Below are 138,158 nucleotides of genomic sequence, written 5' to 3'. Positions count from 1 at the left end.
TTTCATTATTTTCTTAGTGTTTGCCCTAGGGATTACATTTACCATTTTAATTTATAGCAATCTAGTTCAAATTAATACTACCTTAATTTCAATTGTATACAAAAGTTTTGTTCCAATATACTTTCATTCCCTTCCCTCTCCTTTTTTTTTTTTTACCATTACTGTCTTACAAATGACAGCTTTTATACATTATAAGTCCATCAAGACAGTTCTGTAACTATTGCTTTATGCTGTTGTCTTTTAAAATAGGATAAAAGGATTACAAACAAGAACGCATTTATATTCTTTTATATTTTTCTATATAGTCACCTTTACCAGTGTTTTTTACTTCTTCATGTGGATTCAAATTACCATCTATGATACCTTTTTGCTTGAAGGACTCCCTTTAGTATTTCTTGTAGGATAGATCTGCTACAAATACCTTCTCTGTCTTTGTTTATTTGAGAATGTCTTCATTTCTCCTTATTTTTTAAAAGAGTTCAACTGGATATAGAATTCTTGGTTTACAATTTTTCCCCAACACTTTGAGATGTCATCCCACTGTTTTTATCATTTCGGTAAAAAGAATGCTGTTAATCTTATTGAGGATAATTTGTACATAATAAGTCATTTTTCTCTTACTACTTTCAAGATTTCTCTCTTTGTCTTTGATTTTCATCAGTTTGACTATGATGTATGTAGGTGTGGCTCTCCTTGAGTATGTTCTGCTGGAGTTCCTTGAGCTTCTTGGATGTGTAGATTAATATTTTTAATAAAATTTAGAAAGTTTTTGACCATTAATTCTTCAAATATTTTGTCTGCTCCTTTCTCTCACTCTTATTCAGCTTGCTCCTCCAACTAAATAATCTCCACCGACCTGTCTTCAAGTTCACTGATTATTTCTTCTGCCAGTTCAGATCTGTTATTGAGGCCCTCCAAGGGACTGTTCATGTTGGTTTTTTCACTTTTCAACTCCAAAACTTTTAAAGCAAGTTGTATTTTTATAGTTTCTCTTTATTGATGTTCTCTGTATGGTACAACATCATTTTCATGCTTTTCTTTAATTCTGTAGACAGGCTTTCCTTTAGTTCATTGAACATATATGAAGTAGTTGATTAAAGTCTGTGTCTGCTCAATCCAAAATTTAGGCTTTTTCAGGGACATTTTCTGTTGGCTGCTTCTTTCCCTTGTATGTAGCATACTTTCCTGTTTTCTTACAGGTCTCATATTTTTTTTGTTGAAAACTGTATAGTTGAATAATATATTATAACAACTGTGGTGTCAGATATGTTTTATTGTTGTTTTTCTTGTTGCTATCTATTTCTTTAGTAAGTTTCCTGGACTAATTCTGTAGACTCTGTATTCCTTCTAGTGTATGGTCACAAAGGTCTCTGGTAGCTTTTTTGCTTTAAACGTTCTTGCTTTAATTTTTAATTTTAACACTGGCTTCCTAGGGTCGCTCCTGGGTCAGTATAATTTAGTGGTAAGCCAATGATCAGTTAGAAAACTTTCTTAAATACCTTATTTGTATGTCTTTCACTCTTTGCTAAGGGTATTTGTGTGAAAAGGCATGCCTTCAGACTTCTGGCAGTTTATGACAGCCTTAGCTTTCACTTCCTGCTTGTGCAGGGCTATAAGGTCAGCCACTGGTGAGTGAATAGGACCTTCTCTTTTCCCAGGTCTTTCCTGGGTCACCTTTTAAGCCCAGGATCATGTCAGAGCTTTTTAAACTTCCCTATGGTCATCTAGTTCTCCAAGATTTCCTTTTAAATTCCTGGCCAGAGTCTTCTTTGCCCAGCTGAAATCATAGTCTGAAATAGCTGTGGTATTGCCACCAGATTGCTATTGTTTCAGTAGCACCCTGGGGATAAGGCTTCCCTCCCTCCCTCCTGTGATCTAAGCTCTGAGTCAAATCAAATACCCACGGCACCCTGGAAATAGAGATTTTTGAAGGAGCTGTGTTTATTTTGTTTAAATGTTGACTGTGCTCTAGAGATGATACATTTAATGTAGTTCTAAAAGAGAAATGTCCCCTATGTTGGCTACTAGGCTGTCAACTTTTCATACCTGTGGCACCACTGAGCTGGGGAGGGAAGGAAAATGGGATTACCTCAAGCTAACATGTCACAGACCTCACTGTGTTACTGAGGTTCAGTAGTGTTTCTTAGACAATTTTCAGTTTGTTCTGTGGCTTTGGTTAGTTATCAGAATTTTTAAATGGTTGGTTTTAGTTTTGCCAGTATTACTATTTTTGTGAGACAATAAGTTCATGAAGGTTTTCACTCTGCCATTCTGGAAGTCTGTCTTCTCTAGGTTTTTACATAGGTTAATGAATAATGGAAAAACAAAAACAAGACAAAAGGGAGCCTCATGCAGAGAAATGTGTTACCCTTACCCTTTCAACTTTGTTTTTGTTTTTTCCCCATTAGCATCTCTGTCTTTTCTTTCCTGTTCTCTCCAACCCCGCCCCCCCCCCCCCCATGGCTTTTGCTCTGTATGGTTTAGTGTAAAGAGAAGAGTCTTGACTTTGGCACTTGGGCACACCTGGGTTCAATTACTAGCTCTGCAACAGGAAGCAAGATATTTATGTTTCTTGAGCCTCAGTTTCCTCATATAAATTGATGATAGTGGCACTCATCCTTATATACTCGCAATGAAGATTAAATATGAAAACATTAACATGTGTATATTAAACCTGCACATGCTAGGTGCACAATAAATTCATTATATAATATGCAATTTAAAAAATTTTTGGCCACAAAACAGGTCTTAATACATTTAAAAAGATTAAGATCATAGGAAATATTGTGATTCTCTGACCACCATAATGGAAGGAAATTTAGAAAATTCATAAGTGTGTGGAAATTAAACAACATTCTCCTAAATAAAGAGTGGGTAAAAAGAAAAATCATAGGGAAATTAGAAAGTACTTTGAGATAAAAATCAAAGTGCAACATATCAAAATTTATAGGATGCAGGGCTCATGCGGTACTTAGAGGAAAATTTATGCTTGTAAACACCTATATTAAAAATAAGAAAAATCTCAAATCTGTAATGTAAACTTCTACCTCAAGAAAATAGAAAAAGTGCAAACTAAACCAAAAGCAAATATAAGTAGGAAATAAAGATTACGACAGAAATATGTGAAATAGGGAATTAAAAAACAATAGAGAATATCAACAAAACCAAAAGTTGATTCTTTAAAAAGATCAACAAAATTTTCAAACCTTTATCTAGACTGAACAAGAAAAAGATAGAGAAGACTGAAATTACTAAAATCAGAAATAGAGCAAGGGCGTTATTACACTATCATTAGGGTTTTTTGTGGTGGCAAGTTTCTTTCTCTTTCTCGTTTGCATTTTTGTTCTACCAGTGGACTTTGTTTTTTCTTGAGTATTCATAGTACTGATTATCATTTATCAGGTTCCAGGTGCAGGACTCCATTGAGGATTTCTTTCAGGGCTGGTCATATGTGGTGAACTCCTGCAGTTTTTCTCTGTCTGGAAAATACACTATTTCTCCCTTATTTCCGAAGGATAGCCTTGCTGGCTATAGTATTCTTGCTGGCAGTTTTTTTCTTTTAGTATTTTGAATATATCATCCCATTTACTTCTGACTTGCAGAGTTTCTGTTGAGAAGTCTGCTGTTAGTCTGATAGGGGCCCCTTTATATGTTACTTAATGCTTTTCTCTTGCTTCTTTTAAGATTCTGTCTTTGTCTTTGAGCTTTGCCAATTTGACTATAATGTGTCTTGGAAAGGATGTTTTGGGGTTGAATCTGGGGATCTTTGAGCCTCCTGTATCTGAAGGTCTGTGTCTCCCTACATCTGGGAAGTTTTCTGTTATTTTGTTGAATAGGTTTTCCATGCCTCTTCCATTCTTCTCCCTTTCTGGAACACCCATGCTTCAAATGCTTGTGTGCTTAAGGTTTTCTGCTAGTTGTCTCAGATTTTCTTCATTTCTTTAAAATTCTTTTTTCCTTCTTTTGTCTGCCTGGATTATTTCAAAGAGACTATCTTCAAGATCAGGAATTCTTTCTTCTGCTCATTTTAGCCTGCTGCTTTAACTCTCAATTGTGTTTTTTATTTCATTGAGTGAATCTTTCAGTCCCAGGAGTTCTGCTACATTCTTTTCTAAGGTATTAATCTCTTTGTAAATTTCCCCCTTCATATCCTGGATTTTTTTCTCATTTCATTATGTTGTATCACTGAGTGTTCTCATATCTCAGTGAGTTTCCTTAAGATTGTTGCTCAGAATTTCTTTTCAGTCATTTCAAGGGTTTCTTGCTCTATAGGGTCTAGTATTTGAGAATTACTGTATTCTTTTGGTGGTGTCATACTTTCTTGACTTTTTGTATTTATGGTATCTCTATGTTGATGTCTGGTCATCTGGTAGAGCAGTTGCTTCTTTTATTACTTTGGAGTGGGTTTTGAGGAGAGAGACATTCTCTTTCTGATGATATTCCTTGTGTCAGTTCAGTCAAGTGTCTGGTGGGCTGCCTGCGTGGTGGCTGTAACTACTCTTGTGGTGTCCAGCTGCTTCCATGGCAGCCATGGCTATAGCAGTGGCTGTGGTGGGCCACCTGCGTGGAAGCGGTTTTTTGGGCAAGCTCTCTTGCCTGCTTCTGGGCAGAGTGTGCTGTCCTCAGCTTCTGCCTAGGACCCTGGGCATGCTCTTTTGCTTGCTTCCAGGCAGAGGGGGCTGCCCTTGCCATGTAATTTTAAGCAAGTTATTTAGCCACTTTGAGCCTTAGTTTTCTCGTCTTTTAAATAGGAATAACAATATGTGCCTCTTGTATATATGGGACTTGCTTTGAGAATCAAATGGATTTATGTACACTGTAAAATTTAAATAGGCTTTGCACTATGCACCCTACACACATACAGTATATAATGGTTTTTTGTCTATGAAGATAGAGTATTAGGTTCTTGGGTTGGACTCATGGGGACTATGTTTATTTTTTCTTAAAAAATAAATACAAAATGTAAAATAAGTTGCTTTTTATTGGTGGCACCATTTTCCCCCATTCTTTGATAAATATTTTGCCATAGTTACCAATTATGTTGCAAATGACATTATTGTTTATAGACTTTTGGTTTAATATTTTCTTTAATTATTCAATTTGTGATCTAGGCTAAAATAGAAGAAAAGGCCATATATGAAAAGTGTGGCAGTAAACATATGTATGTGAATGTAGCAATAAATACTCTTAAGAAGCTGAAAAATCAAGGTAATTTCTTTTCAGTTAACTAAATGATAAGATAAAAACTTGTGATTAATACCTGACACTGAATGTATTTTCTTCATTAGCAGATTCATTTTCAGATTTTCAATGGGATGTATTTTTAAAACATTTTTTTTAGTAGAATGTGCAGGTGGCACTTTTGGTTGAAAATAACAGATTATATTTGAAATTGGATGTATAAATATAACTTGATTGATAGAGGTTATCACTGAAATGTTTAAATTTGTTTTTTGTTTTTTGTTTTTAGCAGCTGGCTGGCATGAACCCTTGACCTTGGTGTTACAAGGCCATGCTCTAACCAACTGAGCTAATGGGCCAGCCTAAATTTGTTTTCTGGTTATAAAAATAACTTGCCTCTATGGAACAGTATTTCTCAAACTTTTTTTCATTAGTGTCCCCCTTAGAAATCATTTTAGGCATTATTTTTTCTAACACCTCCCCTTTGCCCTCTATCCAATAAAGTTAAGGACTAAAGGATAAGATTTTCATAGTATCCAAGATTTTTTTCATTCCTTGAGAGCCGATTTTGCTCCTGTGAGGGAAATATAAACCCCATCAAGAATACATGGCATGAATTCAAATACACAAAAACATTAAGAAAAAAAACAGCTAGACAACTCTTTTCCTTATTTCTTATATAGACTCTTCTATATATAACTACAGAGATTATATAATTTTAATATTTTTAATGAATATACATACTGTTTGTCTAGCTTTTTTCACTGAATAAGGTGAGGTCTCTGATCAGTTAACCTAGAATCTATGTTAACATGTAGATCTACATCATACCTTTTAATGACTGCATGATATGCTCTTGTATAGAACCTATACTATAGATATTCCATTCTCTAGAATTTATAATATAGGTGAACCAAACACATTTGGGTATTTAGAGTGCTTACATTTTTTTCTATTGTAAATTCTGTGATAAGTGTGAACTCTAACATTACCTCCCACCTAAACATATATATCCTTAGCATAAATTCCTGTGCACAGAAAAGTTGGGAGAAAGGGTGTGTGTGCTTAAAATTGGTAAATAGTGCAAACTGCCTCCACAAAGGGTCTGTCCATTTTCATTCGCTCTCAGTGAGGTAGGGGTACAGGTGTTTTTCTCACACCTTGCCAAGCTTTTTCATTTATTCTCTCTCAGTACAAAGGTGTAAGGCAAAAAGGAAGTTGGTCTTTTTTCTTTTTTATTAAGTATTACTAGTGAAGCGGAAGACCTTTCATTTTTCTTTCTCTTTGTAAATCCCCTATTCGCATCCCTCCTCCCCCCTTTTTTAATTCGCCTATTCATCTGGGACAGCCTTTGCATATCACCCTTTTAATGTGCTGCACATACTTTCTTCAGTTTGTCATTTACATTCCAGCCTTATTTATGAAAAGTTTTTATTATAAAGAAGTTACTTTCAGAGTGTAATCAATCTCTTACTTCTTGATTTCTAAGTTTTGTGTCATCCTTAGGAAGACTATTCCAATCTCAAGAATGTAAAAACTATGCATCCATGATTTCTTAATAGGATTTTTAATGTACAGTACTTGAAATAGATTTAAATACATGTATTAAAATATGCAAGGTCTGTTAGATTACTATGTTCATGGTAATCTGGCTTTTCCTCCTTTTTATGTTAAGTATAGCACATAGAAATAGAACATAAATGTCTAAGTACATATTGTAAATATTCCCAGAGAAAACAAAAATGGTTTGCAAGCTATTACAGTTGTGGGAAATTATAATATAAAACTCATTGACTCAAATTTAGACATACTCTATCCAGCATATAAAATATGTTAGCTTGAGCAAATAAGAAGTCCTGACCTTTTTAGTAGTTTGCAAGATTTAACTTTTTTTTTCCCACTTGGAATTGATTGATTATGAAGGTGTTTGGTCTCACGTGTTGGGTACTTGTTTTAAGGTAAAAATAAATATTTTACTGTGCTAGAGAACTTTTTATGTTCTATATGTTTTTATGAAACATAAAATAATTCATTATTTCAAGAGAAGTTCTTGTATCTTTTAGTTGAATCTGGAAACAGTAATGACAAGACAACTGGAAAGTATGAAAAGAAAAATGGTAAGCTTACTGTGATGATAATTATAATAGGCCCTTGTCATTGCTACCTTAGGGAGAAGAAATTTGTTATAATGCAATTATTAAATTGTGTTTATGAAGGCTCAGCTATATCCTATGCATATTTGATGTCCTTTTTGAAAATTAGTAGAAATAGAAGGAAAAAAAATCTTTTACGTAAGCAGTATTTAGATTTCATTCTCAAGCTTTTTTTTTTCTTGATAGCTAACATATAGCCAGTCAGCAAGAGCAGTGCTTTTCAAACTTTCAAACTTTACATGCATTTGAATTATCTGGGAATCTTGTTAAAATGCAGATTCTGCTTCAGAAGTTCTGGGAATGGGCTCATACCCTGAATTTATAACAAGCTCTCAGGAGCAAGAAGCTAGAGGAAAGGAGTGGTTTGGATTTGGTTGTATTTTGAATAAAACCAGATGGTAGGGCTTCTCCTCTAATAAAGCGTTATATGTAAGAATCAAAACGTATTAGAATATATGTTAGAATATGTTACTTATTCTAATCTCTCAATACTTCTCACACAAAAGGGTCTGCCAAAGATTGTCTAGCAAATTCTGCTAGAGTTTTTAGTAAGAAATCAGAGAAACTTTTAAAATAATACATTAGAGTGAGGGAATCTGGGTCTGGGGTGATGATGTTGGAAGGGAATCCTTGAACTTTAACTCTTGCCACATGAGAATCGTGATGTTTCCCTATATGGTTCACGCTTGTAAGCTTTCGTAGTATCCTCATCTGGGTAAATATTAAGAGCCACTAAGCATAATTTGGAACCAGAAGACTTGGGTTTGTGTATCAACTGTGCTGTGTGGCTTTGGTCACGTGTCTTCACTTTTCTCAGCCTCACTTACCTCATCTGTAAAAGTGATGTCGATACACTTGTCTCTCTGGGTTCACGTAAAGTTTAAATCAAAGTCCTGTGCTCAATATGCACTAGCAATTACTGATATGATTCCTCCTTTCTCTTTTCTCACCCAAAGCATATGATGTCAGGTGGTACAGGGAACAAGATTGATATTTGTTGTTGTTGGATAATGGATATGAAGACCTGGGATTCTTTTAGGCCACTACCTTACTTAATGTTAATTGGAATCCTAGCATTTGAGATCTGGAAGGGTTAGTAGACTCTAACCTTACCACTACATAAAGAAGAAAAAAATGCTGTTTAAATTTTATTAAACAACTTTTTTTTTCCTTAGTGCTCACAGGAGTTATTCTCTACAGACATCTTAAAGACTATCTTCTAACTGAAGAACAGTTACGTGAAAATAACTACCCTCAACCAAACCCTGACAAACCAGGAAGTGTCCTTTTAAACCCAGGCATGACAAAAACTCTTGTAAATGATGGTAAGTACATGAGACCAAAAATTACCCTTTCTACATGCTAAGACGAGAACCCCAGGAAGGTTAACATTCTGGTATTTCTTAATGGAAGTGAAATTTGTGGCCAGCATAATTAGACCACTGATAAAAGCATTATTGAGTATCGTTTTATTTCCCTTTCCATTTCACCTCATTTCCATTATCTAAGTGCTTTATTTATGTAATCTGTTTTATTAAATCCTCATAGCAGCTATTTCAGGTCAGTACTGTTATTACCCCCTGTTATACAAATAAGGAAACTGAGGTTCAGAGTGGTCAAATAACTTGCCAAAGAAGTGGAAGAGCCGGGATCTGAACCCTAGGAGTCTAACTCCTGAGCTCCTGCACCGTGCCACTGTTCATATACACATGCAATACCATGTTTTGAGCACGGCACCGCCTTTCATTATGAATTCTTGTGAAAAGATTTATAGTCTTATTAATTTGCATTTTCTCCAGATACTAGGCACAGTTAGTTAATATGTTCATCTCCAACGAGAGAGAGAGAGAAATAGAATGCTTAACAACAGAGCTGTCAAACCTGAGATTGGAGTTTGAAATACAGTTATGTTTTTCACTGACTGGAAAATATTTATCTTCATCATTTGTATCTTTAGAACGTCTCTCTTGGGGTTGTTTTCACCATCTGCTGTAGCGTTTTTGTTTTGTTTTTTGAAATCCCCTCAGTGGGAGGCAGTACGCTCAGCAGTTAAGAACGTGGACTCTGAGAAGTCAAGCAAATCCAGCTTTGGGTGCTGGATAAGGCATTTACCCTCTCCCACCCCCAGTTTCTTCATTCTGAATAATGGGAATAATGGTAACTGCTTCATCAGGTTGTTGTGAGAATCATTAAAATAATGCACGTGAAAGTGCTCGTTATCTAATCATGGTAGGTACTCAGGTTGCTATCATCATCATCATCATCATCAGATCCAGTCTGAGGGTTATGGATAAAAAACCAAATATTCATGAGTGGGCGCCAGTGAAAAGACCAGATATACTCTCAAAAGCGTAACCTACAGGTTGCTATGGGAGACTCTGAAAGGGAAAAATAATAAAGACAAGGCTCCTGTTTCAAGGAACTATGATGTGCTAGAGCTGATGACTGATCAAGTTGGCTACAGTCGAACTGTGGTGCTAAAACCGCAGTTGCCTGGCATTGGGCTGACTCTGGAGGTGGGCAGGGCAGCAGTCCTGGTGCAATCAGCATGTCACCGGCAAACACTCCTTTGAGTGATCCTGTTACTTTTCCTGTTACGTGCGATCATGCTGGGCATGTGCTTGCTCCAGGAGCAAGAGTACAAAGGCAGGTCTCCACATTCGGGTCCATTTTTCTCTTCTCCCCCATCTTGTCATGACTAATTCAACTTCATCTTTTGTTTCAGCTTCTAAGATCTGTTGTCGATGTGGGAAAATATATGGCCTGACTCCCTCAGGCCAACACAGTTGGGTAGAAGAATGTAACTACCACTTTGGCCAAGTTTTGAGTCATAAAGGCAAGTATTTGGTAGTTCTCTTTCATTTGTTTGACAAGCCAGTGCCAGAGCTGTTCAGAGAAAAGTGGAACGAAGTGTTCAGTTCAATATGTGTTTGTTAAATACAGTCCAGTAAAGATACCCTGTGTCAACTCTGAAGTCTTAGTTACCGATATCTGCTTCTGACCACCACTTATCTTACCTTGCAGCTCATTGGCTTGAGAACTCTCAGGCTATGACAATTCTTCTGCCTTTTGGGGAACTCAAGTCAATCAGCTGCCTCCTGACTCACCTCCTTACCACATACCAGTATTACAATAACTTCTTTGCTAATAGCTGCAATTCCTTGCCCCTCTCCCCACTTGGGCTCCCCTCACCACTGCATTCTCACGTCAAAACCCAGCCCTGGGGAGCTGGATTGTTGCTCCTCTGGATTTGCCTTTCCCTTCCCCTTGTATTTCTGTTCACAGAACCCAAGTGGGTAGTCAGTGTGTGACTCTGGTTCACTCAGTTCCCCACCTTCCACCTTGGCCATTCCATATTTTCTCTTTTCTTGCCTGCCCAATCTCAAGCTCCTTTCTGCAGGTGATCTTGACTAACACCTCACTGGGAAAACAGAGCCTTTGGGAAATAATGCCCTGCTCTTCCCACCACTAAATTCACCAGCGTCTAAACCATCTTCTGCTTTTGGGGGGGTACAGTGTAGGAAGAATCACTGTTCCTGTCAAAGTTCCTTCCTGTGTGCTCTGCCTCCTGTCCCCTCGCACCTACTCAGGGACTCACCAGCCGCTCCTGCCCCATAAGATCGGCTGCTTCCTCAGCTTACCATTCTGGTATCTCCCATTTGTTTAAGCAAACAGAGCCTCCCCAGCCCCAGCTTTCCTGCTGTGCAGCTGCTCTCACGTCTCCCTCTGTTGCACTTCATAGTTTCTTCGCAGCGTTGTCTGTACCAGCTGCCTTTACTCCCTGCACTCACCACTGAAACTCACGCCGGTGACCTTCTGGCCACCAGCCTGTAACAGACCTGTTTTTGATCCACTTCCTTTGTCCAGCATTATCCTACCTTACAGTACTCTCCTCTGTCAGCCTCTATAACGACACACACTTCTCCATTTCTTCCTCCCTTTCTAGCTACTTCTTTTCAACTTCTTCTGCCAAAAATTCCTCGTCACAACCTCTGTTTGCAGGAATTCTCAGAGCTTGGTTCTGGGAACCTCTTCTCTTCCTCCACCCCTTCTCCCTAGATGAACTCATCCTTTCTTGTGACTTTAGACACATCTAATTGCTGTTATCCCCTAAACGTGTATCCCTAAAGAAACTTTTCCTCTGGACTCCAGGCTTTGCTGAATCCAACGGTCTATCCATATGTGGGTTTCCCATATGCACTCAAGCATATTGAATGAAGATGAACCTTTGATTCCTCTCCCACCCCAGGTCTTCTCCAGCACAGTAAATTCCCTATGGTTTACTCAGGTCTGTTTTTTTCCCCACTCAAGGCAGCAACCTGGACGTCATCCTGCTTGCCTCCTTTTTTATGCCCCTTTCCTCTAGGGGTTGTGCAAGTCCCATTTGTTCTACCTCAAAAACCTCCCAAACCTGTTCCCTCTCCACTTGTACTGCCTGCCTAATCACCCTGGTCTGTGTCCTGGACTACTGCAGGGTCCTTCTGCCCTGTGGAGCTGGTTAAGAAAGAGCCTTCAGTGCCGGCCTCAGAAATTTGCATTTGATCCTAAAGTTCAAGCAGATCACTTAAGGCAAGTGATACAATGAGAATGCACTTTAAGAAAATGAAAAAAACATGTTTTATATGAAGACTAGTGCAGAAACCATTGGAGGCCAAGGGATTTGTTAGGGAGCAGTTGGGAGAATATTACCTTGGGCCAGAAGGAAGAAGGCTCAGGTTGGTAAGGGCATAGATGAGACAGACAATGGGAGTGGACTAAGAAAAGAGATACAAAGTTGTCTTGGTCAATTTCTGTTGCTTGTAACAAAATACCTGGAATTGGACAATTCATAAGAAAATGAAATTTATTGCTTACCATTCTGAGGCTGGCAAGTCAAAAGTCCAGGAAACACTTATGGTGAGGGCCTGCTTTGGTGGTGACTTCAGCGGTGCAGAGTATCACATTGAGAGAGAGGGAACAGCAAGAGAGGCACTAACCTCCTCACATGCTCTCCTTTGAAAGCCCTCGGAACCACACCCATGACCACCATTAAACCGTCATTATTAATCCATTTGCTAGGTCATGGTCATGGTCCTCACAATCTAATCACCTCTTCAAGGCCCCACTTTTCAACTACCGTAGTAGGATTTCCCGCCCTCTTAACACTGTCACAATAGGGGTTAAGTTTCTAACACATGGACTTTGGGGAACGTAATTCAATCCACAGCAGAAAGCTTGGGATTATTGCTGTGAAGAATGTGCTGTGCTTTGGCCAGGGATACAAAGGAAGAGGGCATCGGGATTTGAGGTCCAGCCAAGGTTGGAGCCAACATCTGTGTTGTACTCTGTCTACATAAGTGGGTGATTTTTCATGGGTAAGATCAAAAACTTGGATACAGGAAGGGAGAAGGTGGTAGCTGGAACCAGTCATCCAGAGGGTTCCAAGAAGTATGAATAGATTTTGAAAAGGTAGTTGAGGCGTTTGGCCATGGAGTTAAAGCAGGATAAAGAAGTGAGGCCAAAGGGGAGCTGATGGAGCAGGCAAACGATGGGTGAAAAAGGGGAAGAAAGGTGTTTATGACACTGGCATTTATAGCTCACCTACAAAGGACAGCTCCTGAGAACTCTGCTTACAGGAGCAGACTTTTTCTGTGCATCATGTAATATCTAAAAAAGTAATCAAAGAATACTTACACTGTGGAGTTGTTAGAGGTCTTTGAGGGTAAGATAAGACACGTGCTTTTGGGAGTTAGCCACTGTGCCTTAAAAAGCTTGCTTGTTTTTATTTTTATTTATTGGTTGTTTTACAGTGCTTAGTGGCTTAGAATCTCGATATAGCTGTTGTGGAGGTATGCTTGGATCCCCTGGGTGTCAGGTTGCCAAGGTAGGACTTGTCATCCAGAACACTTCTAATTTCAAAGATCTCAAATCAATACATTATTTCTTTTACGAGTACTTCTATCTTATATACTTACCACTCTATTTTTATCTTCCTCTTTAGAAAAATAGAAATCAATCTGCTCTTTGATATATAAATTTATAACTTTTGATTGTTTATTATTCATGACCAGTTACTAAATTTTCATGGTTTTACCTTGCTTATAAATGTAGTTAGAAATCATTCAGAAATTGATTCATTTTAACTTTATCTTAATTATATAGCCTAGATGATAGATAATGATCTACTTTTATCACAAAGTCTAACCATATTAAAAAATATGACATACCTTTATTTTTTCCTACTTCTTCCAAATTAAATATTGGTTTTGGATATATTTCAAGGTAAGAAATATTTTTGTATGAACTAATGTTCTGAACCTGAGTTGCCGCCTCCAACATAGGCCTTGGTGATTAACAAGCTTTAGAAAAAAATTGTTATTTCCAGTTGATGACATTTTTATGAGCTTAATTGCACTTACAGAAAACATTATTTGGCAATGTTTCTTTCAGCTTCATGTTCATAACCAAAAAGAAAACCTAGAAGGCTTTGTGACAACTTTTCTCAAGGCCGCACCTGCTGATGGTAGTCACGGTGTGTTTGCAGTAAATTGTGAGGTGGTATGTTGGTTTTATATTTTACCTTCTTTCCTAATTATGATCAAATGGTTATACACCACTCTGCCTTGTGTGAAGCTTTCCAGTGCCTTATCCCGCAGTCTCTTATAGCGCTGCACTGTTTGTCCACACACTTGCAGATGAAGCAACTGAAGTCGAAAGAGTTAGGTGACTTGGTCAAATTCATTCACCTAGTAATTGATGGAGTCAGGAACTGGCCCACGATCCCCTTTTTACTTGTTAATTTCTTTTTATGTGTAATCAGTGGTTGTTTCACTCATTAAATTGCTGAAATCGTGTAGGTGGAGAATGTTACGAATCCCTCTGTTATCCCCAAATCAGCATAAAAGCGTTAATAAATACTTCTTAAAAATTATTGCGTATAGAGACAGTAAAATCTTTTATAGGGATTTATCTTCCTTCATATGAGAATTAATACTAAAAAAGTGGGGAGAAAGGAGCAGAATTTGGAATGACAAGACCTGGGAACTCCACCTCTTGCCAGCAGTGACCTCCTGAGCAAGACTCTTAGATGCTCTAAGCTGTAAATTGTGAGGCTGATCGTAATAATAGGAACAACTCCACAGTGACTGAGACTCAGGTACACTAAAACATAGGGAAGTGCTCTGTACATGTCAAAAATCATGTGAGTAGTCATCTTTAACAAGACATATGTAATTCAGTTTTTATTCCCTATAGTATATTTGGAAAGCAGATTTGTGGAGTTTACTTAAAATAAATGTAGAAGGACAGTGTTCAGTTTTCAAGCTGAAATCTTTAACTGGAAACAATGGATGCTGCTTCTGGCTTAGAAATTAAGTATCATGGCCATGTTCTCTGTGATGTCGTGCTTATGTAGATAGGATATCCTATTTGTTGTTGTTCAACAGGGTCTATTGCTGTATGTCCACAGAGTAGCCACTAGCCACATGTGGCTGTTTAAATAAATTAAAATCAAATAAAGTAAATTCGGTTCCTCAGTTGCACTAGCTACATTTCCCATGCTCAATAGCCACATGTGGCTAGTGGCTACTCTCTTAAACTGAACAGAAATAGAACATTTTAACATCACAGAACTTTTTATTTATTGAGTAGTGCTGGTCTCTAATGAAAATTGTAAAGACTAAGCCAAGAAAATGAAATGATTTTATTAGCAGAAATACTGTTAACATTAAAGAAAAAATTAAAGCTTGAAAATTTTTTACATGATTATCAGATCCACTGACTGGCCTTTGTTAGCAAAACTGGATGATGTGATTCAATTGTATATTCTAGTCAGAAATATTACTTGAAGATATCCCAGATGTTAAAATGTTTACTCAAATATGATACATAAATGCAATACTTCCCCCTGAATAGTGCTACACAGCCAAAGGCTTGGAGCTTACTCAAGTGACCGTGGTTGATTCCAGCCTCCAGGTGGTCTATGACACATTTGTGAAACCAGATGAAGAAGTCATTGACTATAACACTAGGTATGAATTTTTTAAAGAGTGTTTCTTTTTGAGATTGTGGAACATTCAACACAGTTTATGTGAACTTTTAGCCGAAGTACTTTTATTAGAGTCAACTTTAGAACATGTTAGATGGTTTTCTTTTAATTAATTAATTCATTCATTCAAAAACATTCATATTTTATCAAGTACCTACTAAAATGATGCAGATGCTGTGCTGAGCCCTGGGTTACAACCCTAAATAAAAGAGAAGGCCTCAGCCCTTATGGTGCTTACATGTCAGAGTAGTGGGTGGGGAGGCTAGAGAAACAGGCAAAACAGTGAATAAATTATTTTATTCACTCATTCATTCATTCATTCAATTACTCAATAGTTCCTTCTCAAAATACTATATTCCCATTAGGTAAAAATTTCTGTAATCTTGTAGCATAACACCAAGTATACATAGCTTTGATATGATATGCAGAGTAACTGTTCAGTGCAGTTTCAATTTTATTAATTATTATTATTTAAAGTATGACATATTTCTAATCCAAACTCAAAGCTAATTTGAGATAGTATAATATAGATGTGCCTTTAATTTTTAAAAACTTCATGTGAGAACACCAATGATATCACTGATCAGTTTCAAGTTAAGTTTCCTAAAGGCCTATGAGCCACATGACATGACATATTTACTTATTTATTTAAATATAAAATGGAAGACACTGATCTTATTCTAGAGTGAACGTGTAGAAGTGATTACTACTGGAATGACTGTATTTATTGTTCAATATTCTTTAAATAACAAATTCTCTAATGGCATTTAAAATGTGAATTGATTGTATAAGTAAACAAATACGACTTGTACATTCACATATATACATATAAGTAATTTTGAAACACAATAAAGCAAGGTGATCACATAAATTAAAAGTTGTTTTGGTGATAACTGTTAAGAAATAATTATAGAGAATTCTGTTAGCATTTTTTAACAAAGTCCCTCAGTTCAAAATAATGGTTGTATTCATAAAAACTCAGAAGAGGTAACTGTTACCAGAATATGTATTTTGTGTACTAATCCCTCTCCTGACCTCATTTGATTTTTTTTTCCCCATACTCATTTTGGCCATATCCTAATATCCCCATCTATTGTACTCTTATTGGTTCATATTCTTTCATGGGTTTAATGGGATCTTCCCTAATTATTTTTGGAATAAGTCAGAAAACACTTTTGTAATCATTGATATTCATAATGGCAAAATGAGAACTGAAGGACTTGCATTATAAATAAAAGAACTTTTGAATCTCAAAAAAAACTTCAAATGCGTTCAATGCATTATATTCTTTAAAAATATTTTTAAATGAACCTGTGCAGTCCATCCATGATAATGTCCTCTTAATCCAAATATTTAATTAACCATATATCACATTTCCCAATTATGCCAGATGATGGAACAGCTATCTTTGGTTCCTTGCAGAAGATAATATCACCATATACTTTAAGTTAAAAATACTTTTGCAGTATTTCTTCGTGCTAGCCATGTTTCTAATCATTTATATAGTATGTTCTTTACGAAAGCCACTACAGTAGTCAGTTTCCTGCATGCATTTTCATCAGGTCTTCATAAACCAGAAAGATTGGTGGTTATCCCTACTTTACAGATGAGAAAACTGAGACCAGAAGGTTGTCACTTGCTGAAAATAATATGTAGTAAGTATATGGCATAGTCATAGTAATCGTAGTTCAGACCCAGGTTGTCTGTACTTTTCCTAGGGCTCCATCTGCTCTTTAATGCTGCCATTTCATCTTTAGGCATATTTTGCTGAGAGATAGGCTACTTAACTAAATTGTATGAGTCCTTGATAAAACTCAGGTCATGCAAAGATCAGAGTTCAACAGTAACCCTGTGAACTTGTAGTAATGTGTTTGCCCCTCAGCCTCACGTTTTTGGTCTAAATTATAAATTTCACTAGGTTACCAATGTAACCTAGTAAGGGATAGTTGACAGTCATACAAGTAAGATCTTTGTTTTAAAAATTCAGCTAATGTTTGTCACATTGGGTCAATAATGTGTTCTAACTATAACTGAAATTCACTGAGTTATATTCTTTACTTATATGCATAATGTGTTTCCTTGGCGTAGGTTTTCTGGTGTGGTGGAAGACGACTTGAGGAACACTAAAACATCAATCCATGATGTGCAAGCCGTCTTGTTGAACCTGTTTAGTGCTGACACTGTACTAATTGGACATAACTTTGAACATAGTCTGTATGCTCTAAAGGTAAAGAATTACAGGCCAACATGTTTTTTACAAAAAAAATATTTTTATAAAACTGTATGTGTTAAGATGGTAGTCATTATCATTGTCTTATAATTGATGTTTGATTTGCCCTGTTAACCAAGAAGACAATCATTGTGCTGACGACATAGACTATCACAATCCGAAGCAGTGTAGGACAGCTCAAATCATTTGGCCAATGAACATCAGAAAGAATAATTCATCTTCAATTATGATAAAATCAAAACCATTGTTTTGGCAAACTTTCTTTAATATTCAAATGAATAAGACCAAGTTTATCTAACAGATTATTTTATTCACATACTTAGGGATCATCGGCTTATAGGTGGGCTCAAAATGAAATTTTATGTTCCTTTTTTTGGCATGATAGACTTGAAGATCTCGCCTTAATATACTCCAGGTTAAAATTGTCTGTTCTTTGCTCTGTTCTAGAATAGGGATCAGTAAACAGGTAAAAGGTGGCTCATGGGCTGGCCACCTGTTTTTATAAATATTTCTATTGTAACAGCCACCCCACCCATTTACATATTTTCTTTAGCTGTTTTCACACTACAATGGCATTTTCGAGTAGTTGTGACAGAGGAAACCTGTTCTAACACGTAGGTCATGTGACCTGCAAGCTGAAAATATTTACGACCTGGCACTCTAACTTTGCCTGCTCCATTGTAAAACAGTGCTATCCAGTAGAACTTTCTATTCTATATCTTTGCTATCCAGTATGGTGGCCACTGGGCACATGAAAGCAGTTGAAAGGTGTCTAATGTGACTGAGGAAATGAATTTTAAATTTTGTTTAATTTTAATTAAACTTAAATAGCCGCATGCGGGTACCACAGTGCACAGTGCAACTCTAGAACTTTGGGGACCTTTACTGTGTATTTGTCTCAGCTACCCCTAGGTCTTACCCTCATGCAGAGGAGGTATATCTCTACTTCAGTGCGAGAATACAAGACCATTTTATTTTCATAGGTGAATGTCAGTCTTTTTCTCTATTAAGCTGGTATGCAATGTATATTTGTTTCAAAGGGCAGTCTTTTCTCTGCATGTGCCAGATAAGACTGGAGTATGCTTCCAGACAAATCTTACCCTACTGTGGAAAAAGAGTTGGGGACATAATAAGTTTTCCATAAGAAAGCTGCTCACAGGGATATTACTTAAGACATCACCTCCCAAACTGGACCTTTCACCGTGACTTTCCTGTCTCTAATTTCTCAGGAACAATTCTATTCTGCCTGTCCCTCAGAACAGAAAATTTCAGACCATCACGTTTTTTCATTCCTTGTAATCAGTCTGTTTCTTCAGTCCAGATGATTCATGAATCTTACTATTTTTCTCTGTTTCCACTGCCACCTTCTTTTACTGTCAGCTTCTCAGGGAAGCCTCTCTTGTCCCCCAGGCTGATTTTTCTCTGCTCTCACTCCTGTGTTACTCTCCCTTACTGCTCTGAAACTTCCCTGTGCTCCCCGTGCCCAGGGCGCTGTCTGCCCTCGCCCAGCTGGTGTTTGCTGAGAGAGGACCCTATTCCCCCTCTTCCTGTCCGAGGCCCGCAGCAGCTTCCACCACGGGTGCCTAGTGTGGTGGCTGACACAATGAATGAGAATTTAAAGTGCTTACATCAGGCCTGGCATAGTAGGTACTACACACTAAATTTCTGACTCCTCATTACTCCTTAAATTACTCTTGTCCTCAGGCTAATCTTCAGATGTTCCTTTCAAAATGCAGTTCTCCTAATGAGGAATCCAAACTGATATCTGCCTTCCTGGGCTCTCAGATTATCTGACCCTTCTCCCTCCACATATAGTCTGCCATTTTTCCCACTTTACTGAACTTCAGTAAAAATGTATTCAGCTTCTTCCACGTGTGCGTATAGGGGACTTGGGACTAGGTACGACTGAGCTCTTGTCCGTGCCTCCTCGCCAGAGGCAGACAGGCAGACCGCTGGGCTGCGATATGTCACTCACTGACGTGAGGAGTGTCCCCCTCTCAGCTGAGTCACAGGTGGGAGGAACCTGGCACTCGGGCTACCCCCTGTCCTCGTAGGAGCCTCTCTGCACTCATGCTGCCCCCGGCGGGGCTCTCATGATAGGAACATGTGGACTCAGACTGCTGCTATTTGATTTCCTTCAACTCTACTAATTTAGCTTAGGTACGTTTCTTAATCTCTCAAAGCCTCAATTTTATTGGCTATCAAAAGGGACAGTAAAAATACCTACCTGATTAGGTTACTCTGCTAAGTGCAGTGAGATAATCTATGTGAAGTGCTCAGTCCAGTAATGACTCACCGAAACTTCTCCATGTTACCTGCTATTGTACTACAGTTGTTGCTGCTGCTCTCAGTATCATTATTTGTGAAGGGCTTTTGATAGGTTTTTCCCTTTTATTTTACAGTTAATTCATACTTCGATTGTGGACACATCAGTTATGTTTCCTCATGGGCTAGGCCTGCCTCACAAAAGATCCCTTAGGAGTCTAGTGGCTGAATGCCTGCAGAGAGTCATTCAGGATGATGGTAAGAGCCCGTTTGCTCATGATTAGTGTCTGACTTGACTGAACAAACCATGAGGTCCACTGTCGAGGTCCACTGTCTGAAATGCTTAGGGTAAGATACTGGGTTCTCTGTGGTGGAGAATCCTAAAGCATCTACTTGTGTTTGAGTAAAAAGCACTATGTGCCCATGCTGGTGGAGTCCTGGAATGTACCATACAAACCAAAACAGCACTTACACCGAGAACAGTGGTCAGATCACTGTTTGTCACGTTGAATGGCCTTTGAATTCATGCATCAAACTTTTGTTGCTGTGGAGATCTAATTCCATTGTAAATTTTGCTGTTCACCTCTTTTCATATGTGCTTTTCATGAAACTATGTAAGGTTCTACAGTTGATTGGGTTCCGGTTTTCTCACAGAGGGTAAATGGTGTGTGTGTGTTTTGTATTAGAGGTATAGCTCAAATTCGGTAGATTCATTATGTTTGTGCTTGCTTTATGCCAGATTGATATATCTTGTTCCTAGAACTTTTTTTTCTATTTTTGTTTTTTCTGATGATATATACCTAACATTAAGCAAGTTAATCAAGCACAACAAATACAGGCACCAGTTACTTGTTAGTAGCATTGCATACGCACAATTTAGCGGTGTCTGGCTTAGAGTGGAGGGTAGTAGAACACTCATGCATACCGATATGTGCCCCTCCTACATGCAAGTAGTATAGCAAGTTCGTTTTAAGTAAGTTAAAATTATGTTATAATGTTATATGTTTCTAAAGGTGCTTAAGATATGGGATGCTCCTCTGATCAGTTGTTTTTGTCATTAATTGTACAGAATGCAGATTTTATTCTATGGTACAGTAATCCATTTTGCAAGGGGTCTTTAAATGACATTATCTGCTTTGTTAAAAATATTAATATCTCAGGAAGAATTTGCACAAATTTCTAGTACAATATTAGTAATATGCTCTGGAAACAATCTTGAACCATGGACATAAAAATATTTCACTGAACAAAAAATAACCTATTTGAAACGAAACCTGGGCTGGCTGGTTAGCTCAATTGGTTAGAGTGTGGTATACCAGCCGGTACCTGTACCAGCCAGCTGCCAAAAAACAAACAAAACCAAAAAATAAATAAAACAAAATCTTCTAAAAGTTAACATAATACCATAGTTTTCTCAGAGTAAGACACAAAAAAATAGAAGTGAGAACTATTATGCCATTTTAGAAGTGTTAACTGTATAATTTTTCTCACCTAATCTCAGATATCACTATTCTCACCAGAACTGTAGGCTTTATATTTTGGGTAAATTCCATCCACTTTTTAAGCCATGTAACCTTGTAACTAAGGTTATTCTTTTGTTTAGAGAGATTTTTTTTTTTCTAGCATCCCACAGGTCTGGCTTCTTTCCAGATCTCTGTCCTTTAGTGATACCTGCTACTTTGTTATTTACACATCCCTGGAAAGGTGGTACACAGCTGTGCCATCCAGTCACCACAAGGTAGTGACAATGTGACATAGGACATGTTACATAGAAAAACCGAGATGTTTGTTAGTCTAGCAGATTTATGTAAAACATTTATAAAGCAACCATTGGGAGTTGTTTTTGGTTTTAATTATATTTTGGTGAGTGGGTGATATTAATTTTTTTATAACCATAAACTCAAGGTTTCATTTTGAGAACATGTGTAGGTAACACCACAGATAGTTGTCTTATGTCTAACATGTTTTTTAAATATTCTGTACTATTTGGAGGTCACGATTTTAGTGAAAATGCAAAAGCCTGCATGGAGCTGGTCCTTTGGAAGGTAAAAGAAGACCTGAAAGGAAAGAAGCGATCACTTGGTCCCCGAACATCTTTAATCTCAGCATTGCTGTTTCAGTGACGCCTCCGACGTTTACTGCTGGCAGTGGAGTTTGGTCTGTAGTGGTGTGGGCTTTCTTGACACGTTCAAAGAGAAAAGGAGGAAAAGTGCTATTGAGGTTTATTTATTACATTTTAAAGGTTAAGTTTTCACAGTGATTTCTAAAGTTGGGACTGGGGCTGGAGGGATGGGTTAGTAAGAATTAAGCTGGTTTGAACTTCCAACTCATCTTTCTAAGTGCTGTGCTTCGTGTTGTGAGCAACGGGGCGGGATGGTTTTGATCTGGAGTAATGAGTCCATGGCTTTCCTTGGGTTACTTAACCTACGTTTCTTTTTTCTGTCTAGATATCTAAAACTGTTATGCTACCTGGAGTTAAAAACTTTACCTAACAAAATTGTAACAGTTTCCTTTAGATGTGCACATAAACATAAGTAGAAATTTTTTCCCCTTGCAAAATATATGGAAGTAGATGTAAACTTTTCAGTGCATTCTGTTGACATTAAAGGTTTTGGTTATTTGGCTATTGTGCAATGTGTTTTATTCTTACTGGTATACTGTTATTTGATTTTAATTGATATCAACAACCCACCGATTTTATTTTTTTAAGGTAGTTGTCCCATGGATCTTCTAAACATACTAAATTTAATCTATGTTCCCAGTACGTGAATTGGCTAATCTCTTTGAGGGTTTAGTTCTTTCTTCCTTAACTGCTTTTTGAAAATGTGAAAACTGGACTGTGGAAACTACATGACTTTATTCAATTTGACTGTTTGCCTCTGAGTAAAAGTTCATGAATCTTCATCCTTAATGCTGCTAACATGCTACAAACTGTAAAGGTTTCTTTGCCTACAGTGTAGATGAGTCACAGAGTAATCAATACCATGGCCTCTATAGCAGAAGTTAATTAGCTACTTTCTGACACTTAGTAAATACACCTCATGTTTGCTGCCTTGATATTTTGAATTTACAATAAATCTGCATTAGCATGGAGTAACTTTTTCCTGCTACTGTTTACCTCCTTTCATATGTGCTTTTCATTAAATCATATGAGGTTCTACAATTGACTAGGTTCAGGTTATCTCACCAAGGGGAGAGAGAGAGAGAGAGAGAGAGAGAGAGAGAGAGAGAGAGAGAGAGAGAGAGAGTGTGTGTGTGTGTGTGTGTGTGTGTGTGTGTGTGTGTGTGTGTGTGTGTGTGTGTGTTAGAGGTATAGCTCAAATTCAGGAGATTTATTATGGCTTCTCGGCCATCTCAATTGTCATGTACTTGATATGAAATAATGGTGTAAGTTTATACTATTGTAAATAATATATAGTAAAGAAGGTCAAACTATTATAGGGAAAAAAACTGCATTCTAAAGCCATATGCAAAATTTAAATATATTATCTGCATTTTCAGATCATCCTTACTCTTGTTCAGTCCCATATATTCAAGGGTATTTCAAAAAGTTTGTGAGAGTAACAGTTTTCAAGTGTACAATATATTATTATCTGTAGTCACCATGATGTATAATCAATCTCTTGAACTTAGTCCTCCTGTGTAACTGAAATCTGCCCTTTAACCAACATCATTCCAACCCCCTACCCCCAACCTCTTGTAACCACCATTTTACTCTCTGTTTCTATGAGTTTGACTTTTTTACACCCCACGTAAGTGAGCTCATGCAGTATTTTTCTGTGTTTTGCTTATTTGACGTATGCTGTTCTCCAAGTTCATCCATTTTGTTGCAAATGACAAGATTTCCTTCTTTCTTAAGGTTGAATAGTATTCTGTTGTGTTTATACACCACATTTTCTTTAATCATTCATCCATTGATGGACACCGAGGTTGATTCTATATCTTGGCTATTGTGAATAATGCTGCAATAAATGTGGGAGTGCAAATATCTCTTCAACATGCCTATTTCATATCCTTTTTATATAAACCCAGTGGTGGAATTGCTGGATCATATTGCAGTTTGAACTTTTTGAGGAAACTCCATACTGTTTTGCATAATGGCTGTACTAATGTACATTCCCAACAACACTGTACAAGGAATCCCTTTTCTATATCCCCACCAACACATACCTTTTGTCTTTTCGATAATAGCCATACTAACAGGCATGAGATGATATTGTCATTGTGGTTTTAATTTATATTTCCTGATTATTAGTAATATTGAGCATTTTTTCATATAACTATTGGCCATTTGTATGTCTTCTGTTGAGAAATATCTATTCAGGTCTTTTGTCCTGTTTTTTAATCAGGTTATTTTTCTTACTATTGAGTTGTTTGAGTTCTGTAAATATATTTTGGGTATTAACTTCTTACCAGATGTGTGGTTTGTATATATAGTTTCCCACTCCATAGGTTGTCTCTTCACTCTGTTTCCTTTGCTGTGCAGAAGGTTTTTAGCTTGATGCAGTCCCATTTGTCTATTTTTGCTTTTGTTGCACTTTTGGAGTCATATCCAAAAAATCTTTGCCCAGATCGATGTCTTGAAATTTCTCCCCTATTTTTTTCTAGTCGTTTTACAGTTTCAGGTCTTATGCTTAAGTCTTTAGTCAATTTTGAGTTGATTTTTGTACGGTGTGAGATGAAGTTCTAATTTTATTCTTTGGCATGTGGATATCCACTTTTCCAGAACCATATATTGAAGAGACTGTCCTATCCCTGTTGTGTGTTCTTGGTATGTTTGTCAAAAATCAATTGACTGTAAGTGTGTGGATTTATTTGAGCTATTTTGTTTCATTAGTCCATGTGTCTTGTTTTTATGCCAATATGATGCTGTTTTGATTATGGCTTTGTAGTTTATTTTGAAACCAGGTAATATGATGCCTCCAGCTTTGTTCTTTTTGCTCAAGATTGCTTTGGTTATTCGAAGTCTTTTGTGTTTCATACAAATTTTAGGATTTCTTTTTTCTATTTCTGTGAAAAATAACATTGGAATTTTGATAGCAATTGCATTGAATCTGAGATTACTTTCGGTTGTTTGGACATTTTAACAATACTAATTGTTAGGGCCGAGCCTGTGGCGCACTCGGTAGAGTGCTGCGCTGGGAGCGCGGCAACGCTCCCGCCGCGGGTTCGGATCCTATATAGGAATGACCGGTGCACTCACTGGCTGAGTGCCGGTCACGAAAAAAAAAAAAAAAAACAATACTAATTGTTCCAATTTGTGAACATGGGATATCTTCACATTTATTTATGTCTTCTTCGGTTTCTTTCATCAGTGTTTTATAGTTTTCAGTGTACCTATATTTCACCTCCTTGGGTAAATATTATTTCTAAGTATTTTATTTTACTTTTTTTTTAAGCTATTGTAAATGGGATTATTCTCTTGATTTCTTTTTCAAATAGTTCATTGTTAGTATATAGATCTGCTACTGGTTTTTATATGTTGATTTTGTATTCTGCAACTTTAGTGAATTCATTTATTAGTTCTAACATGGGTTTTTTTGGTGTAGTCTGTAGGATTTTCTATGTATAAAATCACATTGTCTGCAAACAGAGACAATTTAATTTCTTTCTTTCTGATTTGGATGCCTTTTATTTCTATCTCTTGCTTAATTGCTCTGCCTAGGACTTCCAGTACTATGTTCATATGGTTTTTGTTATTCATTCTGTTAAAGTAGCATATTGTATTTGTTGATTTGCGTTTGTTGAACCATACTTGTATTCCAGAGATAAGTTCCACCCAATTGTTGTGTATGATCCTTTTAATGTGCTGTTGAATTTGGTTGCTAGTGTTTTGTTTAGGATTTTTGCATTTGTTCAGTAGATATTCACCTGTAATTTTAACTTCTTTTAGTGTCCTTGTCTAGCTTTGGTATCAGTGTAATGCTGGCCTCATAAAATGAGTTTGAAAGTTTTCCCTTCTCTTCAGTTTTTTTGGAAGAGTTTTAAAAGACTTGGTATTAGTTCTTTAAATGTTTGTTAGAATTCAGAAGTGAAACCATCATGTCCTGGGCTTTTCTTTGATGGTAGACTTTTTGTTACTGACTTAAACTCTCTAGTTGTTTTTGGTCTGTTCAGATTTTCTGTTTGTTTATGATTCAGTTTGGTAGACATATGTGTCTAGGAATTTATTCATTTCTTCTAAATTAATATATTAGTGTACAGTTGTTCATAGTAGTCTCTTATCCTTATTTCTATGGTGTTAGTTGTAATGTCTCCTCTTTCTCTTTTTTTTCTTAGTTTAGCTAAAGATCTGTGGATTTCATTTATCTTTTCAATTGTCTTCCTAGTCTCTATTTTGGGGTTTTGTTTTTGTTTTTTTTTGTTTTCATTTGGCACTGGCCAGTATGGTGGTCTGACCTTGACTTTGGTGTTACAAGGCTGCACTCTAACCAACTGAGCAAACCAGCAGCCTGTTTCTGCTCTGCCTTTTATAATTTTCTTTTCTATTAACTTTGAGTTTAGTTTGTTTTTCTATTTATAGTTCCTTGAGGTTAGGTGGTTTATTTGGGATCTTTCTTCATTTTGATACAGGTATTTATTGCTATTAACCTTCCCTCTTAAAATTGACTTTGCTGCATCTCATAAGTTTTGATATGCTGTGTTTCTATTTCTATTTGTCTCAAGATTTAAAAAATTTTTCTTTTAATTTCTTCTTTGATCCATTGGTTCTTTAGGAGCATGTTGTTTAATTTCCACATATTTGTGAATTTTCTGAGTTCCTCCTATAATTTATTTCTCATTTTATACCATTGTGGTCAGAGAAGATACTTAATATGATTTCAATCTTAAATTTAAGACATGTTTTGTGTCCTAACATATCTATCTGGGTGAATGTTTCTTGTGTACTTGAGAAGAATGTGTATTCTGCTGCTGTTGGATGAGATGTTCTGTATATTTGTTTGGTCTAAAACATAGTTCAAGTTCAATATTTCCTTATTTTCTGTCTGAATGGTCTTTCCATTGTTGAAAATGTGATAGTGAAGTTCCTTACTATTATGAGGATACTTCAAAAAGTTCATGAAAAGATTAATATTATCTATCAATTCTATTCTTCCACAAACTTTTCAAAGTGCCCTCATATTGTATTGCAGTCTCTCTTCAGATTTATTCATATTTGCTTTATGTCTAGGTGTTTTGATGTTGGGTGCATATATATATTTACAATTATATCTTCTTGAGGAATTGATTCCTTTATTATATAATGACCTTCTATGCCTTGTTTTTCAGTTTTTGACTTAAAGTTTATTTTATCTAATAAAAGTATAGCCACCGCTGCTCTCTTTTGGTTTCCATTTCCATGGACTATCTTTTTCCATCCTTTCATTTTTAATTGATGTGTCCTTAATGGTGAAGTGACTTTCTTGTAGGCTGTATATAGTGTTTTTTATCCATTCAGCCACTCTGTCTTTTGAAGAATTTAATTCATTAATATTCAAGGGCTGAGCCCATGGCGCACTCGGGAGAGTGCGGCCGCCGCAGGTTCGGATCCTATATAGGAATGGCCGGTGCACTCACTGGCTGAGTACCGGTCACGAAAAAGACCAAAAAAAAAAAAAAATTCAAGGTAATTATTGATAGGTAAGGACTTACTGCCGCTATTTTATTGTTTTCTGGTTTTTCAGATTCTTTTTCTTTCCTCTTTTGCTGTCTTCCTTTGTGATTAGATGGTTTTCTCTAGTGTGGTATGCTGTGATCCCTTGTTTGAATTAAATCTGATTAGAGACCTTTGACCTTCTTGTATCTGGATATTTGTCTTTCCCAAGATTTGGAAAGTTTTATGCTATTGTTTCTTTACCTCTTTGTCTCTTTTTTCCTTTTCAAGCTCTTATAACTTGAATATTTTCTCTTTTGATGCTGTCCCACAAATCCACAAAGTAAGTCTGCTTCATTACTTTCTCTCTCTCCTATGATTGTACATTTTCAGATATGAAAATGTTTTCCACTTCAGATTTTCTTCTCCTTGATGAATTCTGTTATCCTCTATTGCATTTTTTATTTTATTCGTTGTATTTTTCAGCTCCTTAATTTCTGGGTTTCTTTTTAAAAATAATTTCAATCTCTTTGTTAAATTTCTTGGGTCATTTATTGCTTCCCGACTTTATTGAATTCTCTGTATTTTCTTGAAATTTGCTGAGCTTCCCTAAAACAATTATTTTGAATTCTTTGTCAGGCAGTTCATATATTTCTTTGGTGTCACCTACTGAGAGATTGTGTTCTTTTAGTGTTAAGGCTCCTCAGTTTTTCATGTTTCTTACATTGATGCCTGTGCATTTAGTGGAGCAGTCCACCTACTGCAGACTTTACAAGATAGTTTTGCTGTGGAAAGACATTCCTCCACCGGAGGTTGTAAGGACACTTGGGTGGGGTACAGAAGTTCTAGCACCAGTGAGGGTGCCAGCTGTGTTGTCTTTATTCAGCTCTGTCAGCTAAGGTCAGTGTTAACTACAATTGCAAGGATCCTCAGCAGCCAGCACTGTGAATGTCCACAGTGGTGGCAAGGATTCTTGGGGTCTTCAGTGGTGATGGCTGTTAAGATCCTTCTGGACTCTTTCTCCCACTGGGTAAGTTGTGGCTGAGGGGATCCCTCTTGGCACTGGGTCTAACTTGTGGGCTCTTTTGCAATGTTAGTGGTGCCAGTGTCTGATGAGTGGTGCCCACAGAGCAGCCATGGAGCTGAGGCCTGAAGCATGGGCATTTGCAGAGGGACTACAGCTCTGCTATTTGGGGCATTAATGGTGCTGGTGCCTGCAGCACAGGCACCCCCTCTGCTACATTGGTTACAGTATATAAAGCACAAATGCTTGTTTAGCAACTGAGACAGCTGAGAATGGGGCACAAGTGTGTGCAGAGTTAGAGTAGCTCAGAGTAGCTCTGGGGTTGGGGCAGGACCTAGTTCGCCATGGCAGCGATCTGGGGTCTGGGGCACAAGTAGCCCTGCTGCTAGCAGTTTTTGAAGTACAAATGCTTGTGAAATAGCTGGGGAACTCAGAATGGGAGCACGACATAGCAGGGTTAGAGTGGCCCTTGGGTTGGGACAAGGCCTAGTTCTCTATAGTGCCAGAATGCAGTCACATGCATTAAGGGCTTAGCTCCGGGACCCGCCAGAGTGCAAACTAGCTCACCATGGTGATAGTGTCTGAGACATGGGTGGGCCCAATGCAGCCACAGAGCTTGGGACTGGAGTGTGGGCCTCCATGGAGCAGCTGTGGCCCTGGGATTGGGGCATGTGGGGTAAGGAGAGGTTGTGGTTCCTTTCTTGAAATGGCTCAACGGTGGCTGCTTGGGGTGTGGGGATGGAGGGTGCAGCCACATGTCCTTCTCTGGGGTTTGCCTGGTGAGAATGGTTGTTATATCAGTGGCAAGAGATGTCAGTATCCTCTACAGAGCAGGTCACTGGGGACCATGGTGGTTCCCACCATGTGGCTATTACAGATAGCCTCCACCTTTCTTTGCTTCTGGCTGTTGCCTGGTATCTCAGGGATGCTGATCTCACCAGCAATCCCCTCTGTGGATTTTTTGTTGTTGTTGTTCCTCTGTGTTGCTGCAGATTCCTTAATGGGCACTTGGGCCCTCTCTGGGCTATTTTGGTTTGTGAATAGCTGTCATTATGGGACAATAAAGGCTGCTATCTCCTACTTTTCCATCTTGTTGACGTCACGCTGGACCTATATTTCAATAGCTCTTTATTTGCATTTCCGTTTAGTTGATGAAATAAATGGTGGCTGGCAGCCTTGCTTTTGCTCTGCATCTCCTCTTGAATATGCTGTTGTGAATAAAGAGCATTTGGTATAAATTTATAATACATAAAGTTGTTTAATATGGTAGGAATGTGGAGCTTTATGCAGCATGGTGACTACTAAACACAGTAAAAATTAAAAGGGATTCCAATTCTAAGCCCTGGGTTCACATTGGAACACTACCAGAGGTGTACAGCCCTGGTGTAAAAGTGGACTAGACAGCAGATACCTCTAGGAGACCTTTCCAATTTTGTGAGCTTGAGATTCTGTGTCTGGTAGAATATGTTCACCAATTGTTCTACGTGCTTATTATTGACAAGTTACGGGTTGATAATTTAAGGCTTTTTATTTTTTCCTGGCCAGTACAGGGTTTGAACCCCAGACCTTGGTATTATCAGCATCACACTCTGAACTAACCAGCTAGCTCATGAGGCATTTTTCTTTAAAGACATCTGGCAATACCTATGAGACACTCCTGGACAAAACATGGGTAGGCCAGACATTTATTCACTTATGATATGATCTCAGTGCAATATATGCCTACAGTGTAAATGGTAAACTCAAACTCATCAAAACTAAAACTTTTTACAATGTGCATTACATGTAGGGATGTTAATTTATTATGATAAAAGTTACGTCTCCCAAATATAACTTCAGGCATTTTTATTATTTCTTAAAATAAAGTCGATATTGCCAGGGAAACTAAATCCCATTAATTTGTCTATTAAACTTATTTATACTTCTCTAAAGGTTCTTAGGTTTCTAAGCAATGAGATTTAAGTCTATTTTTAGATGTTGGCATTTCTGGACTGACTTGTGGGCTGTGGAAATACAAGACAAAGTTGTCACATGACCACATGAAATTGGACTGGCTTCTACAGGTGAAGGAAATTATCTAAAGAGAGGAACCTTTTACATAGGTGTCTTAAACATTAACATACATCCTGTTAGAGTCTGGACATTGCCCATATTTTTCTTGCACTATCAGGGTCATTGCTAGGTTTATTAACACTATTTTACTTCTACACAGGAAAACATCCTATAGCATTCAATATAACGGTAAACATCAAAAATATCTAGGACAATAATGAATTATGCATTACAGTAACTGTACTCTCACACCTTCCTATGAAGTCCACATTTTAGAAAAATATATTATTGCATATGAAACAACAAACAGGCGTTTTGATTTCAGCACATTCTTACTCAAAACAGTATAAACAGTTGTATCATAGTCAGAGCATACTGTAGGTCCACACACAGGGGTTTCGTGGGGAAGGTCCCAGACGTACAGCAATATATATACACTTCTTGGCAGAGGCATGCTTGCTTTCTCGGCAGTATCCAAGGTCCCTCATGCTGATGAAGGGGAAACCAGAAGGTATGGAGTTGGTGTTCCATCCTAGGCCGCTTCTTCAGCAGAACAGTCGATTCCTGCATAGGTAAACTTCTCATAAAGCGTGGTATTCACGTAGGTCTGGAAGAGCCAGAGTGGTTCAGAGACACAGGCTGCCTGGTTCTGCCTCAGCCAGGGGCCAATACGGCAATACACTGGCTTTCTTAGTTTGTCTTAATTCAGATACTGAATACTTGGGGGACACATTTCTGTCCTCAATCCCTTTGCTGTCTTTGACTTTCTTCCTGAAATGCATCCCTTGGCTTCTGCAAGTCAGATTTCATAATCTCCCTGTCCTCAGCTTCTGTTTCTCACGGTCTCTCACTGGTCCCTCCTGAAGTGTTCAGCTTCTGTGGGGCTCCTTCCTCTGGCCACATCTCATCTCATCTCTGTATCTCACCACATCTCTGGTTGAACTACCATTAGGGTTTTGATGACATTCAAAGTCTATTTCCTTAACCTAAATTTACTTGTCTTTTGAACCCCACATTGGTACAGCCAATTACCTTCTAGAAGTTTTTATAGAATTCCTGACTTTCCCCATAGTAACCTGTAGTCGGCTCTGGTGTCCTGGAGCTAGTCACTTTCACCTCTAAGAGTCTGTTTATTCATCTATAAAATTAAAGGGTCAGGCTATATGACCAAGATTCCTTCTAGCCCTAATAGGCTAACTCTATATGTTCTTCTAGTGTGTGTGACTATATCTTGTACAGAAATATAATTTTCCCCAAAATTGTAACTTCCTCAAAGTTGGGGGTTGGGGGGTACATATCCATTATGTCCCTATAATACTAAGTACTTGTGGAACACTGAGCCAAGCCCAGAAAAACTCGTTGAAGTATATCTACTATTTTTATTAACCACATGGGCACAGCAGGAATTCCAATTAAAGGGCCCCTGTTTTGAACTCTACTCACCTTTCGTTCTTCCAACATCCTGTTCAAGGACACCAATATCTGGGCAAATGACGGCCTCTCGTAAGGCTTCTCCCGCCAACATTGTCTCATTAGATCATACCTTTAAAAAGAATTAAAGGGTTAACTCTGACTGTACTTCAGTCCTGTGCATGGCCCAGTGCAGATCAGGAAAGAATAGAGTCAACCAACCCACGGTCTTTAAGCTTAGCCAGCAGAGGACAAAAGTACAGAACTTAGGAAGTTTTTATTAGGACTCCTGTTTGTCTACCCAAGTCTCCTTTTTTCTCCACATAGATCTAGTGTCTACCTCGAGTTCCGTTCCCGCAGGGTCTTGGTCTCAGAACTGAATTGTGTGTCTAGAGCAGCATTTCCCTTGGAAGACTACATCTCTCAAAATGTTAGTGTTTCATTTTTTAAAAAGTGGTTCCATACTCGGATATGTAAAACGTATATTGCATCTCCCTCTTTGAGGCAGGACTCTTAGAAGTCCTGTCATTAAAAACAAAAAACCTGTTTAACCAGGCACTATGGACTGAATGTTTGTGTCCCCCCAGAATTCATGTGTTGAAATCTAATACAAATGTGATGATGTTTGGTGGTGGGTCCTTTGGGAGGTGATTAGCGCCCTTACAAAATAGACCCCAGAGAGCACCTTGGCCCCCTCTATATGAGGACACAGCAAAAAGACGGCCATCTATTAACCAGCAAATGGTTCACAGACACTGAATCTGCCAGCTCCTCGATCTTGGACTTCCCAGCCTTTAGAACAGTAAGCAATAAATTTCTATTGTTTATAAACTACCCAAGTCTGAAGTATTTCGTTACAGCAGCCCCAAATGACTAAGATACCAGGTTTAACACGAAGCTCTTCAAACTTAATTGAAGGCAGAATTCCTTCCCCCCGTATCACTGATTTATATCTGTAAGACACTGGTGAACATAGCTTGGGAAATACTGGTCTAAGGCAGTGCTTTCCCAAATGTGATTGTAACAACTTGTGTTATTAAAATGCAGATTTTTGGACCGCCCTAGACCTACAGAATCAGAATGTCTGCTAGTGGAGCCTCAGATTCCCCATACGGAACAAATGCTGAAGGGAACCTATCAGCCATCAGCCTAAGGTGTCACAGATTGTAGAAAGGTTTATAATTTAACATAAATTTCTTAACCACTGAAAAACTCATTATGGAATGAATCTCGAAAGGTGGAATTTTAGGGACTTTTTCCAGTGATGATTCAAGTACGTCCAGGTTTGGCCAGGATGATCTATGTTTATGCAGCTTCTACCATGGCTACTTCTAGGAATGATGGTATCACTAAATTTAATCACGGTTCCCCTCAGAATGATTCTTACCTTTGAAAAATAATCTTAGCACATGGAAGATTCTATGGATAAAAATCCATCTTCTGTAATGTAACAGCTCTGAAGTCTCTATCCCTAAAGTTAGTCCCAAGGTTTCATACATTTACTTATTCATGAACGATTTCATGAATTTATTTCAGATCTTTTCTGCATTTGTTGCCCTTCCTCGTTTCAACCTTCCCAAGAGTCATACCTTAAATTCCTTAGATTTCTATGCCTGGAAAGCTACTCTTCCTTGCCCATTACATAATGGTCTTAGGAACCCTCTTTTTTCCAGCTATGAGATTTCAGTGTGTACTTGTTTATGTGTATATATCAGATGCTCTTCTCTAGAGTCAGACTGTCTGAGAAACGTACAGGGGAAGGTTAAGATAAAAGGGCCCCACGCTGAGGCCCAACTTACACCTCATCATCACAGTTCAGGGGTTTCTCCAGTCTGTAACCCTGGGGCAGCTTCTCATAGAGTTCTGCACACGTCATCCCGCAGTAGGGGGTGCCTCCTGGAAGACAGGAAATCGTGCCACTCTAAGTCCCCTCTGGCATGGAAGACAGTGCATCCTGCCCAGGAGGGAGACGGGGTGTGTCAGCACCCAGTGTGCATGCCTTTGCAAACCCACTGCACCTCAGAGTGGAGCTTACCCTACAGACCACACTAAAGTGCGACCACTCCATCAGTGGAAAGAGTCGGCACAGGCCTTATCACTCACCATGCTGTTCCTCTTCCCTAAGTCTGCCTAACATAGCACCTCTATTGTACCAATGAGATTTATCTTTTTTCTAATTGGAAGTGTATAGTTATGCAATTCCTATTTAATTGATAATAGTTATTTTCCAATTTCAATTTTAAAAGCAAAACATGTTTAGTATAGAAAACTTAGAATATGAAAAATGCAGGAAGAAAAATATAACTTTTATTGCCTTTCTGTGTCATGCCTTTCAGTTTTTGATATGTAATATTCATAAAACCCAGAATCATGATGTATGTGAAGTTTTTATGGGTTTTGGCATGCACTTTTCACCCACTATTAAATGGCCTTCAAAAATGTGACTTTTCATGGCTGCATGATATTCCATCTTTAAGCTATAAAAGCAAGCTTGTTACAGTTCTATGACATCTTTGCACAAGCAGAGACAATTAACCTTTTATGAAGTTCATGGCCACCGGGTCATTAGTATTAAATATGGCTATAGGTGGGTATAGGGCTTTCAAAAAGAGAAACGTGGAAATGGATACTCATACACAGAAACCCGTAAGTTCTTCTTTGCAGGTCGCCTCTGGTAGTACCACACGGAAGTGGCGTCCTGTGAAGTTATGCTATGAAAGAGTGCTGGAGGACCCCGCTCCTTCTGCCTAGAGTCTCAGCTGGTAGATAAACATACTCACCTAAGCTAACAATCTCCCACAGTAACACACCGTAGGACCATCTGCAGAAGGGACAAACGTGAAACCAATAATCAACAAACGGGCTGACCAACTGATTTCCTGCCCCACAAGCCAGGGTGACCAACCCTTGTCAGTAAATAAATGTTACACATTGGCCTCCTATGATAGGGCCTTGTACACAGTGTGGGTCCCTTTCTTCTTAGGCCACTGGAAGGGTTACAATGGGGGTCACTTTGCTAGAGCCCCCAATTCACTTTAATTAGAGAACGCAAGGTGTTACACAGGAAAACAGATGCGATTCTAAGCCACACAGATCTGAGTTAAATCCCATCTCTGCCACCTCATACTCATGTGACCCAGGACAAATTACTGAACCTCTTGGGGCCAATTTGCGTATTCTTCTGAAAGTGGGACCCAATCCCTGCCTGACAGTTACGCAGAGGTAGCACAAGACGACACAGCTACAAAGCCCCTCAGACACAGTCGGGACTCAGTACTTTCTGGTCCCCTCCACATCCCCAGGCATAGGCCAAACCCCTTGGATGAGTCCCTGGGCCTTGGTTTTTCTTCCTGAAGATGGGATGAGGCAAGATGGCCTAAGTCTCAATCCCAGCCCTTCCTTCCACCACCAGCCTGAGACTTGTCACTGCAGGCTGCGAGCAGAGATGGCCCCACTGTCTGGCCTGCCTTACGTCCCCACCACTTGTGGCTCCCAGCAGCTATTCTGGGAACTAGGTCTGGGAAGTGAAGCCATGGGAAGTCCAGTATGTCCCTTCTTCCTCTAGAGATCAAGAATTCACAACCTGAAGTCTCTCTGCAACGTGAAAAAGGAAACTCAAAACCCGCCACCAGTGATTTTACACTCTGGAGACTGTCTACTCTGCGGCTTCATTTATTCTATGAATTTATTTCCTGGGCAATTGATTAGCTTTATTCAGAGGTACAGGATATTCCCGCTTCTCTTTCAAACCTCTGTCAAATGTATGTTTTTCTTGAAAAAAAATCCCTCACCAAAAAGAGGCCTACTCACACATCACTGTTGGTTGTATACACGCTGTAATTTAGGGACTCGATTGCCATCCAGCGCACTGGGAGCCTTCCCTGCAGAGAGCAAAGCGAGACACCACTTAGGCAGGACAGGGACTCTTCATGAGGTGCTCAGCGTGCCTAAACCCAGGGCTCACTCAAGGCCCTCAGAGAACCCTAGTGAAATTCCGCAGATAAACGGCACGACAGACTCAGGAATCTTTGCTTTGTGTATGTCCCATCTACAACTGTATTTTCAGATTTGAAGACATGCAAATAATGTACGCCCTAGGTACCTCATGGGGTGCCTATAGCACTTGTAGATGAATTTAAAGTACTGTGTGTGTATATGTATGTAAGTGTGTGTGTGTGTGTGTGTGTGTGTGTGTGTGTGTGTGTGTGTGTGTGTACACGTGCACACATTTGGTAGCCATTCAGTTATTCATTTATTCACCTTATGGTTCTCAGGGGCACTCAGAGCTTTGAAAGGGAGACAGGATAGAAACAGAATTTAAGTGTAATGTGGGAATGGCTAATGGGGACACCGTGGTGGGGTAAAGAGACCAAGTGTGCCTGGAAACGATGGGGGAAGATTTTCCAGAGAAGAGGACTTCCGAGCTCGGTTCTATAAGGTGTGTAGGTGTCATCAAGTGGATGGGGGAAGAAAAAGCATCTCAGGCCAAAAGGAACAGTGTGCATATATATCAGTCGAGGGTGAAATAACTTACAGCCAGTGCAATTTCCACTGGGTTGAGAGATAGGACAAGAGACACAAACTCACCCTTTGGGTGCCTGGCCCTGACTCCCCCCAGGTTGTCCCCATTTCCTGGCTATTGAGTCCAGGCTATTGAGATGTGGGCTGGACATTGCGAAGGTTGGCTTCTTAGTTTTAGTCCTTGTTTCCTCAAATTCTCTATGATTTTGGACTCCCTTCCTATCTACCCACCCTAAGAATCATATGGCCCTGTTAAGAGATGGAGCCCTCCCTCCCAGAGATTTGTCCAAACTTTAACAATAGTATTTGAGCCTACAATGGCCAGCAGGTGAGGCAGTCAGAAGTACTTCAGGGTCTTTCTCAGCCCCTCCCCCACGAGAGCAGGTGTTCTCCCAGACCACCCATCCATGAGACCAGCTTCGCCCTAGATCCCAAGGATAATTCCTGAATGTGCAGCTCTCTCCCAGTTCTTTGTGGAGTGGCAATATTTTGAAGCATGAACTTCTGACCATTAATCCCAAATGGTGACTCTGTACGTTTAGGTTCAAGTACAAAACTGTCCTTTCTGACATCTACATCTTCAACCTTCTCTTCAGTGTTATACCTGCCTGCACTCAGTGTCCACTCCACCCCACCCCATCTCCCACCTATTATTCTAGCTCACTCTTGCCCTTCACAGCTAAAGCATGGAAGGTGCAGGCTAATTTTGTTTTGTCTTTGCTCTCATTCACCCCCACCCTGCTGGCTGACCTCACACCTCCTCATTACCAATTCCCTGTGCACTTTTTCATTTTCTTGTTGTTTCACTTCCTTGGGATCTGACCATTTCTGTCTGTCCCTACTGCTCTAACCGTGGTTCAGGCCACCATCATCCCCTACCTGATTAGAACAACCTCCTCACTGATCTCCCTGCCTAACTGATCTCACTTCCTAGTGGTCTATTTGCACCATAGTCAGGACGATCACTCTAAATGGCAAATCTGACCAGATGGTTCTTTTCTCCAGAATTCTTTAATGTCCCTATTGTTCCAAGATCCCAAATCCTTAGCTAAGCTCCAAAATCCTTAGCTGGGATTCAAGGCCCTTCAAGACCTCATTCCAGCTTCCTCCTCCAGTCTTGAATTTTCTCTCTCCCTTCTCTCTGCAGTACACTCCAGCCATTTTGAATTACTTAATCACCAAAGATTTCATGCAGTCTATTGGCCCTAGGCTTTTGTATGTATTGCCCCCTCCAGCTCATCCAATTCATTCTCACACCTCCAATATCTGTGTAACAGCAACTGTGAAACTCAGGAGTTGACCTCTTCCAGGAAGCCTTCCATGACTGCCCCAGCTTGGTTCAGGGTGCTCTCTCTGTGCCCCCGTGGCACTTGTGCTCTCCTTGCCCTTAGCACTTGCCATCTGTCACATCCTTAGTTATGTGTCTATCTGTAAGCTCTGTGAAGGTGGAGACTGTCTGACTTATGTTATCCCAAATCCTAGCATGAAACAGTAATCAATAAATCAACCCCAAATCACTTAGTACATCAACTTGCAGCAACAGTTCCAGTATTAAAATCAAGCAGAGAACGTTAACAAAAATGATGCAGGAGCCCTACCCTAGACCACTTGAATCAGAATATCTAGCCAATAGGAGTAAGCATCTGTGTTTTTTTAAAAGCTCCACAGATGATTCTGAGGTACAATGAGTTGAAAACCTGACTTAAAAAAATGGGCCAAAGGTAGCCACTCTGCCCTCTAGTGGTGTCTTGCTCTACTGCACCCTTCCTGCCAAGAGCTTGCTCCTTTCCATTCCCTTCAAGTCCTTTCTTCCCACTTCCATCAACCCTGCCCCTTTTCTCCCCTGCCCCATGCTGCCACCGAGCGCTTTGCCCTGCCATTGTGAGATAGAATTGAGCCTTGATCGGTGCTCTACCCCTGTAAGTATCCCTCCTAAACTTCTTATTACTACAGAGATCCCTGTCTGTTATGAAATGCAAGCAAACCAGCGTTAGCCTTGGGGATCTGAGGACAGCATCCAAATAAAGTGGCTGGTCACGGGACTAACCTGTGTTAATCCCACCACCCACTCATCCAGGATACCACATCCCCAAACGCAGGACTGAAGGAAGGAAGGGATTCCATGAAGGAGATACGAGGATGCCAGGCAGCCCAGGGAGGAGCTGGGGGAGCTAGAATGTGTGGGTGAGTGACAGTCCTGCTTCTTCAGGAAGACAAGCATGCTTCACCACAGAGAACGCCTGCAGCGGGGGTTGGGCAGTGGGGTCAAAGTCTGCAAAGCCCAGAGAAAGGAGGACTGCCTGCAGCCAGCCCCAAGGGAGGCACCTGTGGCTCCTGAAAGGGTTGATGTTGATAAGCACCCAGGGCCCCACTTCAAACCCTCATCAGAAAAGCTAGTGAAAAGGTCCAGAATGGTTATGTTCACTGTGTTTGTAACTGTGTAAAAATATGCATGCTGTGGAAGGCAATAAGCTAAAAATGGGGGGAAAATGTGTCAAGGTGGTGAATTATGGGTGATTTCCTTTGCAAAATGTTCTTGAGCATTGTTTCTATTTTATCTTGTCAGTAACTAAAATAAGTAGGTTGAAAGGAAAGGAAGCCCGGACTTGAGGATAAGGGCAGGAACCTGAGCCTAGCTAAGAGGCAGTTCAGTGCCTACAAAAGCAAAACGACCTCTCTGTTATGACAAGTGGAGCAGTCCCAGGAAGGCTGAAGCCAAGTGCTCATGAGACCTAGAAGAGGGGGGCCACCCCACCAAGGACACCTACTGAGCACAGGTAAAGACTACAGGGTAGAAGTGACATTAGCAGAGGAAGGAGTACCTTGAAAAGGGTGTTATCGGTGTCTGTATTCTGAACTTACCATCGTCTTTTTTACATATACTTCTTGACCTCGGGACAATCCAAAATCTGCTATTTTGGCTACATAGTTTTCACCAACTAAAATGTTCCTGGCAGCCAGATCCCTGTGGATAAACTGAAATTTTTAAAAACATCATGTATTTTCTGTATAACACTTTCCTTTCCATTTCATTTTGCTAGCATGAAGCCCTGGGAGCAAAAACTTTGGGAAATAGAGGAGAAACAGTATGAAAAGGGGTTTTCAGAAATCACCAAATCCAGTTCCCTTAAAGCTGCTCTCCAAAATCCTCAGTAGTGGATTCTGCCAAATGACCCACCACATCTTAGAAGCATTTCAGAAAAAAAAAAAAACAAACACAGATCATTAAATCTGCCAGTTGCAATGTAAAATGCCTCTGCTATTGTGCGTTATTTGGAGGCAGACCAAGCTGGGATAGGTTAAGACTCCTCACCAAATACAAAGCATGTCATTCACTACATAAATATATTGTCAGGACTGAGCATTAAGTTCTATACAAGTAGATGGAATGTTAACAACGAGATGAAATTAGGGAGATTGCAAGAAGGAATTAGAGTATTGACAGAAAACTCGTACAAACATACCAAAACCCTGACTCTCCAGGGAGCTCCAGAGGAAAGATGTTCAAAGCAAGGTCCTCAGAACAAACCTGTTTTTGGCTCAAGTAGTCCATGCCCCGGGCCACATCTGCAGCGAAATGAAGGAGCTGCTGGGAGGAGAGCGTGGAAGCGGTGCTGTTGGCGATGGCGAAGGCCGGGTCAGTCTCCAGCACGCGGCTCTTGCGCAGGAAGTCCAGCAGGTTTCCGTGGGGGGCGTACTCGATGGCCAGGTACAAGTAGCCTGTGGGCAAAGGAGGAGAAGTGGCCTTACCAGTTGTCCTAACCAGCTGTGAAGTTTTTGAGATGTGCTATGGTCCTTGGGAATTGCTTATAAACTCCATGTTATCCAAAAGAAACACATCTAGTGGTACCCAACTGGTAACACTGGGGGACAAATGGAGGATAAGTGACACTCAAAGGGGGCCAGGCTTGAGATCCTGCTTCCACTCTTTCCCACTCCCCTCTCCATTCCCACAAAATGTGGACTGACATGGAGGGCCTTCCTGAAATTCTTTCACATGCGCAGTGATAATTGTAGAAGGAACTCAAAGAATTCTCTTCTGGGCCTTGGACACCTTCTTCACATTACCTTTTACTTTTTATTCAATCTTAATCAATAACCTAATATGGGCCAACCATGTTGTTGTGGACTGGATGTCCCCCCAAACTCACTGAGGCTTGGTCCCCACTGTGACAGTGTTCAGAGGATGGGAAATCCTTCTGTGGTAATTGAAAGGTGGGTCCTTAAAGAGGTGATTAGATTGTGAGGACTGTGCCCTGGTAAATGGATTAATCCATTGATAGTTTAATGGTGGTTATGGGCATGGTTCTGTTGGCTTTAAAAAGAGAGCATGTGAGAGTCTCTCCCTCTCTGCCTCTGCCATCTGCCATGTGACACCCTGTTTTGCTTTGAAGAGTCACCACCCACCAACAAGGCTGTCACCAGATGTGTTCCTTGGACTTTGGACTTCCCAGCTTCTGAAATTGTAAGCAATAAATATTGTTTCTTTACATATTACCCAGTTTCAGGTATTTCTGTTATAAGCAACAGAAGCAGATTAATACACAGGTTATTCCAGTCTGTCTCTAGCTTTTCTTGAGGTTATTTTTGAAAATGATTAAATGTCCATAGTGGAAGGACCCTCAACAGGTAACATTCTCTCCTGCCTTCTCTTCCTTCCCAAACCCACACCAAGTCACCATATTGCTGATTAGGTCACTGGCAGCAGAGTCTAGTTTTTGAGATTGCATTTTGATTAAAGAAGCCAGAAAACTCAAACATTTAGGAAAAAGTAAAATATAGTTCCCTAGAAAAAAATTAAGGTCCATGGTCTTATTTTTATTCCAAATTTTCTTTTTCTTTTTTTAATAAAAAGTAATTTTTTTTCATAAAAACATAATCTTTAAAGCCAGTGAAATGTAAAGTGATTTTAATGTTTTCTGAAGGAGAATTTGGGGGAAGGGGGGTTAAACCATTTTTTTTTAAATGTTGAATGAATTTGAACTTCAAAGATATTCTGATAAATTGAAATTCTGGCAAAGAAAGTCCCACACTGATTGCTGTTTTCAGGAAACAGCTCAAAAATAAACGTCATTACTGCATTATTTTTCCTAAGGGACATGATCTGGCTTTCAGAATTATACCCTTATTGGATCACAGAATGATATACTGCTTGAAGCACCAGTATTTTTAGTTTAATAAATTGAGGGAACAGAAGTAGTCTCTTTTCTATTGCTGGTGTTTGTGCTGCAAAGTCAAGAAGAGGTTGTCACGTTTGTAAATGATGACTGCGTGGAGCTTTTTTGTGGGAGCAAACTTTTCCATGAGAAGTCGAGTTTAAGCACAGATCCAGAACCACAAACCCATGTAGAGCGCAGAGGTAAACTCACAAAAGGCTTTTATTGTTACCTACTCATTCACAGCTAATTACACACATTATGATAGGAAGTATTCAATAAATATTTAAATTAATATAAGTTTACCTTCAAAAGCATGTGCAACATAGGATAGTTGTAAAGCTCCCATGTAATTGTACACGAAAGCACTTTGGATAAAAACAAAGCACTATCATACATAAGCCTATTATTATTGGTATTTAATCTAAGCATCATCAGTGCTTTCACCTTACAGTAGATTGGGGGCATTCATGGCTCTAACATTCAAAATACCAGTTCCTTGGGTTTCCAGGAAAAATGAAAAAGCGGTCAATAAAGAACCAATGTGCTCCGGTCTCTTTGGTAGTGAGGCTCCCCGCTAGTAGTAGTAGTAGTAATTGAGAAAGCTTGTGGACTAGCAGGGATGGGGCAGGTACGAGCCATGGATACCTCTGGGCGGTAATGGGTGAACCATGTCATTTGATCCAGCCTCAGCACCTACCTCCAAAAAGATAGCAAATCTCGGCACAACCTATAAATGAGACTAAATAGACATTCAGAGTGAATCTTAAAAAATAGGTAACATTTTTAATATTATTAACTTTAATTTCAATATGGAATATGCCTGTTTTTAAAAAAAATCTGGCAGGAAAGACAGGAAAAGAACATCTTACCTCGATGTTCACATGCTCCCAGAAGATTGATAATGTTCGGATGGTGTCCAAGTTTACAAAGAACCTCCAGTTCTCCTGCAAAGTCCCTGTGATCATCTTTGGAAGCATATTCTGGGAAGGAAGCCAAGGGTTGTGATCCCTCTTCATTACACTTTTTCAGAATTAACTGTCCCCTCCTGCTCCCCAAGACCTTCAGGTGTACTTAGTCGCTGTCAGGCCTGGAAAACTGTCTACAAACCCAAGAGATTACTCTAAAGCAGAGTTTTTCACCCTTGACACTATTAATTTTGAGCCAGTATTTCTTTGTTTTGGGGGTGAGGGGAACCATCCTGTGAATTGTTGGATGTTAGCAGCAGTCCTGGCCTCTTCCCACTAAATACCAACCAAAATGTAGCCCGACCAGAAATGTACACAGACATTGCCAAATGTCCCCAGGGGGTCAAAACTGCCCCTGGATGAGAACCACTGCTCTGAAGTTTTCTCATTTAAGCTCTCAAATAAATACCCAGAGAAAGTCTTGTTGGAGGTAGACTTGCCCAGCTTTTAGACTCTAGCTCTTCCAGCTAAATCGATCATCCAGAGGCAAATAGCCAGGAAACAGAACCAAAGTTTCGGTGAAACATCATCAATAATGCATCCGCACCACATGTCATTTACTAATTTTAAGTTACTTTTCCACAGATCAGTCTGTGAACCAGTCTCGATCTGGTGGATTGAGCTAGAGAAACCAAGTCCCAATGACATTTTATAGAAGGTGCTTGTAGTTAGGAAGCTGAGTGGCATCTGTTTCTGTTCTTTTTGCCCTGCTCTCCACTGGCACTTTGACGGGAGAAAGAAACAGCAGGCACCCAACAGAAGAGAAGGTCAGGTGGATGCACAGACTGGCTGAGCAGCCTCGAGCTGAGGACAGTGTGCTGTGATTGTATTTTGTAAAATAACACTGGGGTGGAAGGCTGGAAGTCAGGAGATGGTGGCCGTGCACATGTCTAATGTGCTTGGAAATTGTGGCGACGTCTCATGCAGGACTAATGGTAATCAGTAAGACTGGCTGATAAGAAACTCCAAGCTGTACAACAGTAACAGTCAACGGCATTCTCTGCTCTAATCCACCACATTCCAAGCCTGTCTGCTGTAAAATCTACATGCGGCTTCCCAATGAAGTCATGCACAAACTGCTGTGTCATACAGAAGAGACGACAGCTCCATTGCCAGTGAACTAGTTGTTATGCTTTCTCGGAAGATGTTTATTATCTAGTCTTATTAAATGGGTCAGTACTGAGCAGTCTTGAGATGAACAAAAGCTGGAAAAGATTTCCTGAGACCTCAGATCAGTGGTTTTCAAACTTGAGTGTACAGAGGAATCACTGAGAAAGCTTGTTAAGAACACAGATTCTCCTATGCCAGCCCAGAAATTCAGATGTAGCAGAACTGGGGCAGAAGCATTTCTAACAGCGTCTCCAGGAAGACTGTAATCTGCAGTCTGGTCTCCAAATCCACAGAGTCAGCATCACTTGAGAACTAACGAGAAATACAAATTCTCTGGCCCTGTCCCAGACTTACTAAATTGAAACTATGTGGTACCTAACAGTCTGTTTTTAAGTAAGCCTTTCAGGTAATGCTCAAGCACACTCAATTTTGAGAATCACTGCATTAAGAGAAACAGTGATACTCCTCCAAAGCTACCAGTGTATGACAGAGAATCTGTAGTATCACATCCCAAGGAATCAAGACAATGGCATTTAAGTGACCCCTGCCTTCATATTTACTTCCTATCACAGGCTCGACCTCAAAGCAGGCGTCACCATTAGTTGTACATAACAGCTATATCTGACGCCATGCCAATTTTTGGTTTAAAAAATGTAAGACTGTAGAGGAAAGATCCAGCAGGAGGTCAGGGTTTGTCCCCACCCTAGTGAAATGCTGACTGTCCAGCCGGCCACTGACCTTTCATTCTCTTGATGGCGGCGTCCATCCGTAACCCATCCTTCTTGATGCGTGCCTTAAGAACCTGGCCAAAATTACCCTCCCCGATCACATCTTGAAATTTGATGTCGTTCCAGTCAAGCACTGGATAAATGGTGGGATCCGGGTTGTTTTTGACCTTCCTGTTCAGGGCCAGAGTTCCTGAATTAAACTGCACAGCTGGTTCTTCCCTCTGGAAAAATAATTTTTTCATCATTTTGTGTCAGAGTTCTTCATAATGCTAAGGTGCATAATACCATCTGGTTTGTATCCACACCAGGGGAAAAAGAAATAGTACATCTAACTCTAGAATGGAAATGGGAATGGGTTTTATCTCCCAAGCCCACTGTGATGAACTGGCTGCCTGTAGAGCTGCATGGGCATAATTCTGAGCCTCCATGGGGCTTGGCAGTCAGCAGCGTCTGCGCAGGGTGAGGGAGGTGGGATGAATGGCTCGAATGCCACGTGTTCGCCATTCCTGACATAGCCATACTCTGCTGTGGAGTGCTTGGCTCTGTCTTGGAAAACAACATGGAGATTCTACGTGGGGCAGTCACAGGTTGTGTCTCAGTGGGAGCTTTGGTCCCAGTAGCATCATCTTGGTCCTGCTCTATTCTTGGTGTTCTCTCTCTGTCTGTCTCACTCTCACTCTCTCCTTAAAGCTCAGAAACTCTTAAGCACACTCTGTCTACAGGATGACTGATGCTTTCAGCAAAACCCAATACAGTGTCTCTTTTTCTCCTGAATTCAAATGGCTGCTGACAGTATCTTAGCAAAGCACTGGTATCCTCACAAGCACCAGCACTCCCACCCCCTTGCTGGTCCTTCCTCTGCAGGGGCAGCCTGACTTTAGCCAGCTGTGACATGGAGTCAGATAATGGAGCTCCCCTTGTCCCTCATGGGAGAGAACCTTGGGGATGCGTGTACATGAATGCATAACTCATTTGAAACATGTAATTGTACTCAATGTATTATAAACAGAATTGATAAAGTCAGGTACAAATTAATTTTACAGAGTCTGAAACCACAAACTAGACAAATGTTCAGGTTTTGGTATACCAAAAGGATTCAAAAGGGGTGCCTGTTGGTAAGGGGTGATTTTGTAGACCTACTGGTCAAAATTCCTAGATGACAGAATGTGGCAGTGCCAAGTGCCATGAACTCTGACTGCAGACTGAAAGGGACACAGAAATGGGAGAGACACACATGCAAATGTAATTCTTATGTATATGAGCGGTGACAGTATTAAGGGAGATACTAGAAATAGGAAATGGAAACTAGAGATAGGAAAATGTGGGGAAAATTTCTCTATTGCACAGAGGCCTGGTTACCCTTATGTCCTTCTTTACCAAAAATGCTCAATTCATTCTCTTGCAAGATCATTCTCTCTGGTGACTTATCACTGGGATGACCATACATCTCATTGGGAGGTGGGGGGAGGGACAGGAAGTCCTGTTTTAGGCTTGGTTTCCTGTATAATTACTAAGAGCACCCTTTTCACTCTCGAAATTGTTCTGGTTTGGACAAGAAATTACAGGCATCCCTCAGTATCCCTGGACGATTGGTTCTAGGACCTCCCTTGGATACCCAAATCCAAGGATGCTGGAGTCCCTGATATGAAACGGTGTAGGATTTGCATATAACCTACGCACATCCTCCCATATACCTTAAATCATCTCTAGGTTACTTATCATACCTAATACAATGTAAATAGTTGTTATACTGTATTGTTTAAGGAGTAATGACAAGAAAAAAGTCTGTACACGTTCAGTACAGCCACAATTATTTTTTCTCAATTGTCTTCAATCTGGGGTTGGTTGAATCCACAGATGCAGAACCCACAGATACAAGGGCCAACTGTAACAGCCATGCTATTTATCTCCCATTTCATAATGGAAGCCAAAGAGAAGATGAGACTTGCCTAGGGGAAATATTTGCTCTACAAGTAAATTTCCTGGTTCACATCTTTAAAGTGAAGGTTCTGTCTCTATGTGGACGTGCACTTATGAGCTAGCAGGAATGTGAGAGACTACCACGTTTTGGAAGGCCTGGGCCATCCTCCTTTGGACGTTTGCCCTCTTCAGTTGCAACATGATCAGAAAGGCCAGCAGCACCGTCAGGCAGGTCATTCCAGCCGAGCCAAGGATGGCTATAAGCAGCATCTTCCCACCTCCGAGGTCCGCTTGAACTGTGCAGGAACACAGAGGTGAAGCAGCTGGTTAGTTCAGGCAGAGGCCAAGGTCATCTGTGGAAGACGACGCAGTGCAAAGGGAATGTAACGGCCACCCTAATCCTGCCACCTAATGACTATGTGACCTTGGGCTACTCATTTTTTTCTGAAACTCAGTGGAGATGACTTTGACTTATAGAGTTGTTATAGGATCTTTAAAAACATGTGCAAAAGCACCTTTAAATGGCAATAGGCTAATCATTGGTTCTTGTCATTTGTTCAACTTTATTTCCAAGTAGAGGCATAAGGCAATTAACGTAGTTGAATAATAGTGAGGATGACTGACTAGATGTATGACTTTGAGAGAGTGACTAAAACTCAGTTTCCCCACCTAGAAAAGCTTTAAAGTTCTATGATGCTAAGAGCTTAGTCTAAAAGATATTTTGTTTTTGTCTTGAAAAGCTAAGAGGAAAAAACTGAGTATATACCCAATGGAGGAAGTGAGGGAAGGAAAGAGGGAAGAAGGAGGAAAGGAGGTGAGAAAAGAAGGAAGGAAAGAAGGAAGAAAATAAGAAAGGAAATAAGAAAGGAAAAAGGAAAATGAAAAAAATAAAATTTAGGGCTTTGGTCAAAATAAGCTTTTAAAGACTATGGTCTAATCCTACTACTCTCCCTTACTTAAATTCAAATAAAATTAAACAATATAGTTTTATTAATAACAGCAGGCAGAGCCCAATCCCATCTTCTTAAAAGTGTTCTTTTGTGCTTACTCATCCTTCCTTCTCTATGTCTGTGTATATACAGTGTGTCTGGAATGATGAGGGGTGTTTTGTCTTGTTTTAAATTTTTTCTCTTTGAATTCTATGCATAGCTTGGATTTTGGGCCTGTATACATTTTACCAAAATGCAAGTTATTATAAAAGTGATGCATTTATTTAAAGTGTGATCTGAAAACACAAGTTGTTTTATTTTATTTCTTAAGCTCTAGGTAACCCTCCAAGAGAACCAAGAAGTTTTTAGTACTATCATATTTTGTGTAGAAATACACTCTAGTCCAAATTATAGATTTACAAAAATTGTTTTTCCCTCTAACGTCCCTCAATCTACGTTCCCTTATGCACACTGTACGGGCAGAGGGCTGTGGGATGCCGTCTGCACAGAACTGAAGTCGATCCACGTGCTGCAGCTCTGCCCATCCTGGGGCCCTTGTTCACTTAATTACATTCAACAGGTTGACCAATCACAAACACTAGACATAGTGTGCTCGGTGCTCTGAGCAGATCTCTATCTATCTCAGCTAGCCTGCTCTCTCTGGGGTGGGGGCTGGTGGTGAACATGGAAAGCTAATAACCTCGATCAGAAAGAAGAAAACTCAGAATAGCATAGGGACCTCCAGGCTAAAAGATTGGAGCATGATTCCCGGAGCCTCCCACTGAAGGCCTCCTTCAGAGCTTTCTTCTCAGATTGCTGGATGGAGTATGCTGATAGACTAATTTATTCCAAGGTTAAATAACAGAAAATGGATCAACAAGGATCTTTCTCAGGGGCATTTTGACTTTAAGAACCTATCTAGAGATGATAAAGCCTATTAGAACAAGTGAATGATGTCACATGACACACTTATGGGGTAAATATCTTAAGACAATGGGGCTTTTCTGATGCTGTTCAAAAATAATCCTATATAAATACCTGTCCACTCTACCCACCTTGAGATTCAGGCAGTGTCATCAGCTCATGAGAAAAGGTTGGGTTGCTTGACCCTATGTTGTTCTCTGCAAAAATGTCCACCTGGTAAGCTGTTTCAGGCTCTAGGCCCTTGAGCTGACACTGAGTGATGGTGGTGTTCCTGATCTTCACATCAATGTGCTGGTCTTCATTCTTGCCCTGAACCTTATAACGGATGATAACAGAAGAAATAGAATAGCCATCCAATATTGTCCAAGAAACCACAGCCGAGGAGTCTGTGACGTTGGAAATCTTGATGTTTTCTGGTTGAGGAGGGAGAACTAGAAATTTAAAAAACAAAATTAACTTAAAATTTACTATCAGCTCTTAGATTATTATGCTTTTGAGAGATGTTTCATGTCAGCTCATAAACCATGAATGGCAAATGGGTATTTTCTCAGATGTTAATTCCAATCATTTGGGAGTGGCTACTGAAGTCCATGCAGACCAGAGTGTCACGGAGAAGGAAATGGCAACACACGTATCACCTATTTGTCATCCTTACACTAAGTGAAGGCCTCAGAAATTCTGTTAATCCATAAACCTTCATACACTATTCTTGATGCTGGGAATAATGCAAAGATTGGGAGCTGACATTTATATAAGGCTGACAATATGCCAGGCATTGTTCTAGGCCCTTTCATATATTAAGTCATTTCCTCTTCGTAACAACCAGTGTAAATACTGAGGCCCAGACAGATTAAGTGACTTAGCCAAGGTCACGCTACTGTTAAGTAGAAGAAATAAGATTCAACCCCTGGCAGTCTGGCTTCATAGTCTTAGCCACTATGTCATATGGCCTGTCCTTACCCTGAATGCATTTATGGACCAGTGGGCACGTCAGTGTATGAATAAGAAAATGTGTTAGGCACTTAGTGCTATAGGGATTTGGGGAAAAGTGAGATCACATTCCATTCGGGGACACGGGCAAGATGAGAAAGAGGCACTTTGAGGTTTTCCAGCTGTGAAGATGACATGCACAGAATCCTCCCTGCGTTCTCACGCAAACTCCTTTTCTTAAGGGTACTGTCGAGCTAGGGCTAGGTCTGGAACTCACAGACCCCTCAAGCCCATCGTCCAGACTGGGTCACAAACCCTTCACACGCCAGGCTGGGTCACCAGACCCCTCACACGCAGGTCTATGAGCTAGGTAACTGGCAAAAAGGTCCTTGCAGTCGTAGGTTTGAGAGCATGGCCATGCAGGGTGGACGCCTGAGGCAGTCAATGCCAGCCAGTTGGCGGCACCGCACATGCGCACTAACTCCACCCACAAACAACTTATTTACAAAGAATGCGCTGCACCACCCCCAATCAGACCTAAGGCGAGAGGGCCTGATTAAATTATTTTATTTTCCCAATAATCCACACCTCAGCGTCCCTCGCCATACAATCTACACGTTCAGAATCTTCCGCAATATGCCCTTAGCAAGGATAGACGACCCTTACATTCACATGTTACACATTCCATCCCAGTCCCAAAAGTCTTTAGCTGTTGCAGCACCAACTCAAAAGTCCAAAGTCTCATCTGAGACTAAAGGCAAAACTCCTTTCAGCTGCGAACCTGTGAAGAGTCAAAAACAAGTTTATCTACTTCCAAGATACAGTGGGACAAACATTGGATACACATTCCCATTCCAGAAGGGAGAAATAGAAAGGAAAAACAGGCCCCAAACAAATCCAAAACCCAAACGGGGCAAACATTAAGCACACTGGGGCACCTGGACCCCTAAAGCATTGGGTAACCTTGCTCCGACAGCTCTGCCAAGTGCAGCCCATTGAGCTGCCCTGGTGCCTGTGGCTTTTCCAGGCTGGTGCCGCACATTGCCAGCAGCCCCACAGTTCTGGGCTCCTGGTGGCAGTCCTGCCATCCTGGCTCCACTAGACATTTCCTCAGTGGGAGTTTTCTGTGGAGGTTCCGACCCCACTTTTCTGCTCCACATTGCTCCGTAGATGACCTCTGCAGTGGCTCCACCCCTGCAGCAGGTCTCCACCTGAGTCCCCCGGCATTTTCACACATCTTCAGAAATCTAGGTGGAGGCTGCCATGCCTCCACTGCTCTCACATACTGCTGGCCTGCAAACTTAACACACGTGAATGCCACCAAGCTTTTTGGCTTTTGCTCTTTGGAGGTGCTGAAGCAGGATTGCTCCAGCCAGAGCAGCTGGGATGCAGGGAGCAGTTTGCTGAGGGCAGCAGTGCCCCAGGTCTGTCTTCTAGAGAAACTCAGTTCTCCTAGGCCTCTGTGATGGGACAGGCGCTCTCCCAAACTTCTGAAATGCCATCAGGACCTTTTCATTGTCTTGGCTATTAGCATCTAGCTGCCCCATCCCTGGCTCCTGAATTACTTGAATCAGATCGGCTTACACCAGCTATTCACTCACAGTCTCAGGCAGTTCTGCAGCATTTACCCACAGTTCCAACAATGGCATTCATTTATTCACCCTTTTCTCAGGTTTATATTACACTCATTGAGCCATTTGCTTTCTCGGTTTTATATGGCACACGGCCAGCCATCAGGTTTAAGTGGCACCCGGCGAACCATCTGCCTTCGGACAAACGCGACATGCATTTACTATATTGTCTCCAGAGCACATTACACCATCCACCCCTAGGTCCCATAGCTGCAGCAACCAGGGGCTCTCCCTGTTTCTGCTGCTTTACTGTCTCCCCAAGTCAACCAGTTCAACCTGGTATATGGGACATAGGTGGTGAACTGGGTCACCTGTGGATCGCCCACCAGTTGTCTGTCTGGTCCCATAGGCTGCTCGTGCTTCATTTTCAGATGCAAAACAGGTCATGCCTGGAGATGCATGGTTTCCCCCAACTCACCACTGGGTTGGTCATCTTCCCTGGTATGAGAAGCAGGAGTGGCCAGTTGCTGCAAATCATCCTCCAGGACATTTATCCATGCTTCCAACAACTCTGCTTTCTGCCACAAATCTCAATCAGTTTGCAGCATAGTGATCAGCAGCCAGGCTCTGGTCAGCAGAAAAGTGACCACCAGGCACCACATGCTCAAGGACAGCCACATTTCCTCCCCCTCCCAAGGGGTTTTCCATTGTAGTGCCTGGTCTATGCTGCCTTGCAATACAGTGAGCAGCAACCAGATCCCAGTCAACAGGAAGGTGGCCATAGGGCACAGAATATTCAAAAGTAGCCACATTTCCTCCTTCTCCCAAGGGCTTTCAGTTCCTGTACCTGCTCAGAATCCTGCTGTGACTACACCAATTGTCGTGCTAGGGCTGGGTCTGGAGCTCATAGACCCCTCATGCCTGTTGTCCAGACTGGGTCACAAATCCTTCACACACCAGGCTGGGTCACCAGACCCCTCAAACACAGGTCTATGAGCTAGGTAACTGGCAAAAAAATCCTTGGAGCCATAGGTTCAAGAGCTTATCCACATGGGGTGGACGCCCAAGGCAGTCAATGCCAGCCAGTTGGCAGTGCCACGCATGTGCACTAACTCCAGCCCCACGCAACTTATTTACAAAGAATGCGCTGTACCACCCCCCAACTGGACCTAAGGTGAGGGGGCCTGGTTAAATTATTCTATTTTCCCAAGAGGTACAGACTAGAAATTTGTGAAATGAAAAAAACCTAAATGAAACCTAAAGCTATTTGACCCAAGAAAAGAATGAATCCAATGTCTTGCTCTTATAGTAACTGTACCTTGCATTTGTGAGGTTGGTTACAATGTGCTTCCATAAGTAGACTCTCTCTCGACCCTCGTAACCACACAGGTAGGTAGGCAGGCAGTGCTGATATTTTTATTATCCATATTTTATAGATGAGAAAACTAAGACTTCAAAAATTTAAATGACTTGTGCTGGTTCCAGTAAGCAGGTAATAGATCCAGGCTGTTTCACTCCATATTCTATTGTCTTTCCATATGAAAGTTACTGCTTATGAGCAAATTAGTACCTTTGAAAAGTGTCAAGGCACATCCTTTCTATTCTAAATTCTCAGAGATTCTTCCTCACTCTAAATTTCCTCTTTCCATCAGGTTGATTCCCCATGTCATACTCCCTCAGTAACTGTGGCAACTTATGAGAATTGGATACTGGATTTTGAGCCTCCCAAATCTGATCATTCTTTCCTATGTCTAACAGGTGGTAAATTATCTATAGTCACAATTAATTAATCAACAGTATATCTTAATTTCCTTTGTATCCAGTACCAAGCTTTCTGTATATTTTTATAAAAATATGAAATAACCTTCCTTTTCACAAGATTATAGGTTAACAGGAATACTTACATTTTCAGATTACTATAAACACATTTAATATTTGTATAGTTGTGCCTGAATAAAAAATTCAACTTCATAAGTCTTTTAAACCTGTCACAAAAATAAGCCATGCCCTGAAGTCATCTTCTAGAAAAATAATGAATATAATTTTGGTCCGAACTAAAAATCATAAATTTGTATCTACCAATTTACCCATCTTATGCCTGAAAGGAGTTCTTCGGGATAGCTCAGTGGACGTCTGATTTAGATTCAATGGGTCTGGGTTTGGTAGTGGTTACTGGATTCCACATGTTAGCAGTTCCCCAAGGTGACTATAAAATAAATTTTAAAACACTTTAGGAAACACTAATGAGAACTTTAAACAATTTAGAAGTAGGATATCACTGCTAAAGGAACTTCTCCAAGAACTGAACTTGCTTTGAAGCAATTGGTTGTCAATCCAAACAGACAAATGGGTAGCATGATTTAAAAAAAAAAAAAAAAAAAAGAACTGAAATATGAGTTAGAATCCTAACCTCCATAAGGAGGGATAGTGGGAGGGGGACAGGGGTTAGTGAGAAATTGGTTAATGGACAGGAAGAATGACTACATTTTGTAATGATAAATATGCTAATTATCCTGATTTGATCGTCATAGATTGTACACAGGAACTGTGTACAGTCAACTCTGCACCCCACAAATATGTATAATCAATTATATTTCAATAAAAAATGCTCAAATAATAAAGTCAAAGTAGAGGCAAAAAAAAAAAAAACCCAAAAAAACAAAAAAAAACAAAGAATCCTAACCTCCACAACTTACTAGCTGTATAACTTTGGGCAACTCACTTACCTTCCTCTGTGCCTCTAGGTCCTCCATCCATTAAATGTGATAATTCTTACTCTACTCTCCTCATAAAGTCATTTCAAGGGTCAAATACTCTACATATAAATGTTTTTAAACTGGAAATTATTATAGACATATACTAATTTTTACATATTTGGGGGGCCATATGCCAAATCTAATTCATTCTACTTCTTACACTTGGACCAGATGGAATTGCTAGGCTGGAAGACCAACACAAACTTGATGACTAGAAGCATTAACTTTACTTTTGAACAATCTTTATGCAAAATCAGCCAACAACAACACAGCATACCAACAAATATATTAGTTAAAATTGAAATGTTCTCATTCATATCCTCTTTGCCCTAATTTCCTGACCCTTAGGGACCATCTCCTATGCTGCCAATCTCAGCATTCCTACCACCACCACCAGCATAAACCCCCTCATCAAATTTCATACAATCACTCAAGGCAAGTCAATTTTCAGTGACTACTAGCTAGTTTTCATTTAATCCTAAAAATATGATACTGATGGTAAGCTGTTGAGAATGTATAATTTCTAATAAAAGTAAAATTTATATAGAATAATAAGTGAACATCTAAGACAATTTTGAGAAAGAAAATAGTGATTCGGCCTATAGTTATTAAGACATTCCGTGGGGCTGGCCAGTTAGCTCACTTGGTTAGAGCACCATGCTATAACACCAAGGTCAAGGGTTCAGATCCCCTTACTGGTCAGCTGCCAAAAGTAACTAAGTAAAAGATTTTTTTAAAAAAAGACATTTTAGGAATCTGTAGTTACTTTAAACAGGTTGAAAATGCTACAGAAACAAGCACATAGATCAATGGAAGAGAACAAAGGAACAGAGTACCTAGAAATAGAAGCGAAATGAATATGAGAACTTAGCATATGATTCAGAAAGCTTCACAAATCAGTAGGGGAACCAGTCAACATACACACTGGGAACATTGGCCCCATATGTGAAGTGAAATTAAAATTTAAAATGTTAAAATATTTACACCATACCCCAAAATAACATTCCTATATATGGAAGACCTAAATAAGCAAAACAAAACATAGAACTACTAGAAAAAATATAGAGAATATATTCATGACCTTGTAACAGGGAATAATTCCAAAGCACAAAAAAGTACAAACCATAAAGGTAAATTTGGCAGGTCTGATTGCATCAAAATGTAAAGTGTCAGTGGGGTAAAAGGGATTAGGACACTATATTTGCAATGTGTATAATAAGATTGGTATCTAGATTATAGAAACGATTTTTATAAATCAGCAAGAAAGATAATCTATAGCAATTAGGCAAAGTATATCAAGTATATGGGTAAAGTATATCAAGTATATATATAAAAATAGAGGAAATCCAAATGACCAATAAACACAAGAAAAGATGCTCAACCTTGCTAGTTAACAAGGAAATGAAAACGGAAATTAACAGTGAGGTGCCATTTTTTGCTTTTGAGATTGGCACTAATAAAAAGGTCTCACAATATCAAGTGTTATAGACATAGGGAAGGATACCGATACAGAGATGGAACAATCTTGAGATGGATACAGAGATGGATAAAGGGAAAATCATGCTGACAAACATTCCTGGACACAGTACAGATGGAATAGCCACTTTAGAGGGAAATAGCCTATGAGTTCCACTTCTGGACATTTTCCATAGAAAAGCCCTCACACCTACGCACATGGAGACATGTATAAGGATGGCCATTGCATTTTTGTTTGTGATAGTAGAAAAATGAAAACGCCTGAAAGAGAATGGAATGACATGATATATTCACAAGACAGAGTATTTTACAGAAGTTAAAAAGGTACTCACTCATCAGATCTAAGGAAATTAACACGGATAGATAAAAATTATAATGTTTATTTTAAAAACAAAGAATGATATGTATGCATATGTACACTTACAGATATATATTAAAATTACACAACATTGAATGGAAAAATACATAACAAATTCATCGTTTTGGTTGTCTCAGGAGAGGGGAATAGAAATGGAGAAGGGATGACAGTCAAAGGGGATTTTGATATATCTGTGTTATTTTTTCTACAAGTCAACAAAAAACTGCTGAAAGCAAACATGACAAAATGTTAACAGTTGTTAATTCTGGGTGGTAGGAATGTGAATGTTCACTGTATTATTCTCCGCACTACCCTGTAACTTCTAAATTTGACAGAATTTTAAAATATACACATGATGAAGAATACCTAAACACTGACAAAACAGTTCAGACTTTCACGAGTCACTGATACAAAAAAGTGTGGCTGGAGAACCTGCACTGAGGAGCTGGAAACCACCTGCAGAAGAGAGCCTCAGACTTTGGGGGCTGGCCCGGGACTGCGTGGTCCTGACTTAAGTGGTAGTTGGTGTGGCCAAAAAGCACCTCATCTTTCCAAAAGCTCCAAATGCACAGACACAGTTCTAATTCGGTGAATCAGAATAGAACTCTCTGCTTAATAATGAAAAAATTCTCAATGCTACAAAGAAATACAAGAAGTTTCAACCAATTTAAATGACCAATCTGACATAAAAAAACAAAAACAAAAATACCTGAACTGTAGAATGTTTTGAAAGAAAAGTGATTTTCTTACTCTCAGATATGAGGGTACATCAAAAAGTTTATGGAAAAATAGAATTAAAAGATAACACGAATTTTTCCATGAACTTTTTGAAGTACCCTCATATATATTTTAGCTCTAAGAATTTTCTACTATGAAGGGTTTTAAGGAAAGTTATTTGGCTTTTAAGATCAGGAAAGACCCATCTATAATTAATTGGCATCCCTGTGCATATACTCATGAATTTTAAGGATTACATGATAATCCTTAAAAACTGTGCTTTAACTGATTAAACAAGCCCTAGAAAACCTTATTCATGTTACTAATTTACTTAATAAACAACTCTATACCCAGGAAAGGTAAGTTTTAGCATACTTTTGCCTTAATCATTGCAAATCCAAATACATGCAGATTTTTTATGGATTACAGGTTATTAAAATGATGGGGGCACTAATTAGCCTCCCCTCACAACTAACTGCCTTTTATGATTTCTAAGAAAGAATCCTGAAGTGATGGTAGCTAAGTCCAAATGACAGTAGCCAAATATTGTTCAGGTGAGACCACAGTTACTTACTGTCGCTAAGGGTCCAAGCGGTGAGATCTTCACTCCACTCCCCCTGGGCCTTGGTGTTGACTCTGGCTCGAACTATGTACTGCTCCCGGGGGTGTAAGTTGTTAAGCAACACGGAAGTCAAGTTGCCTGGCACTTTAATATTTTGCTGATCGCTTTTTACTTGCACAGACCTCCTCTCTACTTCGACGTAAAAATCATCTTCCGAGGTTGGAAATATTGGTTGCCAGGTCAAATTTAGAGTGGTCTGACTTTTTGGTAGGAGACTGAGACCTCTTGGAGGAGGGAGTCCTAGGAGAAACCAGAAAGATTATTATTTTTACACAGGTTGGAGGTAATGACAGCCCCAAAGTGCTAACGTTGGCTTCTAAAATAATATGCAACCTCACAATCTAACAAAGATACACAAGTTAGCAGCCATGTGATACTACTTTTTTCCCACCAAAATAGCAAATCTTTAAAATAATTCTAAAACGTACTTTAAGAAATTTTAATATAGCCGTGCAACCCCATTAGAGAACAGCTTGGGAATATTTTTCACAAGCTCTAGAAATGACCATATACTTTAGTCCTAATGTTTGATTACCGAGGATTTATCCCGAAGAAATAATCCAAATGAAGAAAATAAGCTATGCGCATGAAGGTGTTCACTGCAACATTATTTATAATAGCAAACAACTGGAAGAAACCTAAATACTCAAAATAGGGAAATACTTTAATAATGATTTCCATCCAATGGATTAAAATAGATAATTAAGAAAAGCATGGAGGCCTGATAAAAATATTTGTAATACATGAGAAAAAGCTCTGATTGTAACTTGGTAAAATTCATGTCTACAACTGGTGAAGGATAGGAAGGAAACATAAAAATGACAACAGTGGATTTGCCAAGGTTTGGAGATTGTAGGTAAGTGTTTAGCGTTTCTGTTATCATTTTAAAGCAATTTCAGGGTTACTTCCCCTTAGCAAGGAGAACTTCAGACATCATACAGCCATGGTGGCAGGGCTAGACCTAGCTCTGCTCTCGTCACATCAAGGTGTCATCTGTGACGCTGGCTGGCCATAATTACCCACAAGAACCTGGGCAAAGAGATAGCTGAATGAAAACAATATGGATTTTTAAAATCAGAGAGAGAGGAGCAGGACATTTTTGTTTTGTAACATTGGACAAATTCGTAAGCTCTCCCAGTCCACCTGGGAGATGAAAATGAAAGGAAATGAAAACGCCCATCTTCCAGGCTCGGGAGGAATAAATGAGAAAACAGATGTGATAATGTTTGGAAGGTGTTAGGGGCTCTATTAACATTAGTATCCTTCCTCCCCCCCAACTACCTTCCTTCTTTCAAAATGTCTTGTGTCAACTAAGAAAGGAGGAATTTGTGTGTTTTTAGTTAATAACAGTAAATTACTTCTTTAATTCCAGATATGAAGTCCTTTCAAAAAATAGGATAGAGAGTTGGCTAGTTAGCTCAGTTACTTAGATCATGGTGTTATAACACCAAGGTCAAGGGTTCGGATCCTAGAACTGACCAACTGTCATATATATATATATATATATACGTATATGTATATGTGTGTGTGTGTGTGTGTGTGTATCCTCTAATTCATGCATTCTCAGTGGGTACATTATCACCCCTAGGAAGCAAAAATTGGTTCATGACAAAATTTTAGATTATTACAGTGGTTTACAGAGGGCCATAACACACAAACAGATCTAGAGTATATCTGTGGTATTAAAACTGCATTGGGGGCAGAACCTATTAGGACAAATATATCTTTAAAAGCTCCTTGGGCGTGGGCATTAAAAGAAAAAAAGTTGAGAAACACTCCTCTAACTCTTGGTTAGGGGTGAGAGGAAAGTCTGTTTCCACTCACCAAGAAGTAAGTCCCAGCAGCCATTTCTGACTGCTCTCAGACTAGTGAGAACTGGCCGTCAGGCATGCATTTGCTTGGCATTACGCTAAAGGTCTTATTGGTCCTTTCTCTAAAACCTTTGCAAATTGATATCAACTTCTTTTGCTGATCTCTAAAATTGAAGTTCCAAAACAAGCCACCTGGAAGGGTTAGGCAGGCTTACAGTGACAAAGCAGACCAGAGAGCTGATGCTTTGGAGAATATGCATAAACCTGGCTAAGCCTGTTCCAGGTTCTGAGGAGTAACTCAAGAAGCGGTCATTCTCCTTTTTTCTTCCCTTTGGGAACATGATTACTCATCACCCCGCCCTGTCTGCCCTCTTTCTGCAATGTGTTCTAAATATTCTCTCCCCTCCCCTCCTGGTCTCCCTGGCCTTCACCACCCCAATCAACACAAATAGTGCAACTGCCAGATGAATTAAAAAACATCATCAGCAAAATTCAAATGATGGGAAAAGAAGAACCTTCAAGAATTCCCTTCCCACCCATCCCTGAGAACTACTTTGAAATATTCCAAGAGACCTCCAAGTACATCCTGGCTGGAACATATTCTGAGGGTTGAAGACAGCACAGTGCGGGTCTCTGAAGTATTTTATGTTCCATAAATACTTTCCATCTGAGTCAGATTATGACCTTCCCCTTTTGATTCATCAACATCGACACGAGAGAGAATTAGCTACCACTTGCCTTAAAGCAGCAACCTGATGACAGAATATCAGGGGTCCCTTTGATTAGAGTCACGGAGGCCCCTTTATTCTCTAATTTGTGTACAGTTCCTAGTTTTATTTTTTGTCTTCGCAACCTGGTGGGTTCCAGGAAGCCATTTCTTACTTGTGCAATGCTTCGAAAACCCCAGAGTAGCTTTTGAGTCCCATTTGGTTCTTTAAGGATGCTGCCGGTCAGAGAAAACTGGGTGGGTGGTGTGGAGGAAGCGTGTTTCTGTTGGGGGTGCACAATCCCTGCTAGATGCTCTTCCTAGTTTTTTCATTAAATTATTCCACAGCCTTCTGCCTTTAGTAAATAGACTAAAAAATAGAAAAATTTATGAATTGGGAAAAGAAAATAGTGCCTGTGGGATCCTAGGTAAAAATGATAATAGTTACAGAAACATAAAGATAGCTGAAAATCTAGTATGGTAAATGCATAAAATACATCACGATGGGCAAGTTACTAACTACTCTGAGACTCTACTTTTTTCTTACCCTCCAAAGTAATATGAATTAAATATATGTGAACTTAAAACAACAAAGCACCGACCAGGAGATAGTAACAATGAATATATACAGTAAACAAGTCAAAGAACCAGAAAAGAGAGCTTTACAGAGGATCACTCCAGTGTTTCAGGGGAGGGTACCTAGGTACCTGAAAGTTGGAGCCCAGGTTAGCCTCGAGGAGACTTCACAAGTTCAAGAGCTCCTCCATTAACACAATAGACGGCCAGTCGATACTGAATAACACTAACACATCAAAAAATATTTCTACACATACCATCTGAAGTGTGTGGACCTAGGACCAGCAGCATCAAACATTACTCAGGCACTTAGCAGAAATGCAAATGAGTGAACTCCAGCCCCACCCACACCCCAGACCTATTGAATCAGAAACTCTCGGGTGGGGGGGTTCAGCGATCTGTCTTAACCAACTCTCTAGGTGATTCTAACGGACACTAAGGTTTGAGAACCATTGATTTAGAAACATGAAAGTAAATATTATAAGAAATAGCTTAGGAAGATAAAAGTGGCTGCCTATAGGAAGCAGGACTAGGAGGTGGGGGGTGGAGCAAGGGACGGCTGTTATTGAGATAAAAGCCTTTCATCCTATTTGATGTTTTAACTATGTGCATGAATTACTTTGAAAACTTAGAAATTACTTTTTAAAATAAACAAACTGGGATTTCTAAGTATGTATGTGGCAAGAGCCTGGCTTGGGCCCTGAAGAGACAAACAGGAAGCTAGTGGCAAACGTAGGAGCCAAGGCTCAGCACGGTTGCTGCTAAGTAAATCCCAACTCCTAAGGGATGTCCCTGCCTTCCTGAAGGCTCATCTGCTTCCTTCCCTGTCCCCGTGGGTTGCTGCAGGCCCCCTCCCCCAGGGAGATAAACCAGGAGTCCAACCCAAATAAAGGAACAGTTTGGCTGGAAGTTGCCAGCCTTCCTGTCACTTTCCCACCCATTCAAAAGTAAACTCCTTCCACCTCCATCCCCACCCACCCACTCACCCACCACCACCCTTCCTGGTCTTCCTTCCTCTTTCCCCTTCCTCCCCCTCCCACCCAGTTCACGAATAAATGCCTGTTGGCTTCCACTGACCGACAGAAGCTGTTGTGAACCGTCTCACAGGTCCAGGATGCCCTTCCCCGCCCTCTCCACGACGGACCAGCTGCACACAGAGCTCGTATTCTGTTCGGGGTTCCAAATAGTTGAGTGTAACGATCTCATTTGTCACTGAGAAGAGGGAAAGTCCAGGAAACTTAAGTTGGCATTCTTTTACTTTCTTTAAACTGGGGTTGTTTTTAAAAAATACAATGTCTTAGTAAAACAGAGAGGCAATTCCATCTTCAAGTCCTCACCATTCCTAATATAAGGAAAATTCACCTTTCAAAAGGATGTATACATCTGTGCCACATATACATTTCTGCTCTAGTGCTTTTGTCTTTTCATTTATAGACAGACTAAAACTCCACATATTTTCTACTGGATGGAATTTCAGATTTAGAGGGCAAAACTTGAATAGAATAATATAATTTAATTTCTACTGTTTTCAAGCACATATACTGATTGCAATCAAGATATCAAGAGAGAAAGACCGTTTTTGAGGGTTTGCTTAAAGGGACCAGATAACTGATTTGTAATGGTCATATCATTACAATGAAGACTTCTGAAGTCCTTGAAAATAATTCCCATAAGGAAATGGTATACACTTCTTTTCTCCTTAGCTGTTTGTTTTAACCTACCTTTGCTTCTAGATGGATATTGCAAAGGTAAATCTTTGCTTTAACATATGATAAATTTCTAGTAGGTAAGAAAAAAGCTAGGCTATGTTTAACAGTTCTTAGAAGACTATATTGTGGATGTCCATTTGTAGAAAAGGCAATGGATTATTACCAATATATGTCCAAAAAAGACCTAACCATTGATGTTAGAAACAGCAACCCAGCAAATCAGCCTTACGTTCCTGGGATGATGAATTTTGGCTGAGTCTACAACAGAATGTGAAGAGCTCAGAAATAATACCACTACTTTATTCAAGGTACCCCAGTTGGCTACTGTTATTAGGCCAAAGACCCTTGTTTTCCTCTCCTTTTTTTTAACTTTCTCAATTATCTACACACAGTAGGTAGAGGACCCTTTTCAGGACATCACAGGCATAGTAAAATGCAAGTTTTGGTGGAAGGATATGTGTTTCCTACAATCATGATGGTGGCAGGTCTCTCTACAAGATGGCCCAATTAAAGCAGCATAATCTATTGATAATGCCCAGTTTATTTTTTTTAATTGTGATTTTACATTATCATGGAAGTAATAGAACTGTAATTTGTGTTTCAAAATAAATTTAACTCTTCTTGAACTTTTGACATTTTGTCACAATTGGTTATTTTTTTTTTCTTTCAGGAAGTTGGGGGAGGGGCATGTAGCTCCCTTTGCCCACACCCCCTTCCTCCCCCAACCTCAGTCCACTCTGCTGCAGCCCACAATTTTCAGCTTCAAATTCCTCTAAAAATCTCTGTGTTAGGAGCCTGCAGCACAAGGTGAAATGAGAAAAAGAATAAACAACTTGATGCAGCTGCAATAATCTGCCTAAATCCTAGGGGTGGTTAAGTCTCAGCCTTTCCAGCAGGCCCTGGACTTTCTTGTTACCATATTCATGGTGCAAACAAGAATCTTTCACTATGACCAAGCAAGATAGAGTAACCTAAAACAGGACTGGAGATCCAGAGAAGCCTGGAAAGGAAATATTGATATGGACAGTAACTCATGAGGCAGGCTGGTTTTGTGTCCCACAGTACACAATGGCTTCTAGAAGTTAGCCCCGGAACTCAGAGGGCCCCTGACTGTTCTCAAATGTAATCCCATGGTACAGCCACCACCTTGAGGTGGAGAGTTGAGGCAGGCAGAGGGGATTTCAGTATTTAGGGAAACATTTTTTTCCTGGGTCCTCTCCTGCCCAAACCTTACCTTGAATATGTCGCCAAGCCTCATAATGATTAACAGGTTTGTACAGAAGCTTCTTGAATTTGATTGGTCCATCCCCAAAGTAAGGCTCGGAGCTGATGTTGATGACAGCAAAGTTATGTCCAGTGTCGATCACGTTTGGGGCATTCAGGGGCTTTGGAAGAACTAAATAAGATTTTAGTAATTAGATTAGCCCTTAGGCTTCAGGTTTTTATCATAATTTTTTTTGGGGGGGGGGGAAGAGTTGGGGTAGAGGATGACAGTTTTACATTTCCAGAAAAGTCCTCGTAGAGTTTTCTGCTCAGATTCAATGCAAACACCTACTCTCTGAGTGCTCCACTTTGCTCTTGGTCCTACAACCCATTACCCACAATCAAAGTGCTTCCTTAAAATATGAGCACTCCTCTGCTCAAGACCCTTCATTGGATTCTCACTACATGAAGGATAATGTCCAAAATTTGTACCATGACCTGCCAGGCCTTAAACGATCTCCTGCCTACTCTCCAGCCCCCTCTTTCCCTCACTCAATACCCTCCGGTCCCACTGACCTTTCAGTTCCTCCAACTAACAAAGCACCCAGCTCCTTTCTTTCTTAGGTTCTTTGTTGACTCTCCTGCAGGGAATGCTCCAAGCTAATTCTTACTGGTCATTCAGCTCTTAGCTCTGATGTGACTTCTTCATAGGGAGCTATCTCAGAACCTCAATGAGGCTCGTGTGTCACGTGCTTTCACCGAACTTCTACTTTTCCTTCTTGTAATTTCCAGAGTTTAGTATTCTTTGTAAGTTCATGTGATTATTTTATATTGGTCTTCCCACTAGAACATGTATTCTCTCTCTCTCTCTCCCTCCCTCCACCCACCCCTCAATTTAAAAGACAAATTTAGTATTTTATAGTTCTGGAGATCAGAAATCAGGCATGGGCCTCGCTGGGCTAAAATCAGGGTGTTAGCAAGGTTGTGTTCCTCTCTGGGGGCTTTAGGGAGGAATCCATTTCCTTGTTCTTTCCGGCCTCTAGAGACCACCTGCATTCCTGGATCTCGGACTTCCATCCACCAGAATTGTAAGAAAATAAATTTCTGTTGTTTTAAGCCACCCACTCTTTCTTTCTTACAGCAGCCCTAGCAAACTATTACATGTGAATATACCACAATTTATTTATCCCTTCTAATGTTGATGAACATTTGGGTTAATTTTGATTTGGGACTATTATGAATAAAACTTCTCTGAACATTCTTCAAGATGTCTTTTTTGAACACATGCACTCATTTCTTTTGAGCATATACCTAGAAGTAGAATTGCTGGGCCATAGGGAAGGTATATGAATAGCTAGGTTTATAGTGCAAGTTTTCTGACGTGATTGTACCAATTTGTACTCTGGTAGTAAAAACTAGTTTCTGCTTTTTAAAATATCATAATTAAAGATACTGATTAATTTCCCTAATGGCTATTTCTACTTATGGCTATCAGTCAATGTGACAGCAGAGGCACCAGTGACTTGGGACTGGAGATGCTTCCCTGCATTGATGTTATGTGCTGTGTCTTTCATTACAAAATAAAAATTAGAACCAGTGACTCATGGCTTGTTTTTAACTTATTGTTTATCTTCTATGGGCAGCAAAAATTCCAAGAACCTCAAAAATAAGATAGTTTATCTTGTCCTCATATCATTTCCTTTCTTCCAAGAATATACAATATGTAAGAAATCATTTTGATCATGTTCATGTTCTACTGAATAAAACAGATTTGGGCTTTTTCCCATAATCAGAAAATAATAACAACAATAAAGATTCTGAAGTAGTTTACATGGATTCTCAGGGCAGAGAATCCAAAACAATGAGGTTACATTTATGCTACTATTGTTATTGGCCTTTAAGAAAAAGAGAGAGATTATGTTCTGTGTATTTATCTCATTTCATTTATAGAAGTTAACTTTGGGATCTCTCAAAAGATTTTTCATCAAGTAATTAAGTGGATCAAATACAAATCAACTTTGGTCACATAGCTTCCTCATCTGTAACACAAGAGGCTCATAGAGCAAAATGGTCTAGAAGAGACAGTGCTGGGTTTGGAGTCAGGAGACCCAGGTCCAACACTTAGATTTGCGCTTACCAGCTGTGCTACCTTATACAAGCCAACTAAAGCTTCTGAATTTGTTTCCTCAGTGTTCAAGTGAAGATACAAATATCTACTTGCCTAAGATTCTTATGAAGATCAAATAAGATGAAGTACATGATACACCTAGCCTAGGGCCTTTCCTGGAATATATAACCAGAGAACTGTTGGGTATTTGTATCTAAATGGGTTCATAAGTAACATCCAAATTTAAAATTTCTTGTATCTACACCAGCCAAGTTTACTTGGATTTACCCCCACTTTATTTCTTCCCCTCAAGCCACAAATGTATATTAATTTGAATGTTGAAATACCAATTGATAGCAGAAAGAACACTCACAATCCTGATTATATGAAAAATTATTCATGGTAATTATATAGTATAGCATGGGTTTTGTATTAAGTGAGTAATCCTCAAAATAGAGATCCTCCAAATTATTCTCCATAATGAATAGGAAGTCACAACCATGATGATGCTAAACTTATTATAAAATATAATCACTACCAGACATGTTGTGCCAGACATAATTCCAAGAATTTTACATATTTAACAAATCTTCACAATAACTGTAAGAGGTAAAAAAAAAATAAAAATAAAAATAAAAAAAAGCTTCATTTACAAATAAAGAAAGGTCCATTAAATTCATGTACTGAAGGCCACACACAAAATTACAGTTGTTAGGGACAAAAAATCAAACCCAGAGCTGTGCCTCTCCAAAGATCATATTTTTAATTTCTTCATTCTATTTTCATATATATATATATATTTTAAAGGCATAGTAACCAGGAAAATACCTCAAAGGTACTTTAGTGGTCAGATAACATTTCTGTCTAGAAGTAGAACCTCTCCCCAGCAATACATAAAACATGATACATCAAGGCTACAAGCTCTTTCTCTGAAAATGAAGCTTACCTTTAACAGAAATGTTGAAAGGCTTTTCCACCATCCCTGCCACTGTGTTCACACTGCAGACCCAAACTCCTGAGTCAGGGGGGAGGATCCGGTGGATGGTGAATGTGGCTACTGAGAAATGATCCGTATGGTTAAAGTCTTTTGGCTGGAAAGGTCAAATACAAAAACATAAACACTTCTAGGGAGGCATAAACACAAAGGTCCGTAACACTGACCCCATCTTATTGTTTAATGAAATTTTTCTAGGAGAGATTAAGAAGCTAAATGCAATGCTAATATGATCATTGGCTTATTTCCAAAGCTATTGTAGTAGCCCTGAAAGTTTATATTGGATTGATGCCCTCTGAGATCCTGCTGTTGTATTTGTGTGTTTGGGAGTGTAGGGTAAACACTTACAAGCAAGGAGCCTAATTCCTTTTAAACTGCTCTGTTAAGATTTGTTCCTTACGGTCTTATACAGGGATGGTTGGGTGGGAGGACAAAGTGGCTTCCTAAGTGTTTGAGGGACTGTTAAGTGTGGTGTAGTGGGAAACGCCAAGGCTCTGAAGACACATGGACCTCTGCCACTTTTGACCAACTCCTTAGTTACTTAACTTCACCCAGACAGTTTCCACTTCTGCAAAAGGGGGACAGGTAATGTTAAGTAAGAAGTTATGTATAGTGTGGTCAAGCCTTACTAGAGGTAGCCATTGAAAAAGTCAACAAGATTTTGAAAGCTGTCAATTGGCTTCTACCTAATGGGTTGCTCGAGTGGAATCAGGAACACCTGAAATGTGGACATTGGTATTGACACATTCTACATATCCTGCCTCCAAGATGTCACTCCTTTCTGCCTTCTGGTCAAGTTGATTTTCAGTCATCTTCGAGAGAAAATAGGATAACTATTTTTAAATCTTTAGATAAGAAAATACATCGACTTTCTGATGACTGTTTGTAACATGGTGAAATCTGGGGTGGCTCCTATCTTTGCTACAGTGGGGATAGTTGGGAGAGAGAGAAGGGAAGTATGTTGGTAAAGTAGCTTAGTCCTTTCTGGCAAAAAAACAACTGCTGTGATATCACCCTAACCAGTGATGAGCACCAGCAACGAGGGCAAAGTGAAGAGGTAGAGAGAAACCCAGGAATGCTTTCAGACCTAAGGAATTCTGTGGATCGGCGTTTCTGAACTGGAAACGTGGGAAGCAGATTCAAGACCTGTCTATGTGGAGTCAAATGGATAATGCTGAAGTCTCCTCTTCTATATCCCCCTAACTGCTACTCCAAAGAGCATGATAGGAGTGGACCAGACATCAAAATTCTACGTCCTGGTAGCACCTAGAAGGACACGAATCTGCAGATTCATGGGTTGTAACACCCCTTTGTGGCCACTGGGCCACCTTACTCTCCCTGATACGAGGAGTTAGAGACGTGGGGATATTGCAAGGCAGAGTTCTGAACAGGGTGACATGTACTTCTCAGGACATGCAGCTGGACAGTGCTGCAGAATGAGTGCCACTCTGGCACTCGGCTCCATCAGTTTCACTGGGGTGGCATATTCCCAACCTTGCACCGCAGCACTGGCCATGCAGAGGAAATCAGGGAGGCTGTGGTGAGTCTGTTCTGCCTCCCTAGGAATTTGGCATTTTTTAAAGCTAACAACATACTGGCCCAGGAGGCTGCAAGCCCTGAGTGGAATCTAACCTTTAGTGGGGTGATTCCTACACTGAAACCATTTCATGGTGTCAGGAGGGCAGATTAAGAATGGCTCTTACATGGAGTACTGTCCCATCCGGTTTCACCAGGGTCATTTCTTCATTAGCAGGCAGTGGCCAGCCAGAAGCTTTGCAGATGGGGTTAAATTTACCACTGTTTACTTCTATGTGATCTGGCAAATCCTCTATCTTTGGGGTCATCCTTGGCATGCCTGAATGAAGAAAACAGCACTGTGAAATCTAATCTGTAATACAGGAGCAATAGCAATAATGAAAATAGCTACTTTAGCAAGTCGGGGCAAGAACTTTGCAAATACTTTATTATTTTATCAATCACATAATAGACTTGTGAGGTGGGTACTACTGTGGTCTCCATTTTATAGATGGGATTGAGGCTCAGAGCCCAGATTCAACTCAGGTCTTTATGAATCCAGAGTCCACTCTCATCACCACAATGCCGTGCTACCTCAGTGACCTGGGAGGAACAGTCTGAATATTAAAATTATAATGATGGCCACAGACCGCCCAGACTTTGCTGTTCAGTCGCCTTCTTACTTTTTAAGAGAATTATTACAAAAACAAAACAAAACTAGTTCTCCTTCCATTCAGTACACAATACTGCTGATCAAACACCATTATCCTCAGTTTGGATATATGAGAGATGTCTCATTGATTGGGAAACCTGCGAATGGCAGTAAATAAGTGGAGAAAAGTGATTAAAATTATTCACATTTACATAAAAGAAGTGAAATGGGTTATAACTCCCCCAAATTAATTTCGAGTCAACAAACGTTGCTGCCAATATTGAAAGAAGAAAAATGTCTCTGGCATCAACGAAGGTAGTGATATCAGGATTCCTTGCCTAACATCTGCGTAGTAGAAAATGAAGAATCCCTAAATATAACAATTTTATTCTGAACTGCAAATCTTAGAGAATCTCAAACCCTTTGTAATTAAATGTGAGATATGGTTGAAAATTGCCCAGCACTTAGTAAACAAGGCAGGAGACAGAGGTGCCCTGAGAGCAACAGCAGTTTACGTGCTCTTCTATTTAGGTGGTGGGCAGAGATGGGGTCAAGGTAAACACATCAATATTGACATTTTATACTGATACTTTTTCTCAGGCCCAGAATAAAATGTGTAAGGGGTGTGGAGCAGGAGTAAAAGCGGTCTAATAATTACAAAGGTAATTCCTTGATCTATCTGTAGACTTGAGGAGATTATGATTAGGAAATTCACCAAATGTTTCAGCCTGAACAGCTTTGTCTCCTTGTATTTTCTGAAGTCGGATGAAGGTGAAGGTGGATGTGCTGGTGGTGAGTGAAATAATGGAAAGGGAGCTGTTCTCTGAAAGCCCAGGGCGCAGGGAGACGGTAGTCAACCTGTGTTAGACTCTTCCATTCAGAAGGCACACTTTCTGCAGCACTAGCAGAAAGGAACAGAAAGGGAGTAAAGTACAAAATTCAAACCCTTACACTTGTTAGTTGCCCATTTTCAGTCCAATCCCCTGGCAGCCCCAAAGCATTTCCTTCCCTTCCTAGCCGCTCCCTGATTCCTGCTCTGTAGCTAAGTCCAAACGTGAGGAGAGAAGAAAGATTATAAAGCTGAAAAGCCTAAAAAGCCTTTGAGAAAACAATTGTTGGTATTTCCCTTCCCCCACCCCCACACACATTTGCTCTGATTTCAAAAAGTAACAAAAGACTATACAAAGCTGGCTTATCCTGAGTGTAGATTTCACTGGATGTGTGCTTCTTTCTATAACATTTATATTTAAATAATTGAAAAAGTAATATATGTTTATTATTTTTAAAACTTGAAAATATGTAAAAGCATGCTTCTTTTAATTTTAAGAAGTATATTCTAGGGCAGGGGTTAGCAAATTTTTTCTGTGAAGAGAGCAAATATTTTCACCTTTATAAGCCATGTTCTCGGTCACAACTATGCAGTTCTGCCCTTGTAGTGCCGAAGTAGCCATAGACAATATATTGTAAATGAACAGGCATGGCCATGCCCCAGTAAAAGTTTCTTTATAATAGCAGATGATGGGCAATAAAAAAGAATGAAGTACTGATACATGCTACAACATAGATAAACCTAAAAAAAAGGTATGGTAAGTAAAAGAAGCTAGTCACAAAAGACCACATATGATCTTACTGACAGCATATAGAATGTCAAGAATAGACAAATCTATTAGACAAATCTAGGGACAGAAAGTAAAGTAATGGTTGCCAGAGACTGGGAGGAGAGAAAAGGAGACTTATTGCTAATGGAGACAAGGTTTCTTTGGTATGATGAAAACATTCTAAAATTAGATTATGGAAATGATTGCACAACTCTAAATATGCTAAAAAACATTAAGGGGTAAACATTATGTTACAAAAATTATATCAATAAAGCTGTTAAAAAGAAAAATAGTGGGCTGGATTTGGTCTGAGGGTCAGAGTTTGCTGAGCTCTACTCTAGGATAATTTCTGAACTAGAATTACTTAAAATTTCATTATGGATGTAATCTTTTCTATTTGTTTCATTCTTTCTCTTTATAAAAAATGCCCTATGTCCAAATTCCTCCAAAGTAGCTCTTTCCCAATTATGCATATCCAGAAAAAGGGTGGTCTTAGAAAAGGGAGCAGAAGAAATTGGCAGAGCTCTCAGCTGGCCAGTCAACACTTAATGTGTGACAAAGAGCACATGGCTTATTCCTAGTGAAAGAGAGATGAAGGCCAGTATGAGGGTCCACAGAGAAGAATTAAAATGTTGCTGTTTGGGGTTTGGATAAATTCTTCCCAACTTCTGGATGGAAATAGAAGTGGCTTGAGGTTCTTGAGATGTTGGAATCATGCCAGCAAAGCTTGGTTCAGAAATGTTGAACATGGCCCTGACTACAGTGTTACCTTGCTTTACCTTCTGTCTCACACTGGAGCCCTTGCCGTCCTAGTGAGCAGAGACATCCTTGGAATCGATCACACGTCTCCCCATTGGTACAGCTGCACCTAAGTTTACAGTCTGGCCCATAATAACCAGGGTGGCATGCTGTATAGAAAGACATCAAAAGTCACTGTTAGTAAAGGGGAAGGGAGAAAACTAAGGCTGTAGGTGGCTAGTTTTGTCTGGCTATCCAACCTATCAACCTTGCTAATTCATACAGGGTACTGTGGGCTTTATCGGAGTTACCAGAAACTTAAATTCTGTTTCTAAAGGAGTTGAATAAGCTCCTACCAGGCCAACCTTCCCATAGATAAAACTATATTTAGGAAACAACTAACTGAAAACACTGAAGAGAGAGATGGGGGAAAAAACAGAGACCAGCTATGATGAACCAGATGTTGGAAATAGTTATCAAAGTTGCTTTCAATCTCTTCTCTGCTATGTTCAGTCAGGTAAAAGAAAATATGTTACAACAAATGAAAAAATGAGAAACTTCAGCAGAAAAATGGAAACTATAAAAAATAACCAAAAAGAAAGTCTGGAACTGAAAAATACAATACTGTATCTGAAATAAAAATATCACTGTATGGACTTAGCAGCAGAATGAAGATGACAAAAGAAGAAATAATGAAGTTCAAGCTAGATCAATAGATATTCAATCTGAAGAACTGAAATAGGGAAAAGTTTGGGAGAAAATGATTAGAGCCTCAGGGACTTATGAAAAGGTCTTGCACACATGTAATTGGTTCAAGGAAACAGAAAGGAGAAAATGGTAGAAAAAATATCTGAAGAAATAATGACTTAAATTCCCCCAATTTATTGAAATTTACACATTCAATAGTTCAGTAAACCCCAAGCAGAATAAAGATAATTATGCCGAGGCACACTGTGGTTAAACTGCTGAAAACTAAAAATCAAGAGAATTTAAAATATTATTTTTAAGGCTGTTTCCAATTTTTACTTTATAGCAGAGTATTTCAGCTCTTTTTCAATGTGCAGACTGTGCTGTTGTACTTTAATAAGCTCCTGTGAAGGCAGGTAGAACTATTCTTTTCCCTTTGGGGCTTGCTGAACCCCTGGGACAGCTCTTAGAATTTGGTAGATGATGAATAGATTCTGTTGACTGGTTGTCATTATTTTGGTCAACTGTAACATTACTGGAAGCCATTTTACCAAAACTGATACAAAAGCTTGCTCTTTGAGGCTCCAATGATTTGTTTCAATTACGCAGTTTATTCACCAAGCCAAGATGTAGTTTTTATTTTTAGTATCAATCACGATAACAAATTTATAGATTCACTGCAATCCCTATTAAAATTCCAATGGAATTTTTCATTGAAATAGGAAAAAAAAATCCTAAAATTTATAAGACCTGAAAGACCTAGGAAAAAACATAGGGAAAAAGCTTCTCAAATTAGTATGGATACAGAATAGTAAAAGCAATATTAAGCAAGAACAAAGATAGAGGCATCACACTATGTGATTTTAAAATATACTGCAAAGCTACAGTGATCAAAACAGTGTGGTACCAGCAGTAAAAACAGACATATAGACCAATGGGAGAACAGAGAGCCCAGAAATAAATTCACACATTTACTGGCAATTGATTCAACAAAGTGCCAAAAACACACAATGGGGAAAGGATAATCTCTTCAATAAATAGTGCCAGGAAAACTGCATAACCATAGGCAGAAAAATGAAATCTCATTCTACACCATGTACAAAAGTCAACTCAAAATGGATTAAAGACTTTAATGGAAGACCTGAACGATCTAGAAGAAAACAGAGAAAAGTTTCTTGAATTAGTCTGGGCAATAATTTTTCAGCTATCACCCAAAAAACATAGGTAACAAAAGCAAAAACAGACAAACCGGATTATATCAAACTAAAAAGGTTTTGCACACCAAAGAAAACAATCAGCAGAATGAAGACAACTCACAGAACAGGAGAAAATATTTGCAAACCATACATCTGATAAGGGGTTAATATCCAAAATAAATAAGCAACTAAACAACTCAATAGTAAGAAAACAACCTGATTAAGAAATGGGCAGAGAACCTGGATATTTCTCAAAAGGAGACATGCACATAGCCAATAGATATTTGAACAAATGCTCAAATCACTAATTATCAGGGAAATGAAAATTAAAACCACAATGAGATATCACTTCACATGTTAGAATGGCTATTACCAAAAGGAAAAAAAATAAGTATTGGTGAGGATGTATAGAAAAACAAACACGTACATTGTTGGCGGGAATGTAAATTGGTACTAATTATGGAAAACAATATGGAGGTTCCTCAGAAAAATAAAAATAGAACTACCATATGTATGATCTAGCAACTCCACTTCTCAGTATATATCCAAAAGAAATGAAATCAGTACTGCACTCCCATGTTCATTGCAGCATTACTCACAATAGTCAAGATATATAGAATCACCCTAAGTATCCACCAATGGATGAATGGATAAAGAAAACATGATACACACACACACACACACACACACGCACACGCACTCACTCAAACAATGGAATATTATTTAGCCTTAGAAAAAGAAGGAAATCCTGTCATTTGCAACAACAGGTATAAAATTGAAGGACATTATTTTAAGAAAAAGAAGCCAGGCATAGAAACACAGATACTGCATAATCTCTCTTATATGTGGAATCTAAAAAAGTTGAATTCATAGAAGTAGGGTAGAATAGTGGTTGTCAGAGGCTGTGGGGTGGGGAACAGACAGATGGAAGTCAATGAGTACAAAGTTTCTGTTAGGCAGGATAAATAAGTTCCGGAGATCTAATATACAGCATGGTTACTATAAGTGAATAATACTGTATTATAGACTTAAAATTTGCTAAGAGATTAGATCTTAAGTATTCTCACCACAAAAATAAAAGGTAATCATGTGAGGTGATGAATACATTAATTGATAGTGGTAATCAATTCACAATGTACATGTATATCAAAACATCAGGTTCTTCACCTTAAATATATACAATTTTTGTCAATTATACCTCAATAAAACTGGGGGAAAATTTTTTTATTAAAACTGCTTTTACTTCTTACTCAAAGCTGGTGGTGGAAAGGTTGAGAACTATTAATAATCATAAAGGAAATTAATGAAATCAAAATTCTGCTGGGAAGGCAGAAAACTTTAAAACATCTTAAGGCCTTGATTATCCAGTTTCTAGTAAACACTGGACCTTTCCTTCTGGCAAAAAGCTCTGAATGACTTTGAATGATCATATATTTGCATAATGGCATGCCTTTGTTCCCTTTATTATCACAACTATTTGCTTCAGGATATCTATTATTGCTGATTTCCTCAGATAGAAACCAGCCCTGATATGTAAAATTTGCCCAATGTACAATCTATTGGTGACTCTCCTAAACTCTAGACTATGAAGGAGATAAAGGCCCTAAGCAGATACTATTGGGAACCTCTCCTTCCTTTCTTATTGGTGTTTGGATGGATGGAAAAGGCTAGTGAGTGCTTGAAGGAGGCTGGGAGAATATTAGAATATTTCCATTTATTTCCATTCACAAAGTCTCAGTGATTTCTTGAGCCAGGGAGGGGATGGGATGTTAATAAAATGTACTCTTACAAATCTGGGCCCAGAGACACATTCACTATGAAGCTGATGAAGTTAATGTTCTAGATTTCTTATCTGTATAAGAAACGTAGGGCTCTTTGTATGCACGTATTTTGAAAATTTGCATAAGATTTTTAAATATTTTTTTTAAAAGAGCAACTGGATCTGCCTCTGCCTGGAGTCACCTTTTACCTAAGGTGCATATTTCAGAGACCAGATGGGATTCCTCCTCCACTGCTATGGCTCCTTCAGTGTTCCATGGGAGTGTTAGGTTCGGTGAGACGGAGAAAAGGTAGATCCAAGTCAGGCGCTATTTCAGCCAAGAAGATTTATTCCACCAGCGTGGAGGAGAGATTGAGTCAGATCATTTCCCGCCCCTGTACAGACTTAAAAGGTTTTATAAGGTTTGTATTAGAGGAAAGTCATTGGTGGTCATTTTTGCCTAAGAATCTGTTTTGCATAAATGCTGGTTTTTCTTGTAAAGCAAGAGGGTCAGGGGTGGAAAGTTGATGAACGTGAGATAAGGAGGGGCAAGGGGGAAGAGGGTGGAAAGTTGATTATCATGGCTGTGCTGATGTTAAGCTGGCCATGAGGCTTAAAAGGGAGAAGACACAGCTAGAGGAACTTGGGTGAGGTGCTGCAGGTAGCTGAAGCTGAATTTTGTGAAACCCCCCTCTTTGCCCTCTTCCTCCAAGCCTGTAGAGCTGTGCTGTCCAGTATGGTAGCCACCAGCCACATGTGCCACTGAGCCCTTAAAATACGGCTAGTCCACACTGAGATTTCAAAGACTTAGCATGAGTAAAGAATGTAAGATAATTCGTCAATACTTTTTTCCTGTTAATTACATGTCGAAATGATAATATTTTTGACATATTGGATTAAATAACATATTAAAATTATTTCACCTATTTCTTTGTAATAGGTGACTATTAGAAAATTTTAATTTATATGTGTGAATGGCTTCTATTTCTATTTAACTTCTGTGCCCTACAGCATTGGTATCAAGTTGCTGGGGACCCCATTGCAGCTCTCATTAGGGTCAGATACGTAAAAAGCTGACTTTGTCAGGTAAACACTGGAAAGACATTGAGTTTTGGCTAATTCGCCACATTAACATTCATGATGAAGGGTCTGGCATATTTGGCTGCAGGTTTATGTTAAGCTGCTGTGTGGCAGCAGACATTAAACGCACACCATTGAGCCTCGTCAAACAGTAAAGCGCACTTTAGAAAGCACAAAGAAACTTGTTGGGTAGAAGTTAGTACTACTTGAGTAAGGTACACAGCAGATAAGATCTTAACTCCTTCAATTCTCAAACCCTAAATCCTGTCTGGATCTGACCTAAAAGCTCAGATTTTTATGACCCACTGGAAAAAATAAATCTTCTATGGTCTTCCTACACAAAGTGTGGTCTGAAAACCATCAGCATCAGAACTACTTGTGAGCTTGTTAGAAATACAGAACCTCAGGCCTCAGTTTGGACCTACCAAATCAGAATCTGTGTTTTAATAAGATCCCCAGGTGATATGTATGGAAAACACTTTCTATGAAGTCCAGAGTCCTATTGTGAAAATATACAGAGGGTCTCCAACTTACAATGATTGGACTTATGATTTTTTGACTTTATGATGATGTGAAAGCAGCACACATTCCATGCAGTACCCATACAACCATTCTGGTTTTCACTTTCAGTACCGTATTCAATAAATTACATGAGATATTCAACACTGTATTATAAAACAGGCTTTGTGTTAGATGTGTTCTGAGCATGTTTAAGGTAGGCTAAGGCTAAGCAGTGATGTTTGGTAGGCTAGGTATATTAAATACACTTTCAACTTACGATGGCTCTATCAGGACATAACCCCATGGCAAGTTGAGGCACATCTGTAGTTAACTTTGGATGATAACATCTGTGATTCAAAACCCTGCAGCCCAAACACAATTTGTGGTAAGGTGCGTGCTTAGGTAAGGTAACTGCATGCCAGTAAGGATCTAGCTTTCACATCTTGGGCATGAGGGGTGACAAAAAGCTTTGTATCTCATGAAAATTCATAACCAATAAAAAAAAAAAGATTTTACCCTAAAAAAGCCTCTCAATTTAAGCAATGATAAAAGGATGTTCAGCATAATTTGGTTAATGATAACAAATATTGGAAATTTTGGAGGGATGGTTAAATAACTAGATATATCTATTGTATGGCACATTATGTATCTCCGAAAAATGGTGCTAGGAAGAATATTTATTGATATAGAAAAATGTGTGTGACACATTAAGCAAAGAAAGCTGTTTATAAAATAGTATACACAGTATAATACTATTTTGGAGGAAAAAAACCAAAGTGTATTTGTGCATAAAAAACCAGATTGGAAATAAATGCACCAAAATGAAAAAAAAAAAGCAAAAAACCAAAAACCCTGTAGCCCAGCAATGGGTACTTGACTGAGCAGTCCAAGTATATCCTACAACTGGATCTCCTTTGCATACCTGCTAGAACTCTTTCTGGTTAGGGGTGTGATCTGTACATACCTTCATTGCACTGCAGACCCTTCCAGCCCGTGGCACAGGAACACCCATAGGGGTCTGGGAGACAGAACACGTAAGACTTGCATCCCTCTGGTCCACTACACCTTTCTTTACAAGTTCTGCCAAATGTGTGCAGTTCACAAGCTTTGGGAGGGAAAAAGGCTGATTCAGGGTCAAATATACAACTCCTTCAAATGCATAATTCTTTTTTTAAAGGGTCTCTCCTAGACTAGTGAACGTGGACAATAGTATAATTTTAGCTGTGGCATAGGCAGGATGAACATGCCCTTATGGCTTATTTTACAAATAATGAAACTGCCCCAAAAAGAGGATATCAGTCTTACCACTCAGTTATGTAGGTTGTGCACTGCACAAACCTAGAGGGTGACATTTATATCACAGATGTCATAAATTTGTATATTTATTATAACTTTCCAGTGGTTAGCAATAAAGAACTTTTAGGGAAAGTCATCTTTTTCTAACTCACACAAAGCTACCATAAGGCTTAACACAGGCCGTTTTGCTTCCATCCCCATCTGTGTCCAGATCTAAAGTTCTAGATCCAGCCATGGTGGCTTTTTAAAGTCACAGCTTTCTCATCAAGTACTCTTGACTTACCCTTCTCACATGTCCTTCCCATAAATCCAGGAGGGCAAATGCATTCTCCAGTATCTTCATGGCAGACTCCATTGTTCATACAGGCAGTACAGAGACGGTTACATTCAGGTCCCCACTTCTGAGCTTCACATCCTTTTGTTAAGAAAACAATGTTGGGGTGAGTAGAGTACAGTCACTCAACAAACCTCTGTTCAGCTGCTACTGTCATTCTAGAGGATACTGGTAAATGGAGATAAAATCCAGCCTCTGCCCTCTAAAAAGCTAATAATCTAATATGGGACACAGACATGTAAACAGAAAACAATGATAGAAACAAAGACAAGAAGTATCTAATCCTGTCTTGGGGATGGAAGAGGGCGTAAAGGAAGGCTTCCTGGAGGAGGTGGTATGTGAGCTGAATCTGTACAACCACATAAGTAGCAAGAAGATAAACCAGTGGAGTGTGTTCCAGGTAAAGGCAAGGTGTGGGAAGAGAGCACAGATGTTCAGGGAGCTGCAGGTATGGTCAGAGACAGGAGCAGTGGTTTTCAAAATGTAGGTCCCTGACCTCGGGCCCCAACACCTAGGAATCTGCTAGAACTGCAAACCTCAGACTCCCTACTGAGCGACAACCTCCTGAGAATGAGAAACTTTGAAGTGATCTAGTAATCTATGCTTAACAAGCCCTCCAGGGGATTCTGAAGCATGCTAGAGTTTGACAATGTCTGGCCTAGAGTATGTAGAGGAGGGATACAGCCAGAAAGGGAAGCAAGAGTGAGCAGCATCCACCTATTTTTCAGCTGGAAAACATGTAAGAAGTGAAACAAGACACACAAGACCTAAAGTACAAGCAGAGTAAAACCCATCTGGATTCCTATCTCCTGGCTACTTCTCTCCACTGTTTGGTGATTTTAGATTGCTAATTAGGTCCAAGGATACCTTCTCATATTTAAAATAAAAAAAATTTAAAAAACCCAAAAAAACCCAAGGGGATTGCGATGACTCTTTGCAGTCAGGAATTTAGTTTCATTTCTCATCTGAAGGGAACTAGTGTCTTTGTCAGTCACAGGGGTAAGCTTGGACCTGTGCCTACAGCTGATGGAACCTTACAATTTCTCTGGCAAGAACTTCTGGTTATCAGTATTTTCTCTAAAACAATCAGAAAGACTGTCAACACAGACCATTTCTTACAGTCTTCCACTTTAATAGATAAAGCTACAAAATGTCTAAAAGCTAATATTTACATTCCTCAGTACTGTATATAAAGGGAAAAGGCTCTGCACAATTAGTCATTTCTTGAGAGCCAGACCCAGGTTATTCACACATGTTGAAAACTAACACTGGCAGACAATGTAGATGAAAATGGGCTTCCTGTTACATTTAACTGTGTCCTCAGTCCTGAACCTACCTGTAGACCTACCCCAGCTTCACTTCCAATCTTGGGAAGGAAGAAAGAATAAGGCTCTAGGGGAATATAGGGGTGATCTCGGGATGGAGAAATCAGAATCAGGAGATGAGTTTGTTCTTAAGCAACAGGTATGCAATCAGGCACCCATCATTTTCTACAAAAGCCTTGTGAGTTTGTATTTTAAGAAAGCATATGTTCATGGCATACAGAGAGAAATTCTATATTATGAGAAATCTTTTGTTAGGGAATGAATTTATACTGAAAAGAAATCCTATAAATATAACCGCTGTGATTTTTAATATGAAATCTTTAAGCACTGACCATTTCTAGGCTTCAGCTCATCCTGGAGAGAGATCCCACAGTTTGAGAAATGGACAAATGCTATTTGTACCTCATTTCTTACTAAACATCAAAGAGCTCATACGGAGGAAAAATATTTTTAAATGGAATGATTAAGATGATTTTACATGTCAGCAGTGCTTCTCAAATGCTTTCATAAAATACTTCTAACAGCAAAGAGGAATGAACATGTACTGCTGGCAATCTGAAAAGAGACAATTTGAAAATCAGAAAGTGTTTGAAGTCTTACTTTACCTTAAAAGTAGGTGAATTTTAAATTCTAGTTTGTACTAAGTCATGTTTGTTTTGACATCTAAATTTTTTTAAAAAATGATTTAAGCCTTTTACCACTGTGATGTTGTAATATAATAAGAAATACACGTTTGGTCTTTGTCCCTGGCTCCTGGCACACAGCTCCTAGCACCCTTGAAATCTCCAGGGTGATGAGTGCTTTTTGTATACTAATGGGATGACTGGTGGCTGGGGGCCCCTAGACAGCTTCAGGATGGGGGCTGATCACCAGAAAGACCAAGGAATAATTAGAGGGTGGGACATTCAACCTGACCTACCAATCTCCAGGGAAGGGCTAAGAGCTGAAGGTTGATTGAGCACCGATGGCCAATGATTAAATCAATTATGCTTATGTAATGAAGCCTCCATAAAAATCCAAAATGACAGGCTTCAGAGCGCTTCCTGATGGCTGAACATGTGGAGGTTCCTGAAGGGCGGTGCTGCCCAAAGAGTACATGGAAGCTCTGCACCCCTTCCCCATGCCTTGCCTTATACATCTCTTCCATCTGGCTGTTCATCTGAATCCTTTGTAATATCCTTTAGAACAAACCAGTAAATGTTTGTTCCTGAGCTCTGTGAGCTGTCCTAGCAAATTCACAGAAGGAGCACAGGTCACAACCTGGAGCTTGCAACTGGCATCTGAAGTAGGGGCAGTCTTGTGGGGCTGGGCCTTAATCTGTAGGCTCTGATGCCATGTCCAGGTAGATAAAGTCCAAATTAGGTTAAATTGTAGGACACTCAGCTGATGTTCACTGGAGAATTGCTTGGTGTGGGGGGAAAAAAGCTCACACGTCTAGTGTCAGAAGTGTTATCTTGAGTGAGAGTAGGGAGAAGGAAAAAACCTTGGTTTTTCCTATCTCAAACAACTATATATCGATATCTGATGTTTCTGATGTTCCTAGAAAATGTATCCCCTTTATCCCAGATTCTGAGTACTTGTGGTACTCCTGATGTTATATCAAACTAGAGAGAAACTATCTAAATAAAATAAATGCAAATTGCTTCTTTGCCATTTGGACAATCCTGTGTAGCAGAATAAAAAAGGGTGTCCCCTGCTTCTCCCAAGTCAACAGAAACTTCACAGAGAGAGAACTATGAAGCAAGCTATTGGAAGCTAAATATTGCAGTTTTGCTATTGTCGTAAGTTATATATTTTTAAAAGATTGGTCTTGCAAAAAGCCTGCCCTGCTATTTAATAGGAGAGAAGTCAAGCATAGTAGTCATCCAGGAGGAAACAGGTCCTGGGTACATGGGCAGATTCCTCTTGATTCAAGCTCAAATAGTCCTGCCAATAAAATATATTACTATATTTTATACTCATAGAGGTGGCCTAGCATGGGGTATAAACTAGATGAACCATACTTATCATACTTCTATTGTCATATTGGAATATCTATTTATCTAATTACATATGCACCTGCTCTGATTGGAAGTTACCCAAGAGACAAGGATTTATCTTAATATCCTCTATTCTCAACACCAACACAATGCTTGACACAGAGTTATGATAAACACGTTTTGTTGGGTGAACGAATGAACATAATGCAAAGAAAAATAATCAGTTTTCATGAATTAGAGACACTAATCATTAAGGGAATGACAGAACAGCCTAAGTATTTACATCTGAAGCCCTGAATGGTTAATATCACAAATATCTGGCATAGCTGGGGAAAATCAAGGCAATTTTTTTACTTTCTATAGATCAATTTCCTGTAAAAATTACCAGTAATGGTTACATCCATTTGATAGTTATAACGGGGAGAAAAAAAGTTTTCACTATTTATCAAACCTGGATTTTTCAAACCTGAAAATAAAAATCACATTTGAGGGTTAAATGATCTGGAAAGTGTGGGATTTACAGAAGACTTCATATATAACTCCATGTTAGTCCAACCCAGGCGACCCGACTCATCCCCCTGTAGCACACGCTCTTCAGGAAGACTGTCCTGCTCGCTGCGGTTCTCCCTGTCCTCACTGTGAGGATAACGCTGCTATACAAATGTGAGCTCCTAGTGCCTATAATATAGTATGTGGCTCCACCCTTGTCTATAGCTCATTGGTCTAGGCAGGTATATATCTGATATATGTTAGGACAATCTGAATCTTTATCCTGGGAATTCAAAATCTGTAAGTATAGGAAATATTGCTGAAGCTAAGTTATGGTAATAGCAGTATCCTGGAGAGAAAGTTGAACCCACCCAAACCCCCTACCACTGAGCTGCAGATCTTCCCTAGGGTCTATTGTTTCTGGAACTTCTTTGCCAGCTTTTCCACCAATTTCCTAAGAGTTCTTAGTATTCTTCCAACCAATCCCTGGTTTTTACTTAAGTAGCCAGAGTCAGTGGCTGTTACTTGCAACTGCACCATCACAGATGGTGGCCTTTCAATCACTTACTCCGGACTATCAGCCTGGTGAAGGCCGAGGTGAAGAGGTTTCCTCCTATGTACCTGGCCGAGTACACTCCAGCATCCTGGGGCTGAGCATGAGGCAGGTATACTTCTAAAATATCAGGCACTTCATGCCGGGGCACAGAATGGATGAAGGAACCTGGTAAGAGAGAAGAGTGGAAAACAACATGTCACACCCAAACATTCCTGTTTCCTTGTCTAGCCCCTCCACTTAATCCCAGCTTTCAATGACCTGATGGATGTGGGAGAAAAATGGAAAGACTGAACTATTCAATGCTCTCCCAATAGTGGAGAAAGGCATGGTGATAGAGCAGACAGGTTAGCCTATGAGATCTACCACCAAACCCATGAAGATGGGGGTAGTCTAAGATCATATTTTCCACAGGGAGAGGTGAACACAGGGAGGCAGACAGTGCTGGGTGGGAAATGCCAGGTAACCCTGTCAACTAACCAATGAGATGCCCAGAATCACCCCTCTAATCTATCCTAGCCACCCACAGAATTCAGAATGGTCCCCTTCAGTATTCTAGCTGGATCAGACAACTGCCATCAGGTGGTGCCAAACCATAACTAGGACCTAGACAGATTTGGATTATACAGTTGGACCTCCAGAACGGCTGGCAATTGGCTTCCCAGATTCACTGTGGTCGTTTCCTTAACCTTGCAATGAAACAGCCTCGCAATGAAACAACCTCACAATCAAATACCTCACATTTAACATGAATTTGGGGCCCCACTTATCACATTATGATGGAGTTTTATTGTATATACATATACCATGTATATTCATGAACTCATATGTATACATGAAGGGTCTACAAAAGTTCATGGAAAGATCTGCATTATCTTTTAATTCAATTTTCCATGAACCTTTTGAAGTACACTTGTAAATCCATATATATATGAATCCCTACTTTAATTTACTTGATTAAGTAACCAAACATATTGTCTAAGGGGGCTTCTGTCACAGACAGCATTTGACGGGCTATATCATGTCAGCTTTACTTCAAACCCCTGCCTTAGACTGCAATAGGGTAACGATCCAGTATGTCATGTGCCATCTGATGTCTCTCACCGTGGTTCTGGAGAGGAAGTAAAGCACGTACTTACCGTTTTTGTAAATCACCGCATCTTCTTCTTTAATCAACACCTTTCTGAAAGATATGTTCACTTTTTCTCCTCTGTCCACGGTCACGGTTAAAGAAGCTGGCAGGAAGGAAGCTTTTAAAAGGAAGAGAGAAAACAAATACCAAAAATGAGGCCACACATTTTCTCCAGGAGCAACTGAATTTTGAGCTTCAGAAGAGGCTGGCACTTGCTAGGAGTCAGCTAGTTTTTATGATATGAAAAGCAATGGTGGCTAATGGGTTTTAACCTTTCTTAAGGTTATATACCTTTTAAGAATCTGATGAAAGGAATGGCCACTTCCTCTGTAAAAATGTGAATATATGCACACAATATGCATATGCACAATTTTTCCGTGCAACGGTGGGGAAGTGAGGATGTTGTGATTAGCACCTATTATCAAACTAAGTCCTGATATTAACTATAACCTATATTAACTATGAATCTGCCATCATTCTCCAATCCCTAGCAAGTTTCCTGAAAGTGAAAAAGCATATGAGTTTCCCAAAGTAGAAAAGAAAAGAACATTTGCCAAGTGGCTTTTCCCTTTGTCCTTTTGTGTCATTATTGTTGTTGCTCCAGATAATTCCAATTGCTTTAGAATGCCCCAAGCATCTCTTGAATGGCACAAGCACAATGCTGTATTTGTCATTAATGGAGTAAATATTGGAATATTGAAGAATAAAGACAAGGATGGAATCCAATATCTTGCCTTCTATGCTTTAATTATATTTGGACAAACTGAGATAGTTGTGGGATTGGAAAGTACTGGAAGAAAACTAGAGAAGTTATCCTGTATTTGATTTATCAAATCATAAGCCAATTGACTGAAAACTTCCGTCTCTGTGTCAGGCCTGGAATATAACATTGTCTCACTCCCTTGGTTTATTGGACAAGATATGTGAATAAAATCTTCTAACAGTCTTCCAGCCACAACATTTTCTAAATCCCTTCAATTTATACCATAATCTGCAAAGAGCCACACTGTGCAGAATAATGGGGGGTTAACTTTAGACCTTTTCAAGTTAAGCCAATGTTAAAAATGCAAGTATCAGCACTAAAAGAAGAAAAACAGTGCATATAACTTTCCTTAACATCGAGGGCAGGAGAGAATGAAGTAAACAAAAGATGTAAAATGAGGGAAAAAGGCCAAAAGTCATGACATGGAAAACAGAAGAAGATGGCAGAGGTCATGCCAAATACATGTTGAGAGAGAAGATCTTGGAATTAATTAAGATCGGGAAATCTCAGATTTTAGAATTTTATTTCTAAAATACATACATAACTACGTGCTCTTTTCATGAACTGTACATGAAACATAATGACACATAAGACTGTGAATAAGGGGATAGAAAAATATATACTAAACTAATACTAACTATAAGAAGCTGGTATTGCAACATTTATAAAGAAAAGCATTTATTCTAAAGACAAAAAAAATTTTTAGGGATATCATCACATCTTCACATGATGATAAAAAGGAACTGCCCACCATCTAACAAAATCTTGTTAGATTTTATTCATACATAATGTTCAATTCTGAACTTGTACATGTACCTAACAACAAAGCTTCAAAACTTATGACACAAAACTAACAGAATCAAAGGAAGAAACTGACAAATCTACAAGCACAGTGAAAACTTTCAGAAACTGATTAAATTAAGAATTACAAGGAAAAATATGACTTGAATAACGTGATTAAACATCTGTTGAATGTTCAAGGAACCCTGTGCCCAGTTATCTGAATACATGCTATTTTCAAGCATGTTCCCTCCCTAATCCACAAAGTACATCTCTGTGAAAAACAAATTCTTTGACCAGAATGCACTTAAATTAGCAATCACGAGCAAAACACCCTGTACCCAAAGGTATGAATTCCTATAGAGCGTCAGCTCAGGACCACACCCTGAGGAGGGGAGATGCTCCTTTGAGGACCTTGTGGTAAACCAGCTGGTCACTGCGCCTTCATTCTCACCTCGTCTGCGGATTTCTGATGTGTGGCTTGAGAAAGACGGATCAGATGCTGTGTGCACCACTGGATTAGACAGCTGCCCCGTGAGAGCAGAAGATGCCTCTGAACCCTGCTCAGAAGGACCCAGGCTTCAGGATTGTCTGCTGGTTTCCTAGGCAGTAGACTGTGCCTGCTCACCCAGGCATGGGGCCTTGCCAGGACTCCCCTGCATGGCCAGGCCTGTGAATGCTTTTGGTGCAGACAATGACCTGGGGCAAACTCAGAGGGAGCCTGGCATAGATCAAAAGGTACTGTGAGTGCTGGAATCAGAGAGTCCTGGGCCTGATCCACCCTCTGCCACTTACTGGACCTTTTTGAGTGAGTTACTTCACTTCTGCAAATCTCAGTTTCCTCACCTGTAATTCAGAAGTAATACTGTCCGCCTTCAAAGATTGTTAGGAATATTAAACAATGTAAGCTAAGCCCCAAGGTGCTTAGAAGAGGTTAATGTTCTTCCCAAATACAAATAAATGGCAACACTGCTGTGCTGACATTTGTAACACGGAGTGACTAGCAGCTTTCTCAACAACGCCGAAATGGACCACACATTCAGGGAAGGCAGGGAACTGGTTGGTGGGGAGGGGGCGCTTTATGGGGCTGCTTCTCACACTGACACGGTGCTTCGTTTAGACACCCCAGCGTGTGCAGCCCTCATTCTCTGTGACATGCCTCTGGGCTCCTGTGAGAATTTTTCTGACCATTTAATGCTGTTGTTCCTTTCTATGTGGTTTGTTTATATTTTCTGCTCCTTTGTGTGAAGATTGTTTAGCTGACCATGGGACTTCTCTCTCAGTATTATATTCTGAAAAGGAACCAATATTCCCCAGTCGGTTCAACTCCAGTGTAGCTTTCCCCTTCCCCACCTCCCCACCCCATGGCTCTTTATGATTTCAGACTTTGTACCTTTTAATCTCCCTGTTTTCTTAGCGGTATGTCACACCAGAGCTCCTCTGCTGTCCAGCCTGTTATTTCCTGAATTAATGTCTCTAGGCTGATTGTTCCCTGCTGAGTACTAATAAGGGAAGTACAATCTTCATGTTCTACCTCAGTCTTCCTGATGACATAGGAAGGAGCCTGGCTTGTATTCGGTACACATATGTTGATGGCATGTGACTTCACTGGATCATAGAAGCAATAAGCAGCGGCTAATAGTGCCTACTATGGAACAAGCACTGTCCTAAACATTTTACACAAGTTTAATTTTCATAATATCCCTATGAGATAGGTACTGCAATTATTATTTCACAGATGAGAAAATTAAGGTACAGAGAGTTTAAGTAACCTATCCAAGATCACATAGCAAGTAATTGGGTGAGCCAGAATTTGAACCAGGGAAACTGGCTCCCGGCACTCAAAGATTATGTAATATATTTTGTAAAGGCTTTAAAGTCCAACCACCTTATTTTATAAGTGAGATTGCTGAGGCCTAGGCTGGAAGATGATTTGCTTAAGATTATTTGGATGGGCTAATTAATGAACACAACTAATAACACAATTCACTTATTTCTGAAAAGCTGGAGAAAAATGTAGATGGTAGTGGAAATCGGAAACAAAGATTTTTCTCATGGTGAAAAACAATTGAGCTAAATTTCAGTTGTCTCCTTTACATTCAATGATAGATAGGTACTAAGGGTGAAAATGTAGTTTTATATCCATTATTATTTTGTACAACTTTCATAACAACCCTGTGAAGACAGTAAATCCAGTCTACTGATGTGGGAGAGAGAGGTAAAGACAACTAAGTCTTTTACCCAAGGCCTCCTAACAGTGCATAAGTGTGAAAGTTGAGACAAACTCAAGGCCTACACATTCGTTCCACAACACCAGCTCTCTGGATGTACCATTCTCCAGGCCCACATTGTCAGCTCTCATCTCCAGCCACTCTGAACTATATTCATTCCCTCAAACAGGCCTCGTGATCACTCACATCCAAGCCGTGAGTTTCCTCCCTTCTTTTCTACTCCTCTTCTCTTGTGCTTCACCAGCTCCCACTCATTCATTCTGTCTCCACTCAGCTGTCTCCAGGGGCCTTACACAACCCCTGGAATGCAAGGTACGTGCTCTCATCTCATAGCTATGCTCCAAATACCCTGCACTTCCTCATTACAGCCCATCCAGAGTGTATCTCCCCTACGAGACTGAGTGTTCCAGGAAGGCAGGATCATATCTGTCTTGAAAGGCAGAGTAGGTGGTTGGAGCAGGCAACTGGGGTCAGGCCTGAGTTCACCTTCCCAGCTCCAGATCTGGCTAGTGAATGCACCTAAGTCACAATAGCTATAAAGCTCATCTATTCCTGGGATCTTAATAATCCTCTCCAGATGTACATTTGCTAAAGACTAGATAGTTATGTACATAAAGTTGCTAGGAGAATGTCAGGCATGTAATAAGTAGTCAGGAAATTTTAACATCATTGAATCCCCAACATGTGGCAAAAACAGAGACTCAAGAATAATTGTGGAATAAAAGAATAAATGATCTGATTTCAAATTCTTCTATTTTCTTTATGCTGTTAACATGTTCATTTGTGTTATTTAGACATAAATGGCTCCCTTCTATCAACTTCACAAATTGTGTTTGGGAAGTTTGATATTCTTAATGTAAAGCAATTTCTCAAATGAAAATAGTAAGGAAAAAAACCTGTTTCTTCTGATGGATTGTTCTGAAACAGATCTTTGGATGTGAAAAATGTTTCAAACTTTGTTTATTAACTCTTTTCCCCCAAATGAAATCACCAGTGAGGTTTGAACAAACTTCTGTTGACTGCTTTGGATGATACCATTGATAAAAACAGTTCGGCTATTTGGGGTGTGTGAGCCAATTTAAGCAGTGTTTTGGCACAGCTCAAATGGATTTTCCACTTCCTCCCCAGATGCACGAGTCAGCAACAAGCGGGAATATATTGATGCTGTCCTATCCTGCCGTGTCCCCGGGCAGGCATTTCTGAGCTCCCATGATGTTTTACTAGGGAGTTGACAGTGGCCTGAAGACATATTTTGGAGGTTTTCCTGACTCACCATTGTGGATATCACTTTCCTCGCACCATGCTTGTATTTCCTCCACTGGATGGTTAGCAAGAGGAACAGGCGAGTTCACCAGCCTGAGGTATTGTTATTGTTAATATACAGGAAAGAATGTGCTACCTATTAATTTTGTATAAACCTCCACAATTATGTTAATACATGATATTAAAAATGTTTACAACTGAATAAGGAAATTAATAGTCCCATTAAATTATTACTCCAAGGTACTATAATAATGATAGTTATTGAACATTTACTATGAACCAGATAATGCTGGTAATCTTTAAGTACCTCATTTGATTCTCAAATGTATATGTTAAAGTTTTTATTTTATTTATTTATTTATTTTTCAAATGTGGAAAAACTATGATTTCAATTAAGTAACTTGCCCTGGGCCATACCATGCAAGGCTCAAACCCATGTCTTGTTAACTTCCGTTCCCCTACCTCCACTCTGTGCCCTGAATTGCTTTTTAGGGTTTCAAGTGGAATCGTTGTACTTTATAAAACAAGTGCTCAGTAGCAGGAAGAGTTGTTAACATTAAGTGAGAAGGATCTACAAAAGGTCGTGCAGTGGTTATAAATACAGGCTCTGAAGTCAGATTGTTTGGCATCAAACCCCACTCCCACCATTTACAAACAGCTATTATTCTCATTGTCAGGTACCTCATTCTACTTACGACACAGGCTTTTAAAGATACATCTACCGTGTAAATGGATGCACTCATGGGAACTGGCTCCTCATATATACCATCTTATTTAAAACTTAACTAAATTTTGTAGGTAGTATTATACCCATTTCACAGAAGATGAAAAGTGAGACCAATCGAAGTTGATGGCCTAAGGCCACACAGCTGGTGAGTCATGGAGAAATAATTAAAACTCAGGTAAGTATAAGTCTGAGAGCCATTTTCTCTCCACCGTTGTTCACTGTGCAAGCCTGCCATTGCCTCATTTAACTGAATTTAAGCTATCCTTTACCTGAGGTGACCTAGGCTCTCAGTACAGAGGGATCATTACAGCTAGTTTTTAGCCTGATGTTCTAGTTCAATATGCTGTACGTGTTCTTATTTAGACAGTGTCAAGGACAATCTCAGGACAGCCCAGAAAGGGCTCAGTAGCCCATCACACTTCATTCCCCCGAAACCAGTGGGGCACAAATCTCAGCTCACCATCATGCAGAATGTGGAAACATCAGCAGAAGGACATTACCCTTTATACAAGTCAAATCCAAAGTGACACATGTAGAGAATAATAGAGCTGACTTGCAGCCGTGATGGCTTTGGCACACCTCACATCCCTTCGTCCAACCTCTCTTCCCCCGCCGGAGAGCTGCATTCCTGGGAATTTCTGTTGTGCACTTTTCCCACTTGCCCTGGTGTCGTTTAAAGGTGAACTTCATAGTTTTACTAAGAAAACCCTTTCCTTCATTTGTAATGAATAGCGATTTTATCACTTTTGACTTTAAAATGAGCTTACTGTCTTCATATTCTCTTAATTACTACCATTATCAAATTCAAAGAAATGTTTTCAGGTGGACCCCAACAAGGGGCTGACTCTAAACACGTGCTACTCAAAGTATGATCCATGGTCCAGCAGATTCTCATCACCTGGGAAACTATTCAAAATGCACAATCTCAGGACTGTTCCTAACAACCTCCGACTGAATCAGTGTCTGCAGTTTAACAATACACACAGGTGATCCATTAGCACATTCAAGTTTAAGAAGCATTTACCTAAAAAACTGCAGATTCTTATATAAGAAACTGCCAATCAGAAATGTGCAGAGGTGTTACTTATCTGAATCAGCTTTATAATTAAAAATCAAATCCCTAAAGAGCTCGCAATGTCATCATCTCATGAGATGACAAATTCTGAGTCCACAGCCCCTGTGGTTATGATGATATTAATTTGAAAAGGACTCCATCATTTTGGGTATCATCAGCCCAGGGAAAGTGGCTGATGGGTGAGGGGACAGATCATTCCAGACAGGACAAGGAAGATCATCTTGGCTGGAATTTTGTACCTTCCTCCCAGCAGATTACATCAAGAGCACCAGAAGTCTACCTGCCTGTCCAGGCATGGGAGCTGTAGAACATAATCATCAAGCCATGTTTGCAACACAATCTCCTCCAGCTGCTGTCAGGTTGGTGGACTGGCCTAAAGATTTAGCTTACAATGGAGAAAGGTTGAATTACATCACTGCTGTGCAGGGGTAGTGAGAAGTAATACTCTTCCCTTAGAGGAGGCTCTCAAAATCCTCCTTCAAGATTCTGGTATTTTCTGAGCTGGGCCTGGATACTAGACTGCTAAAATTAAATCATAGCCCCTTTCCAAGAATTGGGACACAGCCAAGTCACCCCAGCCAAGGCCAGCCTAAGAAGCCTACAGCCAGCCAACACCATACATTCAAGAAAGGCCTTCCAAGGTCAACAGAGCCTCCTAATCAGCCCAGCTGACTTAGACTCACACGTGATACTCATTGTTGTATGCCATTGCTGTTTGCGGTTGTGTTACACATTACTGTGGCAATATTTAACTGATAGACCAAGTAACCAATTAAACTGAGTTATTGATAAATGTTTCCTTTTTAAAATTTCTATTTTTATCATAAATTTCCCCTGAAAATATTAACTTCTATGAAGAGTACTTAGGGGCAAGCAAAGCAAATAAAGTATTAAACGAAAAATCAGTGAGAAAGTTCAAAATAGCCAAGAGTTGGCAATGAATGGTGGTTTTCATTGCTGTGATTTTCATATTACATACATGTAATATAGTCATATCTCTATAAGTGCCATGGAGCCCTTAATAGAAAATATGAGTATATTTTATTTCATCTCATGAACTGGGCACGATGTCTAGTGATGAGGTTACATGAGAGGGCACTGAACTGGATGGTCTCAGCTCTAATCTTCCACATACCAGAGCCAGCAATGCTTGTGAAGAGGCAGACAAGGTTCTCAAGCTCTACACTCAGGTAGCTCATATCCAGCCTCTGAGCAATAAGCTGCCAAAGCAAAAGAGGAGTGTTTGTGTGCGTGTGCGTGTGTGTGCACGCGCACATGTGCGTGCATACCTCAGTGGGCAGGTGGGGGCATGTTACCTTGTTGACGCATCTTCATGGTCCGTATTCTTATTGCCTCTCCTCGAACTCGCCCTTCACAGAAATAAGCACCATTGATCTTACTAGCCTTTTCTCTCTTCCAAACGACTTTTTTAGCCCATTCTCTGGTCACATCTTGAGTAACTTCCAGTGGATCCTGGTGCTGGTTCATTAAGGCTTCAAAGTCCCTTCCTATGGTGATGGGCTCATGGGGGTGCCATCCAGAGGCAATGCAGGTCAGGGATGTTTCCCCATCAGATACGAGAGGTAGGGAATTGATCAGGATCAGGTCCATGGCACCTTCCACTGTTCCTAAAAGAAAGAGGGAGCATAATGTGTGACAAAGATTATTAATATGGCCCCACAGGGTAAACTGGTACTTACAAAGCCTTGTCCAAAAGTAGTTGTGAGAACTTTCTAAAATGCTATCGTGTGCCTATCTTCCAGTGGACCAGATCCAAAACTCTTTACCAAAGCATCAAGAACATCATCACCTAGACCCTGCCCCACCGCACACCCTGGCTGCAGTGGATTCCCTGTCATTCCTACCAACAAGCCATGCACTCTACTTCTACCCACTATAGTGGCCGAGACATAGCTGGGTATTCAGTAAATGTTTGTGAGATAAATTAATGATAATGGCATTATCATTATTTATTATCCATTATAATGAATAATGATGATTATTCATTAATTAATTGATATTAATGTGGTACTGCCACAATGAAATATTCTAAAGAAATATATCAACTACATGCACTTATAATAACTCTATAGACCCCCATTTTCAAAGAATAGCCCAATTCCGTGTTAAATTCCTCAAGATAAAAGAGAGATGGTGACTAAGTAAGTCTGCATTTCCCTCTGAGCCTTAGCTGCATCATCTTTAAAAAGTGGCCAGTGAGACCTGCCTTTCAGACTGTTGGGAAGATCACATAAAATACACAGCTTGCCAAGCACCGTGTCTGCTGTGTACTGGGTACTCAGTTACTGCTGTTTCATTTCTTTACCCTGTTTCCTGAACACCTAGTCCCTAACCTCATCCCCTCCCCAAGTGTAAAAACAATACCCTGCCTGACCTTTAAAATTTACTCCATAAATTTATTTTACAAATGATAAAAAAGAAAATCTTTAAAAAAGAAAATCTTCTCATTTAACTTTCTCAGTGTTTCTCTCTCTCTTCTCCCTTTTCTCCCCTCTCTTCCTTCTTTCGATTTCTAAAGTTTCCAAATGAGCAAATGGAATCTGTGCCTATTCTCTCATCTCTTTAAATACGGAACTACCAGGGATATAATGTTCTCTAGCTCCAGTGATGGTTGACTCCCAAGTCTACGTAAAATGATGAGGAGACTAGAAAAGTCAAGCACGTTGGATTATGACTCAGCTAGATTCATCATCTTTCTGTAGATATAAAGTGATTCAAGTAAGCTACGTGTTATCTCATTTTAATAAGCATTAAATCCTCCCACTAACCCTGTGAGGTGTGCACTATTATCTAAAATTTAAATATAAGGAAATGAAGACTCAAAAGATTAAGTAGCTTGTTCAATCCTCCACAGCTATTGAAGGCAGGGCTGGGATCTAAAGGCTCAATTGTTTTTCGTTCCTTTGATACACCATGTCCTTTTCTATCTCAAAGCCTTTGTACATGCTGTTTCCTCTGCCTGGAATCCTTTCGCCCTCTCTTGGCATGGCTAACTTTTTTTTTTTTTTTAATTTATTATTTTTTTAATTTTATTTTTTTTAATCTTATTTTGTCGATATACATTGTGGCTGATTATTGCTCCCCATCACCAAAACCTCCCTCCCTCCTCCCTCCCCCCTCCCCCCCAACAATGTCCTTTCTGTTTGCTTGTATCAACTTCACGTAATTGTGGTTGTTATATCTCCCCCCCCCCGGGTTTGTGTGTGTGTGTGTGTGTGTGTGTGTGTGTGTGTGAATTTTTATATTAATTTTTAGCTCCCACCAATAAGTGAGAACATGTGGTATTTCTCTTTCTGTGCCTGACTTGTTTCACTTAATATAATTCTCTCAAGGTCCATCCATGTTGTTGCAAATGGCAGTATTTCATTCGTTTTTCTAGCTGAGTAGTATTCCATTGTGTAGATGTACCACATTTTCCATATCCACTCATCCGATGATGGATATTTGGGCTGGTTCCAACTCTTGGCTATTGTAAAGAGTGCTGCGATGAACATTGGGGAGCAGGTATACCTTCGACTTGATGATTTCCATTCCTCTGGGTATATTCCCAACAGTGGGACAGCTGGTTCGTATGGTAAATCTGGCATGGCTGACTTCTGCTCATCCTTTGGATCTCAGCTTAAACACCACTTTCTCATAGACGGTTTCTCTGCCAGCCTGTCTATAATACCCCCACACTCCCGTTCCATTATCCTTTCATTCAGCCTCCTGCTTGTTTCCTTCATAAAGATTACCAGAATTCGTGATTATTTTATTTACTCTTTCTTTCTCTAGGGGGTAAATTCCATGCAGATGAGGATTAAGGCTGTCAGGAACAGGAATTTAGGAATTTATATAGGAATATATTGCCTAATCTTGACATATAGAGGACTTTGTATTTGTTGGATGGATGGGCAAATTTTTATTCCAGATCTACCTCATCAATATCTATCCACTTACTTGGTTCCTGCTTCTAGAATAATGAAGTTAAAGATAAAAGCACTCCCCTGAGTCTCAACTGACCTCCTTGCCTATATTTGACTGTTTTGATAGCTCCTGAGCTTATAGGGAAAGACGCAAATCTGACAGTTTTTATAAAGTGCCACAGTAAGATGATCAATGGTTGCTGAACATTTGAGGTTGACTGGTATTCATTTACCAGCCCTTTGAGTACTTACTTGTGCCAAGCATCATGCTTGATATAAAGTCCTCACATGATTGGTTTTTAACAGCATTTGCCAATGTTTGCTATATGTGATGTTTTGAGAATGATCTTACTAGGAGTTACACCTTTATCTAATTAGGAAGAATTCCAAAGTCAAGTCTTAATGTAAGCAGGAGTTACAGTTGCATTTTATTATAATGTTAACTCAATACATGTGATTGAGGGAGAACATCTTCCTTAGAATGTGTTTCCAGGACTAACCTCCAAGCATCCATCTTATTCCCAGCCTTATCAGTAACTTAAGGTTTCAGGAGAGGGAGAGTGTGGTGCTGATAACACCAAGGTCCAGGGTTCAATCTCTGTACTGGCCAGCAGCCAAAAAGATTTTTTTTAAAGATTTCAGGAGAGGGGGTAGAGGTTAGTACAATAAAAACTTTGTAAGAGAGGATGAGCTGGGGAACCTATCAGTGGAATTACAGCCTCCAAAAATAACACCAGTGCACACCTCCTCTTCCACGTGCATACCCAGCCCAAGTGAACACCACCTCATCTCCTGTACTCACTCACTCCAGGCATGTTCCAGAAAGGGTCACCAAGAGGAAGGAAACACTGTCATTCTTTCAGCTCTGGTTTGACCCAGCCGCATTTCGAGGGCCAGTTGAGTGACTTGCCAAAACCATGGGATCTGTTCTGAACTCATGGCACTGGCACTTGTCGTGGTTTATTTAATGACTTTAGGAAATAATAGAAAGAGCAGTTGATTTGAAAAGACAAGTACACTTCATCTGTAAATTGTTTCTAGGTATGGATCTGACATCTTTTACCTCTTGTTCCCCACAGCTTTCTCCCTTTACCTTGAGTGATGGAAAGGGAAATTGTGTACTCCAGGAGTCTGAAGTTGACTACACTTTGCTACCCTGATGCAGCGTACCAGTTACAGGAAGCACTCTTCTGCTAGTGAGTTCCTGTCCTTTGTAACACCATTGATGACACAGAAATATCAGAAGGATCTTATATGTGAGCTCTGGATATGAGAAGAAATACCTACCAGGTTTCTGGGATGAATCTTAAGAATCATCTGCTTAGTTTTCTTAAAGTAAGATTCTATATTTGTATTTGTTTGTATACGCCTAAAGAATTTCTAGAAGGTGGCACAAGAAACTAAGAACAAGGGTTATTAGGGGAGAACTGGGTAGTAGGGAGACAATGACGGGAGGAAGAGTTTTGACCATGTACTTATGCATACTGGCTTTGGAACAACTTGAATATTACCTTCACATAAAAATTAAATGTAAATGTAAAAAGGTAAGTGTTATTGCCCTTCTCTTAAAAAGGGGAAGTTGGAACGGAATCAAGAGCCATGAAAATATATGTCTCTTTTTGTCTCTTGTCATTTATCCCTATATCACTCCAAATCTCCCTGGATAACATCCAAATAATGTATTTTCTCTTTCTCTCTTCTTTGGACTAAAAATAGAGAATGTGATGTCATCCCACAATCCTGGGGAAAAAAATGAGCTAAAATAAAATTTAAGAAAATGAAGGAGGATGCCCAAACATAGTCATTCAAAGAGAACAGAGCAGAGACCCCACTACAATGGGTATAACAGCGGCCTGTGGCTTCTTGAAAGAATTCTGCTGCCACCATCAGAGGCACGGCTGGTGCTACCCGAGGAGTCTGCTATTAGACACATTTTCTTGAGAATAATTATTGTGAAAACACAGATTCTACCTGGGCTCATACCAGTGTCAGTCTTCGTGCCTAACACCTTTTCTTACATTACAGCACTGTCCTCCCCATGTCTCAATGGGGACTGGTAGTGAGCTGTTTCATCATAACCATAGCATGAAGAACTCTGATCAAATTCATTAATTAGTTCTATTTATACACTATCATCAAGGCTAAGAGTTTGCTATAAGCAGGATGCATATTGAATTTCACATTTTATATGTATTGGGGATTAATACAATTTTTCCTTAGCAAAATCTCCTAAACACTTTTTAATGTTTACATAAAAATGTGCCCTTGTTTGTAAGGAAACACTTGCCATTGTGGCATGGCATCTGCCAAGTTCAATTGTGATAACTGATCATCACAACTGAACATAACAATGCTCTAAAGCGTTTTGCTCACTGTATTTACTGTGTGCCATACTGAACAGCATCTAATCTTTCACAGTAACATTTTCTCACTGAATCTCATTGTGAACTCAAAATGTTGCTTAACTCTTGTTTGTGCATTTAGATTTTCTAGTATTCCATATTACCTTGAAAAATGAGCCATTAACTAAGACATGAAAATATTTTTCTTTAAAAATAGTCATAGAGGGCCGAGCCTGTGGCGCACTCGGGAGGGCGCTGCGCTGGGAGCGCGGCAACGCTCCCAGCGGCCGTGGGTTCGGATCCTATATAGGAATGGCCGGTGCACTCACTGGCTGAGTGCCGGTCACGAAAAAAGAAAAAAAAAAAAAAAAAGTCATAGAAACATTTTTGGACCTGAATTAACACTGATAGAACTATATGGAATTAGAAATTAGAGACAGAGCCGTGTTTTTCAAACTGTGTTTAAAGGAGTCGTTATTTCTTATTTTCTGAAAAGCAGTTCTAGGAGTTTCTGAGAGTGGGAAAATCGGCAGAATGGGTTCCAGACACCAACACTCTCACCAAGCTGCTCAACTTTCATCTTTTTTTTAAACATTTGGGCTCCACATAAGATTTCATTTGGGAAAAAAAAAAAATGATTTTGCTTAATTAAAACAAAACCCCAATGGTCATCAATTTTAACTCCTTTTTTAAAAAAAGCATATGAAGAAAATGAAAGGTTAAATTGCATATCACTGAAAATACATCCACTGCAGCGCAACAGGCTTGCTCCAAGTAGCCTGCTCCCCCTGCCCCACTCATGCTCAGCACAGCTGCAGCTAGTCAAGTTCTGATTAACCCAGCTCCCAGATCTTCACAGTGTTGGCAAGCTAAGAGGAAAAAGCAGGTTAAATTATTGCATAGTGAGTCTATTCCCTTGTGCTTCTTATTACCTCAGAATTGTAGTGTCGGGTGTAGTTACACTAATACATGTTTGGAAAAACACATCATCTTCAGAACAACTGCGTGTGGCTTCTTGGAAGTTTGGTATTAGCTACAATTAAAATTTTTCAAAGGTATTCGTGGTCATGTCACCTATGTAACAGAAGTAGATATCTCAAAATTCTAAGTATTTGAAGTGGCAATCAGCATTACCTTGGCCAAAAGCATTTCAGAAATCAAGGGATTGGCAATGAACTGCAAAGCGCTTAGCCAAAAGCATTTCTGGAATCAAGACCCTGGTAATAAGCCAAAAAAGCAAAGACAATCCCTAAACCATCCAGGATATTTTGTGGAATTACTTAGATTTTATTTTTTTTTTTTATGCTGTCCAGAAAAGGCAAATTCTTTCCAGTTTAAAAACACTCATTTACTCTTTTATATGTCCATCCATTCATTCACGAAACAAATTTATTTAATCCTCCCATGTGCTAGGTACTATACTAGACCCTGTAAACTGAATAAAACAGATGTTATCTCACCCTCACCCAGCTTACAGGCAAACATGAGAGATGGGCATGGAAAACTGATCACATTACTAAACATAGCATCGGTGCCATGATGATAGGTACCATAGAGAGCGTTACAAAATGCTGCTACAGGATAGCATAATGATGAACTTTATCAGACTTGATGGAGATGGAGGTGGGGGCTGTGGGCATTTGGCCTAAAGGAGAGTTGGAATTACCTAGGCAAAGCAAGAGAGAAAAATCTTCCCCAAAAGGGTTACTCCTGAGTAGGGTATTTTAAAGAACGAATAAGTGTTTAATAGGACTCAGTTCTGAATGTTCTTTCTTAAATCCATCCTAAAGTTGGTATTATTAATTTCTTTTTGTTGGATCTTAAGAACTACTGGCACCATTTCTCTGTGTCAACTGAATGTTAAAGTATTTTTAGTATCTTTTCTGCCTTCTTGTCTCCCCTGAAGAAATTCAGTTCCAGGCATGTTTCCAACACTTTAATCTTTTTCTGTTCTCCACAATCCTTTTGTGTATGTAGTAAGCGTCTGAACAATAACTTCATCCTCAAGGTTCTTTCCAAGAAGATATTGGGCAATTACCCAAATTGCACCAAAATGCACAAGACTGGAAATAACTAAAGGAAGTTGCTAACTTGTTTACTGTATAGCTGGGAGTTTAGAGTTAGACAAGAGCATCCTGGATATGATTGGGCTATGACAGACTGCTCTCATCCACACGTTGAGCCAGGTTGGTTTCCCAAAGGGCATATGCCCACTTCCCATCCCTGCTTCCTAGCCAAATAAGGCCCTTGTCTGTCTGCTGGGGGGAATGACATCCGCTCCCTATCTTCAAATGTGAGAAATTTTCCATCCAGACCAAATATCATATGCTTTAGTTAGAATTAGGATTGGTCAGCTGGCGGGAAACATTATTTCCAGGGAATAGGCAGAGTGTCCACACAGTGAGACTTTATTGAACAGCCAGCACATGTGTCTATTTACATGCAAACTCCATTCTGTGAGGCGGCAGGGCTGGAAGCAGCATGGTACCATCAAATCAAGGATCGTTTTAACTGGAAGGGAATTTAGAGATTTCCTGGTGCGAGGCTCACACTTTATAAAGGGCAATCTGAGGCCTATAGAGAAGAGCCTGGTCAGTGGTCATGCAAAGGGAGTGGTAAAGCCAGCCCTTGAGTGCTGAGTTCTCTCCAGGGTCCTTTCTGTCAACCGGGTAGCAGTATAAATGTCCAAACCACTAGTGTGAGGGAATTGGGAATGTTTAAAAATCTGGCAGATGACCTCGTGAACCCTGGAGCTTGATAGAACCTGAGGCAAGGGAGGAAAGACATCAAGGAGAGGCAGCCAAAAAGCTGGGAAGGGCAGAGGGACTGGGAATACCCAGAGATGAGTTTTGCCTGCTTCACAGATACCCCCAAGCCTGACAATGCTGCCTTATAATCTTTTCTCTTTACTTTGCCCCGAGGGGGTTACTCTCTAATTGGACCATGTTCATCCAGCACCAGAAAATGTGCCTGGTGTGGGAGGAATCTTCTTTGGAGTCAGGCCACATTCTCTTTCTGGGCTCTTCTTCTGATTCAGTCACTGCCAAGTTCCCTTCTACCCTTATGCTGCCCAAAGAGGTGCACATCTATACCCACAACCAAACATCTCTATCCTTCAAGACAGCATTAAACGAAACTCCTTAACTCTTCAGTGCCCTGTTCTCCAGCTCCCAAGAGAGAAGGCAATTTGATTGATTTACTTGCACAAAACCAAGAATCACTCAAAGTATCAACCCACTGAGAACTACTGGAGGAGCAAACAAAAAAAAAGTCTGCAATAGAAGAAGTTCAGGATTATGACAGTTGCTAAGAGGAGACTGATAAAGAAAGCTAGCCTTCCTAGCAGGCCTAAAATTATACCATGCAGAGAAGGAAGGTAACATTTTTTATTATATACTATATAATAGGCACTATGCTGTGTATTTTACAAACATTGTCCATGAATTCTCACAATATTGAAGAAAGACATTTATATTCCATTTTATAGGTTTAAAAAAACCAAACAAACTCAGAGATGTTGAGTAATATGCCCAAGGTCACACAGTAGAAAGATGGAATTTGAACTTGTCTCACTGGCATTAAGTTACATTACTACCCACTACACTTCATTCTAAACACCAAGATAGAAGTCTATTTTGTCTACATTGCATCTTTAACAATTAGCACAATGCTTGGCCTACATACATAATAGGTATGTGCCACATACTGATGGATGAACAAATGGTTAAATAAATGAGACTGGTCTTCAGTGAATAAATTCATTCAATAAACGTTTACTTAATAAGTACTATGGGCTGGGCTCTGTGGATGCATGCTATGGGTGAAGAGAAGAATAAAGTATGATTTCTGCCTTCAAGAAGTTTCTGGTCATCTAAAACCATATACTCAAAACCATAAAAGAAAATAGTGATAGATTTGACTACAGCAAAATCCAAAAACTTTTATAAAGCAAGAATTACACAAATAAATTAAATGACCAAGTGGGAAAAATATTTTTACATGTAAAACTTAGAGTTAATATGTATAATATATAAAGAAATTCTATAAATCAATAAATCATTGACAATTCACAGAAGACATACAAATAGCAAATTTAAGTAGATTGCAAAAAAAAAAAAAAATGGCCACAATATTTGCATTTCTTTTCATCAAGATGTGGAGTCTATTTCTCTACCCCTTGAATCTAGGCTTGGCCATGGCAGATTCCTTGATCAGAAGAGCATTAGCAAATGTGACATAAACAGAGGCTTGAAAAGTGCTCCCTTGGCTTGCACTTTCCCGTTACTCTATGGAAGCCTGAGACCACCATGAGAAGCCCAGACCAACCTAGTGGAGGATGAGAGACCACATGGAGTAAACACACGCCACTCCAGCTGAGGTGCAATATGCCTACTGCCAAATATGCAAGCGAACCATGCCAGACCATCAAGTCCAGCCAAGCTACCAGCTGACCACAGAGATCAGCCAATCCAGCCTAGACTAAAGAGTGTTCCAGCTGACCTACAGAATCCCGAGACTTAATAAATGTTTGCTGTTTTACCATGTTTTAGGATGGCTTGTTACCTAGCAAAACTAACTGATACACTAATAAACATATGAAAAGATGTTTAACTTGACTACAAAATACAAACTAAGAGGACATTTCATTATTTGCCTATCAAATTGAAAAAGAATAGAAAGGGTCATAATATCTAGTGCTGACTGATAATGGGAATATCTACATTGTTGACGGGAAATGTAATTGGTAAACATTGTTACAGGACATGTGTACAATGCCTGTAATAATCATAGTTACATAAAAGCTAACCATAATTTATCACTCATTGCTCATATATATCAGACACTACTCTAAGTATGTTACACGGAATAACTCAGTTAATCCTCATAGAGTAGGTACTATGACTACCCCCATTTTACAGAAAAGGAGACTAAGGCAAAGAGAGGTTAAGTACTTGGTCACTGTCATACAGCTGATTAGTGGTAGAAATGAGATTCAAATTTAGGCAGATTGGCTTCAACCCATTCTTTTAACAATTAAACTATACTCATATTACACCAATTCACGTAAAAAATGTATCTTTTAACAATTCAGTGAAGAAAAGTAGTTCTTTTCAACAAATACTGTTGGAACAACTGGACATCCATATGCAAGAAAAAAGCCCTAACCTAAAACCTCCCACCTTATACAAAAATTAACTAAAAATGGATCATGTGAAATACAAAAATAAAAACTTATTTGGGATATAGGAAAAATCTTCATGACGTTGGAGTTAGGCAGTGAGCAAGCTGTTAGCTATGATACCGAAAGTTTGATCCATAAAGAAAAATTGATAAATTGAATTTTACCAAAATTTAAAACTTTGGTCTATGAAAGACATTGTTAAGAAAATAAAAAGACAAGCTACAGACTAGGAGAAAGTATTTGCAAATCACATATCTGACAAACAACTTTCCAGAATGTATAAAAAACATAAAAGTCAATACTAAGAAAACAACCCAATTTTTTTTTTAAATGGGCTAAAGATTTGAGATACTCTACCAAAGAGGATATATGAATGGCAAATAAGCGCACAAAAAGATGTTCAATATTATTAGCGATTAGGGAAATACTAATTAAAGCCACAATAAGGTACCACTACACATCAATCAGAATGGCTCAAAAAAAAAAAAAGCTGATAATACCAAGTGCTAGCTAGAATGTATAGCAACTGTAATTCTCATCCATTGCTGGTGGTAATGTAAAATGGATGGTACAGTTACTGGAAAATAGTTTAATAGTTTTTTATAAAGTTTAACATATATTTACATATCACCCAGAAATCTCACTCCTAGGTATTTACCCTACAGAGATAAAAATTTATGCGCAAATAAAAAAAATGTTCATAGCAGGTGTATTTATTCATCATCACCCAAAATTGGAAGCCCAAATATCCTTCAATGGATAAATGCATAAACAAGCTCTGGTACATCCAAGCAATGGAATACCACTCAGCAATAAAAAGGAACAAACAGGGCTGGCCTGTGGCTCACTTGGGAGAGTGTGGTGCTGATAACACCGAGGCCACAGGTTCGGATCCCTATATAGGGATGGCCGGTTTACTCACTTGGAGAGCGTGGTGCTGACAACACCAAATCAGGGGTTAAGATCCCCTTACCGGTCATCTTTTAAAATAAAAAAAAAATAAAAATAAAAAAATAAAAAGGAACAAACTATTGATAGTTGCCACAACATGGCATTATGCTGAGTAAGAATAACCAGTATCAGAAGGCTACCTACTGTATGACTGTATTTATATAACATTCCAGAAAAGGCAAGCCCATAGAGATAAAGAACAGATGAGTGGTTGCCATGGATTGGGGCTGGGAGAGATTCGACTACAAAGGGGCAACATAAAAAAAAGATTTTGGGGGTAATGGAACTGTTCTGTATCCTCATTACGGTGGTAGTTACATGAATATATGTTCTTAAACTCATAGAGCTGGACACATACACACAAGTCAGTTATACTGCATGTTAACTTAAAAAAATATAATAAAAATGTATCTTCCATAGTTGCCAGTAAAAATATGCAAAGATGTGGTGAGGATATTCGTTGTAGCATACAGCCACAAACTGGAAACAACATGAAGTACACAAATAGAGGTCTGACTAAATAAATAATGGTACATACATGTAATGAAGTATTATAAACTTGCAGAGAATAATGTCCTTGATATATCAAGTGAAGAAAAGATCCAGAACAGGATATATGATCTCTTTTTGGTCAAAATACATAGAGAATAGCCTAGAAATCATACACCAACTCGGCTCAGTGTCCTGCTGTCCTCCCTCACACTTCCCACTCACATGGGCAGGAAATAGGAGGGTCAAGAACTGAAGAAGATTCCATATGTTTCCTCCAAAAGTCCTTTGATTCTTGCCCCCTCTCTTACAGGGCTGACCTTACAGGAGACCAGTGCTCTGTACATGCAATTGATTCTGGAAAAGCAGTTTCACAGCCAGCTTGGAGGGTTGGTGACAGCCTTGGGGAGATCTGGGGGCTCCTTGGAGACAAAGAGGAGCTATCGCTCCATGGGCCTTTGCCTGCTGAGCCTCAGAGAGACCACTCACCTAACCTACCCATGTGCTTCTGGGTCTGAGAACTCTCCCTTACATTTCCTTCATTGTCTTTAAAAGGGAGTCTGTGCACAGTTCGTGTTCTATTCCTGGCAACACAGTTTTGTGGAATGCTCTTTGGCTTTAAAAATCAAACCAACACCTGTCTTCATCCCCATGCTTTAAACTTAAAAAGGTAGTCCAGATTTCTTTCTAATAACAATGTTATGAGGATTAGAGACATCTTTTACATTAAAGTGCCTGGTAGCACAGTACTATTTCCTAGGAAGGACTAAGTTACTTTCTTTCCCAGCATTTTAGAACAGCAGATACCTGTTTTCCAATCGTTGCTTCTTGCCCCAAATCTTTTCACTAGTGAAATGTTGAACCTGACGGTGAGACGTGTACTGCAAATGTTTTCCTCAATGAAGCCTCCCTTCCCCTCCCTGTACTTGGTTTCTCTTCCCTCTGGAACAGTCTATAACTCTGCATTCTGATCCATCAATCGCTCTGGCTCAGTAAGGGGGTCATGATCTTAGCTCAGTAGTAGAGGAGGGTGCAGGGGCCCTCCAGGCTCATATTATTTTGTTTAGGAATTCTGTTATTATAATTCTGGAATCTATTGTTCTGTTGGCCTGATGTGAATTATTTCTGTGATTGGGAGCCACCTATTTGGGAAGCACCTTGTCTGATCATATTCCTGTCCCTCCATAAAAAAGAAGAAAAAGTCCTGTATACTTACAAACTGTGGGCAATATTTGCTGGATGGAATTCCCACTGAACTTGAGGCCAGTTTTTCCCCTATCAAACTCCAGGCATAAACGTCTCAAGAGGTATTAGCCTTTTTATCTTCACTGGGAGAGGGGTCTTGAGAAAACTTGAGTGTGACCATATTTAATGTAATCCTCTTGGGCCCCTACCAGGCCCCACATCTATTTCAATGGCAGTGACATCATTTCAAACACATTGGGAGCACTTAAGGAATGATCCCTGGAATCCCTGCATGAGCTGTATACTCCCTGTCTGCACCGCCCTCCTCCAACATTTCTCTCCACATTCAACTGGCCTACTCCTGCTTAGCCTCCAAGATTTGGCTGATGCTCTCACCTACCCTGGGAAGCCTGCCAGATGCCACAGGGCAGAGGCTGTGTCCTGCTGACTGCACAGACTTGGTACCTAGCAGGTATGGCAGTGTGACAGGTCATGATCCTACATACAGCAGCGGCTGGGCATCTCATCACACTAGTGGCTTAGGAAAACAACTCCATCTTTATATTCCTAAGAAGATAATGTAGTATCTACGTGGCTGCTCTGGCAGCTAGGAGACAGAGCCTGTCTGTGAGGTCACTTGAGGGAAAGCCATCCAAAAACACGAAACTATGAAAGCCAGAGAGGTGATTACATCAGTTCAAGTCAGATATTCTGGGCATGAGCTGGGTCCATTCTTAAGTCACATTTTGCATACAATTTGAATGTCATCGTGTAAGACTCTCTCTTGCTAAGACCAGAGTGTTCCTTGGTTCTTCTCTTCATTTGGATGAAACGGGCCCCCCTCCAGCTACTCTCCACTCTTCTCCACCCAGCTCTGGGTCCAAGGAGGCCATCTGTGTCCCACTGAGTTCAGCAAATGGGAAGCAGCAGCAGAAGACAGGAGGGTGGAAGGAGAGTGTGGTCAGGGTATTTATTCTTCCAACGCCCTCCCTACCGAGCCATCTACAGAAGCCACAGTTCTTGTGGACCGTCCTTTCTTGCCAGTGCTCTCTCTGGGTTCAGTAACTGCTCCTTCCCCTTGCACTTTTGGGTGTTCACTCATTTCAAGCAGCACTCATAAACAGATAAAACCATGTTTCCTGTGGACTGGCAGGGAGCTAGAAGAGCCCAGCTTTGAACCTACTGAACCTACTTCCCCAGTCTTGAAGCTGTCCCTTGCGTGCCTCCCTGGAGCTGCTATTTTTTTAAGAGGCACAGTCTGCAAATCACTATCAGGTATTTGCTAGTTCAGTTTTTGAACAGCAGTGTTTCAATTACACATAAATAATTGCTAAAATCATTTTAACACAAAAGCTATAAATTATTAAGTACATACTACATTCCAGATACTTTAAATGCATTGTTTTACATAATTCTCACAACCACTGCAAGAACTAGATATTATAGAATTCAAAGACAATACGAATCTTTCCATGAACTTCTTGAAGTACCCTTGTATCTCCATACTACAGATGAGGAAACTGGCTTAGACAAAATAAGCAACACAGATGACTGAGATCTCAGATGTAAAGTATATCTGGAACAGTGTCAGAATTCATAACCTTTCCTTTTCCCTGACAGAGTGGGCACAGTAGGTCCTCCACATACATGTTTGACTGAGTATCCATTTGCCTTAGTACTGTGATCATCCCAGTGGAAACAGATGAGTACTCTATGGATCATGTGTAACACTATGAATCTAAAATAGCAGGTTTCTCTTGGATCTCATTTCCCATTCACCCTCTTATGAAAACTCAGCTTAGTGACTATGGCCTTAGCCCAGAGACTATGGCCTTACCAGTGCTTTGGAAGACCCCAATTCCATTTTCACTGTGATCTCACCAACTTTCAGGACTTCAGTTAGCACCTGTTCTAAATCTAGGTCTCTATTGCTAACGTCTTCCCAACCATAAATACGCATTATGAAAATGCCCACTGGACACCTAGATAGACATCTCAAGTCCAGTAGGTCCAGAATGAACCCAGCATCTTCTTTCCTCTCAACCTTCCTTCTCTTCCTCTCATTATCTCTTAAAGCTCCAACTTTCCAATCACAGATGCTTGAAAACTCTGAGTTATTGTCAACAACTCTCTCTCCCTCACTGTTGATATCCAGTCCCCATAGTCTGTCCATTCCAGCTCTGTACTGTCTCTAACATTCAACTCCTTTTTACACCTTCATTCTCTCTCACCTGAACTGCTGCAGAATTTTAGTACCATTGGTCTCTTTAGCCCTAAACTCCCTGCAAGCCTCCCTTTCCTGCCCATTGCTGACATTGTTTCTTCTGCCAGGGATGCCTTTCCTTACATATATTTACCTGTTGAAGTCAAATCTCTTCCAAGATACCACTCAAATCTCAGTGGTAGTAGAGATTGGTGTCCCATTATTTTGCACTGTTCAAAAAGTAAAGTTCAAATGTACAGACTGTCATAACTGAAAATTCAAGCCCATTACAACTCTTTTTTGAATTAAAGAAAACAAAGGATTTTAAGATAGGTGAATGTAAGGTCATATTTAATTAGCAACATTATGTAATGGAAATATGCTTACTTAATACTGAAGTCTGAATTTCAGATTTAAAATGTTATCTGAATAATATCAGTGTAGCCTCTCCCAACTTCCCACTGAAGACAAGGAAAAAAATGAAGAATTGCAACTACAGTGCTAACCAAGACTGCCAGTCAACCTATTGTCATATTTAGTCACCAAAAAGGCCAATGGACTTAAACTGAAAAATGTATTTTTATCATTAAACTATTTTTAATATCAAAAATTCCTCTTAAAATTGAAAATATGACTGTAAAAAGTAACTTGGATCTCTAATTCCAGAGTAAGTTAACAAAGACTTTGAAGGAAAAAAGGATGACAGAAAGTTAGTGTGAAGAGTTCCACGTTGATATATGGATGTTTTCACCACTTATTATTAGAAATAGGGAAATATAGGCTAAAGAACGTTTTTGGAAAACTTAAAGGTAACCACTAGTAAAATAAAAAACAGGATGTATACATCAAAAATGACTAGGGACGATAAAATGTAAACAAAATATAAGCCAAATAAGCAAAAGACAGAAAAAAAATTTTAAAGCAGGAAAGTGTAAAAAAAAAAAAAATCAAAGCATAAAACATTATGTCAAAAGTTAAGATTAAAAATTATTTATGATTTAAAGATAAATGTTTAAAATGACCTATAGAAAGACAAATACTCTGAGGCTGTGAAAAAAATTAAATCTTCCAAGACGATGCTTATGATATAACCACTTAAAACAAAATCACAAAATCTTAAAAACAAAAGAGTGGGCAAAGAATTTACCAAGTAATAAAAAGGAAAAAGAAACAGAAAAAGAGTAAAGAAGGAAAATAAAGCAAAGGTAATAATAATAGTTTCAGACAAGGTAGAATTCAAGACAAAAGGCAAGAAATGGAACAAAGTCTACCATATGATGTTGATAGAAAGTGAAGTCCACAATGGAGGCACAGAGATTATGCATCTTTGTGTTCCAAATTGTGTAGAATGAAATATATAAAGAAAAGCCTGGTGAAAGCAAAAAGAATGTGAGGGAAGCACAATAGTTTTGAAAGAGAGCATCACATCTGTCTCAAATTTTGACAGTTGACATAGACTTAAAAACAAGCATAAAAATTTATAAAGAGTTATATATAATCTTTATATAATAAAGTTTATAATTTTAAATAAAGAATTATATATATAATCTTTATATAATAATTATAAAGTTTATAATTTTAAATAATAATTATAAAGACATATATGTGTGTATAATCTTTTGGGTATTTTAACTTAAAACAGGGAATTCAGCTTCTATTTTCCCTAAAGTATCCATGCAGTACTTGTTGAAATACTAGGGTACTTCAAGAAGTTCATGGAAAAATAAAATTAAAAGATAATGCAAATGTATGAACTTTTTGAAGTACTCTCATAGATGATACCCATTGGAGCAACACATTATATAAGAGTCATGTAAAGATCAGTGGGTAAAATAAAAATTATAGGCAGACAAAAGTACTTTTGAAAATTCTTTAAATAACCATAAAGGATAATGTGGAAGTATATCGCTTATCCACAAATATAACAGCTAGGTTTTCCTCCTGCACTGGAACCCATCAATTTCTTTGGGTGAGAACCAAAGTAGTTGGCTGGTGTTCAGGAACTAGGCAGCGTAAAAAGTACAAGAGTACTTCAAAAAGTTCATGGAAAGATTCATATTATCTTTTACTTCTCCTTTTGACAAACTTTTTGAAGTATCTTTGTGTGTGCCTTCAAATATGGTGGTCACAATAGGAATATGAGAAACCATAAGAATTGGGACCAAGCTCAGTCTGGGGCATATGCCCATGAAGTGGAAGGAAAGTGAAATCACCTGCACTATTTATATTTATTATGTACATCTTATAGACCAAGAATATAAAGTTAAATTTGCCTGACTTAAATAAGTTTGGTGTGGCTCAAAGGTGATATTCAAAGTATTTAACAACATGGACCAACCAGTGAAAAATGGACACTGATCTGAGCACCAGGAAAGGGATCTGAAAACCTTGATGAGCGAGACATTAGCCCCTTTGGTGCTGAATTATTGGGAGGTCTAGAGATCCTAAGAGGGACCAGTGCAGCCAAGCCCGAGGAACAGGGGAAGCTTAGGAGACCTAAGTACCAGTTTTTTACCAAATGGTACAAAATTATTTCACTCTTTTAACAACCAGTACAGATGAACCAGTATATGAAAGTGGTATATGAGTCCTGTTGTGACTCCTGTTGTGGCACATATACATATACATGCATGCACACACACATGCACACATATATACACATGCGCGCACGCACGCACACACACACACTCTCTCTACTCAATGAAAACCAACAAAGGGAAATTGCTCATGCAATATTCCCAAGTAACAACAAAACAATCTCACACTACGAGGTAATAAATCATGTTTAACAATGTATTGAACAAAAAAAAGAAACCAACCCTTTAAAAATCATAAGCAGTCTTCTCAATAGGTATTAATTCTCAGAAAATATCAAAAGTAAAATGACAGGATTTCTACAAAATAAAAAATAAGCACACTACTTTTGAAAGTGTTACAATGTGTCAGAGACCAAGTTATAGTTTCAAATACTTTATTTATTAATGAATATAAATAAAGCAAAAACTCTGCTCAGGAAAACTGTTTTAAAAGAATTAATAAGACTCAAGAAAGAAAGAAAAAATAAAGCTAAGTCATTAAGAGAAAAATGAGAACTCTAAGAGAATTCACAATAGCAAACCTCTGAAATCTACTTAGTACTGAAACAGAGTAAAACAAGAGGTAAAACAGTTCTTGTTGAGAAAATGTTTTAAATCATAAGAGAATCCTATGTATAATTTTCTGCTAATACATTTAAATATATATATAAAGAGAGAGAGAGAATAATTTTATTAGGAAATAAAAATTCCTAAAATTAAACTCAAAAAGTTAAAAAGCCTGAATGATCTCAGCAAAAATTTACAAGGCCATCTGGTTTTGCTAATGAGTTTATGTCTATAAGAACATTTTTTAGAAGGTAGAAATCTACCAATTCTTTTTTAATCTGTTATTTAAACTAAGATAAATAGCCAAAAAAGAAAACTATTCCTTATCTCACTTATGAAAAAGCAAAAATCCCAAATATTAGCAAATCATTTTAGTAATTTATGAAATGATTTGTCTTCTACAGATACTATGGGTTTAATTCCCAGAAGTCAAGAATGGTTTAGTATATCACAATTGTATTCATATAAGACTTAATAGCCCACCAAAAAATGTGTAGTCTATATGAAAATATCTATTGAAGTTTTACCAAAAGATAAAGAAGATTTAAGGACATGGAGAGATGTTTTGTGTTCTTAAATGAAAAAGGAGAATGTTGTAAAGAGAACTCTTCCTAAATTAACTCATAGATTTAACACAATCCCAATCAAAATTTCAACGGGTGGCACAAAAGAAAAGAGAAGAAAAGGGAAAGGCCAAGCAATCCCATGGCTGCTGAAGAACTTGGAAAAAATTGGGGTGTCTAATACAGCACTTGATGTGAGGTTGTTTGCGTTGTCCTATTATAAACCACATTTTTGTCTCAAATCATCCGTTCAGTGTGTTACACTCACAAATGCATCATCTGTCTCTGTGTTTATGATTGTGTCTGTGTGTCCATCTGTTCCTGTCTGTCTGTGTGGAGGAATTGTTGCTATTCTTACTTTTAATTGAGGTAGAAGGCTGAGCTACATGTCCAGGTTGACACTAAGGTAAACAGAGAGGCACAGGCAGGACTGAGCAAGGGAGTATATGAATTAAACTCAATCCCAGATGAGCCAGAGCTTACTGTCAGAGGTAAGCACGAGGATGTATGTGCCCTGCGAATTCACAGGGGAACCTTGTGGAAGGCATCTGAATTCCACAGGGAAGGATATAAAATTTAATCTTATCTAGAAAACATTAACAGTGGCTATCTCTGGATGGTGGTATTGTATACACAGAATAAAAAGATAAACATTTTAAAAATTGAATTTGTTGGCAGAAAAGCAAGTGACTTGTGTTCTACACACTAAGCCTTGGATTTATATTAATGCCTTCATCATGGTGATGTGTCTAAACTGCCTTCTCTGCCTCCAGGTGCCAGGAAGCTTAGCCCTGCCGAGGAGTACAGTCATGCAGTGTGTGGTGGGAGGCTAGGGAATCAAGTTTAATTCATCCTGAATTTGAATTCTAGATCTGCCCCTTATTACTGATGTAATACAGGACTGTGAACAAGTTACTTAGCCTCTGCCTCAGATTGGTCATCAGTAAAAGGGAGGTGATGATATTTACCTCTAAGCCCTTTCCTGAGGATGGAAAAATACATACATACATACATATGAAAAAATCTTTTGTAAATGTTATGAATGCCGTATTAATAGTGTGTGGCAAACAGTGAAATATTCAATAAATGATTATAATAATGATTATGATGATGAAGGTGATGGTTTGTGATTCCCTAAAGTTGTGAGACCAATGAAAAGAAAATGAGGTTCACTCTCCTGCAAAATAGTCACAACTAGAACCTACTTAGGTGACTTCCTGCCTGCAGAGCCCATCACAGGGAAAAACTAATGTCTGTGGTAGCATTTTTTATCTGAAATCCAGAGAAAATGAGTTCCAGAGAGTGAGCTAATGAATATTCGTCAGCTTAATAATGGTACACTAAGACAAGAATCCTTTTAAAAAATTATTTCACACATTTTTGGCCCTTTTTTATGTAGTAACAGCCCAGAGAAGCAATACAAACATGCGTGGGAAATGAGCCATAGTTGGCATGTGTGCTCTGAAAACTCAGAACTGTTTTCCTTCTAAGTCCTTAAACCCTGGGCTGGGTTGCTAAAGCTTCCATTGTCTTTATTTATTATATATTTAAATGGACTTGACTTTAATAGGGGGTCATGAAAACAGTTTTAATATGTGGGTTATTTAATGATGAGATGACTCCATCTAAGGATGACACAAATTTATCTCCTAGGGTTACAACTGGAAAACAAGATTTGCCATGTGACTCAGAATTTTAAAATATGATTAATCAGTTAAAGCCCTAGGTTTCAAGTAGAATTTTTGATCCTCCTAAGTTTGGCTCCTAAGGGAGTTAAAACTAGGTTATATTGATTTTAGTTCTTTGATTGCATAATATAGAATGTGTTCAAAGGAAGCCAAAATTGTGTGTGATCAAAATTAAAACTTGGCTGCTACAGTCTGTGTGGCTAATTTCAAAATTTTAATGTTTGAAAGGGAACAGCAGTCAAATATCAACTGAGAAAATAACTGTGTACATTCAACAGAGTCCCCTAACTCCTACAGAACTTCAGGTTTGTGGGCAGTCAATCTCACAGAGTAAATGAGATGATGTTAACTCTGTAATCCCAGTAATCATGATGTTAATGCTGATACAGTGGCAGTTCTTCCACCCCAGGCTCTGCTTTCTAGCAAACATGCTTCACCATAACACTGACAAAAATCAATGCTATGAAGTCCATAATTTAGAATGCATCCTTCTACTAGAACAGTCAGTCACTCAAACCTTCAATCAAAACGTTACCAGCCATTACATGCAGGTATTCCAGCCTACAGCAAACACAAGATACAAATCAACTTTTCATGTCTCACATTTCAGTCACAAACCTGTATTTGTAACTATTGTTGGCTTAACCAATAATTCCTCATTCAGGGTGTCCATCTATTTCTCCCAGCTCTGGGCCGTCTTTGTCAGAGCAAATCCTACAACTTATATCAGCGGTTCCCCAATGTGATTTTTGTTTAAGTGGAGGCATCCTTTTACCAAAAGAAATATTATGTAGAAAATAAAGCTAACTAAATAGAAGTATAACTACTCTGGTTGAAGTTGGGCTGAAATGGGGGTGAAGGGCCAGAGGCTGGCGGGCACTGGCGTCACCCTCGGTGGTCGTGGTAGCCCCACAGGCACCTCTGCGGAATCCCTAGAGCTCTATAAAGCAAGCATGAAAGCCACTGGCCCACAGTCTAACAGGAGGTTTATAGAACAAGGAGGCACACTCTGGTAAGTGATTTGGATACAAGTACTAAAGGACAGCAATAAGCTGAGGACATTGGCTTTCAGGGTTGGGTGTGTCACACGGCCACTGCAATGACAAAGGGGCCATGGTGGAAGATTGCAGAGGGCGGTGACAGGCTGCAGTCCTCACCTTACTCAGATTCAGTTGACAGGTTCTCCTAAGGTTCGTAAAGAAGACCGTGACATGAAGAGCAAAAGTCACAGAGTCAGAGTCCACGACATTTTGAGAGATGCTCTTTTGATGCCAGGAATTCTTAGACATTCCCAACTATTTCATGACCCTAAAAACAAGCTAAGACTTGTCCAGCTTTTTTTTTTTTAATTGACAAATAAAGTGCATATGACATTCTAATCCCATTTCTGATATTTACCCTCACACTTCCCCCATTCCTCACTCCATCCTTCAGGGTTAAGTCTAAGTGATGAGAGGAGGTCTAGATATAAGAGGAAAGTATTTATTTCACGCAGCATCAGAAGACCTGGATTAGCTTTGTGACTTCAGTTTGTGCGCAATAATCCTGTGGGTAAGATCTCTATTTTCTCTGTCAGCTACCATCATACAACAGGGCACACACAACTGTGTTTATGTTAAAGATAGTAATTAACAGATATTTAAACCAAACAACCAAGCCTGCCTCTCAGTCTTTCTTTCTTTCTCTGTATCTCTCTCTATACATAGACTCAGATATAGATATAGATTTCCTATATCATTAAGAAGCACACCATGTTAACTCTGGTGACTGTGTTTTTTAAAATGTTTTTCTGTTTGTCCAAATTTTTCTAGATGAACATGAATTATTTCTGTAATCAGAAAAATGTACATCTTAAGGAAGCTAAAGCACCTAAATGCTATAGTTTGAAATAACTACCCGGAGCTCTCATTTTTACAGTTGTTTTTATTCCCAAACTTTAAAAATCAACTGAATACTGTGAAAGGAACATTTCTCACTGTCTATCCTTTTCTTATTTCAACACATAGCCCATCTGAATGTTCCAATAAAAATGTCCAGGGAAGAGATTATCTCCAGAATCTTTTTTCTATAATACTGCATTAATTAATATCATGATAGTCACAAACATTTTATGTACTCAAAATAGACAGCAATACTAATAAATGTGGGTCCTTTTATAATTAATTGTATCATGTTAGGTGATACCAATCGCAGAATAAAAATAATCAAAGAGTATCTCTAAAACCACGAAATAATATGTTTAATGGTCTTTTTTAGAGCATTCTCAATATTGTTATTTAAATACATATATCTCCATATTTAAACACTAGATCAGGTATATTTAAACACAGTGAGAAGAAATGATTAGAAAAGAACATTCTAACTCTTGTTAACATTTTGATGTATAACCTATGTTTTTTTTCTAGAATATGTGTAGGGAGGAACTGCATAAGCCAACATATGTAGTTTTTCTAGGTCGAAACCAAATACAACTTCATATTTTAAATGTTTACTTAATCTTATCGTAACATTTTAAAGGCTCTTGCTCTACATTGCCAGATTTTTTCCTAAAAAGCTGTAGGGTATGAAAGTGAATATTTCACCACCCCCAGCCACGTATTGAGTATTCTCACTTGGTTTTCATCTTTGCAAGTTTGAGAGAAAAATGGTATCTTGTTTTGATTTTATTTTAATTTGTTTTAGAGGGTGACCTTTTCCACATGCTTATTAGCCATTTGTACTTCTTTTGTGAATTATTTGTTCCTCTTTTTTTCTATTGATGTTTTGATTTTTTCTATCAATTTCAATAAGCTTTTTTAAAAAATGAAACTACTTTAATCTTTTATTTGCCATATTTGTTGCAAGTATTTTTCTCATTTTATTCTTTTTAATTTTTCTTATTGCTAGATTAACAGTTTAAATATTTTATGACCAAATATATTGATTTTTATTTTTGTGGTTTCTTCTATTGTTTTTAAAATTAAAGTTATTCATTTCCATCTTCTTTTGATGGCTATATTTTTTACATTTATCCTTTAATCCATTTGGAATTTATTTTGGTGTGTGGTAAGAGATGGGTTTTTTAAACAACTCTTTTCTCCCAAACAGAAAACCAATTTTCCCAGAACTATTATTCCTTTCCCCACTGATTTGTGTCCTTTATAAGACATTAAATTTTTGTATAAACTTGAGTCTGGTTCTGGCCTTTCTAGCATGTTGATCTATATCCAAACTTTTGTGACTGTACCCCACAGTTTTTACAGTGTTGTGCTCTGCTTTAAGATCTAGTAACTATTCCCAAGAATAGTAATTCTTCTTTTTCAGAATTTGCTCAGTTATTCTTCCTGCTTATTCTTCAAGATAAAATTTATAATTCTTTTGTTAAGTTTCAAAACCAGTGTCTTTGCAGGTTTTGATGAGAATTATTAGAACGCAATGTTTAGAACTTATGTGATGAAATTATAAAACCTTGCTGTAAAGTATGGAAGAAACAAACAATAATTAAAATTACATATTAGTTTTGTGGAGGAAAACGTTACCAAGATATCTCTTTCCCCAAAATCATTCATTTAGTGGAAATCTATTCATTTATTGGACATCTACTGTGGCTAGGGCCTGGGCTAGGCTTCTTAGAAACTGCAGAAACCATGGATTGTGCTTCTAAGATAAGAAAATACTTACTCTGTCAGGAATAGCTGGCAGAAGCAGTGATAGTGAGTGCAATTCATCTGGGCCCTTGCGCTACTTTATGGCTTGGGCCAAAATATGGAGAAAATATTTTACTGGGTGAATATTTGGATAAGCTACCTAGAGCGGGGAATGGAGGATGGGGTAAAAACTAAAAGCCATGCTTGTAACAACACAGAGCTCCTGCCAAGATTTCCAGAGGAGATGGGGTTGCATAAATACCTGGCTTTTGCTTGTTTTGCAGATCGATGTATGGGCGGGGTGGGGGTGGTATTTACAAAAGTGGAATTGCCTGGAATAGCAGAGGCAGTGGAAGAAAGAGAGGAAAAATGAGCAGGCTGGGAGCCTGGAGAGAAATTGAGCCATAGGAACAGAGAGAGGTCTACTGGTGAAGTTATTAAGTTTTACACACTGTACAACGCAAATCATCTTCTCCTTTGACCCACTAAAAGTTTTATGCTCCTCACTAACACTATGGAGTTAGATGTGTTTTATGTTGGTCTGGCATCTCAAAGTGTTGGGTCCTGCTTGTAATTGGATGTGGGTGGGAAGAGGCCAGCTTCAGGGAATCCAGTCAAACCTGGGTTATACTGCACAATGGTAGAGGCAGAAAGCCTCCGCCCACTAGCTCCAATGGGGTAACCTGGCTGCATCTAGCCACATGCTCCATCACTGCTCTCTCCTCTGTCGGAAATGCCCTCTGTGTCTGAAAGTCTGATTTCAGTTAATGGGGGCCTGATTGCCTCCCTTGTCTGTGCAGAGGTGCACTGTGCTTGCCTTGAGCTTGCACAGAAACTTCACTGCAGTCTGACTCGTCCAGTCATTTGTATACACAGTCCATCCTCACTACTTCTGGATTCTGTACCTGTGGATTTGCCCTCTGGCTAAAATTTATTTGTAAGCTCAAAATCCATTCTTGCAGCACTTTCCTGGTCATTTGAACACCTGCATAGAGTCTCCAGATACACAAGTTTCCAGCTGAAGTAGAATGAGGTGTCCTTCTGTTCAGCTCTCACACTATAAACAAGTGTCTTTTTCCTCAGGTATTTAATGCCACTTTTTTTTTTTTTTTTTTTTTGCATTTTTGTGCTTTCTGTTGGCAACTTCACCATTTACAATGGTCTCCATGTGCAGTGCTGAAGTGCTGTCTAGTGTTCCTAAGCACAATAAGGCTGTGATGTGCCTGCTTTTTTCAGGCAGGAGTTGTGTTGGCCTTGAATTCAATGTTAATGAATCAGTCATGTATATAAATGGCTTGTCTTTAAACAGAAACAGACTTAAAACAGGGTATGTATTGATTTGTTGTTGAAAATGTTGTGACCAGAGGCTCACAGGAACCTAAACCTGTGATCATGGTTTATAGAACATAACTACCATGAGTGACAATAATCTATTCTATGTGTAGCTGCAACTCCCAGTAGCAACCTCCTTAGCAGCAAAGTCTTTTTTATTCCTGTCATATCTGCTAAGTATCCCACCCAGAATGGGCACAGAGTAGAAGTTCAAAAAATACTTATCGAATAGGAAGGGTTGGGAAGGAATGAGATATGTTGAGAGGGGGTGGAATAGGATGGAATAACATTTCTATAGATCTTAGAGACAGGATGCTCTTAGGAGCAATTACCCTAGCAGCACAGGGAGACATAAGAAATAATAACGATAGCGAATATATGTTGAGCATTTGTTACAAACCTATATTTTGCTAGGCTTTTGACATTCTTCATATCATATAATCCTTACAACTCTTTAGTGTGGGTAATATCATCATTCTCCTTGTACAGAAAGGTGAATGACTTGTCCAAGGTCACATAGCTATTACACTGTTAAATGGAGCTCCAGCCCAGATTTATCTGCCCCCAGAGTCTATGCTGTTAACCACCTGGCCATTTGGTATAAAGGTGGGCTTGGGAGAGGTTATAAGCCATGAGTTTCATCAGAATGTGATCTCTAGAAGAGAACAAGGGGACCTCTAATAGAAACTATCCTGAGTCAGCAGCTCTCCCAGCCTTAATGGGAAGGCAGTGATGCAGGAAAAGGTGATTTTTCCTCCTGGCTGGCAACCACACTATCTTTTTGTCTGATTCCAGAAGCAGCTGGCAGAACTCCTGTATTACTCATGTTAGAATCATACTTTGCTGATGGCTAAGGTACTCTGGAGTCACTCTGTGGCCGGGGTTGCGTCCAGCCATGTTAGGAGATTACTACAGGCCCGTGAATGCAGCTGAGCTTCTGCAGCTGTGCTGTGTTTCTGGCTCCAGTTCCACATCTCTTGGCAGGCGGTTTTTGTGAAAAGCACTGCTGATTCTGGGTGTGAGATGCACAGGGCAGAGGGGCTGGGAGGTTGGGCAGCACAAAGGAAGCCCTGCTGCCAGGGCCTTGGGTCTGTGGTTGTGTAGAACTTACAAGAGGGGAAAAAAAGGAGTTTATAAATGAGCAATTTGGGGGATCTTCAGAAGGTTACTCTGCTGGTGGAGAATGGGCTGACAGTACGCCAGTTTGTGAAGTCAACCCTAACCCTCCCAAAGCCACCTCGGTGGCGAAGACTCCATCATGCACAGGTAGTGACGGTGACATGGATAAAATTCATGACAATATTAATACTCACTTTGTGTTTTCTAAATTTAAGCATTGTTCTAAATGGTTTATGTGGATTTACTCACTTGTTCCCAAACAGCCCATGAGACAGGCACTATGTGATGCATATCCTACAGATGAAGGCAGGAACTTGCTCCACAGGACAAAGCTAGAAGTGGCTACAGTAGACTGAACTGTTGGCACCAACTCTTCACCCTCCTTGCATCCACATGCTGGCTTTGGCCTCATTGTGGGCAGAATGTACTTCCCAGCCCTTGACCTTGGACTTGGCACATCACTTTGGGAGTGACAGTGAGCTAGATCTGAGCCTAGGCCTTAGGGAGCCTCCTTTGTTCACCCGTTTCTGCCTTGCCCTCTTATGCTTATAACATCGCCAGGAAAGCAACATGCCCTGGGTAGTCTGCTGATCCAAGATGGATGGCAGGTGAGCAAAGTCACCAGACAACCCACATACCTGCAGCAAGGAGCAGAGCTACCCAGCTGTGCCACGCATGGATCAGAACGGCAAAAAAAACCATGTTGTAATCATGAACGTCAGCTTAGCCGCTGAGTTCTGGAAGTAGTTTGTTACACGGCAATAAATAACCAATACAATAATAAAGCTGGGATGGAAGCTCAGGCAGTCTGACTTCACAGTACATGCATTAAGCTCTAATTCACATTGCCCTCCATGCTCTGTTTAAGTGAGGAAACTTAGCCTCTCGTGAGCTGAGTGAATCTGAGGAAAGTGCTGAACTCTCTGAGCCTCAGTGTTGGCATCTGTAAAATGAGCAGGTTGGATTGAATCAGCATTTTTTTTTTTTTTTTGTCTTTTTTGTGACCGGTAAGGGGATCACAACCCTTGGCTTGGCGTCATCCGCGCCACGCTCAGCCAGTGAGTGCACCGGCCATCCCTATATAGGATCCGAACCCGCAGCCGGAGCGCTGCTGCGCTCCCAGCGCCACACTCTCCCGAGTGAGCCACGGGGTCGGCCCGAATCAGCATTTCTTAAGCTAAGGAACATTCACTCCACATGATACTCAGATTATTGAAAAACAACAACAACAACAAAAACCCAAAAAGGATTCTATGATTCTTCTGGAATTGGTATTCTGTGAAGACACTTTAGAAACACTGGGCTGGATAATCTTTTAAGCCTTTGACAGTTCTAATATTCTGTTATTCTAGGTAACATGTAGTGTGTGGCCCCTTCATGAAAACATCCTCCTCCATCGCAGTGTATTGATGAAACTAAAATAAGTCCCAGTTCAGGTAAGTTGGAGACCACACCCAGGAGAAGGGGAGAGTATCTGCAATGGAAAAGCTCTTTCCCTGCTTGCTTCAACCCCCTGCACATTCTCCTAGCACCTGGAGCCAGTGACGGCCAAGATAAGGACCTGACCCCTTTACCAGCTCACTCCATCATCAGCTTACAGAAAAGCACATGAAGTAGGAACCTGCCGGGACATGCAACATGGCTCCAAAAGGAATCTGTGCTTACCTGCCCCATTTCCTCACCTCCCACTTACTCCTCAACCCAAGCCCTGCCCATTCACTAATGACGCTCTGCAGCAGCACCTATTTGCCCATTTCTCCAATCTTTCTCCCTGCCCTGCTCCTGCCTCTACACTGTTTGATGTGGTTGAAACTCCCTCCTCCCTTGGCTCGTCCTTTCAAGACCCTCAGTCTCCTCTTCCTCCACCCATGTCACCCCTTGATGTAGGTATTCCCAGACTTACCCCACTATCATCTTCTCATTCTCCAGGCAGCCAGGGCCACCTCACTCCCTCATACAGCTTCATACTAATCCTAAAGTCTCCCGAAGTCCCCCGTCCCTGCCCACTCAGCAAATCTCAAACCACATTACTTCTTCCCAGCCCGTCTTCCCAGTTTTATTCTCTGCCACCTCCTTCAATGTGCCCTAGAGCGTTGCTGCACAGAACCACTGTGTAAATGTTTCTTAAACTTTTATCCCACATTTTTCATGCTTTTCCCTCTGTCTAGGATGCCTCTACTTCTCACTTCCACTCCTGGTTTTCCACAAGGAATAATACTATTCGCCCTTCTCAAATGTCACCGACTTGGAGAAATCCCTGTTCTCTCCCAGGGTTACTCACCGCAGCTTCCATGCTCCTGTCTGCCTCTTAGAGCAGGGTTTCTTGCCCACCAGACTGCAAGCTGCTTAAGGTCAGATCCCTCTCTTAATGACCCTTGGAACACAATGCCTAGCAGATTCCCAGCACATAGAAAGGGCTCACTAAATGTTAGCATGAATGAATGAATAGAACTGACCTACCCATTCCTCCACTGATGTGTATTGCTTACTAGTTTCCTAACCAATGGCTGGACCTTTCCTGGGGGATGCCCACTATGCCCAAAGGGCAAACTAGGTCTTATATGTAATTTTACTAACAAAATTTCACTTTCTAGGCGTCCTAGGAGAAGCAAGATTTGAGTTCAAGGCAGTCCTTTGAAACATGTTGGTCACCATGAACTCTCACTTTTTTCATGTCACTAGGATAGTATTAATTACATGCCTATATTTATTTATTTATATTATTTATTTGGACACATACACACATACATAGTTCTAAAAAGCACAAGATTAAAGCATCTAATTCATTTGGTTAGAGCAGTGTCTCCCAAGCTGCATTAATTCATGTGTCACTTTTGTGATTCTGAGTCTACATGCCACCTGCATAATTATTCTATTAACCATTTTCTTTAAGTTAACACGCATCTTTAATCTTAGCCTTATATTAAGCAAGAATATTCACGAAGTCACATGATTGATGTGATACATACACATACATACACATATCTATATACATAGCTGTAGATAGATGAGTAGATATAGTTATACACAAATAATATTATAATTGAAAATATTCTTCTAAGCACTACATAAAATCATCTTGTAGGCCAGCAGTAGTATATATAATACACTTAGGAAAGCACATTTAATCCAAAGCAAAACTATTCATTAAAGCATTTCTCTGCAAGCTAGTGTACTGGGTCAGGTGCTGAAAATATCAAAATGCCAAACACAGCTCATAGCCCAGTGGGCAAAACCAACAAGTAAACAGTAAATTGCAATTAAATGTTCTGAGTACTATGACAGAGGAAAGCACAAAGGTGCCTGTATTCAACACCTCTTGGTCACCAATGCAAACCCTCCCCATCCCAGCTCTTGCTCCAGCTGCTCCTGCAGGGCCTACTTCTGAGCAGACCTCCAGTAGCTTTGAGCAGGTGCAGTCTCAAAGTAGCCCACCCAGAGCCCGTGTGAGTGTATCTCACTTCCTCACCTATAGTAACCTGCTAGGTTATTACATCTACATAACCTGTGGAGCACCAGACTTCCGTAGCAGCAGCCAACTTGATAATGCAAACCTGTACAGTTCCATTCCTCTGGTCCTTCACTCTTGCTCCCTGGGATCACTTACCAAGTAATCTACCCACACATACACTTTTGCATCAGTCCATGTTTTTGCCTCGGGTTAAGGTAGGGCCCTAACCCATGCAAGGAGGTTAAGGAAGACTTCTTGAAAAAAATGACACCTGAGCTAAACCTCTAATCGTAAATAAGTCAGGCAGGTGAAGAGGGCATTCTGGGCAGAGGAAACAGCATACACAAAGGCATGAAGGGTTGAAAGTGTATGACTAGAAGACACTTCTTTCACAGCATGAGGGACTGAGAATCATAAGAGGCTGGTGAGGTGGGCAAAGAGTGGCTCCTGAAAAGCTGCTGACCACAGCAATTCCCACCACCATCTTGCTTCTTGATTCTGAAGTGGTAGCAATAAACAGTAAAATAGGTGCACGTTTAAATGAACCCCAAATTAGAAATGCTTTCCAGATGTAAGTGATATCAGGCACAAAGGAGAATTGAGGCTAAGGGTCAGCAGAATTAGAGGAGATATATGGTGAAATGGGGACAGAGCTATCATCACACACATTCTCACACGGACACACACACTCTAGGATGGGTCCAAAGATCCAATAACTAGCTTAGAAGAGAGGCAGATTCCACTCGGACTCAATAAACTGCCAAGCACTTGGGATAAATGAGGTGGGAACCTGCAGCTGAAAAATCATCCTAGAGCTTCTGTTCAATCAAAACCCAGAGAAGAGAGGAGATTGGGGATCAGCAGGAAAAATGGGGAATTCCATCTTGCCAGCTGGTTGAGCCACAGGAAGGAAGTCCCCCACTTGACATTCCAGACTTTTAGCAGAAGCCTGAGAACCCACAGCTCTAAGCTTCTCTTTCCAATACAAGGCCAGGCTTAGGGCACCAGGGGAAGCCCAGGAGCTTCGTCCACATTGAATACGAGTTGCCTGCCCCAGTGGATGGAGATGTGCTGTGAAAGGACTAGCGGAAGACAGTAGAGGCTTCAGCTTTGTTTATAAGCAAACAATTAAGAACATCTGGTTTTTATTGTTTGCTTACCATGTACCCTCACTGTACTGAGTACTTTTAAGTAGTATATTTTTAAAAATTTTCCCCAAACCACTTGAATAAGTGCTATTAGCCTCATTTTCTTGGAAGCAGCCAGAGGTGACCTTGAAACACTGATTAGAAGACAGCACAGTAAAGTGTTGTAAAGAGCCCAGGATTTGAGCGCAGGTCATTCTCAGTTTAACTCTTGTCTCCCTTACTTCCTATTGAGATATGTGGTCAGTCCGGATGATTCACTTCCAAGAGACAGAAACCAATTCAAAATAGCTCAAGCAAGTAAAAGCAACCGGCTCACACAGAGGCAGGGATGGGTCTCTGATCTAAAACCACAGGCTCAAGCACTATCAGAGTACCTGTCCTGCACTGTTGGCCTCCTTTTCTCCTACTAACGACGAGCTTCCTTCAAGTGGCCGGGGAAGCAGGTAGCTTCAAGCATGCAGTGTCCTTAGTGAAGAAAGAGAGCCTCTGGCTTTCAAAATCCTCATAAACCCCAGGGAAAGAGTCTAACTGGCCCTTTGGGTCATGCATCCTCTGTTTTAAACAGCTGCTGTCATAAATGGATGGGACATTCTGTGATCTGTGATTGGCAGTCCCACCAGAACCACATGGAGGGAAAGCATGGCAGTTCTTAAAAAGAAGGGACATTAGGCGGTTCACAACAATGGATGTCCACTACATTTTGACCTTCAGTAAGTCACTTGACCTTTGCAAGCCTTGGTTTCTGTTTATTAAAAAAAAAACCTATTATTGCAAGGCTGTTGTAAGATATTAAAATCATCTTAAACACTCAGCACGTAGAGGCATTCAATCACTGCTATGTTAGGTATTCCATGACTACTATGGTAGTCATTATTGTTATTACTGGTACTATCATTGTCTTGTGGTTGTTTTTGACACAGGGATTGGAATTTGAAGCCCGTCCAGATCCCCAGATGTCTAAAGCACTCCTGTCCCCAGGGTGGGGTCCCCTTTGGCTTTACAGCCAGACGCCTCGCATAACGCAGGCCCCGAGTGCCAAGGTTACAATGGTTCACCACCTGACGGTGGCAGCACCGTGAGTGCCTCCCAGCCCCAGCAATGTCAATACTGCCTTCCTGACTCCGCCTATTGTATCTGGAGGAAAGTGGCCTAGCATTGTCTTCCAGCACTCCCCCCAGGAAGCATGATTTCACCCTCTAACAAAAACGGGAAAGCTGACAGATCTGAGATGGGTGTGACCACCACACACACCTTACTGGTCAAGCCCTGGGCAAGGGGCCGTGACAAGCCAAGAGCAAATAGCAGCCACCCATGATGCCCCTCAACCCGATGCCTGGTCTTTACATTTTCTCCCTCTTTGCCACACCTACACCGTGTTAGAAAGGGAACCACCAGGCAGTGAGAACGCACGCCCTCTAATCAGCAGATGTGCTAAAAGAGTCAGGATGCTGCCCATACGGCAAAGCCATGTCTTCGCACCTGCTCCTGCAGCCTTCGGGAAGGAACACAGGGAGAAGGATGGTCAGACTCCCCAAGGGACAAAAGGAAGCAGTGGGGGTGTGGTGCAGAGGGAAGCAGGCATGGCCAGATCTAAAAATCATTCTGCACGTGTGATGTGAGTTCAGGAACAGTCTGGCCAGACTGGTGGGAACTGGGTTATCAGTTTAAAATTCCAGAAATAAGGGAGGCAACTTCAGACATTCCCTTCCCTGAAAACTGGGAGTGATGCCAGCTGATCCTCTGACACTCCTTCCAGCTCCGGTTCAGTGATGCTGCCAGTGCGGCTGGGCCTCTGTAAACAACATATCTGCAGGCTGTGCCCCCCCGCCAGGCCCAAGGCTGTCACTCCGCTGCCCCCATCTTACTGTCTCCTTCTTCAAGCTCTCTCCTTCTGTAGCTCCCACAACACTAATTCTCTAAAATCCCAGGAAAGGAACTGTTGGTTTTGCTTCTCCTACCAAATCCTTGACTGCTGCTTCTTCATGGAATCCTTGGCTACGTCTTCTTTCTCTTCCCTTCACTGAAATCTTGGTATATCCACACCCATGGCTTCACTTACCATAAACCAAAGGTTTCTATGTCTACATCCTTTGCTCAATCCCCTCCTTCTGAGCTTCAGATTCAGTGAGCAAAATTTTGCTAAATATTTCCCTTTCCATGAAACCTCAAATTCGACCTGTACAAAGTAAGAATTTGCTCCAGCCCATCTCTAACCAGTTTCTTCTGCCATGTTTCCCAGCACACTGAACAGCACAACCGTTATCCAGACCAGATGCTGGAGCAATAATTGTTCTCCTCTCTCTCTCTCTCAGCCTTCCATACACAACCAGTCACTAAATCCTACAGTTTCACTCCCTAAACCTCTCTCAAGCCCTGTGTCCATCCCTACAGCCAAACTGGTTGCAGCCTACAGTCTCTGCAGCATTAATCTATCCCTCACACTATTACTAGGGTTAATTTTCCAAGACATAAGTCAGATATGATATGATAGAACAAATACCTGCTAAATTTCAGCAGGTGCATAATAAGGTATAAGCTACTTAAAACTGCCTACAAGGCCCTTCTTGTATGATCCCAACATTAATTCTCTACCTCCATCCTAACTTTATTCACCTTCCGCCAGCTTGTCCTATTATTTCACACCTCCTGCCCCTTCTTACAGGTTGCTCCCTCTAGTGGAAGTTATTTCTTTCCTTTTCCTTCTTATCTTCTTGGTTTTAAAATCAATTGGCTATGAGTAACTTATAACTATAATTGGCTGTGATTTGGGGCAATATTCACGACTATTTAGGAGTTCTTGCAAAGTGAGAATATTTCAACCTACAAGTTGTTTTTACATGTCATTTATTTTCTTTATATCAGGCTTAGCAATTAATAAAGTTGACATTACATTTTTAGACATTTAATTAAATATTTGTTTAATTTAGATACTGCAGTTTCACTTTGTATCATTGTATCCAATAAAAATTTTTGTAGCTCTTGTAAAGCTAAGATTTTATAAATACCTCTATTTTGTATAATACCTCTATTGTATCATTTATCACAATATTTTACAATTCATCTGCCTATATTCATTTTTCCCACTAAAATGGGGGCTTAGCAAGGGGAAAAAATGACTCACCATTTTTATATTCCTAGTTTTCAATATAGTATGTGGTCCAAAGTAAGCCCTCAATAAGTCCTTGTTGAAAGGATACATGAGTGAATGAATGAGTGAATGAATGACTGGCAGGCAATAACTCAGTAAATGTCTATAGAAGAAAAAGTATACATATATTACAGGTAATATTCAAAAATTATAAATACCTAATATTAAATAAAGACCCATTTAAACCCACTTTTATGAGTATATCTTACGTTTTACACCTAAGGGAAGAAAGAAATTTTCTTTTGGTTTTATTTACATCAAATATTTAACATAAGTTAACCTCAAGATTGAATATTACTTGTAGTGTATATAAAATTGACCTATTAGTATTATTATTTCAACGTGGCTGAAACCCTTTCTATAACGTTCCCTTTTTCATTCAGGTCTGCTGTGGAGTACCAACAGTTTCTTACTCTGACTATTAAACTCCATTCAGTAAAAATTACTTATATGCACTAATGAGAATAGAAAAAAATAATATCTGCTGTTAAAGATTTTAGAGGATAATTGAGCTAATCTATGTGCCCAAAGCTCAAAAACATAGCCTGCATGGTGAGGAAACCCAGAATTAAGGGAAGAACACCAGGAGGAAGAATTGACCCAGGAGGCAAGTTGAATTGAATTGTGCTTGTAGAATGGAGATGGAAAATGCCATTTCCAAATGGATGGAGCAACCTGAACAAGAGCCAAGAGAAATAATGAGTAGGTTGTGGAGATGGGCCTGGTTGGAGTAGATGGGCCGTGAGCAGGGATGAATGGATAGGTGAGCGGAGGCATTGGATAACAGGCAAAGTAGTCTGGCTTACGTGGGTAGTGGCCAGCATAAAATTTGAAGTATTGGATTATACTGAGCTCTTGCAGAAAGAAGCTGCATCTATGAGTAGTAAGTGGTTTCCCTACATCCAAGAGATTAGGTCAGTCTTGACTAGCACAGTGGCCCTCATGGCGACACTTCTCTTTTGATTACACTTGCTTCTTTATTAAGAGAGTTCTTACTGGCTAAGCACTTTATATGCATTACCACAATTGATCCTTATAAAAAACCCTGGGAAATGGGTACTCTCACCAATGAAATATGAGGAAAGTGTGGCTTAGAGAAATTAAATAACTTCCTTATGGTTATCCAATTTGGGCTTTGATTTCATAATCCCAGGTCTGTGACTTCATAATCCATGCTCTTAACTCCTTCTTCATCTTGCCTACTATGTTTGCTGTCAAATTTCTCAGGGTTTTCAGTGTTTAATGGATGTTCTCTAATCAAAAGATTGAAGTAATGTGATTACCATTTCTGATTTGGACCTTATATTCGTGCTAATGCAGCAATTACAGCTTATCCATTAACTTTTCAGCAAACAGAACACGTGTTGGCTCCCATGAATTTTGTGTATCACCAAAATTTGGGTGTCATTCACAAGGACTTTCAACTTTCAACAAACCAGGTCTTTCCCACCTTGAACATACATAATTTTGAACCCGAACACTGAACTTGATATTTATCTATTTTGAAATGGTATCTTTTAGTTTGAGTCCACCCTTCCAGCCTAGAGAAATCTATTTGGATCCTGATAATGTGTGCCAACCAGTAAGCCATCTACAGGGAACAGGCAGGTGATATAATCACACACATATCTTTTGAAATGTAGATCCTCAGGAGACAATAATTTCAGAAGAATTCAGAGCCCACCCATCTAAATCCTTCAGAGGACATCACTAGTCTTTTGAGATGGACTTGGAAGACTCTTTCCCTCCTGGAGAGATGTATTAGGCGAACTAGACTCTTCCAGGAAGCTGTCCCAAGGCAGGGCTGAAAGGGAAATGCTAAGCCCTCCCAACAAAGACAATGCTTGGAAGGGAATATCTGTGAAGAAAGTGAAACTCTTCCCTCTGAAAATAATTCCTAGGAGTGTTTCTGATCCCAGCTCCTAGACCTCTACCCTTGATTACTCAGACTTGACACCAGCCTTCCAAGACCAGTCCTAACAGGAGGTTCCAGCTGGGACCACTTCTCTGACCTTATAATGGCATTTCCTGTGCCACCCCAGACAAGATGTCCACTATCTCTGAATCCAGTTGCTATTTAAAATTTCAAATGAGATAGGAAAGTAGTATGAAGACATGTGAGTAGACTTCCCATTGGATCAGTGCTAATCATGGGATATACTATGATAAAGTAGAGTGATTTTTTTTGTTAGTGTTTCATTTTTTTTGTATATATAACTCTTTAAAGAACACAGCCTGGTTTGGTGAGGATGGGGGTGTAGCGAAAAGCTAGTATGTTTATTAGAATTTGTTTGTGATCCAAAATTGGTGAGGATTCTCAGCTGGGGGAGGAAAGTACCAGAATCTAGGAGGGTTTGCAGGGAGGCTTCTGTAAGTTACATGCCTCCTCCAATCCTCTTATGGGTCAGTATCTCTGCCATCCAGAGCCACATTTATTGAGGCAAAATGTGGTATACTTTTCATGAAAAAGTTCTGTTTGTTTAGAAAAAAGGAATGAAGGAACAACCCACTAGACTAGAGAGATAAACTCATAAGCCATAAGTCTCTTGCTCCATTACTATAGCCTACTAGTAGAGTTTGGCTTGAAGAATGGGGTCCTATAGCTGTAGACATGATCAAGTTGGATTCTTACTGTTGTAATTACCAAGCATTGAGCATTCATGTTCATAGAGGCTTAGACCGGGAGTGCAAGTTCAGATTCAACACAGCAGACCTACCCCAGAAATTAATCTTGCTAGTGTCACGATTCCTTTCTAACAAGAGCATGAACCACCCCCCACCCCACCTCCTTGGTCCTTTCTCTTCTGAAGTCAGTGCTGTTTTTGTCAGGAAACTAAGGTCTAGACATGGAAGAACTATTTTAGTCACATAAGCTTTTTGTTTGATTTTATGATGGCTCTTCTAAGCCCATATTGCTAAGTGTCATAACACAGTCACTTTAGGGAAAAAAAGTGAATTAAAACAGGTGAGAGTGTGTGTGAGTGTGTGTGAGTGTGAGTGTGTGTGAGTGTGTGTGTGTGTGTGTGTGTATTATTTAATCTAAAATGTACCTCAGAGCATCTGTAGACCCCTGGACTTTGTATTACTATAATCCCTGGTGTAGAATCAGTTCCAGATTTCATGTCACTGATAAATATGGCATTCAGAAAAAAAAACAAACCAAAAATGAAATCATGATAATTATTTGAAGGTGTATATTATTAGAGAAATCAACATTACTTCTACATTAATATAAGCAATCTCTACATAAATACTGAGACCATCTAAGATAATCTTTCATTTTCAGCAATTTGTATTTTACATTTTTACTCTTAACAGTATTACTACATTGTCAATATATTGGTTATTGAAAGTAAACTGAAGAGCTAGCTGTAACACAAATTATATGCAATTCTGTCATCTTACTGAATTTTTAATTTTTGAAAATTTAATGTTTCAAACCTATAGAAAAATATATAAATAATAGATAACAAGACATTCATGTATATTTGGATTAAATTCTATTAATATAATATAACCTGCACCCATTGAGTTCAGTAAATTTTTTCAAATTCATTTTCAATATCATTCAATTTTCATTATAATTAGAATGTTTTCATACTGAAGGAGAGAGACTGATGGTGATGATAATGTATTTGTGATCTGCAGGTTGTGATACTACTTTCAGCTTGTGTCATATTGGATAAATGAACTACAGAGGCATGCCACCGCTTAGAGAATCTGAGCAATATACACAAAAGCTAAAAACATCCTGGCTGACTCTTCCTTAACTCCACAACAGTTTTTGATACTCTCCTGTGCCCTATGATCTTGGTAACTACCTAAACTTTCGCTTCATTGAACCAATAAACACTTTATAAATTACTATATGCCAAATACTTTTTAAATAAAATAAATTGTACAGCCCTAGTCTCCCCGACCCAAGTATAAGAAAAAACAAAAAGCCTAGAATTTAGCTGCTTTCACGAAAATGGAATGCAGATACAAAATCTTTATAGAAAATCATTTTTGCTCTTATTTAACAATGGCAATATGTATATTGCCATAAGCGGGCCTCCATAATTCTCAGCTTAAATTTTATTTTAAAAAAATTACTGAAGGTTTTCTTTGAAGCAGGTAAAGCCAGGTTTGTTATTATTATTATTATTTTTAAATAAGCAAACACTCCAGAATGAGGAGCAGGAATATAATGCACGATAGTAAGCAAATCTCTTCAAATAAAATGACTTAACCAGTCCTCAGAGGGTCTGTGGCAACATAGGGGGACAATTATACAGAAGAAAAACTCTAAAAAAAGTCAGTTCATGCTGCAAAGACTTTGTATTTTAATCCTTACACATATTAACTGGGGAATCATAGAGAAACAGTGCTTATGCCACAGCCACCCCTTGTTAACCAGCACTATGATTTGGTGAGATCACCCAGAAGTTTTTAAAAATATTAAATTAAAAAATAAAGCTGATCCTTACCAGAAAGGAGCAGGCTGACTCCACAGAGAACTAAGCCGGCTAAAGAGTCCATGCTTTCCCAAATCTCTCCATCCAGTTTCCACAGATGCGCATGAGGTCCCAAGGATCCTTTCAGAAACCCAGAGGTTTGTGACTTTCCATTCGCATGTTCTACTAGGTCCTGTTTACAAGTTAGAGACAAGAAGGAACAGCACAGAAGCCGGCTGTAACAGTCTCATTTCTGCCTGAGCACAGGGAGTTTTAAGTTCCTTTTTCCTGTTTCCTTTGTAGATTAGGATGGGAAAGGCTCTATCTTAAAGGCATTTGGTATCAGCAGGGCTAGAGGCACTGCAAGACCTATCCATCTTGCAATTCATCAAAACACTTATCTGTTGCTGCTGCTTCTGCTGCTGCTTTTGCTGCTGTTACAGGGGTAGAGGAATTTTGTTGGAAGCGTGGGTCCTGGTCAGCATTTTCAGAAACAATAGGGGTATCCTCTCATAGGCGGGAAACAGAATAACAAGCCCTCCACCTAGGTATGGTATGCGATGATGACCAGCCCTTCTCAGGCCTCTAACAGCTCTCCCGGGGCTGCTTGGGATCCCTGACAGAGGAGCTTTTGGGTGTGGGGAGCAGTTTTTGCTTTTGTTTTCTCATTTTGACCCACATGATTTGAATTTGGAAAAGAAGTTTTCCATGATGAGAAAACACAACCTGAAAGGGAATTAATTTGAGTGAGCACCGGTGAGGTCAATGCTCAACGTAGCCACAAGAGACCAGAGTCCAGAATTGTTAGCCTGTTTTCTTTCACGCAGATGGCCTGTTTGTTGGCCATGAGCCCAAAGATACCCATGCTACTGGATGTAGCTTTTTGATTAACAGTTCATCTGAAGGTGATCTAATTTCTTGAAGAACTTGGCAGAGAGGAATTTCAGTAATGAGAATTTCATAGTTATTGACCAATGGTGTCTCAGAAGCAAATTCTATATAAAATTTAAAAAATAATCTGTATAAAAAACAAACATACATGATTAGAATGGGCTAAAAATAGTGTTCATAAAAGCAGAGAGAGTACATGGGCCAGAAAGAAAATAGCTGTGTAGTAATAATATTTTAAATAAGGTCGGAGACCCTGAACTTATCTAGAGGATAATTTGTCTATACTATGGATTATGACTTTAGAATGGAGAGTAGATACTCTGTTCATCACCTGCCCTCATGCCGGTGGAGAGAATTATCTCCTTCTGCTTTTCTTACCCATCACAGAAAAAGACAGATGCTGCTAGTCTTCACTAATTTCTGTCCCAGGCTTTATCACATCGGTGATGAACTTGAGAACCAATTAAAGTTTCTAGTCTGCTGAGGTGAAACCCAGGCTCTGTCTTTCAAGAAGACCTGGGTTTAAATTCCAGCTCAGCCAACTTATCTCTTTGAGCCTTAGTTTCAAATATTATAAAATGGAAACAATACCTTCTTCATGGGTTTTTGAAAGGATTAAATGAGGTTTAAAAACACATAAAAAATATCTGGCAGTGTGCCTAGTCCGTTGAAAGTTTTCATTAAATGTTAATAAGTTGGGTTTGTTTATTTTTTCATCTTTCCGTTCTGTCTTAGATTAAGGTCCCAAGAGCTTCTGCCAAAGAGCCATTCTCTAGTCCTGTGAGATGGTTTTAAGTTTGGCGTTGTACATAACTGTAGGGAAAGTGAAGGAAAATGGTCAGGGCCCCTCAGATGTTCAGAATCTTGCTGAGCGCTTGATGTAGATATGCACGTGCACCCTGATATAGATGCGCGTAGGAACCCAGGTGTCCTGGGTTATGGACTTAAGGATAAAAGCAAGTGGCTCTGATCCACAGTGCCCCCCATTCCCAGGATGCCCCCCAGGGGGGTGGCCATGGGGAGGCCATCACCGCCAGTGCTGTTGCTGGATCTGCTGTAAGCCACCACTGCCGAGGAAGCTGAGGACTGAGCATGTGTCATCTGCCAATGGTTCCCAGGACCTTTCCCAATTAACTAGCATGGACCTGCTTGTGAGGGGTCTGTGACCCAGTCTGTGCTAATGAGTTTGAAGAGTCTGTGGGCCCTAACCCCTAGCCCTGCCAATACAAATGGAAAACTTAGTGTAACTAAAATAATGAAACATTTTGGCTTTTGTTATGAATTGCCTAGCCAGACAATTGGTGTTGTCACATAGCAATACAATTGGCTACATAGGCAGGATGCCAACAATTGCCCTAACCTGACAATAACCAGTCTAGAAATTTGGACAATCTGGTTTTTAGTCTCAGCTCTGCCATGATCTGCCCATGAAGGCTCAGGCAAGTCATTTCCCATCTCTAGTCCTTATTATCCTCAACTGTAAAATAAAGGATTTACACTGGATATATCTAATTTCTCTTCTGATTCTATAAATCTAAAACGACTAAATAAATGGTCCCACTCTAAGCACCCCCAAGTTGATTTCCTAGGTCCTTTCACCTGGCGGTTCAAAGAAAGTGCTGGCTTTGTATCTCTGCCACTGTGAAAGCCTGAGAGGGTCACAAATGTGCTCGGTTTTAAGAACATGGTAGCTGAGGCTTTGAGAGGTCCTTTGGCCCCATGCCATACACGGCAGTAATGGAAGGCCTTGAAAACAAACTCCAGGGTGCCTGCCTCCCCAGGCATAAGCTTCCTGTTTGTGCTTGATGGCCATACAAGGAAGTCATCATTGCTCACACCATTGGCTGTTCTTGTGGACTGAAGGTGCTATTTCCCTTCCTCTTCTAGGCTGACTCCCTCTGTTATCCAGAAGAGCTGCCCAGTTTCATCTTTTCCCCCATTATCCAGAAAGAGGCTCTGTTACACAGAAATGTCACTCAAGTTCTTTCTTCCTCCATTATCCAGAATGGGTGACCCAGTTTCATTCTTTTTTCTGTGTAGGGAAAATGAAGGTAAATGGTTAGGGTCCCTCAGATGTTCAGAATCTTGCCGAGCATTTGATGTAAATATGCACGTGCATGCAGGTGTTCCTTGGTTATTGTCTAATGTTATTGCCCATATGCACCTAGGTGTTCTTTGGTTGTCTGACTCCACCCAGGTGTTCCTGGGTTATCAGACTTAAGTATAAAGGACAGGTGCCTCTGATCCACAGCACCCCTGCCCCTGGGACGTCCACAGGGGGGTCACAGGGAGGTCGCTACTGCTGCTGGAGGTTGTTGCTGCCAGGGCCCCTGGGATGCTCTGGGAGGCCACCGCTACTGCTGTTGGAGGCTACCCTAAGCTGCTGCTGCTGCTGCTGAGGAAACTGAGGACTGAACTCGTGTCATCTGCCAATGGCTCATGGGATCTTTCCCAATCACCTAGCTCGCAACCTGTACGTGAGGGGTCTGGTGACACAGCCTGGCATGTGAGAGGTCTGTGACCCTCCCTGTACAATGGTTTGAAGGGTCTGGGCCCTAGCTAGACAATTGGCATCATGAACAGGATTCCAAGCAGGTAAAAGAGCCCGACATTCTGCAATCCACAAATGTTGCTCAGTTTAATTTATTTCTCCCTTATTCAGATGAGCAATGTGGTTTAATTTCATCTTCTAGAATCCACAAAGATTGTTCCGTTTAATCCTTTTCACTATTATTCAGAATAGTGACTCAGTTTAGTAAATGCAGCTGGGTTTCCTGAGCCTGTACTGCTGTACAGCTAATCAAAAGGCTGAGCAACTTTTCTCTGGGATGGCTGAATATTTAACATTAGAGGTAAATTCCAGGTGTACAGTGAAGATAAGTCATGGACAAAAATTCCCAGACACACTCGGCTTCAGCTTTTTGCCCAAGGATCTTAGAACATGGAGAGTCAATCAGGGAACAATAATATAAACTGTACCACGCACGTAGGGGTCAGTAATCTGCAGAGCTGATTGGCAACAGGTTGGGAAGTTGCAAAACTGGATGGCATGCCAGGATTTCCAAGGGAAGGGAGAGGCCTCTTCCATGTCTGGACAGGACTTTCCCCCTACACAATGTATTAAGAAAATAACACATACTCAGCCATGGCCACAACCCTCCTCTAGGAAGCTGGCCGTGACCATCTAATGATTCTCTAAATTAGAGTCTTGTTGAGGACCAAATGAACCAGCTCTCTACCCTCAGCTGCTCCATTCACCTGGAAAGGATGAAAATGCTTTTCCCATCCTTGCCTAACTCCTACTTATCTTCCAGGTCTCAGCCTCAGAAAGGTCTTCCCTGGCCCCAACTTGACTGCAATCTCCATGAGGCAGGGACCCATACCTAACTTATTCATCACTGAATTCCCGCAACTGAGCACAGTGACTGGCACATAGTAGATCTTAAATAAATATTTAATGAACTGATAAAATGAAAACACTTCCATTGTTACTCATATGCTCATGTCAAGAAAAGGGCTTTGGAGTCAGGCAAACCTAGATTATATCTGCTATATCTGTCATTTACTCTCTGTGTGACCTGGGCAATTGAATTCGAATCTCTGAACCTCAGATTCCTCATCTTTAAAATGGGGGAAAATAATGCCTAATTAGCGAGGTAATATTTATACAGCATCTGGCACAAATACATATTGAATAAAAGCTCTCTGGGTTCCTTCCCTACTCACAACCATCACCACCACTGGACTGTTATATAGAGCTATTTACAATAAGGAAACACCATCTCACACAGGCTAAGTGACTTGCTCAGCTGCGTTAACAGAGGTTAACAGAGGTGACAGAGTCCTGGTCTCTTGGCCTTCAATTTTTGCACGTTTAATATGTAACCCTGTTTTTCATAGTTCACGTTTAGACCACGATGTGCAGAAAAGTAGATAAGAGAAATGTAGGAAACATCACAAACACTAACAGGGTATATCCAGGCCTTAGGAAAGTATTTGAAATAAAACTCTGACAGATAAAGGAAAAGTTTGGTGACACTGCGAAATGCAGTCAGTTCTTAATGTGCTTCCGAAATAGTCAGAACTAATACCAGGATCTGTGGTTGCTCCGTTGCCTCACCCCAGGAAAATGAGAGCAGGCTTCCTCATGAGTCAAGCTCACTCGGTTTAATTGATTTTTCCAGGCACACCTATAGTAGGACAAAAAAGAAAACCAAACAAGCAAATAAACATGGCACTTAGTGGATATTTCATTTTCTATTCTCTGCTCAATATATGAAAAACATCCATAGATAACACTATAAGTCTTTGAGACAGATTAACAAAAATATCAATGGATAATAAAACAAATTTGGGGGGAAAAAACTACTATAAACTGGTATCACATGTCTAGAAGTCAATATCACAAATATGTAGAAAAAGACTGATAAGCGTATTTGCTGGCTCAGCAAATCCACTTTTATGATATACAAGCCCAACTCAAGGATGTGCCCCAAAATTTATGTATAAGGGCATTTTAGAAGCATTGTTGATAGTAATACAACCTGGAAACAATCTAAATAGCCAACAAAAATGGATTATTTATGTAAATCATGGTACATGATGAAGTACCAGACAAATGTTAAATATTGTGGAGAAAGCATATTGACATGGAAAGATGTAAAGATGTTTATGGTTTATTGTTGATTGGAGGGAAAAAAACAGTTTGAACAAGATGAAACACACACACACTCATACACATACCACACATATATGACAAATACACAGCAAAATTTTAAAATGTTAAAAGTATCTATTTCTGAGTTGTTGGAAAACTGATCATTTTTATTTACTTCTTCATACTTTTCTATAATTTCAATATTTTTTAAAATAATGAGCATATATGTACAAATGAAGAATAGGGGGAAATCCTTGAGACAGTTGACCAGGGCAGGAGGATGTACTATAAAACACCCACTGGCAAATGAGAAACGGAGTCCGAGTGAACCTCAAGCTCTGGGAGGTGAACAGACAGACCAGGGTATCAACCACCTACAGCACAGCCCGGGCACTCTGCCTTTTGCTGGGCACTGAGCCTCCAGAGCCATCACATCTGGCTTCGTAAGGGCTTTCATGAGCTTTTCTGTGAACCCACTGTACTTAGCAGCTAGCAGAAAAGGAAGGGTCATTGACAATTAAGTCTTGGCCTTCAGCCAGCACACTGCTGTTAAAGTGGCAACACCCACTCTGGTGTGGAGGGGACGGCTGTGGAAAATACCTGACCCTCTCCGAACCCCATTACTCTATACTCCCTCAGCTATTGGAACCATTTTTCTTTCCTTTTATTTTTAAGCATCTAAATGGAAAGCACTTTACTAATTGCTGTAGGAAGAGACACAGAAATAGAATTGTGAGCTTTTGAAGCTCACAATTACCCAATCCCAGCATGGCAACAATGCATCAAAACAGGAAAACTTAAATAGCAGAATCAGGCATGTGTGGTTAAATACCAAAGGGTGGTGCAGGCAGTAAAAGTTTTAATAATTCTTTGCTTTGATATCCTTTTATAAGGCCTCGATTCTCAGAACTTTTTTTCTTCTCCTGGTGTTTCTTTGGCACAAGTGGCATCTTTCCTGATAGACTGTAAGCTCCTTAAGCCAGGAGTTTTATAATTTGTTTCAGATGATCCACTGCTATTCTCTCAATGGCTTAAGGGAAAGAGTAACCACGATGTCCCTGCAACCACTATGAGACCACGTGGGCACAGACAGAATAGACTGGGGGTATTCCTCCACCATGGAAAAAAAAAAACTTCAAAAAAATATAAAAATAATAAGGAAAGAGAAAAGAAAAAGATACTCGTATGCATTCTTCAAAATACGATTCAAATGTCACCTTGTCTGTGAAACTTCCTGGTAGCTATTGATACCTAGCAAGCCAGCCCATAACTTAGCAGCTTAGTACAATAATCATTTATGTATCTCATGATCCTTTGGGTCAACAGTTCAGATTTCCCTAGGCAGTTCTGACTGCAGCTGGCCTCCTTCATGTGTCCACAATCAAATGCCAGTCATTAAGGTAGTTCAGCTTCAGGGATGGGCTGACTGTCTGTGTGGCAAAAGGGCTAATGGAGCCACAAATCTCTCATCCACTAGTAAGCTAGGTTGACTTGTTAATGTGGCAAGCTCAGAAATCCAATTGAGTGAGTGGCTGAATATTGGCACGCCATTACTTATGACAGATTCTATTGGCCAAACCAAGTCACATGGCTAAGACTAGATCAGGGTGGAAAAATAGACTCCACCTTTTCATATGGAGAATTATAAAATCATAATGCATATAGCTGTTCCTCAAAAAATTAAATATATTATTACTATATGACCCGGCAATTTCACTACTGTGTATATATCCAAAACAATTGAAAGCAGGATCTCAAAGAGACAGTTACACACCCATATTCATGAAACTACTACTCATAATAGCTAAGAGGTAGAAGCAACCCAAGTATTCATGAATGGATGAATGAATACACAAAATGAGTATATCCATATGTATTAGTCCATTTCTGTTGCTTATAACAAGACACACAGAACTGGGTAATTTGTAAGAAAATGAAATTTGTGGCTTACAGTTTCAGAGTCTGGAAGTCCAAAGTCCAGGGAACACATCTGGTGAGGGCTTTCTTTGGTGGTCCCTTCACTAGCAGGGTATCACATAGAGAAATAGTGGAGCAGTGAGAGCAAAGAGAGAGCAGGAAGACAACTTCCTCGCGTACTCTTCTTTTAAAGCCCTCCAAACCATACCCATGACCACCATTTTTAATCCATTCACTACAGCACGGTCCTACAATCTAATCTCCTCTTCAAGGCCCCACCTTTCAATTCCCATAATTGGATTTCCCACTCTCAACAGTTATGGTGGGGATTAAGCTTCTAATTTATGAAAATTGGGGGACACAATTCAAGCTTCAGTAAGTTTTGGGGGGACGCAATTCAATCCACTACACCTTACAATGGAATATTATTCAGCTTTCAAAAGGAAGGAAATTCTGACACATGCTACAACATGGGTGAACCTTGAGGACATTATGCTAAGTGAAACAAGTGAGTCACAAAAAGACAAACACTGTATGAGGCCACTTACATGAGGATCTAGAATAGTCAGATTTATAACAGAAAGTAGAATGGTGGTTGCCAGGGGCTTGGGAGAGGAGGGAGATGGGGAGTTGTTTAATGGATATACAGTTTGAGTTTTACAAGATGAAAAAGTTCTGGCAATTGGTTGTACAACAGTGTGAATATAATTAACACTACTGAACTGTACAATTAGAAATGATTGAAATGAAAAATTTGGTTATGTTTTTTACCACAATAAAAAAGTTTTTCTAAAAAGGAAAAAAAAATAGCCATAATGCAAAGGGCAAGAATAAAATATAATTAAGAATTTTGGTCATTTTTTTCAAAGTCAGGTTTGTTGGAATATAATTTACATATGGTAAGATTTACCACCTTTTAAAAAAAGTATGATAAAAACATACACCATAAAATTTACCACATTAACTATTTTTAAGTGTATTGGTCAGTGGTGTTAACTACACTTAACATTATTGTGCAACAGATCTCTAGAACTTATCTTGTAAAACTGAAACTCTACCCATTGAACAACAAATCCCCATCTCCTCCTCCCCCAACTCCTGTCAATCAAAATTCTACTTCTGTTTCTATTAGTTTGATTACTTTTGATACCTCATATAAGTGGAATTATGTGGTATTTGTTTTTTTTGTGACTGGCTTATTTTACTTGGCATAATGTCCTCAAAGTTCATATATGTTGTATCATGTGACAAGATTTCCTTCTTTTTTAAGGCTGAATAATGTTCCATTGTATGTACATACCACATTTTCTTTAGCCATTCATCAAACAGTGGACATTTGGGTGGCTTCCACTTCTTGGCTATTGTGAATAATGCTGCTATGA

General features: G+C 39.7%; 1 protein-coding gene across 1 annotated transcript; it reads right to left on the bottom strand.

Moving 5' to 3' along the window:
• Positions 1–30,835: 30,835 nt before the first annotated feature.
• TEK (TEK receptor tyrosine kinase) lies at positions 30,836–129,492 on the bottom strand. The gene is made up of 23 exons (XM_063080628.1): positions 129,345–129,492; positions 90,696–91,007; positions 82,548–82,658; positions 81,424–81,576; positions 77,012–77,143; positions 76,397–76,537; positions 70,251–70,379; positions 67,410–67,561; positions 65,659–65,803; positions 62,637–62,798; positions 60,771–60,905; positions 56,553–56,840; positions 48,302–48,601; positions 46,462–46,613; positions 44,408–44,618; positions 42,464–42,574; positions 39,965–40,155; positions 39,298–39,411; positions 35,725–35,795; positions 34,695–34,735; positions 33,714–33,810; positions 31,948–32,047; positions 30,836–31,111 (listed from the first exon to the last, which is right to left on the bottom strand). The coding sequence occupies exons 1-23, from the start codon at positions 129,394–129,396 to the stop codon at positions 31,037–31,039; spliced, it is 3,375 nt and encodes a 1,124-aa protein (XP_062936698.1). The 5' UTR covers positions 129,397–129,492; the 3' UTR covers positions 30,836–31,036.
• Positions 129,493–138,158: the final 8,666 nt, after the last annotated feature.

Source organism: Cynocephalus volans, chromosome 16 (assembly GCF_027409185.1).
Source record: "Cynocephalus volans isolate mCynVol1 chromosome 16, mCynVol1.pri, whole genome shotgun sequence".
Taxonomy (NCBI): Eukaryota; Metazoa; Chordata; class Mammalia; order Dermoptera; family Cynocephalidae; genus Cynocephalus; species Cynocephalus volans.
This window is presented reverse-complemented; position numbering and strand designations above follow the sequence as displayed.

Excerpts from the sequence above, each read along its gene's own strand:
- TEK (XM_063080628.1), bottom strand. The coding sequence starts at position 129,396 with ATGGACTCTTTAGCCGGCTTAGTTCTCTGTGGAGTCAGCCTGCTCCTT. Across the intron at positions 48,602-56,552 it reads CGCTTGGACCCTTAGCGACA|TTCTCCCTCCTCAACCAGAA; the intron begins GTAAGTAACTGT and ends TTAAATTTCTAG. Across the intron at positions 34,736-35,724 it reads TATACAACCAACAGTGATGT|ATGGTCCTACGGTGTGTTAC; the intron begins GTGAGTAGGCCT and ends TCCCTTCTGCAG.